Genomic DNA, 103,882 nt, shown 5'->3' on the forward strand with positions numbered 1-103,882 from the left:
ACATGCAGCTATTATAATAATAATAATGTATTCATATTTGCTCTAATGATGCCTAAGCCATTACCATTTTAAGCCAAGTAAAACATTGTCTTAAAAATGATATATAGTGAATATTGATATTACTCATTCAAATAGTTTTAGTATAAAAATCTACAAAAATATATGAATACAGTAGACTTCTTTGTATAATTTCTTCCACCTAAAAATACATAACATGTTCAAATTTTTGACAAAATACATGTAATAAAGTTTATCATCAATGCACAGGCAGCTCACCCACGTCTGTAGACCTCCCATCTGCTCGCGCTTGGTTTGTTCTGCAAGCCTTTGTGCAATTTCTGCTGTAACAAAAGCATTACCCTGGCTCTGCCTTTGGTTTCCAGATTAAAGGATTTGTCTCATAAAAAGAGGTTGCACAGTTGTCATTTTTCTTCTTCTTTTGTTTTTTTTTAAAAAAACATTTGAACTAATGGCCAACGTTGTAGTTCTTTTGGTGAGAGCAGGTGGCATTTGACACATTTGTTAGTGACAGAGTGTAAGACTGTAATAAGACAGGAGAGGTCAGCTGTAATCGGTAAAAGTGGACAAATGCTCCCGAGAATGGTTTGAATATTTTTGTTTTTAAATCAAAAAAAAAAAGGTTCACATTTTGACTGCTAATGTTTTTTATGCTGCAGGGACTCATTGTGTTAAGATACTCCACATTAATGGTACTGGACCACATTGGCAGACTCCCTGGTTACTGGATTGGAATTTAGAATTTGGATTTCCTGCAGGCTCTGTTTATACTGTATATTTGTCATGGCCGAAGAATTGGATTGTAACTGGGCTTTTATCACATCCTGAAGTGACCTCCCAGCCTAGTCTCATAGGGGATCTAGAAACTGTCACATCAATGTATGAATGTATCTAATGCGTGCAAACGCGATTTCCTTTATTTTATTTTTTTGTGCTGCATGGAAATAATCTCAAACTGACATATTTCAATTGTAAGTTTTTCTCCCTACTGTAACCCTAACTCTAAACCAGGGGTGTCAAACTCATTTTAGTTCAGGAGCCAAATATAGAGCAGTTAGATGTCAAGTGGGCCACAGATTTCATGCGGGAGTAATTTCAACATTATTTTGCCCTAGTTTGCACTTCTACATATACATAAAATACAAAATATGTAAGAAACTAACATTATACGAGAAATAAGTGATAAATATAAGTCCCAACAGGATCCTTGTTTTAAATTTCCTAGATTTTGTGACCAATTTCTATATATTATTTCATAATTTGAGGAAAATTTAAGTATTTTGTAAGAATTTTGAGTTTTTTTCGAATATTTAACATTAAAAATGACTACAATCATGTGATATAAGCATCAGTAAAGCAGTGAGCCCCTGCAAATATTCATTTACACAATGATTCTTGTTTTCTCTATCATTTTTACTGAGAAACATGTTCTTTAACCCTAACCTTGAATAAAATGTTTCAGTTGTAATTAAGGTCCAGAAACGGAAAAAATACAATAAAGTTCAAAAATTTTCTTTGGGCACATGGCACATTTTCATCCTGAAAACAAAATACATTTGTTTAAAAATTGTTCTGGGTGGCACGAAATAACAAATGAAATACGTGACTTTGAAATTTGTTAAACCGTTTCATTCAACAAATGCATTGTGAAGTTTGGTGTTTGAAAGCCAATGTTTGTTCAATAAGAGCATTTAAAATACACCTTAAGGCTTCATATGTTCACAATTGGCAATCTTGATGTTTACCTCTTTGGAAAAATAAGTCATCACCATGTGGTTTTCCATGTGAAAAATGCTTTATATAGCAATAAACAGAGCTGTTAATCACTTTTCATTGAAAACATAAATGCTGTAGAGGGACAGCAGCTTTTCTCCAAACATTGGAAACAAAAAAGATTGATGAGATAAAAATAAGTAAATGGAAAAAAAAAGCCTTGTTTTTCTGTTTTTATAGGAAATGTTTTTAGGTTTTTCTGAATTGTTGAGATAGAAATAAGTTTCAAAATTAATAAAAAAAAAAAGAAAAAGAAAAATTCCCTCTTTTTTCGCGGAAATATTTTTTTGTTTTTTTCTGAATTAAAGAGACTAGTACAATGTCCGTCGGAAGTATGTATTCATATAGTGGGAGGAGCTTAAGTAGAGTTGTCAATTATGGTCAAATTAGTATGTGTTTAAAGCTTGGATGTACAAAGAGGTGTACATACTCTGTAGTGTTATAAAGGGGTTTATTTGTGGGTGCAAAGTAAAATAGTGTGTGATTTCCCTGGTTTAATTGTATGGGACATGCGCATGATAAATAGATAAAGGTTGCACCAATGTTTGCTGGACTTAGGTAAATGGATAATAAATGTACCAGAGCATCCCCTGTCTTTAGACCCTCGGCAAGGAAAAACACAAAATTAAATACACGTAAACATCATGTACGTCTAACACACGACCATAGAGAAGAGAGGTGGGTTTTACACTAAACAATATTAGCAATAACAAAACATAATGACAATCCAGTAACTATAATACAATAATAAACAACGTTGTATTTTTGTGCATTTTTTGTATAATTATAGTTTTTTGTTGCCATTGTAGTGTGATTCTGGAGTCATTTTGTGTATTTTTGTGTCTTTTTTTAGTGTAGTTTTTTGCATTTCTGTTGTCTTTTGTGTCTTTTTTGTATAAATATTTAGTTTTGTGTATTTTGAGTCATTTCCATATTTTTGTTGTCGTGTTTGTTGTGTGTGTGTGTTGGGGGGGTGGGGGGGTGGGGGGGGATCCATTCTATGTAGCACCGTCTACGTAACATGTAAACACTTAGATCTGACTCAGAGCGTAACACTACAGTCACTACCACCCTAAGGACAGGTGTTGTGACACAGACTGTAACCGGACTAAATGGTGGTCCGTTATACACCCAACACTCACATACCTGCACGCATGGTGATCAATAGTGAAGCGCACTTGATCGACGTGTGTGTGTGTGTGTGTGTGTGTGTGCGTGTGTGTGTGCGTGTGTGTGTGTGTGTGTGTGTGTGTGTGTGTGTGTGACTCTCTACCTGGGACTCAAATCTCCTCCGTTGGTTCTCTCACACACGCGCTGCAGAGAAATGTGCAACTTTCAACACAGCAGCCATTGCCGTCAATCACTTCCTGGTGAGGTCCGTTTGGTCTAAATAGTGAACGGTCAAACGGGAATAATATTAAATAACCATGAAATATTAACTTAAATGACTTTTAGCGGTACAAAAATGTTTTTAATATTGACATTTTGTTTTTCTTTTTTAACCCAAACAAACTGGACACGGTGACCGGAAATGGCGTGCTCAATACTGCGCTCTTACCTTGGGAGCCGTAATTATAAAACGTTTTGACCGTTTTGCTTCACCAAATTACTCCAAAATAACAGATTCACACACTTGGGGTATTTGGAACCCGTTGACTAACTTTTTATAGAAAATATTCTTCAGTTTATCTGAATTTCTTGTGATAAAAACTGAAAAACATTTTCTATAAAAACAGAAAAAACTGGGGGGTTTTTTCCACTTATTTTTATCTCACCAATTCAGAAGTACCAAAACTGAATGCAATAAGCCTTACTTTCTTTAGTGGGCTGAGCAGTGCAAGCATAGCAATGCCATCTAGTGGCAACACTGATGACAGTATGAGACCCTCTTCAACAGAAACAAGGTTTTTTTCTCTCTGTACGAGAAGATTTTCATTAGAAGAGACAGAAACTAATAAAATGTAACAACTGCATCGATTGTAAGTGCCTAATGTTGCTTTATAATTCTGACTGTATCTAATAGTCTTGTGTGCGTGTGCGTGTGTGTGTGTGCGCGTGTGTGCGTGTGTGTGTGTGTGTGTGCTAGGAAGCAATCTGATCTGGTCTTTACTGCTGCTGCACCATGGTGACGATTAGTTTCTCCAAAAGCCTATTTTAAAACCTGCAGGCCACACACAAGCCACTGGCGCATACCTCTGGGCTTCAAATGGTGCTGAAAGACTCCAGCTCGGCCTGATCAAGTGACAACACTTCTTCACGATCTCTGCAATAAGCCTTCTTTTGTTTCTTTTTCTTTTTTTTAAAAATCCTTAGACCTAGTGTCCACAATCTATGAGATGACACCTTGTCCACACGTCAACACACGTGTTTAACGGTTCATGAGCATGAATAATGAGGATGAGGATTGTCAAATGTAAGAGGAGTTCTGAACAAGTCATTGGAGGTCCTTCAGCGCTCGAACACAACAAGCAGGATGTGTTGACCTAGTTTCACCCCTGAGGCCCCTCCCACAAGCTTGGTTAATCTTCATTCTTCCATTTAAGGAATATTCAAAATTTTTATTTGCACATGAGCTTTATGAAGAAATACTTTATGTATTTGGAAATGCAAAAGAAATAATAAATGAAGACTGGTTTATGCCTTGTAGTTGTTTACGTGCTGTTCTTGCAGGCAAAGCACACTTGACGGCTAAGATCCAGATTGTGAAAAACATCTAAAACATCCTTAATTAAAAAGATAAACACAATTATGTGTGGTAGTTTTAGATTATCGTTTCATTTCTAAGTCAATTTAATGCATGCAAGTTTTGTAATTTGGAAACTGAGGCTCATTTAAAGTGATCCTTCTCTCTTTTTACAAGTTTGGCCTGAAATAGTTGATCTATGCCTACTAAAATGCACCATATTCATTTAATTGCCTTTAAAAAAAGATAAATAATCATTTAGCAGCTTTTTTTGGTGAAAATGCCAACCTGTGCTGCTTTTGTTTGCTCTAAATAATCAAGAACAGTTAAAGATGCTGATGTAACCCTTTTTATTTACCAAAAAAAAAACAAAAAACCGTTGTGACCTGAATAAAATCTGACACCGTGGGGGAGTGACAGTTCCAACGCTGCGATTTCATTGTAGACAATGAAGCTGAGAAGAAGAGCTCTCCTAAGAGGCCTTTACACTCCCTTAAACAGTGCGCTGCCGATGCTCTGATGGCTGAAGTTAGCGAGTAATCATGAACTGTTGAAGTCTTGCAAACCCTGAGGATATAAGTCCTTTCGGGTGGAAGTCCTTTTTATTCCTCTTTTGGTAAACAAAATGGTTAGGTTGGAGTCTTTAACTTTTTCTGATCATTTAGAGCAACCAAAGGCAGCACAAGTTGGCATTTTCACTGAAAAAGCTGCTAAATGATCTAAAAAGCAGGCTGAATGCTCCACTCCAATAGAAAACAATGGGATGTTTACAGCAGTGGGGCCGTGTGACATCATCAATCACATGATTTCAAGATGGTGGAACACAGGCTCTGAAACTGTAAAGTAGTTCCATTTTTAAAAGGCAAGTACATGAATATGGTGCATCGTATAATAGGTTCATTTTAAAGATTTTAGGCCAAAAATGTGGACGATCACTGCTTCCATCTCCACTTGTCTTTTGTAAAGTATCTCAAAAAACGTATTACCATTCAGGAAAAAGCAAACGCACAAACAAGCCAGAATATTTTTTCGTTGATGAAATACAAGTAAAGATGAATCACACAGCAGAACAATCAGTTATCAGCTGGGCAGGATGAGGCATATCCTTATTTCCTTGTTCGGTTTTTATGTTCTAAAGCAGCATTGAGAGAAACAAATACTATAATTATTATGATTAATACTAACCCTAACTCTATGTATTATTTGTTTCTGAAAAGGAAACCACAATGAACTTTGCACAATTACTTTTGCTAAAGCACACCGACATCATAAAGACACAAGTAATTATAATGCAAGCTTTTGTTAGTTTTGATTTTGATGCCTGGTTAATTGAGGACAAGCTCATCAATTACAAGCTTTTTGTGACTATGCTTCAATTATCCATTTGTCCGTCAGTAGGAACAAACATTAGCTGAGATGAGAACTCTGAACTTTGAACAAATGCTTTGATTATATTGGTAGCGACAGTGAACTTTTGTGCACTCAAAATATAAAATGCTACTTTAAAGTAATATTTTTAGTGGATCCTACTCACAGAGTTAAAGAGGTTTGGAAATCTAAATGTAAATATTCTTTATCGTACTGCATCAAGCTTGATTTTTAAGCTATTCCCAACGACGAAAACCAAATTATAATAAATTTCAAATTTTTACAATAAATTACATATTGCTGAGAAAATGATTATTGGCTTTCCTTTTTTATGTTTATTATGTAATATATACATTTCCTTTACATATTAATTGTAGAGGTAAACACTACGCAGAAATACTTCCTGAAAAATGTCTAATTAATGTTTATTCTGGGTCACTGAGATAAGGAAACCTGGTTCAAGGGTAAATATTTTGAAGTTTCTTGCTCAATGATCAGTTTCAATTCAGAACAAAGATGTACATGTATTACTATCTGTTTTGCCCTTGATATCACCTAATAATGTTGTTAAAATAATGTTTATTTTCATCATCTTCAGCCTTTGTTTATCCATATACAGTAAATTTGAATCATATATTCAAACTGACCAACTAATATCGATATTGATATTTTAGGTAAACAATTGTTCATAAATATTCATTAAAAAAACACTTTTAGCTTCAGAATCATCCAATGAACACCTAAACAGGATCTATCTGCTTTTATTTTACAGTTGTACAGTTCTGTGTAGATTATTTCAGCAGTTTTGATTAAATAACGGCGATTGCACTTGTGCTACTTGTAATACAATACTTAGGGAGGGGCGTGACAAGTGCCTAGTTTGCAGTATCCCAAGTAAAGTGTAACCGCATGCACAGGCAACAGGTGGTGTGCTTATGACTCTTCTGTGTATTACATGACAGGGACAGATTGGGGTTTATTACCACGTCCAAATGGAGAGGAACATGCTTTGGAATGGGACACAGCAGCAGTCAAGCAATAAACGATCAAATATGCAAGAAGATACCTCTGAGGGGGAAAAATGCTTTGAAGAATAATAAACAGTTCCCAGTATCATGTATGCCCTTTATATAGTGGGGTTAAGATATGTGGTAAAAGTTTAATTAGAGCTGGCTCAGTTATCCCCCATGAGATGGTAAATAAAAAATACCAGTGCGACCAAAACCCAACACCCTCGATTTCTGTTGATTCTGTTGTTTCGGGGAATATAGTCATTTATACGTTCTCCACATCTTAGAACGTGTAAAATCCAGTGGTGTAAAGTACTGATATTCACATTCAAGTAGAAAAACTGTTACTTGATTGAAATTGTATTCATTTCAAGTACAAGTAAGTCATACATAAAATACTCAATACTTAATACACAAGTAAAACGTAGCTCAAAGTAAAAGTTACTAGGTACTTTCTTGCCACGGTTCCCTTGCATACAGTATGTATAAACTTAAAAAGGAAGAGACCAAATCTTGCACAATTGGGACTTAATTATTTTTCCACAAAGGTTTGTCAAAATTCTTGCACTTTTATCGGTGTTATCGCTTTATTGTTGTATTGTTTGAATTGGGTCATAAGTGTGTTTTTATCACCTCGCATCATCGTGTGAAATATTTCAATTTGAACTTTTACTGTGTTCATTTATTTTGTCTATTTTGGTGTTTGTTGTCGCCGTCTCTGGTGCATACTGGTGTATTTTTGCACAAATATCCCAGTGTGGATTCTTTTCAACGCAAATGGCAAATAAATTGAACTTGAAATGTCAAAAATATCTTATTAAGTAAAATAACACCAATACATTGAATTAAAGATATTAAAAAAAATAATAATAATTCACAGATTCTAAGTATAGCTACATCTATGAACTCTAAAACTGAAAAAATAACCGACATTCAATGTTGTTTTAACACCGTGCATTATGTTTAATCTGATTGGTCGGCTATGATGTGATGCATTTTATTGTTGTCTGGTTATTTCCTTTTTTGTAGTTTCACAATGTCTGTTGATCATTTCAAAACAAAAGATAATAATTCACTCAGTAACGGTTGGGTGTAGAAATGCAATGAATTACTTTACTTCTTTTAAAACGTAAAGTAAAATTACTAATTTAGAAATATACTAAAAAAAAAAAGTAGAAGTACCCATAAAAGCAACTCAGTTACAGTAATGTGAGTACTTCTAATCCGTTACTTTCACATCTGGCAAAATCTGAGAAAAAAGTCTCTATCTCACCAGTTAGTTAAACTGAAAACTTTGGTAAAGTTAAAAAAAAATGGTTCCTTGATGTCAAAAGGCTTTGTTTTATGGTTTATGATGTACATGACCAGACTGACCTGGTTTTGTAAGACATGTAGGACAAAAATCCTGAAACGTCAGAGAAGGTCCAATTAGTTCACCCTCAGCTCAGTGGGATGACCTCAGCTACAGTTACATTTACCCACTGAATAATTAAAGTTTAGTTAAAAGCAGGTTTAGATGGAGAAAAAAAAAACGGAAAGAGATTATAAACAATCACCTAGTGAGAAAGCATAATTTTCTTTTAGAATACACCCCTCCACAAGAAAAAAGATCCGTTGTAAATGTGTTATTACTGCTTAAAAAAGGTAAATATGTCTTTATGCATGATATAATGATTTGAAAGCACAACTGAACCCATTGAAAACACTCAGATTTACACCAACTCCCACTCATGTATTGGCATTGTGCCACAGAGTCACTCGTACACATACCCACTAAATAGTAAATGAACACGTGTAAAGACAGTATCATCCCTCATACTGAAGCAGTACACACATTAGTGCAGCCATCTGTTCAGTTGAGCCTCGGAGCCCGAGCTGTGTACATGGGCCGTGAAGCCACGGGGAATTCAGCTTTTTGTGTGCACGTTTCTCTCTTCATTAGCTTGAACTAATCACACAGTCAGGGAAATGACACAAAGACTCACACCTTCAAAAAAGTAGCCAATCATTTATTTTAAGCCTGCAATATGCTTAACACCTCAGTGTCTCAGTTGGCATTCACAGTTTGAGTTGCTACAGTAGAAATAAATGAGAGGAGGGACTGTTTTCAAAATATAAAATGATATGCTGGACAGTAGTTTATGGACATAAAACTGTTCAGAACAAATAAATGACTTGAATAAAGTTGCATCAGTGAGCTCTGATAAGGCCAAATGAACTATTGATGTCTTGCCACTACTTCTCCTGTGTCTTCTTTACCTCTGAGACATTATTCCACCTTTGGCACTCATGCAGTTCATGCAACCAAGCTGACAGAATGCAAAGAGCAACTTTAACTATTTATCTTGCGGTGATTGAGAAATGTGATTTTGTTACATGATTTAATTGTATTTATTCATTTATTCATGTATTTGTTCATTTTCTAAAAGCAGAGGTATGAAGAGTACTGATATATCCTATTAAAGTAGAAGTACTGTTAGTTGATTGAAATTATACCAAGTACAAGTACAAGTAGGTCATATATAAAATACTCAAGTCCAAGTAAAAAGTAGCTCAATTAAATAGTACTTAAAGTAAAATTTACTAGTTACGTTCACCCCCATGTTTATTTTTGGGGATAAATCTCGTGGTTCTTTTGTATACAGTAAACATCTCATGTATAAACTTAGAGTAACTAAACCCCAAACCCACTTTTTTCTGCTGTATACATATATATTAGTTTATTAATCCTAGTTCCACTTAATTTTGCGTATTTAGTTGTAAAGTGTCAGATATACTGGCCTCTAAGGGTTGAACACTGGCTATTGTAAGTGAATTTTGCTATTGGCTAAAACTGATTCTTTAGATTCCCCTGCGTCATCATTTTCACTGTTTGCCCCGCCTCTCCTATAAAGCTGAGAGGAGGGAGGATGGTTTCCTCCAGTCACAGCCCTCAGTGAGCATTAAATAACAGCCTAAATGAGGAAGTACACTGTGTTCAGTGTGAAACAGCTGATGTAGCGGTGAAGATTTTGACTTTGTGCTTCTATAAAGGGTTCATCAAGCTGTGTATATTTACAGACACATCTATGCTATGTGTGTATTCCCATCTGTCTCTGCGTGTGCACGGACGTGTGTGTACGTCTTATCACTATGTGTGCGAGGTGGTCAGAGAGCAGGGCTGTTTGCCCCTGAGTGGTGTCTGTAAGGCTCTGTATGAGCGTCACACACTATGTGTGTGTGTACAGACGCATCATTGTGTGTATTACTGTCTGTCTCTGCACACAGCGGTGTGGGCTGCTTGAGTGGGCGTGTCTTACTGCTACAGTTGTAATGTAAGGCATATTTTGAATTTCCCTCCAAGTGGCAGGTGAGCAGAAAGCAGGTGTTTAGTAACTCTTTAAAAAGGAAAAGACCAAATCTTAGAACATTTATTTTCCACAAATAACCTCCATTCAATGCTGTTTTGGCGCCGTGGGTTACTTTTAATCTGATTGGTCGGCTATGATGTGACGCATGTGATTGTTGTCCGGTCATTTCATTTTTTTGTAGTTTCAGAATGTCTGTTGATTATTTTAAAACTGAAATAATAATTTACTCAATGGTTGGGTGTAGGATTGTAAAAAAATTACTTTACACCTTTTAAAATGTACTTAAGTACAAGTGAAATGACTGATTTAGAAATATACTCAAAAAATTACAAGTACCCATAAAAGCAACTAAATTACAGTAACGTGAGTACAGTATGCAAAGTGCAATTAAATGTCTCTTGCAGCGATTGAGAAATGTGATATTGTTACATGATTTATTTATGTATATATATTTATTTATTTCTAAAAGGAACAATACCCATGAATAAGTTAGCATATATACTGTATGAGTCTGTAGCTTATGGCTAATTATTGTCTCCAGTCCCTTAGCAGGTTGATGTAAAACTGACATACAAATACTCAAAACATTAATACAGAGTCCTACAAATGCATATTATTATTATTATTATTATTGCACATGCCCATGGCACTATTTCAGATGGTATTGCATTCTATGCTTGACTCATGATTCAGTCCAAAAAACAAACATTGGATTATTAAAGTGAGATATTAGACTCTGCAACACTGAAGCCATAACTTCAATAATTAATATTATATTATAACAATATTTTTGCAAGTTCTATTACAACTAAAGGAATTTGAAAATGTGCTGCTTTGTCCTTAGCAGGATGAGTCAGCATGGTAAGTTTAGCAAGCTATTAAATCACGCGTACGAGGGGAAACTCATCAGACGTTTTGTATCTTAGAGGGATCGAGGGCATTGCCTTTCCTGATCACATGGTGTGCCCAAAAAGCTTTCCAAAACATTACTCATAGTTGTTATAAATATCACTCTGTATCTGACAAGATTAAAAGCATTCAGTTAGAAATAGAAACAGCACATACACTAAAGAGATGAGTTTAGGCGTTGTTGGCATACAGTATGTTGAGTGGGAAAATACAGCCTTATGTCAGGTTACTTTGGATGGATTATTGAAAGAGTTTCAAACATAGCATGAGGAGGAATATTAAAAGAAAGGTAGGGTTTGAATATCATCAAATAGGTTGACACATTTTGGTAAAGGGAGGATGAAGACAAGGGGTGAAGTAAGGAGGAACTATGTAACGCACCATAAAAAAAATAAAAATAAATGTTAAAAAAAGAGCTAGCACGTAAGTCAGAAGGAATTTGGAGAATAGTGATGTATTAATGTGTATTTTGAAGTTTCATTCAGAAAAACTGCCGTTGTGTTAAAAGCACAAGAGCAGATTTGAGTGAGTGAGCTCATTAACAATATCTTACACCTCGGGATAGAGTTCCAACACCCAATAGTAGAGTGTTTTTTTAGACAGGTCAGGTTTTTAGTCAGGTTATTCTATTCTTTTTGGAGGGTGTGTAGAATTACTACCACAAAATACATCAATTGGCAAAACCAGGTTCATATGGGTTTGCAATCCGTGTACCCTTCGTTCTTTCGGTATTTTGTTTCAAAACCAAATATAGAAAAAACGGATTGTTTTTTTGTTTTTGTTTGTGGTCACAGATTTTTTCCAGGTAATCTATGATCTAATTTATGTCACAACAAGAGCTGTCCAGAAGCCCAAGGCATGCATGTGTGTCCACATTAGATGTACGTGTATGAGCCCGTATTGGATACTATTTGGCCAGCCCGGACCCATGAGACCAGCCAGGCAGACAGTCACCAAGAGAACTGAGGAGTTCTCAACCTGTTGCATCAACTGGACTGCCCACAGGCTAATCAGAGGCATACAACACCCAAGCTATCCTAACGTGCCTAGCTGCAGAACCGCATCAGGACCAAGCCCACCATACCAGCCACCGGACCACCCCACCCCAGGCCGTCCACTCCCACCAGGAAACCCAGCAGAGAATTCTAAATGGTATTTTTGTCAAAGTCCTTTATTCACTGATCTTTGTGAAAACCAACCTCAGTCTGTGTTGAAAGGCATTTTTCTTCTAATGCAACTTTATGGGGCGCCGATTGCAAAGTTGTTCATGCTAAAATAAACAGCAACGTTTCACAACATTGAGAAACAAACCCGTTTAAAAAAAAAAAAAAAACCTATGTGAATTTTTTTGTGGTACTTTTGACCAGATTTACAGCAATATTTGTGAAGTTTTTGACCTTTCCTTTTCTCGTAAAAACATGTCAATGTTAATTCTAAATGTCAAATCTAAATCAAATGCTAAATGTTATATATAAATATTAAATGTAAATGTTAAATGTTAAATCTAAATGTCATGAGTGAACTAAATATTTAGCTAATATGCAAATTTACCAGAATTACCAAAATAAAAGGCCATTGATGTGAACGAGCACTATCTGCGGTCTATCATTTAACATTTAGATTTAACATTTACATTTAGATTTAACATTTACATTTAGATTTATAATCAGTGTTGGGAGTAATGCATTACGAAATTAACAAGTTACTGTAATATATTCCTTTTTTCAATAACACAATATAATAACGCATTATTGAAACAAAAATCAGCAATATATTACTCGTTACAGAGACTTTAATGAATTCCACTGATTCTCCAATGAATATTAAAAAAAAAAGAGTCAAAAAAGTGTTGAAGACACCATTGTAAATTCTACCCTTTTTGCAGCGTAGAAGAAGAAGCTTAGCGTCTACTTCCTTCCTGCAGAGTGGACTGCTGCAAATCATAACGCATGGCCATGGAAACAGACTGCACATTTGTACGGTGGAATTACTCCCACTATTTCAAATTCATCCAATCATACCTAACGATACCTGAACATTACGGCTTTCTTTTGTGTTTTTGTTAAATGGATGAATTTTTGTTCGTCTATTTGTGTTTAATGAACAGGACTAAATTGACTCTTTATTTTGTCATTGTGATATAATATCCATTTGGCTATGGTCAGGTCCTTGCATTGATTATACAGTATGTTTACATTCTTAAGTAAGAACATGTTAAGCAAGAAGGTCCTAGGTTCAAGCCGTGGGGTGGACACTTGTGTCCTTTCTGTGTGGAGTTTGCATGTTCTCCCCGTGCTGCATGGGTTTCCACCGGCTTCCTCCTACATTCCAGAAACATGACTGTTAGGTTGATTGGATTCTCCAAATTGCTCGTAGGAGTGAATGCAAGTGTGAGTGGTTTTCTGTTTGTGTGTGTCACCCTGCAATGGACTGGCACCCTGTCCAGTACCATGGCAAGTGGGTCTGAAAATGGATGGAATATGTTAAGGTGCTGATGACTGATTCATAGGTCAATAAAATATTATAAGGAAAAGGAAAGTGTTTTGTGGTGTCATTTGTAGACATTAATCTGTAATGGTATCGGTATAATAAGATTAGTATTTCTAAATGGCTTCACATAACATAAATAATTAGCTAAAAGTAACTTAAAATAGTGTAACTCAGTTACATTTTGGAGTTGGTAATATTGTATTATAAATATTTTACATTTTAAAGCCAGTAACTAATACAACACTGTTTATAATTGACATTAATACAACTTTAACAAATATTGCAGTAAATCTGGTCAAAAGTAACAAAAATGCACATCATTTTTACATGTGGTTTGTTGCTTAAAGTCGCTGGTTATTTTAGCATGCACAACTTTATTATTGGAGCTCCATATACCTTTCAGTTGCAGCTCTTCTGAATTCATTGTATTAGCGATGACACAATGAAATTAAATGCTACCTAGTCTTAATTAAATCCCTCTTCTTCTAGTTTCTCACAGTTTGTATTCATTTGCTCAATTGTCGCACATCCATATGAAGCTATTAAATGATTAAATGTAATCTCTTTAGTACAGTTTCAATCATGGTCGTCTTACCGCATTAACGCTGCACTTGCTGCTTTTGGTATCACAGTCTTCTAAATATAGCACGAATAAGCTTTTTGTGCCCTTCGCTGACCCTCCCCAGACCTCAGCCTGACCAGATGACACATCCATACCTCAGACCATAAACCCATGCCTGTCAGCGGAGTCGTATTACAATGTGAGTGAACCAACAGGGCTGTTAAATAACTGGCAGGAATGTATGTATGCTTAGGCATTAGGTTCTCACGACTGTATAACATGTAGGCACTTGTGACTGGTAACGCCTGGAAAAAAAAGGCCTTTGAAGCAACTGAGCATCCCCTACTTCCAATTTTATCCCTTAAGATGCCTTTTCTCAACAGATACATAAATAAATAAAGTGTGTACCGTAATGGTAGTGTATGCAGTAACTTATGTTCCAATCTGCCTCGACTGGCCAGTGACAGACCTGTGGCCAACCCCAAGAAGATGATATCTGGAGGCATATTTCTTCAAGTGTGGCAGCTTTATGGTTGTTGTTGTTAGTTGGAGGTAAAGTTAATGGTCAGTGTGGGAAAGCTTTAAGACTGGCATGTGGTTAAAAAAACACTGCATGTATCAGGGAGGTCTGTGAAACGGTGGCATGTCTGTGTCAGTGAATATTTACCCTGAAATCTAGGTTTTTAAAAATAATCAATAATGAGACACTGGCCATGGTTACATGATGTTTTTTTAATTCTGATTTAATTATTCTGAATTAAATTATTCCAAATTAAAGTGTTCAGCTTCGTATTTACATGGAAATAATAATTCTGAATTGAGGCTTACATGGAAAACAGGCTTATTAGGCTTTATTAAACTCTGCTTCAGGTCTGGGGGAGAAGTTAAGCAAAGCACAGAACGACCAGAATTAACTTAAAGCAGAATTAGGTGTTCACAAGATCGAAGAATTATTTAATTCGGAATAAACCAGCCACCTAATTTGGATTAAGTTTAAATCAGATTTACATTTGCATTCGGAATTGAGTGTTTACAAGGTCAATTTAAAAAGGATTTTACTTTAATTCTGAAGGGGAATTAAAGCTCCCATGTAAACGTGGCCAATGAGGAAAATTGTGTGAATAGTGTTTCAGTAATTTTATAGCACATTTCATTCTGTGTGTATTTCTGGTTGGAATTTGTTTTGTTAAAGTAACACTTGTAGATGCTCTTGATCGGGTTTCACTTGTTCATAGGAACATGACAAACTCCCGACAGCTGCCCCCATGCTTCGCACGACCCCCTGATGAGAAGGAACAATGTGACTCACTTCCTTTGTGCATATCGATTGGTTCTGTAAGCCTCAGCAGACACTGGCCACGGTTACATGATGTTTTTTAATTCAGAATTAATTATCCCAAATTAAATGATTCAGAATTAAAGTGTTCTGCTTCGGGTTTACATGGAAATAGTAATTCCAAATTGAGGTTTACATGGAAAACCGGTTTATTCAGCTTTATTTAATTCGGCTTTGACGGCGTGGGAGGTTTCGAAGGGTTCTGATTGGACAGGGGGCTAACGTGACGTATTCAAGTCTATCGGGAAAAATACACGATACCTTTTCTTTTTGGCTACAACATACAAACCACATAATAGGAACTGTTTTCACTTTTATTTTGATTGTAGTTTTGAAGCATCAGCTCAACAATAACATGGTTTAGCTTTAGTCCTCGGAGAAGGAGAAGAGAGATAGAAGACCATACTTTGGTCAATCAAAGCCAGCAGTTATTGCAACAGCTACTCTACCTCCACTCTACGGGACTTTGAGTGAAAAATACATTTCATAATGATCCGCGCATCATTAGTGAAGCTCCAGTGCTTCATGCCCCCATGAAGCCTGTTCTGTTTGCCGATGTCCGTGTGTGTGTAATATGTCTGTCTGTCCGTGTGAATGTCCTCATGTTTATGCGTCCGTCAGTCCATCCACTCTTTTCATTATATCTATGTGTTTTAATGCTCTTATTAAATAAGAAAGTGTCTATTTGTACAATAGCTGTACGGACAACCCCAGGTGCTATTCGTACGTTTACCGAAGTACAAATACATAGCGTCTTAGGGTTAGGGTCGAAATAAAGAATCAAAAGAAAAAAACAAAAGGGTTAGGTTACGTATGAATATCACAACAAGTCATAAATACGTAGCATGTCCGTAACATACAAAAGTACAAGTACGTAGCATCATAGTCATGTGACCTAAACTGACCAATGCGGGGCACTACGTATTGATAGAATGTTGGTGTATTGATAAGACTACCATACGAATAGTCACTGCCATTAAATAAATAGTCTTGGCTCCCGTCTGGGCGGCCATCTTGGATTATGTCATCACCAGCATGTCATCGCGAGAAGTCAAGAATACGCAGAATGACCAGAATTAACCTAAAGTGGAATTAAGTGCCTACAAGATCGAAGAATTATTTAATTTGGAATCAAAACATGTAGTCAAACCTAAATTAGATTTAAGTTTAATCCGGAATTACATTTGTATTCAGAATAAAGTGTTCACAAGTTAACTTTTATTCAGAATTAAAGGGGAATTAAAGCTCCCATGTAAACGTGGCCAGTGTGAGACAACTTTTAGAGCACATCTTAAAAATAATGCCAAAACTCCTGACATGACGTTTAAATAGGATGCAGCACTAACCTTGATTTTAAAGGTAGTTAAACAAGGATGTCTATATTCTAATCAGTAGTAACCGATATGAGTTAATCGATTATGATTATTATAGTCTGTCAAAATGTTAGGCTGACTCTTTAAAAGCAGGGAAAAGCGAAAAAGAACTGAATAATCTATTTTTCGGAAAAGCAACACAGTTGTTGTTTTTGGCTGATGGGTGGAACTTTGATTATTAATGTAATTTATTCATGACAAAATAAACCACAACAAACAACTGAGGTTTGGTTCATCCTATCTTATGTATTAAGTAAATAAACAAAAACTAGAAAAACAAGATTTATACCAAACACCCACATGTAAAATATTCAATTTAGTCCTGAACTGGGATCTCAGACGTGTCTAAATCCCTCAATCGTAAACAAACTTTGTCCTCATGTGTTTCCCTCCATCTCACTCAGAAAAAAAAGACGTGCTGCTATTTGATACACTTGTCGTCACACTGCACTCGGCTCCATCGCCCACCCACCCTCCACTGTCTTTGGAGCCGGTACAAATACAAAAAAAAAAAAAAAAAAACTCCAACATAGCTCTTGTCACTAAGTTTAGGGTAGAGGAACGACGCACATTAAGCACAGACCTGCACCCTGCTGGAAGGATCTATACATAAAAAATAAAAATAAAAATATTAGGAGGAGCCAGTGTAGGCAGACAGCTGTCTGAGAGGGAGAAAAGCGGAGCACACTGAGGACTGTGAGCAGGTAAGTCGTCCCTGAAATAATAGAAAGAAGGGAAAAATGACTCAAATGCATGAGGTGAAAATTAATTTATTAATTAGAATAACTTATTTTACACCAGCTGCATAGTAGTAGAAATGCATTTTGTACTAACACACAAACACGTCAAAAAGGCATGCTTCAATTAGACTTGCATTAAGTTTAGTGCCCTTAAAAAGCAATAAAGCTGTGTATAAATACAACCTTTATGAGCTCTCTGGTTTCAGAAGTGTACGCTATATATAACTATATCTGCATTTGTTCTTCACAGTTTGAATTTTACTAGCTTAAGAATAACTTTGGATCAAAGTATTGGACCGGTATGAAACGTACGATTTAGACTACGGTTGAGTGTTTTTTGGCTAGAAATAAGATATTTTAAAATGATTTTTATTCTTTATTTTTATGTATTTTTGTTTGAACAATCCCTCACCGTTTACAAAGGGTGGCATACAACACAATTTGACAGATAAAAGATCAAAGTAAATAGATGCCTATGATCTTTACAAGTACTTTTTTCATAAAACAAAACTCAGAGAGAAATAAAAAAAACAGTCCAATTAAATCAAATTAAATAAACAAACCTGGAAAAAAAAGAATATTTCTTTAAGGTTCAATCGCCCTCTTTTACATACAACACTTAAAAATAAAATTTACCACTGTTATACTCACACATGTACAATCTAAACTTAGATGGACTTACACAAATTCCTTAGACAACCTGATTTAGTTTTTTATTAAATAAACAAACATTACATTCTTGACATTTATACTCTCATTCAGAGTATAAAAAGTGACATGACTGCAGATTAAAAAGTGATTTGCCGCCCACCTTGAAAATGATTCATGCTTTAAGTCTTCTGCTCTTTCACAGCAATGATATACATCTGTTACTATACCATTAGCCCTTATTTGACACTGAAGGACCTTGTCATCGGGCCAGGTTTAATGCCAGTTGCACAGCCTCGGGTGTTATGAATGACGTGTGGAAAAATGCAGTGAGGGACATTCAAGATGCAACCAGATTCTATTTTCCCCGAGTATGTGTTGCAGTCATCTGGTTATCTGCTGTGTATCGTCTAAGTTCTTTGACTTCTGCACACTCTGATGTCCTGCAAGACGTTAAACCTGCAATCAAATATGCATCCATCAGCAATTTTGTTTTTTGTCTTTGTGCATGCAACAGAATTAAGGAAAGTGCACACTGAAAGTCTGCATTATAGATAGATAGCCCATCTCTAATTCCCCTAGCTGAAAACACCATGTACCTGCAATGGATCCAGTCTGCACAGGCTGGGTATATGTTATTCTGATACAGACATACTTCATAATACTTTCAAACAGAAGCCTGCTGATGAAATATTTGGAAGTTTCAATGCAGTGGGTAAGAATAATGACCAAGAAGCTATTCCTATACTTCATTGATGAAAATACCTTAAAGCAAATACGGTACCGTACATCCGTGATGTTAAACTTGAAAGTTAATGAGATAAAAATGCAGAGCGACTCAGTGGACGGGGGGTGATGAGCTACCTTTAATGCACTCAGCTTCCTGACAAGATGCTTCCATGCAAGCTGTGGTGCTTTCACCATATGTGGAATGTAGTGTATTTTCAAGATGCAACAAGAGCCAAACCCTATGCTGGAAGCCATCATTTTTCTTTTTTACATATGCTGCATATGAATAAATATAGCTTCTTTCCAAGTTGGCAAATATTTCAGGGTGGTGATTAATTGAGAGCGATGAAAATTTAATGTGCAACGTTCAACACAAGTTCACAATTGTGTTTAGATGAAAATCACACTTTCAGAACTTTTATTTATTTATTTTTAGGAATAGTAGTTTACAGTTTACACTGTCTAGTGTGAAACATGAAAAAAGCAAAGATTTGATCTTAATATCATCTCAAGTTTTGTTTTCGGCTTTTGTCATTTTAACGTTAGCTCTTCTGCCTCACAACAAGAATACGTACTACTCCTCACTGCTCTATATATCCAACATTGTGTATGGACAATCCAAGATACAAAACAAAACAACAATATACTCTATACCAGTGTTTCTCAAAGGGGGGTACGTGTACCCCTAGGGGTATGCAATGGCACTCCAGGGGGTACTTTAGAGAGAGACAGAGTGAAAAAAATAAATAAAAATGAAAGCATTAAAATATGGGGTTTTATAATGTATATTTAGTGAGGAAGCAGGAGGCATCCTCACTATTGTTATCCATTTTTTCTGTCTGACATTAACTCCTCCTACACTTCACGAGATTTATGCCATCTGTTTTGTGACTTTTAAACTTTTGTGATTTTTTTTTTTCCCCATTGATTTCTATTGGACATTTTAGACTTTTCAACATTTTTCGCTTAAACTTGGAACTATTCAGCCATTCTTTCAACGGATTTCAGTCATTCAACTTTTAAAATATATATCTGTGTGTTGTCTTTCAACTTTTCTCTGTTCAACTGTTTATGACCTACAGCCCATAAACCGCAGTGAGTTTTGAACTCAAATCCACATTTTTGTGGCAAATGCTAATGCTAACTTACGCTAATGTTAGCGGACACCAATGCTAACATATTTATGTTAATGCTAGCCAATGCTAGTCAATGCTAAGGCTAGCCAATGCTAATGCTAATGCTAGCTAATGCACTGCGACGGCGGACAGCACCTGCATCCTCACTTACATTTTCGTCAGGAAATGCAAATATTCTAGTTATGTGTTAAATTGATGATGAAAATGATCTTGTTTGAACATGAACTGCAAATACAAGTTAGAATCTTGGTCCCACACCAGGCGAGAGATGACGGGAAATGATAAGAACTATAGAAAGAAATCTATTCAGGAGGCACTAAATTCTGTTTAATTTAACTTATTTACAAAATGAGATCCTTTAAAATGTGTTATCACTCATTCATCCATTATTATGCTCTATAGTTGTTTTTTTTTTTTTTTTATTGTATTCGCAGCAAAATGTTGTAGGCGCACAAAGAGGGTATCAGAAATAACTAAATAAGAGAAAGGGGTTACTTGAGCCCAAAACGTTTGAGAACCACTGCTCTATATTATATCTATTTTACCAGTTTGTCTACACACATTTTCTAACCTTCTGTTCGAGAAGGCAAACATATACGGCCTCCTGTTGCGAGCCTTCAGGTCAAAGATTTACAAGATCAGAAAATAGAATTGACATGTCGCTATGCAGGTGACCTTCATAAATGTGAAACCGTAACATAAATAATAAATAATAGGTGTGAAATGAATGACTTCGACTCTTACAGCAGCAAGTTTTACATTTTATTCATTCATTCAATATAACTCCAGCCCTTTATTCTATAAAGCTAAGAAAAACAACCCTCATGGCCAATGAAATAACGTCTTTATCAGCTCATAAAATCTAAAACTGATGAGGCTAGATGGTCCATGTTGGTGGAATTGTGCTTTTATGTAAAACAGTGCAATTTGACTCAATTAAATAAGCTTCATTTTATAGACTGACGAGTTTATTGAGGAATTGTATTACTTTCTCATGAAGAAATAACATATTTTTATAGATTTAGGTAAATTCCTCATCATTTAAGACTTTTTTTGCTGCACTGCTGTTTCCTATACTAGTTACCCATTGTCCTCGAAAGGTTCACCTTCCATAAAGCTTTTCAGTCACATGATAATGTACTATTTAGATTTTTTTTTTTTTTTTTTTGCATTTTAAGGAGGCTATTTATATATATTATTCTTAGTTTGAAGCCTATTGACACATCTGGGCCAGATTTACTTTATTCATGCTCAAGAATTTTTCTAAATACCAAATTGACATAAAACTGATAACAGTTGCAAGACACAAGTGGAGACAGAACATAAGAAAACATGACATCGCTCTTGTAATGCCAGTCATAAGGACAGTAGTAACTTGAGAGGTAAAGCAGGTCGTAAAAAATAATAAAATGCTTGGCATTTTGAATCCTGCTTTATCCCAATTGAACTGACCCACAGCCCAGTACAGTATATACGATTTACAGAGAAACACTTTAACTGACTAGGCAGCTGTAGCAGAGATAGCTCACCTTAACCAGTATTACCAGTAGAAAGTATGAAAAAACATTGCCTGTCCATCATTTTTGTCAAGAATGTTCCAAAAGCAATGAAACTTCAAAACCAACTAAAGTACGACATTTGCAAAGTCTATGTATTCACGAGCAAAACACAGAACGTAACAAACCATCAAACTGGAACATGAACACAAGTGGAATGCAAAGAAAACCCACCAGCAAACCACACTAAGCACACCTTAAATAGTGCACGGAAGGTAATCAGGGGATGAGAAAATCCTGAGCAAAAACAAGAAGAAAATCTACGCCTAGAAAACACAGATAAGACAAGCGGTGCAAAACACATAAAGGCACATTTAACCCCTGAGTAGAGTGTGAGAAAAACAGAAATATTTTGTGTTTTTTTTTTTTAATCTTTTTATGATATTCTTTCATGTAATTTTTGGTTTTGGAGTCATTTTGGATGTTATTCTCTTATTTTGTGGGTTGGTTGTTCTTTTGTTTGTGCTTTTTAGTCGTTTTGTGTACTTGTGAGTCTTTATTCTATAATATTGTGTATTTTCTGTGTATTTATGTGGGTTTTTGAAGTAATTGTGTGTAATCATGTTGCCATTTTCCATATTATCGTTGTTTTGAGTGTTTTTCTGTCATTTTGTGCATTTTGGAGTGATTATTTTGTGTTTACCTTGGGGGGTCACACAAAATTAGGCTCATGCACCACATTTGACATTGTCTCTTAACTCCTGTTTTTATGAACTGAAAACATTTGCTTTACATTTAATTCTTCAAAATGATCCCTCATTTACTTATTTATTAATTCCAAGTGTACAAGCAATGCTACTATGTGCTTTATTTTAAACCACGTCTGACCTCTTTTCTAAAAGGCCTCAGTGAAAGCCTTATTCAACAATCTAATGGCTGAAAAAGATCCCCGAGTGTGACATTAAGCCTGTGCTGAGACAAACAGTTTATCTAAATAAGACTGGCTGCTGCCTCTTACTGACAGGTCAGCATCACTGCACTAGCGTTCAGGAGAAAAACCTCTGAAATATTAGAGTTTATTAGTCATTCAAGTCAGTGAAATCAGTTTCAGTTTTCAGAAAATATATAAGCAGCTTTAAATGTGTATTAAGAGCAGTGTTAATTTTAATAGCGTTTAGATAAAATGCAACTTAGCTTTAGTCGAAAATTTCTTACCAGGACTATTTTAGTTACAGTCTAGTTATAGTCAACGAAATGACATTTAATTTGAACTTTCATTGTATCTGTAAGAGATTTAGTCCACTAAAATCTTAAAGTGTCTTTATTTTTTCCCCCTGGGAGAAATTTGTCTGGTCAGAGCAAACATCATAATAAATATACATAATTATGCATAAAAAATATCATCACATCATTGTTATAAATGCATATATGCATACAAAAATATAAACATACTGTATATCAGCAGGGTCAGATCAAAAAGTGCAGTGACAGTTTCACTGTGCAAAAATAGTGGACTAATATATATCGCATAAGAGTTTATGCATTCATTTTTTAAAATTATATATATATATTAAATTACCGTTTATCAACCAGATATGAAGTGGTATTCATATTTTTATCAAGACGTGACACCACACGATCACATGAGTTCTGATTGGATTTTGTCCCATGTGACAAAATTGTTGTTTAGTTTATTTGTTGACAAATATATCAATATATTATGATACAGTTTTCATTCTCACGTATTTTTTTGATGACTATGTTCCAAATGGCATAGGCTGTACTATGCCCTACAAACTCAATATACTGTCTACTATAGACTATTAGTATGATTAGGATGATGACCGATGACGACCGTTCCCACTGAAGTTTACCTTCAAGATTCCCAAGATGCATTTGGAACCTACAACGACAAAAACCTGAAGAACACTGAGACTATTGATTTTCCACCTTTGGTATAGGGATCGACCGATACCGATTTTTTTTCCCATCAGCCTTAGCCGATGACCGATACAGACTGCCAATTTTCTTGACCCGATATTTGGAGCAGATACTACTTTTGCTGCTTCAATTTACATCATAAAAATTACACAATGATGACAACAAACGGTACGAGTCTCAGTTTTTTAAAAAAGGAACATTGATTGAAATTAACAAAGGAGGTAGAACGACAACAAGTAAAAAATATTTCTGCTCTCTGTAAATAATGTGGATTGGCGAACGCAGCAGCCCGCATCGACTGATGCCGATACAGGTAAAAAACGCAATAATCATTTGATAATATCGGCCCGGCCGATGTAACGGTCTATCACGAATTTGAAACTTCTGAAAACATTTGAAGTGAGAACGTGACCAAGTAGAATATCAACATGTGGTCATTTGATCCATAAAATTCTGACAAAACTTACGGTTAACTTCAAAACAAGAGCCCTATTTACAAAACCTTGAATAAAACTAATGAAAGACAAGAAGAGATGCTTTTGTTTTGAAAAGGGGACATTTGACTTTTAGCTTTGAACCGGTCCCAGGACGATTTTACATTCTCCAAATATATCCCAATACAGTATACATCTGGGTATTTCTTGCATACTCTATCAATACTATATCAATCTATTTATACAATCTAATGTGAAGGCACTACTTTTTTCACACGCTTTGAACCCTGTAGCTTAAACAATGATGCGACTAAATTGTGGATTTTACCCGGTTTTATAAGCTTTATGCTGCCACAAAATTGAGCTCCGTCACATTAGACCAGGTGGAACAATGAAATTGTTAACATTAAATCGTTCTTGCGCGCACTGAATCATTCTGATCACTCATTTTGTCATGATGCACACTGCTTCATCATAGCAGCAAGAGAGAGCGAGCGCCCGCGGCAGCAGTTTGTTCAGGATTAATCGGTGCTCTGGACTCTGAGGCTGATGGAGATGCTCCGTCTACAGTAAAAGTCAGTCAGTTTGTAATAGTAGCATAACAGCATGAAGTTGGAAAACCACCATATTGTATTTGTTCAGAAGCGATCACGTCCGTATTCTGACTCAGAGTCCGACTCGCTGTGATCGCTCCGCAGTAGTTAGTGACCATAAAAAGCTGTAAATGTACTGATACGTAGACGTTGGGCAGTGAGGAGGAGACTTCATGTAGCAAAGGAAACTTATTGAAACACGGACATTTCCCTGCAACCTAACTTGAATGCAGCAGCCCGCCTACCTGCCCGTTCTGATTGGCCGAGTCGTCTGAAGGACACCCTCATCAGCCAATAGAGTGCGACATATGTTAGGCTGCGGCATTTGTGTTGATTTTTCTTAGAAAACGATTGTAATGCGGCCAATAAAAATGTATTATTGATTTTGACGTCAGACTTAGTATGAGTGGTACGTATTTCGAACACAGCCATTGTCACTGTAAAAAATGTTGTTGACAAAAACTATGATGGAAATGTTTAGTTGACAAAATGAACACTGATGAAGAGAAGTTTTTGAAAGTTTCCTTTGTTTTATGTTGCAGAGCATTCTGAACTAGCAAAGCCTGAGAGGAAGCAAAGATGTGGAAGAGGTCAAAGGTGACGGATCAAACTGCCGCTGGGCAGGCCGGTAAGTGCAAACATCCGTCACAGGTTGGTACTAAAGTCATTTACATCTCAGAGCCACAGTGTTGACAATCTTCACAAGCAAAGAAAACATCCAAAGATTAGATTAAAAGAAACGTCAAGCTAAAAGAGAAGAAAATAACTGCAACGAAAGCCAAGAAACAAAATATCTCAAATATCTTTTTTGGCGACATGGGATATGACGGACTTCTAAAAGCTACCGGAACAAACCAAGAGGAGAAAAGGAAATAAGATGCACACTTTCAACAGTCTTTCATTTTCAGAGGAAGAATCTTTAAATGGAGCATCAGAAACTCAGATAATGGAACCATCCTGAACAATTTACGGAAACATCAACTTGTCTGGGTCTGTACAATCGCACAGACTCAACTCTTTTACAAATCAATCTGTCAGAGAAAAGAAGTGGATGAACACTGGGATTGACCGTGGTCGTAAATCAAAACATTCCTCTTTGAATTATGTAAAGAAGAAATTTCCACTAACATGGATTCAAGAAGAAGAGCCACAAAGTTGTGGAAACAAAATAAATAAATGAGTAAAAGATCTCGAGACCTCTTCTGACAAAAAGATGATCTGAGGATTTCTTGTTTTGAAGAAGACCAAATCCAGGATATTCTTTTTATTTACTTACTTTATCTCAAGCACTGCACAGGGATCATCCTGAGATGTCTGCAATAAGATAATATCTAAGAACTTGAATCCAAGTCTAATCCCAGCGTGGTGTTCTAAGGCCACTTTGCTAACTCACTGATATCAACTGTGTCTATGACTAACAGTGTTTGTTGTGTAATGTCTCTGAACGATAAAGAGTTGCTCAGGCCTTGTGTCCTTGTTTGTGCTTCCCATTCCTTAGACAGAACACTATACTGTGGTGTTTTATGTTGATTCTGTGTCTCTAATCCTGCCGAAGTTCCATGGTCTCCGATGGTGACTTTGACAGGAGTAAAATGTGCCTGTCCTGTTTCCTCTCTCGCTGTCTCGTTGCGTGCTAAGTCCACAGTTCTGAAGGATTTCACCCGGACGACAAAGGTATGCGAGCAAAAAGAGAAATCAAAGCACTCAAACCCATTGACCATCTGTAAACATGAGCATGAGTCCATGTTGGTTGTGTTGCATGTATGTTTGTGGTCTTCATCACTCCTCGAAAGATGCCATCCGTCCTGGATGATATTACTTTCAATGTCACAATGGATGCAGTTCATTGTGACATTTTCCAAACTTTCAATGCGAATATTAACTGCAGGCTGTTGCTAGAGGGCACTGTGGTTGATTGCCATTTGTTTATGTTAGTGTGTAACGCAAAGGGAACATGATGCTAATTCACCCTGTATTTGTGATGGCACAGTTCAGTCTCAATAGGTGAACCTGCTCATTGCGGGAAGCTTTCCTTTGTATGAAAAACACTACCCATCTTACCCCAGTGCCTCAGTGTAAGAAAGACAACTTTTCATTTCTTAAATCAAAATGTTTCAGCAGGAATATCAATAATCTAACATTATTAAAAGAAAAATACCATCAATAAATACATTACCTACAGCCCCTGCTCTCATGGTTCAATTTCTGTTATTTATTTATTTATTATTTTTTAAACTATGGGTAGTTCTTATTCAATTGTTGACTATAAAAACTATTTAGTCACAGATAGTTTATTATTAATATTATTATTATCAATTTTAGCATTTTCGAGTTGTAGGCTGACAGCCGGTGTCTTGATGTTTTTCCGTCTTTAGGGATCCAAAACATTCATGGTGTTAGCTGAAAACTGTTTTACTTTAAACAGCAGGAATATCAATAATCGAACAATATCATCAATAAATGACCTACAGCCCCCTCTCTCGTGGTTCAACTTCTGGTCATGTAACCGAAATAAGAGATGCTATTTTTTTAAATTATTTTTCTACTTTATTTTTCTAAACAATGGGTAGTTCTTATTCGGTTGTTGACTATCAAAACTATGCAGTCGCAGCTAATTAATAATTATTATCAATTTTAGCGTTATCTAGTTGTAGGCTGACAGCCAGTGTCTTGATATTTTTCCGTCTTTAGGGATCCAAACTGTGAGTGTCTAAAATGATTTATTTTACAAACCAAAATTGCCAAATCGTAACATGAGCCAAGCATACAGTGCACACAGTACAATGTCGTGTGAAGTTAAGAGCAAAGTGAAAGATTGAAAAGTGGATTAAAACGTCCCCTTAAAATGATTATTGGAGCGAGGACACATGTAAAACTGGCAGAACTGTCGTCCTCCATGATTCATTTTGGGAACCTCGGAGCATGAGCAGCCATTGCTCAGTGTTTAGGACTGGGTATATAAGTTCTCTGGATGCTGAAAGAATTCCAATGTCAAATTTCTAACTTCCTGGTAAAACATCAGAAGTGGAAATACAAAGAATATGTAAGTGATGATTGGCTAAAATCTCAAAAATTGAATATTTTATGTTTGTAGGGGTGGGAACCTCTGGGTACCTCACGATACGATACGCGATACAAAGCTCACGATAATGAATACCTCACGATATGATGATACTGCGATTATTGCTATATCGGTTCAGAAATCAATATATAGGATAATCTATGACATATCAAGAAAAAAAAAAGTTTAAGTGATAAAATTAAAATTTTTATTTTACATCTCTGAAAGACAATAAATTGTAAACGTGTCCTATGAACAGTGACTCTATTTTAGTGCAACATTTCTGTAAATAAGTGTCAACATACCAATGAATAACTATCTCCAATAGTGCTTTCTGTAAACAAAAAAGTCTTTCTTACCAGTGACATCACTATAGTGTAATATTCCAGTAAACAATGAATTGGTTCCTTCAACAAACAGCGACATCATTTCTGTGAAGACGTACCTGCACATTTTAGTGAAAAAGCAGAAAAGGTTTTTAAAAAAAAAATTTTAAAAAAAATCGATACTTAGCGATGTCGATAATCGGTTGTGCAAAAAATATCGCGATATATATCGGCGTATCGAGATATCATGACACTTCTATGTGTTTGAGAGTAAAAGTCTATAAAGATGCCTCCAAAGACATTTCTTACATGAAATAGTAAGTTTTATTAATTAGCTGTAGACATTTCATCTAAAGTGCAATCATGTGATGGGTTGCGCATCACTTTCCAAAAACATATTTTTTACATTTACAATATTAAGTTATAAAATACAAAAGATTCAGTGAATGCCACCCATGGATTGGCTGTTCTCATGTGTCTGTGCAGGACTTGTGTGATATGAAATATTTCGGTGGCACCATCTACACTCCACTCTGGATCTGTTCATAACATTAAAATGTGTCTAACCTGTGTTTTCTTTCACTCGTTTCCCTCCCCTCTGCTGTGCAATCTGAATAGGGAGACATGTGTATCAGCTAATCAGGTGTCGTTGAAAAAGTTAGAAGTCTACTCCTTTCTTTGCTTTCCTCAAGTCTTAGGAGCACAATTGAGCTTGTGCACATACTATCTTATTCTAAGCATGCATACTTGTCCACCCCTGATTATACACATTACATCACCCACTCAGCCGTTTTTTACACCATTGGCTGACGGATGGTAAAATTAGCTGCTTGTAATTTCCATTATAATCATACAGCTCTGCTCTTTGGCTCAGGTTGCTTTAGTCAGGAAATGAAAATAGGTGTTCTACGCATGAGTGCTGAAGAAGAACATTTCCATTATGCTCTTGTATTAAGAACCTTAGTTGTGACTAAATCTTTAATTTTTCAGATTCTTATCAAACAACAACCATAATGAGTTTTTAATATGCATTTACCATCACTCTAGTGAGTCCCGTCACTGAGCTGACAACTGTAGCTGCACTGATAAATGGGTTCAAACAGAAGAATTAGCAGACTTTGTTAGGCTACAGTGCACCGTCCAATTACCTTGTTCATTTATTTATGTTTGTGGTGATTTTTTATTTTTATTTATGGAAGTCAGTAAAATTGAACCATTGAAAATGATGCATAGAGAAATACACCTGAAAAAAATGAACAAACAGAAGAGCATAATAAATACATGTTGCCTTAACTGCAGGGTATCAGGCTTTATAAATAGACTTGTTGGGATCGTCTGAATTAATAAAGCTGGTTTGCTCTTTGTGTTTCTTTTAGGTCTTTGTTACTTTGTGGCAAACACTGTGTGCCAAAGATAAGAAGAGTTCATTTAAAAATGCCTCTCTGGTACAACTAGTGCAGAATAAATTATACAGTACTTTATTGAAATGCTATAACTACAGGGTAGAAAAGAAAGACAGATTTAAAAAAAAAAAAAAATCTTTTGCTTTTATTTCTGAATGAGTGCCATTCAAGGTGCATTAAAAATGCACATTCTGGCAGCACTTCATCCTCAGGACGACTATAATTGAGTTCTCCAAATGTGACGCACAAGCAAAAATGAGGTAAAATGAAAAAAAAAAAAAAAAAAAACACTTCTAAAAAAATCTCTAAATAGTAAAGCGGGACTTCAAAAAATACAATGACTTCAACAACAATGACGGCTCTTTAAAGCAGAAAACTACTGTATGTAAGTAAGGTGTGAATCGCACTAGTATAGAAATGTAGATATACTGTATATATATATTTTTTTATAATTTAATGAAAACAAAGTATCAGTTGTGTGTTGACGATAAGGTAAGCCTACTTACTACACCTCACCTATGATTTTAAAGCCTAAAACTAACTAATACTGTATATCAGGTCAGACCTGCCCCAATGTGAGCTTTGATTTATCTTTTTGCTCCAAATTTATGCGTGTTCCATCTCATTAGGCACTTTCTGCTGACTGACCCATAAAATCGATGCCTGGCTTAAACACGCAGCCCTAATTGCTATTGTACATTCAAATGCTGATCAATACATTCAAGACATGGTGCTTTTAACGATGTCAGCATCATCCTTACAACTCCATCATGTGAACCTTGGGCTTGTTAACAGCTGCAAAACATAAGCAAAAGTGCAGAATCACACCCACTGTGTCACAAGCACCTGCAGCATGCAATTCTATCCCCTTACGTGCTTTTGTATTGCAAAAATGATGAGGCTTCCTTTTCCTCTATTCAACCCTATATCCATGCCTTCTATAGTTCATGTTTTGCATTATAGGTCTGCCAGGCCAAGTGAAAATAATTAAAGGCCAGGGATTGTGGAAGCAGCCATACCAATGGAATCCGCTCTCAATGACGCCCAGGGTTAGTTCATGCTGGTATTCCTTGCGGTACAATATTGGATTGTATCGCAAGTTTCGCAACACACACATTTATTTCCCATTGCAATTAAAGTAAAAGGGGAAAAAAATGAACCAAATAAATAAAACAATCATGAAAAGAATGCATAACTACTTTTTTTGCAGATTCAACCACGGTACGTACGTCTTTCTACAATAGAAAAGCATTACATCTTCAGAAAGTCTGTTTCTCGTCATAAAGTATCCGTGATTTCACTCTTCAAACAAATTCATTCAACACCTGTGCTACGCTCTTCGTATTTCTCTCTTGATCTTTTTTTTCGTCATGCAAACTGTTTGTAGTTCTGAAGTAGCTTGTAGTCATTGGGTAATTTGTTATTCTGTATTACAGCATCAACAACTGGCCTCGTGATGCGGAAAGCCAGTGTCTGTCATTGTACAAGTACCATCAAAGTGTCACCCTCTCACTCTTCCTTTGTGTTATAGTTTGATGTTCTACAAATCTACACTGAGGAAGTCTATCTTTTTCCACTCAACCATGGATTTCAATTCAGTTGTGCAATAGCAGAGGTTTTTGTGTTTGCTGGCCCAGACGTGCTTCTTTTTTTTACTATGACTCTATGGCAATTGCGTTCATGCTGTAACTTCACTTTAAAAAAAAAAAAAAAAAAAAAAAAAACGTAAATGTAAGTTATTTTTCTGACAGGCTAAGGCAAGGCAAGGTAAGGGAAATGTATTTGTATAGCACATTTCATACACAAGGCAACTCAATGTGCTTTACATGATCAAAAAGTGCAACAGAAAACATTCAACAGCTTAAAAATCGATAAGAACATTAAAATCAGCAGCAACAACATTTAAAATCAGCAAAAAACACATTACATCAAACAACAACATGACCAAAAATCTCCCCATCAGACTTTTTATTGCAGCAAAATAAGCTTTAACTGAAGTTACTGATCTTTAGATTCTGTTGTAGTTTAGGTTGAGCCAGACCTTCCTCTTTCTGTTTTAAACTTCTATTTTTAAAGTAAAGGGAACTCAATTATTTATAATGTAATTACTGACACCTTGGCATCCTTTGGCGTCTTTTACAATGTTAATTTGTTTTCCTGCTTCATGGTCTTAGCAAGGCGTCACTTTTGGCAGTAAAAGATTGTCAAACTCAGTTAGTGAAGTTCCAGTGTCCTGTAGGAATATGTTTCCTTTGAGATCGACAGGATCTAATTAATGCTCCCCTTACAGCTCTGCAGATGTCCCGATGACAGTTACTCACGACAATTAGGTGTCGAAGAGCAGGGAGATATTTAACAAATGGATCACAGCATCCTTCAAAGATTTTAGCTCAAGCATAAGTAATGAAATAAAGCTCTGAAACCTCTGGGGTTTGATGGCTAAAGCTTTTTTTCAAGATAGAGAATAAGCAGTTGTTGCAAAGAGCATTAAGTGTAAACCCATTTCTTAGTAGCTAAAAATGGCCTTTTTGCATTGGTTTTATTACAAAATGCACATGTTTTTAAGTTTTGGGTTTAATCTGTTTAAGTTCACTAAATACAAGCATTAATCTATTTAAAGATATTAAGGTGCTTTCACACCGAACGTGACTGAAGCAACTCAATTACATTAAAATGAATGTAAATGACGCAACCTCAAGTAATCTCAACCTAAAGTGACGTGACTTGTGTAGTTTGAGTGACGAGGTCGCGCTCGACCTCGTCACTCAAAGTTGAAAAACCTGAACTTTTTAAGCGGCTTCAAGCGACAACTCTCCCGTCCTTCACTGTCTGTAGAGCGGAGGCTGCAGCCCCTCCCTGCTCCCTCCCGTTTCGGCCTGTACCACTTCCTCAATTTATCGGGGGAAAATTAAAGCAGTTAACTTGTTAAAAAACCACAGTAACTACGGATCATAACACATTCTGAGTGAAAATAAGTGACCAACCCTCTCTCTACCCTGTCACCGGCTCAACACACACGCACACACATACATACACATTGTTCCCTGGTGATCGCGTCACTGGAACGATGTGTGTCGCAAGCGACACATCAGGGGAGATGGAAGCTTGCAGCGCTGCGAACGCTCCTTTACTTACTTAAAACTATCCATCCATTTTCATACCCGCTTATTCCCGTTTATCAGGGTCGCGGGGGTCATAGGGCGCTGGGCGGGGGTACACCCTGGACAGGGCGCCAGTCCTCACAGGGCAACACAGACAGACAACCAGTCATGTTTTTGGATTGTGGGAGGAAGCCGGAGTACCCGGAGGAAACCCACGCAGCACGGGGAGAACATGCAAACTCCACACAGGGCTTGAACCCAGGACCTTCTTGCTGTGAGGCGGACGTGCCTTACTTAAAACTAGTGGTGTCCCGATACAACTTTTTTCACTTCCGATACGATGCTGATATTCCATTGATTATTGGTTTTTTACATATTAAACTAAAGAAACAAAGAAATAACTGCAATAAATCCAATAAAATCAATATATTATATTGGAAATCTTAGTTGAAGGCCGATATAATTCAATGCTTTCTGATAATATCGGACCAATATCAATTTTGGATCAAGACACCCTTAAATAAATTGCTTGGATTTTCACACACACGCACGCACACGCACACACAACGGTAAAAACTAGAGCTTTTAAAAATTAGTTTTGGTTTCTCACAAATTTAGACTGAACTGTGCAGATTAATAAACACAGGATTTTGAAGAAATAAACCATTGTAAATTGCAGTTGCTGTTATCATTTTAATACAAAGATGCTTTACATTAAACTATGTTTTCAGCTTTTATGGCAATCTGTACTTTAACAATCCATCTACCTGTAAACTGTACTATGTATGATTTGTGTCACAATCTATTAACATCAACTATGGACATAAACAGTGATGTTTATGGAAAGGAGAATGGATCCATTAATGACGTAACCTTGGTGATTAGAAGATTTTGGGTCTTATGAGCTGCATGTTTAAATCAGGCTTTGGTACTCACAAGTTTGGCAACTCAGCAATGGCCCAACAATAAACTCAGAAATCAGATTGTTTTTAAACAAGATAAAAAGAATATAGAAACTAAACCCTTAATATTCGTAAAGGAGGCATTGTAGCATATTTACGTTAGAGTGTAGCAAATTTTAAAAAGCGCAAACCAAAAAAGTGTTAGAGATAAGTCAGAACATAAGATCGCAGAGTAGGTTGGAAATGTAAATAAACTTCCTTGTTTTGTTTTGAGCAATTTAAGTAAAAAACCTTACGTTTTTTATGCTTTTTAAGCTCAAATTGAAGTTCGACATTGGGAGGAAATATTTACACATGTTTTGTGGTCATTTTGAAAATATTTTTTTTGCATAAAAATTTACTTTTACGTTTGAATATATCAATGTTTGACATTGACAATGTTAAGTGTTTGCTGAATTACTTGTATAGGATTTAAATATGTATTGGTTTTGATCAACATTTGCAAATATTCTTTGACTCTTTTTAAAAACATCATCGCTTCACTGAGGTGACTCCTCAGAACTCATTCATGTCTTTATTCACCAAACTCAACAGCTATTTCTCAGTGTGCTCTAACATTCACCACGTTTATTATACATTCTACCTGCAGTATTCTGAATTCCAGCAAGTTCATTTTGTCTTCAGTACTCTTGCTTATGTAACTTGTATTTTTGCTTTAATTTGATCAGGCATCAAGAAGAAGTCCAAAGTTCCAGGGGTGATGATCACGCAGTTTAAGGAGGAGCTTCCAGAGGGAGTATCCACTCCGGACTTTACCCGCAAACCCATCGCACTGACTATTCAAGAGGGTAAATCCTCATGTCTCAGGGTAAAACATGCTGACACTGACCATAAGTGAGTGCAGCATGTATAAAACCCATTGGCAGGAGTGGATCAGCGATTTTCAAAGTGAGGGTGTTTTAAGGGTAGGGCAACCGTCGACACTTAATTTAATTTATTAAATTAATTCACTAAAACCATGATAAAGCTGTTGTGAAGTCAGTGATACTCAACATGTGGCTCTTTATCTTAAATTGTATTATTATTTCCCCAGAAAACCCTGAAAGGGGGAAACTTTTTAACCCCTTTTTACCTTTTTTTTTTTTTTTGGCCATTTTGCAACTTCCGTTGTCACGTTTTTGCCCCTTTTCCAAAAAATGTGACATTTTTTTTTCAAATTTATTTAATTTATTTGGTTTTTTTTTTTCAAATTTTAGCTTTCTTTTTCCAGTAAATATCCTTTTTCCTTGTTTTTTTAAGTTCTTTTTGACACTTTTATCCAATTTTTGTCAATTCTTTTTTATTTATTTTTTGCCATTTTTCATCCTAAAAGGATACATTTTGCCATAAAAATAACACTTGTTTCCTTAATTTTACTCTTTTTGTTCCACTTTTTTGTCTTTTGTTTTTTTAAACTATTACACAACTGCAAATATAATGTGCGTTCATAAGTCATATGACTATTTTCTCACATTTACAAATGAAAGCCACTTATCATCAATTGTTTCCCTCTAAAGGTAAATTAGCAGTCTTCAAAGCCAAAGTTGTGGGCGATCCAACACCAACGGTCACATGGGGCAGAGCAAATGGAGAGATACATTTCCACCCAGAAATCTGCGTACAGAAGTATGACGAGGCGTCCCATGAGCACACCCTTGAGGTGAGCTTTGCTGTCACACTTCAGAAGCACAAACATTTGTCTTCTTTGATATATTCACAAATGGAATACAAAATAAATCCGTGTACCTTTTGTTCTTTGGTTATATTGTTTCAAAACTAAATTAAAAAAATAGGAAAAAATGTTAGTTTTCTTTGTTCTATTCATTTAAAACCAGAAACAGGAAAACGGAAAAACCAAAAACCAAACAAGCTGTGTTTTTCTGTTTTCAAATTAAATCTTGTTCTGTTTGTGTGATATTTGGATATTCACAGGGAAACTAGGATGAGAGCTTGATGGTTTAATCTCACCACACAGAACGACCAACAGACAAACTTTTATTCTGCTGCGTTTGATAAAAAAATGATCTTGCAACATGTTGTCCACCTAACACTGATGGCAGACGATGACGTTTTATTAAACTTATTGAAGCTGGAAGTCCGATTCTGTGAATATCTGCCAACTTTACCGAACAGTGTTACAGTCCAAATAGTATCCAGATAAACTAGTGACTGGGCTGACTTTTGCTTCCGGTCCGGACATAAAAAGAAGCAACGCATAAGTCACATGACTGGTGAATTAAAATGTTATCAATCCATAAATAAATCAAAACCAAAAAATGGATGTTACATAAAACATGCACATGATATGTGGAACCAGAGGTGATGTATTGAATCTACTGGTGTTCCTCGTTTCCTGTGATCAACTTCCGTGCGTGACGGCTGCTGTTAGCGGTATTTATAACGTGGAAAATAAACATTTTACTGCCCTCAAAAAATCTTTAATTGTTTTTGCAAAAGTATCAAATCATAGAAGTTGTAACATTGATTGTTCCTCACAGTTGATAGTCAGTCACCAGTTTATTTGGATACTGTTTGGACCGTAACACACTAAAACATCCACAGACTGAATGAAAACAAGAGCAGGACTAGAAAACTGCTGAAATAAATCCTAAACAGTTTTATTATGTGTGTAGGCCTGGGGAGGGAAACGAGGTGCAGCGGACTTCAGTTCTCACTCTAATTTCCCCACAAATATCAAAATCTCACACAAACAGAGCAAGTTTAAAAAAAAAAACAGAAAGACGCTGCTTTTCTGGTTTTAAATCAGTAAAACAAAAATAACCACACTGTTTATTTGTAGTTTTGATTTGGTTTCAAAACTGAATAACCAAAGAACGAAGGGTACACGGATAAAAATCAAAACTACTTCTGTTTGCATTTCTTTAGTTTCCAAAGGTTTCTCCAGAGGATGCCGACACATACAAATGTTTTGCAACAAATGAACATGGGAGGGCTGTTTGTACTGTTGTGTTGAACATTATTGAGGGTAGGCATACATTGGTGTTTTTTTTTTTTGTATTGTTTTTCATTTGTGTCACTGATGCCGCAACAAAATGGATAATGTAGACTTAAAAGGTGATTAAAGTATTTGTCACAATGTTTTTCTATAGTTGGTTTTTCCAAATCGAAGGAACTTCAGAAGCGACAAAGTGAAGGTAAGACAGGTAACACATAGTGGTCTTTCACCTGTACTATTTTATAAAAGTGTATTTTAAACTATGACACACAGTGTTACTGAAAACAATTACAGCAAGATATGAGATAAGCATCTTCATCAGTGACATTCAGTAATTAAAAAGTGTTATCACATGAAAACAGGATAAAATCCTCATTGTAGATCAGAGCAGCGTTCAAATAAACAAATTCATGTCTCATTGATATAGGTTTTGAATATCAATTTCAATTTAAAAATGGTTATAATACAGAGGTGTAAAGAGTACTGATATGTGCCACTCAAGTAAACGTACTGTTACTTCATTGAAATTAGTACAAGTACAAGTAAGTCATACATTAAATACTCAAGTACAAATAAAAAGTAGCTCAAAAGTAAAAGTTACTAGTTACTTTCACTTCTAACGTCTATTTTTGTTGAAAAATATACATTACATAGCTCTTGTAGAAATTTAAAAAGAAAGAGACCAAATCGTGCACAATTGGAACTTAAATTTTACACAAAGGCATCTGTATAAAATAAAAGGTTTGTTAAAATGTATTTTTTATTTTTTTTTAATAAAATAAATTCAAAAATAAAAAAATAAAAAAATGTCAGGCTCTAAGTATAGATACATTTATGAACTCTAAAACTGAGAAAATAACCGTTATTTAATAATGTTTTTGGCACAGTGCATTACGTTTAATCTGAGTGGTTGGCTATGAAGTGATGCATTTGACTGTCGTCTGGTCATTTCATTTTTTTGTAGTGTCACACGGTCTGTTGATCATTTTAAAACAAAAAAAAATTATAATTTACTCAGTAACGGTTGGGTGTAGAAATGTAACAAATTACTTTACTTCTTTTAAAACGTTCAACATTTATGAAAGTACGACTTCACAGATTAAGTGATTTTTGTTCTCGATCTTTAGATCTGATAGACTTCAGAAAACAACTGAAGAAACGGTAAGTGGATGGATGGACTTCTAACATTTTAACACTTTTAAACTGCGGTACTAGGAAATTGGTGCATGATTTTTAATGAAATCTTTACCTTGACAGTAAACCTGATGGCACACGTGAGGAAAAACAAATGGAGCCAGAGGAGAAGGTGTGGGAAATCCTTCTCAGTGCAGATAAGAAGGACTATGAGCGTATCTGTATGGAATATGGCATCACTAACTTTCGAGGCATGCTAAAGAAACTTTCTGAAATGAAGAAAGAGCGAGAAGAAGAGATTGCAGAGGTACGCAGCACATTGATCTTTTAATATGACAACCTTTATATAAAATATGTTTAATGTAACTTCATTTTTCCGCCATAGTTTGTATCACACATCAGTACATTAAAACCAATTGAAGTCACTGATGACGGATGTGCAACGATTGAGTTGGACATGGACTTAAAGGATCCTGCTAGCAAGATTTTCTTGTACAAGGTGAGCCACAAATCACCAGGGTTGGGTTCAATTATATTATTCAGTTATAATTAAATTTTCCTCGTTCAATTACATTTCACTTATGATTACAGTGGCCAGCATTTTTCCCAATTACAATTATTTTTTACGTTCTCAATTACTAAAATTCATACAATTAATCACAAGCCTGAAATAAATGACCTAATAAAAGTTAGCCTTCCACTTGTGTTAGCTTTCTGTTAGCATTTCTTATGATAACGGGTCCTAAATTAGCTGTGAAATACACCGAAATATATATATATATATCTCATCTAATTTATTTCCTATCTATTGGTTACCTGGTTAAGCTTCCTAATCAATGAATTGTTGTTTTAATATTTTTGGTGTGGCCATCTGAGCCTTTTTTATGTCAGTATACCTCTCGATTTATGTATTTTTAATTTTTTTTTTAAATGATAAAATGTCAGCAAGCTTGACATGAAACGAATTTTATTGGTTTTTAATTACATTTGTGTAGAACATGGTTTCCTGGTTTAGCGTTAAATCATAATTAACATTTTTTATAGATTTTCCATGGCTCTTACAATTACAAACTCAATTAACTCAATTAAAATTAAATTACGACAGCAACAGATTATAATTACGCCATAATTGTAATTAAATATAAATAACAGGATTACAATTATAATTGACCCCATCCCATTCTATGAACTTATTTGCATGATCTATACGTTTAAGATAGTAAACTGTTTTGCATTTCCACAGGATGGTGTCATGGTGCCGTTCACCCAGGAAGACAGTGATTCATTGAAGCATAGTTTGAAACAAGTCGGGAAAAAGTACATCTTCACAATCAAGAAGCTGGCAAATGAGGATGCTGGACTGTACTCAGTGGATGTAGAGGGTGTCAATGTTTTTTCCACTGACTTTAAAGGTAAATCTCTTGTCCAGGAATAAACAATTGAGATTAGTGGAATGTGGCTTTTATGTAACAATAGGGAATACCAGTGGTTCCAATGTACTGGACGTATTTCACAAAGGGTTCAGCACGGTTTGTAAAACATCTTTTGCAAACCGAAGAAAACAGTATAAAACAAAAACAAATTCCAAATAAACCAAATGTATGAAATAGGGCTGGCCAATATGGACCAAAACCTATATCTCTATATGTTTTCTCAAAATGCCAATATACAGTATTAATCTTGATATTTTTAACTAAAAGTCTGACCAGAAAGACAATTGTTGATGGTAAATGCCACACAGGCACATTTATTAATAAACAGCAGCACAATATGTGCAACTTTTGGCATTTTCTCCACTAAAGGACAGCACGTGCGAGTAAGTTCTGTAGCGTGGCTTGCACACTTGCACTCGGTAATACATCCAACTGTGCTTTTCATGTTCTGAGAAGTAACTACAGCAGCGACTCCTAAAAATACACAGTATCTCAGAAAAATTTTAAAGGACACTGTTTGAGCATATTTTATGAATAATATTAAATATTTGTATGATGTGATGTGTACTGTGTGATTATATTAATAAAAACAAGCTAAAAACATATAGATATGTAATGTAATAGGCGAAAGTTATTTTCTATATTGCAAAAATAGAAAACTCGATATATCTTGAATGACGATACATTGCCCATGCCTAGTACGAAAATGCTTTTGGAGGAGAAAAAAAAGCAAAAGCTGCTTGAGGTGGAAAAATATGATCATTTTAAGCTTCTTTAAAAAAAAATGATTATAAAATACAGAAAAAATTGTTTCCGTCGATTTGTAATTGAAGACTAAAACCATCAAATCCTTTTAGGAAAAAGAAGTGACTCAATTACATCTATGAATAAAATACACATTTATACTGTTTATTAGTTATCTATTGTCTAATACTCAACAACAGTAAAAATAAAGAGTGCTAGTTAAGGGCAAGTGCTTCTCCGGAAGAAGACGAAGAAAAAACTTCTGCTACGCTTAGTTCAAAGAAACAAGAATCAATAAAATAATATTTGTCAAAATTCAATTACTAAATACACAAACTAACATTAGAAATGTAGCTGTTTAAATACAAAGGTGAGAACGACAATGAATGATGTTTCCGATACTAAAGATATCAAGTCAACACCTCTGGTTATGCTTGCGTTACATGGATCACAAACAGTAAATGTGTCTCTTGAAGAATGTGAATAAACTCTAACATGTTTTCTGTACTTTAGGCAGTGTTGAGCTTGTGGTTCTGATTAGCTTAGCACATAGTTAGCGAAGATGACTGAGCGGGTTTGAAGGGATCACCTAACAATTTAATTTGTCTTATTGTACCAATGAAAAACTCAACTTATATGCCTTCATTATAAATCCTCTATAGTATCATAGCCTATAGTTATTGGGACAATAATGATTTTACATACCCAACCCTAATATAGTGCTTCTTTTTCATTCCTAAACTCACAGTTGCTGATGTCGACTTTGCTGTCAAAATACAGGAGGTCAAAGCAGCGGAACGAGAGGATGCCCTTTTCCAGTGTGTTCTGACAGCACCAATGACTGAGATCAAATGGTATGGCAAAAATGCCCCACTGTCAAACAGTGAAAAGTATGAAATCAGTGTGTCAGATGATAAACTCATTCACAAATTGATCGTACGGGACTGTCTGCCTTTGGATGGTGGCATCTACGCTGCTGTGGCAGGAATCAAATCATGTAATGCCTGGCTTATAATTGAAGGTGAGAAAAAAAAAAAAAAAAAGCATTAAAAACACAACCATCTACACCAGTGTTTCTCAAATAGGGGTATGTGTACCCCTAGGGGTATACAATATCACTCCAGGGGGTACTTGAGAGAGAGAGAGGGGAAAATTAACAAATAAAGTATAAAAACTATAGAAATAAATCTATTTAGGAGCCACTAAATCAGTGTTTTTCAACCTTAGGGTCACCTGAAATTCCAATGTTTTATGATTTTTTCAAATTAAAACACAATCTTAAACAACTGTATTTCTATACTTTTACTTTGTGAAATATAAATCTAGTTCAACTAATATATATATATATATATATATATATATATATATATATATATATATATGTCTTTGGTGTCGCCAGAAATTCTTGATCAAATTGGGGTCATGATCCAAAAAAGGTTGGGAACAACTGCACAAAAATACGGTTTCATTCTTCTTATTTACAAAATGGGATTGTTCGTTCCATCATTAAGCTCAATAGTTGTTTTTAAATAGTTTTCTTAGCAAAACCTTGTAGTCAGATAAAGGGGTACTTGGATTCAGAAATAAGAGAAAGGGGGTACTTGAGCCAAAAATGTTTGAGAACTACTGATCTAGATGATAAAATAATCTGCTATAAATCAAAAAACAGTATTGTTGTCAAATGATTTGTATTGTGTTAAACAGCTAACAAAGATCCAGCCAACAAAGGCAAGAAAGCAACTCGCAAAACTACAATGGCTGGAGGTGGAAGTGATGAAGACCTGCAGAAAATTGCAAAGGAACAGCAAGAAAGATATAAAAAAGAAATGGAAGAAAAATTGGCCAAAGCCAAAAAAGCCCAAGAGGAGAAAGAAGCTTTAGAGGCTGTTGCTCGAGCAGAGGCAGAAACTGCACGAAAGGCAGAGGAGGAAGCCAAAGCAGCCGCTGCAGCTAAAGCTAAGGCTGAAGCAAAGGCAAAAAGAGAAGCAGCACAAAAAGAGGCTGCAAAGAAAGCTCAGACAAAAAAAGCTACAGCTGCAGGTGGAGAAGGTGGTGCTGGAGCTGCTGGTGGTGCTAAAGGTGCAAGTGGTGCTGGTGGCACAGTAGCCAGAGCTGGTGGTGCAGCCAAAGCAGGTGGTGCAGCCAGTGCCGGTGGTGCAGCTGGAGCCGGTGGTGCAGCTGGAACCGGTGGTGCAGCTGGAACCGGTGGTGCAGCCGGAGCAGGTGGGGCAGCCGGTGCCGGTGGTGCAGCTGGAGCCGGTGGTGCAGCTGGAACTGGTGGTGCAGCTGGAACTGGCGGTGCAGCCGGAGCTGGCGGTGCAGCCGGAGCTGGCGGTGCAGCCGGAGCTGGAGGTGCAGCCGGAGCTGGTGCTGCAACTGGTGCTGGTGGTGCAGCTGGTGCTAGTGGTGCAGCTGGTGCCGGTGGTGCTGCAGCTGGTGCAACTGGTGCTAGTGGTGCAACTGGTGCCGGTGGTGCAGCTGGTGCAGCTGGTGCTGGTGGTGCAGCTGGTGCTGGTGGTGCTGGTGGTGCAGCAGCTGGTGCTGGTGGTGCAGCTGGAACTCAAGGAGGAGCTGGAGCTTCAGCTGAAGGCATGGGTGGTGCTGGTGGAGGCGGTGAAGGTCTCAAAAATGAGGTTGAAGGGGAATTTCTTGAATATTCTGATGAAGAATTTGAAGGAGATGATATAGAAGGAGAAGCTGGAGGAGCAGGAGGAGACGGAAAAGGAGATGATGTAGAAAATGAAGGTGGAGAAGGAGGAGAAGGTGGCAAACGCAAGAAGCGTGTCACAGCTGGTCCTTTGGTGCCCGACACTGTAATAGGTAAGAAGATATTTTTTATTCCTAAATTATTATTGTCGCGATCCCAAAAAATGCAGTCAGTGTTTGTTTTGTGTCTTCTAAATGTTAGTCATAAATGTGTGTTTTAGAAGATTGTAATACAATTCTGTGTCATGTTGTGTATTGCAAAACTAATCTACTATTCAGTTGTTCCTTTGTCCAAGCTTTTCAATAATCTTAATGTCTGCTGTGCTTCTTCTATGATTTCAGATTTATTGTTGTATTCTATCAGTCAGTGTTGAGTTTCTTTAAGCGCTGAACAAAAGCTTTACAGGAACAGATCAATTGAAGCAGAATCAGTACAAAACCAGTGTCTGCTATGTATTATTACTAATAGGGGATATAAATGATGAGGACGCCAAATGTCAACAAGGTGAAAAGTCTGGGAAAAAAGGAAAACGGCTCAGAAAGAAAAATGTGACGTTTGAGGAACCTGTTGTTGGTAAGGGACGTCAAAGGCTGCATGTTGCTGTTTACTGACTATTAAAGTCATTGAGAATGAAAATGACTGACGTCAGAGCTGCAGGGGACATCCATCCTAACTTGGATGTAGCTGCATTAGTAGCACTTCTACTACTTAATGCAATTCAAACCCTATTGTTTAAAAGCCCCTTTTTCTGCCATGTTGCGCCAACTGCACAAATGGCTCCATTGAACTGAAACGTCTTGTCAAACCTGTGTTTGACAATTATTCTAGATTTCTGTTAGTGATGTCACGGTAAGTCATTAGCAGATTATAGGGATTTCTAATGCACCAACCAATTGTGCTTAAATTAAATCTTCACGTCTGCATTTCATCATGTGTTGGTGTTGTGCTTGTGCTTTGTCTGAGAGGCAGTTAAACAACATATACAATCTATGTGCTCTTATCTTTTTCATAGTGCAACGCTTTTGCTATCATAGTACGTTTCTATGAGTTTGTCATGCCATGCAAAGATCAGACTACATAGTATCAGTAATGACAAGTAAGGCATGTCAGATACACTGAGTTATCATCAGGTGTGTAACCTTTTAATGGCTTTATGTCACTAAATGTTTTAAAGGTCCAGTATTATGCTAATTTTCACCAATGTCCCCAACAACATAGTATTGTAGGTTTATTTTCCCAAACTCGCCTGTTTCCTTCATGCATATGTATGAGTAGGCGTAAACAAAGACGCTGCTTCGAAGGTGTTTATCACAGCAACAGCAGCAGTAAATTGTTAGCAGCTTATCTTCTCCTCCTCACCTATTCTGACCACATGAATAGTCACTTTAAGACGATAGTCATTTGTGTTGTCCAACCGCTGCGTCGCGTTGGGTCACAAACACGCCAGATCATGTCAAAGGTGATACAAGGTGGTATAACGGCTACTAAAAGTGGAAGTGATTGTGAACGCTCGGCGCTCGCTCGGCACCGCAAGGAAGTAAACGCTCAACTATCAGTTGAGTGAGCTGTTTCAAACACTCACATGAGCTGCTACGTCGCTTTTTTGTCATCCTCACCACTTCTGACCACATTCATAGTCCATTTAAGACGGTCGTCCATTGTTTTGTCCGACCGCTGCGTCGCATTGGGTCACAAACCCGTCAAATCATCCCAAAAAGGTAATACAAGGTGATGTAACGGCTACTAAAAGTGAAACTGATTGTGAGCGCTCTTTGGTTTATCTTATACTGAATGTAAGGATATTACCTGTGATAGTAACTATGTTTTCAACCTGCCTTCGCTTTGTTTGTTTTACCTGTGAGGTAGTTTGAGAGGGAGGAGCTCACATTTTTATAGGGTAGGAGGAGCCAGGATTGTCAGGAGGAGGAGTTTCCCCCTTATGACATATTATTGGGGGATGACTTTTTACAAAATGTGGAATAACAACTGTAGCAAACCCATTATAAAGTAATTTTTTTCATAATACTGCCCCTTTAAAATGCTAACCTTGAACCTATGGTGGGACAAAGAAGCCAACAGAAAGTGATATATCATGGCAAATAAAACACTGAACGATAATGAGAAAAATAGTTTGTGGATAAATTACTGCATCCTACAACATGGGCAGCTGATCCATCTTCATATTGTTAAATTTCCCACTGAGCTGGGTAATACAAAAGTATCAATCATGGTGGAGTCAAATACCAGCGCAGACACAAAAGCTGTTTCCCGGTCAATCTCCATCTCTCACAACATTGGAAATGCATTTGGCACAAGCAGATCGAGTGAAGATCATTTTGAAATTGTGTAGTCTGATTTTGGCAAATGAGAGCAAGTGGAAAAGGTGGAAAAACTTTATTAAAGTCATTTTGAATATGGCTTCCAGCACGAGGTGTTTCGAATAATACACAAAGCACTCAATTGACCTGAAAGAAACGCACCTTTTCCAATGCCCTGTGCTTTTGCAACAGTAGTTGTAGATTATCTATTGTGACCTTTGAAATGTTATGTCATTCATGTTATTTGTGAGGTATATCCAACAGCAAATGAGAAAGACTGATAGTAATGATATCCCCTAAACCTGAAAAGCACAAAACAGAGAGGGAAGCCATTCCACTGCTGGAAATGACAGAAAGCCCAAAGCAGGCAGTGAAGAATCTCCTGAATATGATGAAGGTACACACGGTGTTGAACCAGCAGCAGCTGCAGCCCGTTTAGGCCGTGCACATCAAGGCCCATTGATGGAGGAGAGAGTTAGTGGTAAGACCACCAGCGCTAGATTAACAGCTGCATGGAAAAGCCCTGTCACTGCAGAAAGTCATTTGCAGAGCAGATGACTTTTCAGTGGTCGGAGAACATCCGAAAAAAAAGTGTGTGCAGATTGTGCAGAAGGCTACATTTAAACTGATTAGTTAAATGGCCTTTTAGAGTGACCAAGAGCTTAACAATTTTTAATCTCAGCTTGGGGCTGCTTGAAGAAGTTGCTAAACAACTCGGACGCACGACTGTTTTACTGTATAATTTTATTTTGGCAGATAATGGCAGTAAAGTTATGCATTACATGGTATCTACATTTTTTTGGTAATTAATTTATTATGTAATCTTTTTGACTTACAGGGTGAATATCAACAGAATTTGCTCATGGTATTACTGATAAACCTCTGTGTTTGTGTGTGCCCGTACAAGCAATGTTCAAACGCATATGTGCTTTATGTGCATCTGTGTTAACATTCTTGCTACTTCAGGATGAGTCAGTGCATTGAGGTCATTTATTTGACAGCAAAAAAAAAAGAAAAAAACCCAGTGCAGATCCAATTTAGTGCAAAATACAGATGAAACTCTTGCACACTATTAAAGAACCCTCGGTGCGAGTGAGAAGACAACTTGTGCTGACTTCAGAGGATGACTGCACTCAGGTGCATTCTCTTTGTTTTACTGGATGCCGAAGGAGGAATTTCTCTTCCAACTAATGCTGAGCAAAGTGGAAACAATCATAAAGGCACATTTTTCTTTCAAGAGTAAAAGGACAACCCTGTGAAGACACGTTAATGAGCTGGCTTTGTAAAGTTGAACATGGAAGAAGACACACCCATCGAGTTTCAAAGCGAAAAATAGGCTCTTTTTTATTAGACTAGAGATGTTTTCTGGTATGTTTCATTGGAAATGAAATAATTCTCTTAGGGGTGAGGTAGGTTTCTACACACATTGTTTGGTTTTTTTACCGGGTGACACTAAACTTTTATGCATCTGTGAATGCATAAAATATGAGCCCTAAAATAATTTACACTGTAGAAGGCTTGATCTAGTACTTGCACTAACTTTTTGGTTGATGATTCCTTAGACCCAGGTGTTCATTTTCATGCTGGCCTTTCTGACTGCAAAGCCGTTGTTGGAGAAGCAGCAGAGCTGGAGTGCAAACTCAGCAGTGAAGACTGTGAGGGGCAATGGTATAAAGATGGTAATGAGGTGAGCCAAGCCACGACGTAGTAAAATTATTTTTGGTTAATGCTGCAATAAAACGGTGTGATTAGAATTTGTTATAATCAACTGTTTAAGATACATATCTGTTCACTTTCCAGATCAAGTCATCTGAGGATTTCACTATTTCAAAAGAAGGAAGCATCCACAAGCTCAAAATACACAAAGTAACAGAGGAATTGGCTGGAAAATATAAATTTGAGGCAGACGGACGAAAGACAGAGTCCTTGATTGTTGTTGAAGGTAACGTCCCTGCGTCTAATAAATAAAAACACATTGACAATAAATAAATACACCTCTAACTTATTGCCTTAGGGTCTGAGATGTTTTTCGTGCATACCTCTTTTCTGGTTTAGATCCACCGAGATTTGAAAAGGAGGATCTGGAAGCTTTTAAAACTCCTGTGACTGTGAAAAAAGGGCACAAAGCAATTTTCAAGTTGCCTTTCATTGGACGGGAACCTATAAAAATTCAATGGTTTCTTGAAGGAGAAGAGCTGTCAGACGAATCCAACATCAAAATCGAGAACTCAGAGGGAGGCACTCGTTTGCTTCTCACTAAACTGCAACGCAAAGACAGCGGAGAAATCAAGATCAAACTCAAAAATGAGTTCGGCACTGTTGAGGCTCTCAGCCAGCTCATAGTACTCGGTTTGTACAATATCTGCTTCAGGAACTGTGAATATTTTTGGATATAGGGTGCAAGTCTGTGTACCCATAGTTGTTTTCTTATTTCGCTTTAGAACCAAATCAAAATAACAAATATACAGTGTGGTAATTTTGTTATACTGACTTATAACCAAAACAGAAATACAGAAAAAAAAACAAAACAAAACAGAAAAGTAGCGTTTTTCTGTTTTAAAATTTGTGTGATATTTGGATATGTGTGGGAAACTAGGACGAGCTTCACGTTTTAAGCTCAACACACAGAGAGGACCCACAGATGGGGGTGAACGTTTACTCTTCTGCAATTGATAAAAATGATCTTGAGCATGTTAGTTATTGATGATGGAAGTTTGAATCTATGAATATCGTGCCAACTTTACCAAACAGTGTTACGGTCCAAATAGTATCCAAATAAAATGGTGACTGACTATCGACTGTGAGACTGGTGTAAGCAATATATTTTAGTACTTCAATGATTTGACACTTTTGCAAAAACAATTACACAGCTTTTTGAGGGCAGTAAAAAATATATTTTTTGAATGTTATAACACCACTAGCCACTGATAGCAGCCGTCAACACGGACGGAAGTTGATCACAAGAAACAAGGAGCACCAGTAGATTCATTACACCACATCTGGTTCCTTTAATCACATATCATATGCATGCTTGATGTAACATCCATTTTTTTGTTTTTGTTTTGATTTATTTATATATTAATAATGTTTCAGTTCACCAGTTCATCAGTAATGTGACTTATGCGTTGCTGCTTTTTTTTTGTCCAGGAGTAAAAGTATGCCCCCGTCTGGGGGTCCCCTCTGTGTGGTGAGCTTAAAACATGAAGCTCTCAGCCTAGTTTCTCTTAAATACCCAAATATCTCACAAACACAACAATATTTAACTTTAAAACAGAAAAACACTGCGGTTTTTTGATTTTTCTGTATTTCTGTTTTGGTTTTACGTTAGTAAAATAAAATAACCACACTGTTTATTTGTTATTTTGATTTGTTTTTAGAATGGAATAACCAAAGAACAAAGGGTACACAGATTTGTGTACTCATAAAGTCTTTGTTCTGTTTTTACAGACAAACCTACTCCTCCAATGGGCCCTCTTGAGATTGTTGAAGCGAGCTCATCTGTTGTTGAATTCAAATGGAGGCCGCCAAAGGATAGCGGCGGTTGCAAAATAGAAAACTACATTCTTGAGCGACAGCAGGTTGGCCGCAACACATGGAAAAAAGTCGGGCCGATTGGTCCTGATGCCAAATACAGGGACAGTGATGTAAATCACGGCAAGAGGTACTGCTATCGCATCCGAGTGGAAACGCATATTGGCACCAGTGAGCAGATGGAGACAGAGGACATCCAAGCTGGAACAAAAGGTAGGGTCTCCCTAAAATATGAAAGCCTAAAAATAAATTTACTCATAAAAATGTATATCTTTTACAAGACGTTGAAGGACTTCTGCCAAGCCAGGCTTGGTGTTAAGACATGTACAAAAATGCAATTTATCTTGCTTGGTTACTTTTCAACAATTATGGGACTTGAAAAACATAAATTGAGCTTCTAAGAAGGAGTGCAACACATCTCAGACAAACATGATGCTTCATCAACGTCTTATACAGTTAAATTAGTTTACATGAATATGACTGTAAACAGTTGCAGGTGCTACCTTCTGGCTTTACCTATAAAGATAAAAGCTTTAGTAGTCTTTACTTTTAAGGGGCAGTCCGCGACTCTCAGATCCCTCTCTTCCCCTCCCTCCCCGCTGCTCTCTTGCCCTGCCTCCAAACTTTCCAAAGTCCCTCCCTCAGAGGAGCTAACAAGCTAACGTCAGCCAGACAGCAACATCACTGTAATATAACATGCTCTGTTAAAATTATATTACTGCAGCGCTTCTCTCTCTCAATGTGACAACACCTCAGCAACAGCAGCAGCAACACAGTGTCACTTACAGCAGCCCAAACAGAGGCTGCTGCGTGCACATGAACAACACATGCACTACAGAGTTCTAGTGTAACAATTACAAATCAGACAAAATGTAAATCAAACAGCAGTAATTACCTTTCAAGCAGAAAAGTCACTAATTCCATCTTCTACTCCTCCAGACCATACACTGAGCCTGTTTTTTAATGTAAAGCTGTCCTTACATAGTGAAAGCTTTAGCATATCTGACAAAAAGTCACTTTTATAAGAGTTGCAGACTGCACCTTTAACATGAATCAAACCAACAAAATTATTATGTCATTGTCTTGTGAATCTTAATTCTTTGTTATGGGCTCCTGAATCTGAAATAAAGGATGATGATGATGATGTCATAGTGCATGTTAACTGCAAATATATGTGCATTGCTAGCTGAATGTCCATCCATTTTTTTCAAACCATTGATTGTGTGCATGCAGAATTATAAGGCAAATGCTATTCTTTTCTCCGAATTTTTATTTCCTGTTATTACCTTTGCCAAGGAGGTATAACTTTCCGTCTGTTTGCAGGATTATGTCAAAACTACTTAACAGTTTTTGACAACATTTTAACCAAAAATAGACCTTACACCATGGAAGATTTCATAAAATTTTGGAGGGTAAACAGATCCTCAATCAGTTTCAAAAATCCTATCTCTCATCGATGGCAAATTTTCTAAAAAATGATATCTCATTTCATAATTGATCAATCTGAAATTTGACTCGGTCATGTCGGGTTGGTTCCTCAACTAGCCCACCAAGTTTTATCGAGATTGAATCTGGATTGCGCCTTGTGTCGTTATTTTTGTGGATAAAATGGGGGGCCCATACATTTGGACCTACTGCATGGTTATTAATGGCGATGAAATTTTCTTCCAAGCCTGTAAAGAGTAAATGATCATGGTACGATGATCAGGAATCACTGACACAAAGAACTACCAATATCTGGAAAAGATGATTTGTGGTACTTGGCGTACGTTTCCGAATTTTAAGTGTTTTTGGCTATGCCTGTTTTTTTTTTTTGCCTTGTTTTGATGAAAATTAAATACAAACACTATTAGAGTAGTGCTTTGAAATGTAGTCCACACTCGTTGATTAACAAAATGATCTTTTATTTTCTGTTTACAGCATACCCTGGACCTCCATCAGCACCAAAGGTTGTCGACGCCTTTAAGAACTGCATTAAACTTTCCTGGTCTCCTCCTGCCGACACAGGAGGAACCAGTATTCTGGGTTACAACCTGGAGAAGCGTAAAAAAGGCAGCAATCTGTGGGGCCAAGTTAACCCACCTGATGAGATGATCAGAGGTGAATTTATGAACAATGCCAATATTTCCCTTTTTGTTGTTGAGCCATCTTTGTAGACAGTTTAATTCAATCTATTTTCCATTTACAGGTAAAGACTATGCTTGTAAAGATGTAGTTGAAGGAATGGAGTATGAATTCCGTATGGCAGCAATCAACAACTCAGGAGCGGGTGAATTTAGCACACCGTCTGAGTTTGTGTTTGCCCGAGACCCTAAAAGTAGGTGGAAATTCGATATAATATGCTGATGCAATATTTAAATTTTCTAAAATATTTAATGTGATAGAATAACTGCTAAATTTGCCCTACATTTTACAGAGCCTCCTGGCAAAGTTATTGACTTGAAAGTGACAGATTCCACCTACACAACCCTGTCCCTGGCATGGACCGTCCCCAAGGTCATTGAGCGGGTTGAAGATGAAGCAAGGGGATTTTTCGTGGAGATCCGCCCAGCAGAAAAGACAGACTGGAATCGCTGCAATTCGAATGCAACAACCTTGAATTTTTATACAGTGAAAGGAATGAAGTCACTGGCCATGTACTGGGTTAGAGTCATTGCCACTAATGATGGAGGAGAGGGAGAGCCACAAGAACTACATAACTACATCCTCGCTATGCCTCCTCCTGGTAAGGATACCTGACTTTGAGTAAATGTAATCACATAGTTCTCATTGGTCACATTCTCACTGTCAAACAAAAAGGGTTGCAAAGGAGCGCAAAAAATGTCCAGTAAATTTCTACGGGAACTTAAAGATCCAATATTATGCTATTTTTCATCCATCTCCAATTGTTTTAAGAACCCCAACTACATAAAATTTGAGGTTTATTTTCCCAAACTCACCTGTTTTCTATAGTTTTAGCCCTCTGAAATATCACTGTCAGACGTTCCTAAAACAGGCTGTTTTTAGGCCTTCATGCATATGCATGAGTAGACGTAAACACACGCGCTGAAGCATCGTGTCTTTTTACGCCTACGCCTTTATCACAGCAGCAGGACAGTTATTCATGAACAGTCGTTTTCTTCTCCTCCTCACCTCTTCTGACCACATAAATAGTAGTAACGGCTGCTAAAAGTGAAACTGATTGTGAGCGCTCATTCTCGCTCTTTGGATGATCTTTAAACTGAACGTAAAGATATGAACTGTGATATGAACTGTAATATCAACCTGCTTTTGCCATGTTTTTTAACCTGTGAGGTAGTTTGAGAGGGAGGAGCTCACATTCTTTTGTAGGGTAGGAGGAGCCAGGATTGTCAGGAGGAGGATTTTCCCAATTATGACACATTTCGAGGTGACTTTTTATGAAATGTGGAATAACAAGGGAGGGAGGAAACTGAACTTTTTAAACTTTGATCCTCTGAATGAGACTAAAGGAATGTTTATCACTTACAGCAAAACTACCCCTGACTGATTAAAATCTCATGCAACTTTGAACAAATGTAATGTACAGAAGTAGCTGCACTACTTAAATTTTAAAAAAAAAAAGTTTTTGAAGGAAAAGATAGTAAAGTCACAAATATTACGTGAAATGTGCATATTTACCCTTACTTTGTCATGGTAAGGGAAAAACTGTTGAATTCTTAAACTTGAAACCTATTTCATTGGATTCCGTGACCCACATAATGTACATTTTGATACCAAATGTGTCATTATTGCTATAACAGCAGCAAAGATAGAGGCTCTAGAGTAAATTTCGGCAAATTGGCGGACATTTTCGAAAACAAAACATGTCTTTCTCCAATATAAAGTGTGATCCCAAACTTCAATGCTTATTTATTTTATTATTATTATTATTATAATTAAAAAACCTGCTCTTGTGTCTCTTGAAAGAACTAATCCCTTAAAAAAAAAATTCTAGATCTCTACATAAAAAAAATAAACAAAAAAAATTGGGAAAAAAAGCCATTTTAAATGAAATTTAAAATGTATTTTCATTAAACAAATGAGCTTGAAGCAATCTTTTAAGATTGTAGCACATAAAATCGAACATATAAAAGTTAAAGTCCTAAGTCCTACTAAAAAAAATACATTTCAAATTTATAGCAGGTCTATTAACGTGGGGTGTTTAAATAGTTAATAATACTGACCTCACTAACACATCAGAGATAGAAAATTCAACAGTGTAACTTCAACTTTGGTGTCGGTTAAAATATTCCCGAGAATTTATGGAAGAAAAAGATTTCGTCTCAAAGTGATGTGTTAATTATTTAATGTAAAAATATGTGACCGTCCTCATTATGAAAGTGTGCTTATCTTTGCAGTGAGGCCACGTTTCACTGATGCTAAAATCAAGAGTTTCATGGTGGTACAAGCAGGAAATTCTGCACGTGTCAACATCAACTTTGAGGTAATTGGACACAGATTTATTGACGATACATCTGTTGTGGTAAAAAATAAATACATAAATAAACCAGTGTTAAGTTAAAAATACATTATTACTTTTGTATTGCAGGCCTCTCCTTGGCCAGAGGTGATTTGGCTCAAAGATGGATCACCAGTTTCTAAAAAAGTGACCATTAGCAACGCAGAAGGCAATTCTCAGCTTCTCATTCCATCTTCTGAGCGCACAGACACCGGGATCTATACCATCATTGTTAAGAACATTGTTGGCCAAGATACATTAAGTGTTGAAATTAGGGTTACAGGTGAGAAGACATCAATATTCCACTGTTATAGTCTGGTGTTGCAGACAGTAAAATAAAATAAACCCTGTTTCTCAACACCTAGATGAACCAAAGCCACCTGGTCCTGTGGAGCTGGATGAAAACGTGCGCGGAACAGTGACCATTTCATGGACTTCCTCTCCGGATGAGAAGCGGGATGACAGGCTCCACTACATGGTGACTAAACGTGACTCAAACAAAAGGCAATGGCAGGTCATCGCAGATCATATCTTCAATAACAGGTTCACAGCCTGCAACATAATGCCGGGTCGAGAGTACCAGTTCAGAGTCTATGCAAAGAATGACATGGGCTCCTCCAAACCATCAGAATCCCAAAAGTGGCTCATTACCACCAAAAAAGGTAAATCACTTTGAGTTTGACATGCCTGCCCAAACACTTTTACTATCATTTTTAAATCGAATATTAGAAAATTTGCTAAAATTAGCTTAGTTTACAAACTCCTAACACTGATTAGTACTATTAGTTACTGTAATAATTACAGCTACAAAGTTGAGCATTTGGCACTTGGTTTCAAGGGTTGGGAATTATTCACAGACATGTTGCTTCATTCAGCCACAAACTCAACAAACTTAAGCAGAAGAGAAACAACCTAATCCATGATAAATATCCACATCTCTGTAGATGTTATTATCAAAACTGTAGCAGAGGATGTTGAAATTTTACAGCCTAAACCTGGTTGATAGTGTTAAAGGGATCTTCCACTCTTTTTACAAATGTGGCCTAAAACCTATGAAATGTCCTTATTAGAAGATCTATGCCTAACAAAACACATCATTTTGCACCATATTCGTTTTATTGACTTTTAAAAATGGGACTATGAAATGACATCATTGATGACGTAAATCACTCCTTTTAGTCCATTGAGTTCTATAGGCATTCAGGATCATTTAGCAGCTTTTTAAGTCAAAATGACAACTTGTGCTGCTTTGGGTCGCTCTAAAAATCAGTAAAAGCTCAACAAGTCAATGTAAACCTCTTTTTTTAAAATTTGATAAATAAAATCCATGAGCTGAAAAAATCTGTGACCACAGGGGGCAACAGTTCCATAGAGGCCAAGAAGAAGAAATGACTACAAATATTAAACATTTTGATGTAATAAATGTTTTCCTCCTTGCAGAAAAGTTCACTGTGAAAATGCCAGAGTCAAAGGTATGCAATATGGAGTGTCCTCCAAAATTCCTGGTGCCATTAAAAATGCACACGGCTCCTCAAGGATACGAGTGCTACATGAGCTGCGCTATAAAAGGAGATCCCACTCCTCATGTGACATGGCTCCGAAACAGCATCAGCCTGAATACCAACACTAACTACTTCATCTCCAACACCTGTGGAGTGTGTTCTCTGCTCATACTGACGGTCGGGCCCAAAGACATGGGCGAGTATACGGTGGTGGCAGAAAACTCCCTGGGAAGAGAAGAGTGCTCCACCAAACTCACAGTTAGAGGTATGAAAGAGGAAAAATGATCATAACACATACTGTGTGATGACGGTGGGAATATGAAACTTTTAACTTCCTTTTTCTTTTCTACAGAATAGACAGTCACTGAAGACGTGCAACGTTGCTATTTAACCCCAAAGCAGAATATGCTGTTAGGAAAGATTCAAACATAAAGTTATACATCATATAATTGCTTTTAACTCATGAAGCTCAATCATAAAACATTATGTAGTGACATCAAAGCCTGACTCAGACCTATACGGTGAAATGAGAATACCCTAGATGTGTTGGTAAATCTTAATATATTGTCCAGAATAATTTATTTTCTTATGCCTGCTTAAATAGCACAACACTATTGGAATATGATTAAATTACTGCTGATAAATTGGCTGTTTACAAGTGTGTTCTTGAAAGTGATGTAATTGTATTTGCTGTAGTTAGTTTGGAATCAGAAATAACAGCAAGGCGTACACATGAGTTAGTTGGTTTGTGCTAAAGTGAAGACTAAAATCCATAGCAGTTGTTGTCATATTATGTTTAGCAGAGGAAAATGTGTGTTTTGCTTTGATGGAAATAAATATGGTGATGTGAAATGTACATTTTGGTCTGCAAGTCACTTTGTAAAGTATTTTTTACAGTTTACAACTTTAAAGTTGCCCAAAATTAATCAGAATCACTAAATAAATAAAGTAAAATGATTAATTCCGTAATAGATAGTGGATCATTATATGAATAGTCTTTAATATTAGAAGTGTTTTTTATTTTAAAAAAATGTTAGCCATCCATACATTTTCTGACCCGTTTGCTCCTTTTTCAGAGTTGCGGGGCAAAACTGTAATTTATTTTGTAATTTTAGTCATTTTCTAAAATACTAATTTAGATAATCAAGCCCAAAAGTAGCTGCTATTGCTGATTTATGACATGACATTTAACTGATTCATAAGAACAAAAAAATACTGAATGAACTCAGTGATGTGGTCGATGCATTTTTGAATTTTCAGATAAGTAATTTGAGCCAGGTCAAGTTTCAGTGATTAAAATAAATGTATTTTACAAAATCTTTGCTCCCATTTGTTGAAAAATTTGACTGATAATGACAACCTTCTAAATATTTATAAATATTATACTTAGATTATACTTAAATATTATATTTAGAGAATACCTGGTTTCATCTTAGAGAGAAAGTTTAATCAAATTTGACAAGAATTTGCAACATGTTCAAGAAATGTGATAAAATACATGTTCAATTGTTCAATTAAACTATATATTTCATGTAATGATAACAAAAAAGAAATGTTTCACATCTCAGCATATTCTTCCAGGGCTGATAATCAATCCATTTTTAGTTGCTAAAGGTTAAGGTCAACATTGAGTGGCTGGTGCAGGATGACACCTCTCACTTTCAAAGCATTGAGGAAATGATTCTATTCATTATGAATATATGATAGTATATATTTAAATATTTCAATGTGTAATTATTATTCTGAGGCTGAACTATTTTGTGCTGCATGTATATGAATATAACAGACTTTCATTATTCGATCAGAGGGAAAATGGTTCATTAAATCAACACTTTCTAAACATGCATAACTAATTATAATAAGGCAAAGTTGCAATCTTACCTCTCCCTACATGTTGTAATTAGGATCGGGCAGCTTGCAAGTAACAATTACACTAATTCCCAAACAGCTCGGTCTATGTCACTTTCCCTGAGACTTCCCTTTTGAAGAAGCGCAGCGAAAAGCCCCCCGCTGCAGCTTAAAGATGAAATTTCAGTTTTGAGGGTGGGAATGAGGAAGCTCCTCTGCTGTATTGACCGTGGCGACCCTTTTGAAGAACCTATGGCACTTCAGGGCCACGGTGCATGTTGGGAAACCTATCCCAGGGGTCCCAAAGAAGACGCAGTGGGTGTAGGCTGCTGTGAGTTTCTTTGGATGGTTTATTGCCTGCCTTAAGGTAGAGCTCACACACAAGAATCAGCTGGAACTGGGCTGGATACGCGGCAGCGCACAACTATTTCTACCTAAAAAACAGTGAGTACACATCAAATTAACAACTAACAGCTAACGATTGAGTGTGTTTTAATAATATATAAAATAATAAATATATATATTTTTTTTTAAGCTAGTGAAAATGTTCTTATATCAGTTTTTTTGATTATAAGAATTTAAATTACTGGTATGTCATTCAACATTCAAATTAGGCTAATACGATTGTTAAATCCATAAAACAATTTGCTCAAGTGCAAGGAGAATAATGATATTAATGTATTAAATATTTAATTTTAGGAATGTTGAATAGTCAATTCCTCTGGAAAATAAAGAAACACTGTATGAATATAATAAAATATGCATTTACAAAAACTAAGGATGCAAAATTACTCAATATTTAGCTAGCAGAGTACAACTTATTAATAGGTTTTATTTATAGGTTTTTAATTAAAAAAAAACACCTAATTTGCATTGGGAGACAGAAGTAAAAGTGCTGTACTATGAGACGCAACTGTGAAATGTAAGACATAACCTGAGACGTTATTCATAAATCAGTTTCACACATAACAGCCCGAGGAAAGCTATTTTCTCTCTCAGACATATATAGCTCTCCCAAGCAGTGCACCGTATGTAGAAAACTGTTAAAAATGCAGGAATGTCATTAATAAGCACAACAGTGCATAATTTATTCTAATTAAATATAATTTAAATGATTAGAGAGGCTGTCAAGTGTTATTCTAGAACAAAAAGTGTATGTTGCTGATTTAATGGAAGGATGAAAATAAAGTGAGATTCTCAAAGTGTAATAAAGTAAGTAATTTAAATAATCCAGTATGTGAGCCTTTTTCCAAATCCCAGCTGCGTGTGGTACATATGCTACCTGTGAGCACCTTATTAAGCCCTTGAGCAAGGCACCAGATGAGTAAAAATGAGTAAATGTTGGTTGAAAATGTATTTCCTTTTCCCTAAAAGTGTCTAAAATGAGTGACTACAAATGTATAACTTGACATGCTTTACAACGTTTCTTATGAGAAACATTTCCAATCATGTTGTAAAAAAAAGTCTCGTTAATAAAACTGGAAAGACAGAAATGTGACATGAGCAAATGGTCGGAGCTAACGTTACGCCTTGCGAGTCACTGACGCCATTTCCTGAGTCGTGATAGATGCTTTTACGAGGTATGTGACCTCCTGCCTGCAAAATTAGGGAGGGAAATTTCATTTATGTAAAAAGGGAATGCCAAGCATGGTCGTGGTCAGTCAATTTAAAAAGAAAAAAAAGTACCCACACTCTAGATGTAATTACAAACTCATTTTCAACCAAAAAACACAACTTTAGCTTTCGTTTTTGCCTATTTGGCTAATTAAAAGCACTTTTTTAAAATTCTAATATCTTTACTGAAAACAAGGCTTCTTTACATGTCCATTTCATACAAAAACAATAATTTCCTATACCTTGGCTTAGTCTGAATAAACTGTGTTTAGCGATGTAATTATTGTGTCCATTGTCCATGTTTAAAGTAGATAACAGCTAACATTTGGTGCAAGAAGAGAGAAAAAATCTGGGTAAACTGTAGCAAATGCAGTGATATAATGATTCTAATGATAGCTACTGTACATAATGAATGTTGTCACTACCAGAGGTGAAAGTAACGGATTACAAGTACTCTCGTTACTGTAATAGAGTTGCTTTTAGGAGTATATTTTAAAATCGGAAATTTTACTTGTACTAGCAATTTGTTACATTTCTAAACCAAAACGTTAATGAGTAAATTATTATTTTTTTGTTTTAAAATGATCAACAGACATTGTGAAAGCACAAAAAATAGAATTCGTAAATGTAGCTACACTTAGAGAACGAACATTTATGTATTTTGAATTCAATTCATTGGTGTTATTTTGTCAAAAAATAAATAATTGTACATTTTGACCAACCTTTTATTTTGAACAGATGCCTTTGTGGAAAATAAATTCATTCCAATTGTGGTAGATGTGGTCTCCTCCTTTTTACGTTTCTACATGAGATGTTTACTGAATGCAAGGGAACCGTGGCAAGATTTATTAGCAAAAATAAAGGCAGTGGCTATCCGTACGGTTGACGTATCAATATACCGACATTCTGTCCATACGCAGCACCCCTATTTGGCCAGTTTAGCTCAGGTGATAGGTCAGTCATTGGCTAGTTTAGGTCATGTGACTAAACCTTAAAATAACATTAAAAATTGTAGCGATTTTGGGTTATAGCCTTACCTTAACCGTAAACCTAAGCCTAAACTTAACCCAAAACCTAACCCTAAACTTAAAAATTGTTGCAATATTGGGTTATAACCTAAACTTAACCCTAAACCTAAAAATTGTTGCAATATTGGGTTATAACCTAACCCTAAATCTAAGCCTAAACCTAACCCTAAGCCTAAACTTAACCCAAAACCTAACCCTAAACTTAAAAATTGTTGCAATATTGGATTATAACCTAAACCTAAACTTACCCCTAAACCTAAAAATTGTTGCAATATTGGGTTATAACCTAACCCTAAATCTAAGCCTAAACCTAACCCTAACCCTAAACCTAACCCTGAACCTAACCCTGAACCTAAAAATTGTTGCAATATTGGGTTATAACCTAAACCTAAACTTACCCCTAAACCTAAAAATTGTTGCAATATTGGGTTATAACCTAACCCTAAATCTAAGCCTAAACTTAACCCTAAACCTAACCCTAAACCTAAAAATTGTTGTGATATTGGGTTATAACCTAACCCTATTCCTAAGCCTAAACTTAACCCTAAACCTAACCCTAAACCTAAAAATTGTTGTGATATTGGGTTATAACCTAACCCTATTCCTAAGCCTAAACTTAAACTTAACCCTAAACCTAACCCCAACCCCAACCCTAAACCTAAAAATTGTTGTGATATTGGGTTATAACCTAACCCTAAACCTAAGCCTAAACTTAAACTTAACCCTAAATCTAACCCCAACCCTAAACCTAACCCTAAAAATTGTTGTGATATTGGGTTATAACCTAACCCTAAATCTAAGCCTAAATTTAACCCTAAACCTAAACCCAACCCTAAACCTAACCCTAAACCTAAAAATTGTTGCAAAATTGGGTTATAACCTAACCCTAAATCTAAGCCTAAATTTAACCCTAAACCTAAACCCAACCCTAAACCTAACCCTAAACCTAAAAATTGTTGTGATATTGGGTTATAACCTAACCCTATTCCTAAGCCTAAACTTAACCCTAAACTTAACCCCAACCCTAAACCTAAAAATTGTTGTGATATTGGGTTATAACCTAACCCTAAACCTAAGCCTAAACTTAAACTTAACCCTAAACCTAACCCCAACCCTAAAAATTGTTGTGATATTGGGTTATAACCTAACCCTAAATGTAAGCCTAAACTTAACCCTAAACCTAAGCCTAAGCCTAACCCTAAACCTAAAAATTGTTGTGATATTGGGATATAACCTAACCCTAAGACGCTACGTACTTGTACCAATAGAACCAGGGGTTGTCCGTACGACAACCGTACAAATAGACACTTTCAAAAATAAAGTGAAAGTGACTAGTACTATTTAACTGAGTTACTTTTTACTTTTACTTGAGTAATTTATGTATCACTTACTTGAGTACAATTTAAATCAAGTAAGAGTACTTTTACTTGAGTAGGATATATCAGTACTCTTTACACATCTGGTCACAACTCCTGCAACAAAGACAATCAGATCAAAAACATGTTCCTCCAGTAAATTGTACATTTCAAGCTGACAGAAAGAAATCTCACAGTGACTAACAGAGCGCCAACACGGCTCAGCTTCACACCAACGACACATGATACAACCGCTAACACATGACAGCATCTCCACTGACGTGCCAACAAAGTAATTAACCCAACACGGCTTGAACATGTCTACAGCAGCACACACTGGACTCTAACCCTCATGTGCTTTCATATGTTATTGAGGAAATCAACAGAGAGGCTTCCAACATGTTTAAGATACGTAAAGCAAAGGATACAGAGCCAACAGCTCCAGGACAAGGTGAGTTACACAGTTACAGTATGTGCTAAATCACCCTTTTTTACACTGTGTGGGCAAAAAATCCTAAATGACAAAATGTACTTTCTTCCCCAAAAAAAAAAAAAAAAAAAAGTGAAAATAAGGAAGAAATCCAAAGTGCCTGGAGTGATGATCACTCAATATGTGGAAGAAGTACCAGAAGGAAAGACAACTCCTGATTTCACTCGTAAACCTATCGCCCTCACGATTCAAGAAGGTAAGAGTGATTATGTAATTAAATGACTATTATTTTTATCCTCATAAAGTTACAAGTACGTTCTCATTTACTAAATTTCAATTACAATTAATCACAACTATTGATCTTGAAATAAAATATCTATTGGTTAAATCTTTAGGCTTCCTAATCAATGAATATACAGTATAGGGGTTTGAATGTTTTTTCTTTGGACGTCTGAGCCATTTTTGTGTCAGCATATGCCTAAAATTAATTTTAATTCATGTTTTATGGTAAAATGTGGAAAAGCTTGGTATAAAACATATTTTGATAATTATTAACTACATACAGTATGTGTAGACCTGTTCACTGTAACATGTTTCCCCATTTTAGCGTTAAATTATAATTGAGCATTTTTATAGAATTTGTATTAGAAATTCCAGTTACTAAGTCAATTATCTAAACTCTATTACAATTTAAATACGATACGTCATAAATGTAATTAATTAACAATTACAATTTTAATTGATCCTAACCCTGTTTCCAGCTGTCAACATCATTGTTTGCACAATTCAGCAACATAGAGTTCATTTATATAAAAACTCTTTTTTTCTTTAACAAAAAATGATTATTAAACGTTTTTTTCAAATGAATAAATACTTCAACTCTGCTTTACCTCACAGGCTTGAAATAATGCATTTTTTTATGACGTAGCAGCCCCAGGAATAAGGTGGATAATATTTATTTTAATAATAGCAGACCTGGGCGTGTCTTCTGTAATGCAGTGTTGATATTGTTGATTAAAACTTTTTGTCACAGTTTTTGCCGACTACATTTGTTTAAGTGACAATAAATAGACTGTGACTAATTAAAAATAAATACATGTGAAAAAAAAACCTTTATCAAAAGAATATCAAAAATCATTTACAACTAATTTATTTATCTTTTTTTTTTAATGCATAAACTCTTATGTTTTATATTTTAGTAACAGATTTAGTTGATTAATGTTTAACTAATAGGCCTGATGACCAAATTTAGACTTAAAGTAAATCAAAAATGTGTGAAAAATGACTGCTTTATTGTCCGTAGGAAAACCAGTGCTCTTCAGAGCAATAATCACTGGTAACCCAGCTCCTGTGGTGACCTGGGTGAGAAATGACGGAGTCATTGATGAAGAACACTACAAGGTTATCTTTGACAAACCTTCTGGTGAACACCAACTACAAGTGAGATCATTTAACAAAAAGCTTTTCCTTACAATGAAAATCAATAGTAACTGGATTCCATTGTTGTTTTAATGCTCACGCTGTCAAACAGTTTAACGCTGGAAGTCACTAAATACTTTTGTGTTCTTCTTCTGCTCTTTTTTTTTTTTTTTTTTTTTAACATCCAAATATGTAGAATGTTTGACTTTTAATGAGTCATTTATTAGCTTTTTTTTTTAAATTTATGTTTTTTTTTTTGTTTCAGAGAATTTCAGTGCATTCATACATAAATACACTTCACATCTGTATTAATTGCTATACATCTTGGTCGTAAATATAACAGTCATAACAAGATTGATCCATTTTAAATACAAGTCCTCAATATTCCTCTTTTTTGTTATTTTTTTAGCTTTTTAAAGATTATCCATAGAATTGATAATGAATTATTCTATTTATTATCTTTTTTTAAATTTATTATTAAATAGAAAAATAATCAAATAGTTATTATTTCATAAACATTGTTTATTAAATGAAATACATATTTAAATAAATATTACATACATTTTTATTTTATATTTTTTGATAATGTTTCACTCTTTACTGTCAAATTGGTTGAATATTTTTAAATGATATTTAAATTATTTTAAATAATTGCATGATGTTGAATGATGATCTTATTTAAGGTGTAAACACATGGCCGACAGCTATGTGGACTATATTAAGTCTTAATATGTTAATAACAGATACCTGCTGTTACCGTGGACCATGCTGATACTTACAAGTGTTACGCCCGGAACGAATACGGAAAAGCATTGGTAACTGTAACACTAAATGTCATTGAAGGTAATGTAACTACAACTAACATTACATTCATATTCATATTTTATTAAAACAATAACCTTCCGTTTTATACACTAGCTCTAATTTCTCTCCTTCCTATTTCAGTCGGCTACAAGAAGAACAAAGTTTTACAACAATCAAGAACAGGTATACGAGTCATATTTCATCCAGTCAGGGCCTTTTTGGTGCCCAAGGCAAAATTACTTCATTTTCAAGTATAATAAATACTTATTTTACATCAAAACTGTAATATAAAGAATCTTCAAATAAAAACATTTTTTTTCAAGTAATAAATGATTAACTGGAATGTCTCAACAACAGAATTTAGAATGCTGTAATACACTGTAATACAATACAACACTGTCAATGCAATGTCGAGGGAACAATAACAAAAATGGTGCAAAATCCAAAAGCAATGCAAAACTGTGCAATCAAAAGTTAAAATAAGATATACAAGTTTCAGTACAAGGACATTTCTATTTTCCTGTTTGGTTTTACTATTTAGGAACAGAAATCTTAAAACCAAAGAACACAATTATCACAATTAAAATAAATATAAATATAAATACGGGCAGAGGATTAGCAGATAAAATTACAGATTTTTAATATTAATATTCAATTAAGATACAACATGTACAGAGATTGTAAAGGATGTGTTTCACGTTTATTATACCTTTTTAAATTAATATTAAAAAAAAATAAAAAATGGGGGGTGCAATTTGCCACCCCTCCAGCAGATTGCGGCCGCCTGTGTTGCCTCTTGGGAAGGCCGGCCCTGGATCCAGTTATGAGTATCCTATAATAAATTGTGGGTTTTGTTTTTTGCAGCTATCCGGGAGCTACCAGAAGATTTCAAAAAGTCCCTGAAAGCGTAAGCAGTAAATTCCTACAAATTAAATTGGTTTGGACTTAAAAAAAAAAAATAATAATAATAATTTTCTTTATTTCAAATTAATTTCCAAGGGTTGAATTTGAACCAAAAGAAGAAGAAAAACCAGAAATTGGTGAAACATTTTGGGAGCTGCTGCTGAGTGCAGACAAGAAAGATTATGAGAAAATCTGTGCTCAGTACGGTGTGACGGATTTCCGAGGGATGCTAAAGACATTAAATCAGAAGAAGGTTGATAGGGAACAAGAGCAGGAAAAGGTAGGTCTCACGTGGATGAGAACATTCATCACCTTTGTATTTCACCAACATTTTAAGGTTTACACTGAAATAAACACTGTCATTGTTTTTCTATCATTGTTCTGTTCTGCAGGTAGTTGAGAAGCTGTGCAACTTAAAGCCCATCAAAATGAAACCTGAAGGTGACGCAGAATTTGAATTAGAAATGTCGCTCAAGGACCCGACCTGCAAAATTTTTCTATTCAAGGTAAGATATTTCACATTCAGACATCTCTATACAAGTCAAACAATAACACACATAAAAATATAGTGGCTCTTGACCCAATAACTTGATCAATACTTTTTCTTCTGTCCAGTTTAACAGATACAATCGGTCTAGACATGAACACATAATAAGAGCCGTATATTTAATGATTTATAAATGTTGCTATCTTATAAAACATAACCGTGTACGAGACTTTCCACACTAATTTTGTGAATTATAAACATACCTGACGTAGCCTGAGAATGTGCGTACCGGTACATTAATTATGACCCTGGTGCACAAACTATTTAAAAACATGGAGAAATGACGACTGGTGGTGAAATTGAGGCATATTTACATGCATTTAATGTCCCCGCATATGAGTGTCATAATAAATACTAAAACCTGCTGTGTTATAGATGTGTTGTTTTAGTGCAGTGTTTATAAAATGGGAGTACACGTACCCCTAGGGGTAAGTGACAACACTACAGGGGGTACTTCATAGAGAATGTGGAAAAGTAACAAATAAAAGAAAAAAAAGTGTTTTTTGTAAATTTTTAGTTAAAAATGAAAATTATAATAACAATGATGGAAATAATCTTGTTGACAACATGAACTGAAAACACAAGGGTGAGTCTTGGTTCCACACTAGGTGCAAGATGACCAGAAATGATGAAAAAAATCTATTCCGGGGGGACTAAATACTGTTTTATTAATTATTTTTTACATTATGAGCAAAATGTAGGAGTCAGACAAAGGGGGTGCTTAGATTCAGAAATAGGAAAAAAAGTTTGAGAACCACCGCTTTAGTGAGACATTAGGTCAATGTTTGCAAATATGTTCACCTGTAGCAGACACGCTCTGATGGTGCCATGCCTCTCTCACATTATACCTCTCTGTCTTCAATCCTCAGGCTAAAGTGCTGTCACTAACTTTTCATTTATCAGTCATGCCACTATGGTGATCATCAAATAAATGATGAACTCTTTCTCTCCATCACTCACAAGAACCTCTACTTCATTCTTTGATTTTTCTTTTCTTATCTTTTATACCATGATGTAAAATGCCATTGGTCCATTTAGATGTAAAACATTATTGAGGTCCTTGTGAAGTGAATTCACCTGTGCAAAATTTGGGATAGATTGTGATGTATAAAGGAAACATGCATGCAGGTGTACGTACATGGCTTTGATGAATTAGGATATAGTCGCACGCCATTGTCAGATTTACTGTGCACACACTTCTAGTATGGATACTAGGGCTGGGCGACAGGCGATAGGGATCAAAACTCATATCTCGATTTATTTTCTCAAAATTGCGATATATGATATAACTCACGATCATTTTAATTCAAATTAAGTCTTACCAGAAAGACAAATCTGGGTTGAATTTACTGATACCAAATGCCACACAGACACATTTATTAACAAACAGCTGCACAATGTGTGTCACTTTTGGCTTTTTCTCCTCTAAGGGACAGCACGTGTGAGTGAGTTTTGTAGTGTGGCTTGTTTAGTGGAAGGTCTGGGTTACTTTGGACGCACTCAGAATCCATCTCACTGAGCTTTTAATGTTGTTTTGAGAAGCAAAGAAAACAGCGACTCCTAAAACGAGTATTCTAAAACAAAACAAGCTATTAAAACAGATATATCGATATAGGTGATTCTGAATGAATTTTCTATATTGTCCAAATAGAAAAGTTGATATATCGCCCATCCCTAATGGAACCTACAAATGACTTGTTAAATGAGAGCCTAGATCAAGAATTTAAGCTATTCTAATTAAGATAAACATGCTAGTATCCTGATACAATGTCTATTGAAATGCTTATCTGTCCAACAACTCTTTGTACAAAGGGTTACATTTAGTAATAGAGGGGTAGTAATGTTAAACCTGTTACACATGCACATTTCTGTTATGTTACTAAAAATGTACATATCTGCTGCTTATCTACAGGATGGAGTAATGATTCCCTTCGATGTCGATACAGAAGTAAAACATGGTTTGAAGCAAGTCGGGAAGAAGTTTGTGTTTAGCATCAACGGCGTTAACCCTGAGGATGCAGGACTGTATCAAGTGGAAGTCAACGGCGTTAAGATCTTCTCAACTGACCTAAAACGTACAAGGATGCATTTTGAATTATCCTATTCACGGAGTGAAAGAAGGAATCAGATTTTGTTGTCACGGTTCGCTGTTGGTGTGGACCCAAATGCAAGGAGAGATGGAGGCAGGATAGACGCATAACGTTCTTGGAACCAGTCCATGTTTATTCTCAAAATCAAAATCAAAACTTAAATCCAAAAACAGGAGGGGAGCAGGAACAGGGAGCAAGACCAGACACACTGCACACGAAGGGAGACCACAAACCTGACAACATAATACAACGAACCAGCAACCACACTGTGACCAAGCACACATTTAAATAGTGAAGGAGGCCTGATTAGGAATGGGCCACACCTGGGTGCAAACATGAGGGAGCTACTCAATCACCAAGCACTCACACAGACATCACTGAGGGGTGGAGCCACAAGCAGGAATCCCTGAAACACAGACAAGAGTTAACAAGACTAGACTCAAAATAAACAAAGACACAGAATAACTAAACTTAACTAACAGAACATGACATATGTCTCACTATGCATTGTTGTCTTTTGCTTAGTTCCCGCCGTGGACTTCCTGGTTAAGATTCAGGACGTGAAAGCAGAGGAAAGAGAAGATGCTGTGTTTGAGTGTGTGGTTTCACAACCCCTGAAAAAGGTCGATTGGATGGGAAAGAATGTGACACTGGAACAAGGAGAAAAGTTTGACATCCTTGTGTCTGAAGACATGCTGATTCACACCCTAGTGGTGAAAGACTGTATGCCTCTGGACAAGGGAATTTATGCAGCTGTTGCAGGGCTCAAATCCTGCAGTGCCTGGCTCATAGTGGAAGGTGGTAGACATATTATTATTTAAATCAGTGTTTCTCAACTGGGTGGGTCGCGGACAGCTGGTCAAAAATAAATAAATACTTAAAGAGTTTTAAGAACTTTCTCCTGACCTGCCACTAGGAGGGAAATTCAAAAAATGCCATGATTATGGGCGGGCTCCTGGAGCAGTTAAGACACGCCCACTCTATACTATAAAATCTCCAATGAACAATGTATGCTATGCTAACTAGCCACTCATTACGCAATATACCTCTCTATTCACTCTTCTCTCAATCCAACCTACTCACCACAGGTTGTAGAACCCACAAATGGTAGTTTTTATAAAAGGGGCGGGGATAACAGTGCATGTTTGTGATGCAAGATGGTGCCAAAATGTCACATGACCTTGTTCTCAGCCAATAGCAAAAATCAATTGTAATAGCCGGGTTTCAACCCATAGAGGGCAGTCACTGACATTTTACAACAAAATATGCTAAATTGAAATACTTTGACTAAAATATTGAGAGTTGGACCAGAATCAATCAACAGCACTACTTCATATCCAAATACATTTGAATTGAGCAGAAAAAAGTGGTTTTGGGGTTTAGTTACTCGTCAAAGTCTCTAATGTTGGACTTGTCTTTTATTTTGAAAGAAACTTTTCTTTTGACAGGCATGCTGTGAAATGCATGTTGCACAGAAAAATATTGACATTTATGTTTTAAAAAAAGATTATATATGTGTGTTTTCAACAGCTACAGTATTTTTTAAAAACAAAATTTTGTTCATTGGATTCTAAAAAAAAAAGTCGGAAAATGTGGGTCCCGGGGTGAGACTAGTTGAGAACCCCTGATTTAAATGTAATTTTGTTTTTATATAGAAAGGTTCATATTACAATAACTCGATGTGAATTTTCCCATAGTTGACAAAGATCCAAAGACGAAAGGAAAGAAGAAACCTCGCAAAACAACTCGGGCCGGCGGTGGTGGAGAGGATCTTCTGAAAATTGCTCAGGAGCAGCAGGCTAAGCTGGAGAAAGACAAAGAGGAGTGGATTGCAAAAGCAAAAGCAGATGCTGAAGCGGCAGCTCAAGCCGCAGCAGAGAAGGCAGAGGAGGAAGCCAAGGCTAAAGCAGAGGAGGAAGCCAAAGCTAAAGTAGAGGAAAAAACCCCAAAAAGTGTCAAAGCTAAAGCTAAGCAAAAGAAGAAGGAAAAAGTAGCTGGTGAAAAAACAGAAGGTGTAACAGAAGAAAATGCAGATAAAAGTGAGTCTGCTGGTGAGGAGGAGGAGGAGGAGGAGGAGGAGGATGATGTAGGGGAGAATAAAGAAGATGCTGTCCCTGAAGTAAAAGCAGAAGCGTCAGCTGAGGTTACTTCTACTGGGGTTACAGAGAATGAGGAAGAGGAGCCTGCTAAAGAGAAAAGAAAGCGAGTTAGAGCAGGTCCACTAGTCCCCGAGACAGTCATTGGTAAGCTATGTCAGAACAAATACTGATATATTGTATATGTTCTTTGTTTGAATAGAATAATGCCTTCCTTTTAGACCCAGGAGTGTACTTCACCGGCGGATTGTCTGACGTAACAGCTATTATTGGAACTGATGCAGAGTTGATGTGCAGGATAAGCAGTGAAGATTGTGATGCAGTCTGGTACAAAGATGGAAACGAAGTAAGAAAAAAAAATTGAATTTTTATGACATTAAAAGAGCATAAATGTTGTGCTTTTGCATTTCAGATAACAGCAACAGATGATATTAATATTGTTAAAGATGGAACATATCGCAAACTAATTATTAAAAACTGCAAAGAAGAGGACACTGGAAAATACCGATGTGAAGCGGATGGGCGTAAAACTGAGGCCAATCTAAATATTGCAGGTACTGTAAAGAAATATTGCAAAAATAAAACAAATTCAACTCAGTAGATTAAAAGAGTTGCTGTTACTCCTAGATCCCCCAAGAATAAACCCTGATGAGCTCGCCGAGTTCATGAAACCAGTCATCATTAAAACTGGTAAAGATGCCACTTTTAAGCTAACTTTTGTTGGCCGCGAGCCCATGAAAATTCAGTGGTACAACGAGGGCGAAGAACTGTTGGAGGACGCCCACATAAAGATTGAGAAGTCTTCGGAACACAGCCGCCTTCTCCTCATCAAGTGCAAGCGAAAAATATCAGGAGAAATTAGAATTAAGATTAAAAATGAATATGGAACAACTGAGGCCGTGACCGAACTGATCGTTCTCGGTGAGTTTTGCACAATGGTAGTTTAGAAGCTGCATGCTTTTTATTTAACATATTTGGTTTTATTTGTGACTACAGACAAGCCAACAACTCCTCTTGGCCCTGTGGATATCATTGAAAGTTCATCATCTTGTATTGAGTTCACATGGAGGGCTCCCAAAGACAATGGGGGTTCACCAATCACTGACTACATTATGGAGCGCCAGCAAATAGGCCGGAACAGCTGGAAGAAGTTGGGCAAGATTGGCCCAGAACCCAAGTACCGAGACGTTGATGTGGATCACGGAAGAAAGTACTGTTACCACATCAGAGCCGAAACTGATCAAGGCATCAGTGAAATGATGGAAACAGACGACCTCCAGGCAGGAACAAAGGGTGAGACACAGGACACAAACCTGTGGACTCTTTGTTCTTCGTTCTATTTTAAAACCGGCGGTCTCGCTCTGGCCGTCACCCCGTCCGACGCACCCCCCCCAGGTACCCAGCAGGGAGGCGGGTTCAATGTCTCCGGAGCGCACACGTTCCCACGTCTCGAGGGCAAAGACAATATGTATTAAGTGTTGCAGGCTGAAAAGTTTGGGAATCCCTGCTCTATGATCTCTTTGATAGAGCGCACACATACACATGAGAGCACCACTGCGCCCCACAGTAGTGGCGCGCCCCACTCTTTGAGAAGGGCTGCTTTAATCACGTGTGTGCTTTTCATTTTTTGGTTTGATTTATTTATGTATTAATAACATTTCAATTCACCAGTTCATCAGTAATGTGACTTATGCGTTGCTCCGTCTTTTTCCAAAAATAAAAGTTCCCACCCCCTCTGTGGGTTCCCTCTGTGTGGTGAGCTTAAAACATGAAGCTCTCATGCTTGTTTCCCATGAAACTAAATATCACACAGAGATTTAGTTTTAAAACAGAAAATTACTGCTTGTCTATTTTTTAATTCTCTGGTTTTGTTTTACTGACTTAAAACCAAAACAGAATTACACACCGTGTAAAACGAAATAACCAAAGAACGAAGGGTACACAGATTGACAGAATACGGTATTGTCCAGTTTAAACACAACCTTCCGTTTTGTTTTGTCATTCAGCGTACCCTGGCCCTCCCAGTGTACCAAAAGTTGAAAGTGCTTTCAAAGACTGCATTAATCTTGCTTGGTCTGCCCCCACCAATACCGGAGGAACAAATATTTTGGGATACAATGTGGAGAAACGCAAGAATGGCAGTAATCTTTGGAGTCAGGTCAACCCACCCGATGAGCCAATCAAATGTAAACCCAAAAATTATGACTTTTTTAGTAAGTGTGATTTAGTTCTTGTAACTGAAATTATTTCTGATTACAGCGAAACAGTATGCAGTGAAAGACGTTGTTGAGGGCATCGAGTACGAGTTTCGAGTATCTGCTATTAACATTTCTGGTGCTGGAGAGCCAAGCCCGCCGTCGGAATTTGTGATCGCAAGAGATCCAAAGAGTAAGAAATGAGTAAACACTAATTATGTAATATCCCATTTCAATCCATGTTTTCTGAGTAATTACAGATGAATTGTTCACACTTTCAGAGCCACCTGGTAAGGTTATTGACCTGAAGGTGACCGATTCCACCTATACCACATTGTCTCTGGGTTGGACCAAACCCACAGAGGAGGAGGGGGTCCAAGATGAGGCCAAAGGTTACTTTGTGGAGCTCAGACCAGCAGAAAACACTGAATGGAGTCACTGCAACTCCGGCCCTATTATTGTGACCTCTTTTACTATTATGGGTCTGAAGTCCATGGCCATGTACTGGGTTAGAGTTACAGCAACCAATGAGGGTGGTGATGGAGAACATCAGGAGCTGGACAACTACATCATTGCAATGCCACCACCAGGTGAGTTAGTTGGACCATTCAGTTTTCTACAGTTGGAATAAACCTTATTTTAGTCATGTTGTTTAATCCTTTTTGATCACTTATGATATAGTAAGACCTCAATTCACTGACAAGAAAATGAAGAACTTCATGGTGATGAAAGCTGGAAATTCTGCTCGAGTCAACTTCAACTTTCAGGTTTGATATCTGTCAAATTATCTTGATTAAACATGAAATTAAGTTGATTTAAATTAAATTAAATAATTCGAGAAAACAGTATCTATGGTCACCCTAACCCTGTACATCTTATGTTGCAAACAGGCCTGTCCAATACCAAGAATCTCATGGCTGAAGGATGGAATGCCAGTGCCCAAAAATGTAGCAGTGAGCAACTCAGACACATCCTCACAGTTACTGATTACTTCAGCAGAGCGTCATGACACTGGGATCTACACTATCATTGTCAAGAACCTTGTTGGTCAGGATACCTCCAGTGTTGAGATTATAGTTACAGGTATTAAAATAACTACATTGTAAGCAAAACTAAATATTTCCATATTCTTCAGCAAATAAAAGCCTTCTCTTTTGGGAATGCTAATAAACATCTTTTCTCCCAACTTCCTTCTAGATGACCCCAAGCCTCCAGGCCCCGTTGAGCTAGAGGAGAATGTGTCAGGAACTGTGACAATCTCCTGGACTCCATCTCCAGATGAAAAGAAAGATGATAGGCTACACTACATGGTCTCCAAACGTGATTCTGTGAAGCGAACTTGGCAAACAGTAGCCGACCATCTTTTCAACAACAAGTTCACCGTTATCAATATCATGCCAGGAAGACAGTATAAGTTTCGGGTCTATGCCAGGAATGACATGGGGCTCTCCAAACACTCTGAGTCTGCATCTTGGGAAGTGAAAAGGAAAAAAGGCAGGTTAAAGAACAAGGATTGGTGGGATGAAATGTCGCGGGATTAGATCTAAAAAATTACACTCTACGCTTAGGTACCAAAATGGTACCCTTCATAAAACTGTCATAAAAATGTTGTATATAATCAACATGCTCTTTCTGTCAGAAAAACCTTTTGTTTTCCCATGAGAAAAACACAAATTCTGCATTTAAAAAAACAAGGTGCAAAGTGGAACATTTGATATTAAGTTATTACCGAGTTGAGTAGGTCAATAATTGATAGGAACATTGATTTTGAAGCATAATTACCTTAAAGCTATGAGCTTTTTTTAAAAAAAAATAAAAACACTCTGAGCATAGGAAACAAAACAGTACCCTTCATAAAAATGTCTTCAAAATGTCATATATAAATATTTTTGTCCACTTTTTTCATATCAGATTTTTCAACAACTTCATACCTAACCATAAATATTAAGTTTTTCATTATATTTTTATACATTTTATATTTGTATGCCCTTTGTCATAAAAACCCTTTTTTATGACAAAGGTTTGAGGCATTATCACTTTTAGAGCATTTGTTTTATTGTGTTTTATTGAAAATGCAATATTGAATTTTTGAAATGATATGAAAAGGATGGAAACTGAATTACTGACTAATTAATTAATGATCACTAATGACAGAGTTGAGTAAAGAAAAAAAACACTACACACAGTAAGGCTGGAACACAATGAGCCTGAATGCATTTGATTATTTAGTGCTCTAGTGTCCTACCAAATGGTCCACAGGTCGATACCTTTCGGCGCGAACACTGGAACAGTTTTTTTGTGCGTGCTTCTAAATTTGTTTCTAACATTATTCCAGAAACCTTTTCTTTGACGTTGCCAACGACTGAGGACTGCAGCTTTGAGACGCCTCCTTCTATTAGCGTTCCTCTAAAAATGCACAAGAGCCCAGAGAGCTACGAGTGCTACATGAGCTGTGCTGTGACCGGAAATCCCCGGCCGCACGTTACTTGGTACAGAAACAGCGTCAGCCTCAACACCAACACAAACTACTACATCTCCAACACATGTGGGGTCTGCTCCATGGTTATCCTCAGAGTTGGGCCCAAAGATAGTGGGGAGTACACCGTTATCGCAGAAAACCCTCTGGGCCGAGTTTCATGTTCAACTAAACTAGTCGTCGAAGGTAAAAGAAAAAAAATACTCACCCTGTTTATTTGTCCAGCTTTAATATGAAACATTAAAATATATTACCATGTTTTATTTTCTATTCTTACAGATTAGGAAGAAATGACTCACCTGAACGCTGGAGGATTGCCGTCTTGTTTGATAATTCAAAAAAAAACAAGAATCTGCTTTTTGTGTGACTGACTGCTTCCACTGTGAAAAAATTCCTTCTAGAAAAGGCGAGTCTCCACTGAAAGCTTTAAAAGCTTCAATAAATAATCAGGGGTGTTCACAACAATTACTATTCAGCTGCTTTTTGCTTGTAGTGTTTTAACTCATATTAAAATAAATGTTAGCAATATGATGATTTTCAGTACAGGTCTGGTATTTTAAATTGTTGAAAATGGCTTACTTTGAAGTATGAACTGAACCTGACTGATAAACTTATAAAATATTTTTTTTTAATCAATGATACTGATAAGTGATAGGCGTGATGCTATGAAATAGCAATACAAAGACAGGAACATATACATACAGTACATACTTATACAGCACATACACATGCTGTGTATTTATAGTGATAATTTGAAATTCTGTATTTAAAAAAAGTGGTTTTATGAACTATACTACATACATATAAATTATTAAAGCTTGGCCATGAGAAATAAACATAACTCATTAATGAATAATGCTCATTGTATCAGGAGGTGATGGAGGTTCAAAATGGTACTCTGGATAAGATGCCAGTGTATCATGGGGCTATCAAGTAGAAACAGAATCAACACAACATTAATTCTACACACCCCATAGAACACAACATCTACATTTTTGGAGCATTTTAGGAAAAAAAATGAAGTTGAAACATAGAATCAAAGAGCCGGTCATTAATCGTCATCATTAACACCATCACACTGTGGAGAACACTAATTTGGGTTGGTTGTAGCCACAATCTTATGCATTAAGTCATTATCTTAAGGTCATGATATAATGACAGCTTTACCTTTTGCTTATCCCTACGTTACCACATCAGATGACCCTATCCTTTCATACTTCCCTTACTAGTGAACTTGACCCACAGATACTAAACTCGTTTGAGATAGGGCTGCATTTCACTTAAAGGAGCATAGGGCAGGATCTAGAAATCAGACTCCATAGTGACACCAAGGTCATTAATGTAACTGCAGTCATCAGCCAACCCGGCTCAGGAGCGCACACATGAACAGCTGATTGTCATTGTGCCTCGTGTTTTTTCAGTCAGATGCCTGTCTTTTTCTTTAAGTTTAGTTGTTTGAGTGACAGGCAATCTGATGTGGATGCCTGATCACTGTGGATTAGGAGCCATTATCGGCCCATGAATGACAGGCGGGGGTGCTGGTTGGTTTTCAGTGTTGCAACCAGTTCTTCATCGGATTTTCAAGTCCTCATCAGTTAGTCAGCCTTTTGGTTTAACCTGTGCTGTGTGGAGGAGTGTGTGTCTGCATCTGCGGTTTAAGAAAGTCACAGGAGCTACAGTACGTCAGAGAGACTGGTGCCGGCTGTGCCTGTGTGTGACACTGATACTGTGAGACGGTTATTTATTTAGTCATGTGACTGTTTACTGCAAGACCTGTTCACATGCCTCTGCATTCATCTGTGGAACCAAACAGTAGTTTAGTCTTCTTTCAGCCTCCAAGCCATCTTCTCATTCTTTTGTATTTCCTGTAGCGGGTCACCTCTCCAAGCCGTCGAGAACACACACTCGCGTCATTTGACTTCACGTCCGCAGAACTACGCGGGGAAATCAGACCCGGAAAAGCAGTACAAAATGTATCACACAATCTTTTCAAAGCAATAGGTAGAAATATGTGTGAACTCATTCTCTTTGGTTTTGAGCGCTTCATCATCCATTAGCATTAAAAAAAAAACCTTAAAATGAATGTTTATTTTTTCTCAAATCCTGCCCTATTCTCCTCTAACACATATCTCCATCACAGCTGCATCACAGGTGGGTGTGAACTGTGAACTCAGTTAAACAATGTTTAAAGTTTCTAAGAAAACTGCATCATCCACAAACAGGTGCAACACAACCTTCATCCCAAGACAATGAAATCTACAGGAATCCATGGGTATACATGTGAGTATTGTTAGAAACAAGAGGAAAAAAAATCTAAAACTAGAAAAAAATCAGATGGAACCAAACTTAGGGGAAGTAGAAGGACAACAGAACAGCATAGAGGGACAACCTATATAACAATGTATTATTAACGGCTAAATTACTTTGAAAATGGCAATGGCCACGTTTACATGGGAGCTTTAATTTCTCTTTAAAGTGGAATAAAAGTTAATTCCGACATGGATATAACGAAAAAAGGGGATGGACGAAGGCATAAACATGCGCACATTAACACGGACACATGGACTTATCACACACATGGAGATCAGCAAACAAAACAGGCTGTTCACCCGGAGACGGACAGGCTGTAATATCTCCAAGTTTATCATTGTAATGGTTGTTAGAGCAACTATCTTTACCAGGGAGCAACTATTTATTCCTGGTGATAGTTTTACTGGCTTTATTTACCGGTGATTAGTTCCTTTCTCCTTTCCGCTCCGCGGACCACAGTGTGTTATTGTCGAGCTGCTGCTTCAAAACTAAGATCAAAATAAAGGTGAAAACAGTTCTCATGTTTGGTTTTCTGTGTTACAGCCGACAATAAAAAGTTTGTTGTGTGTTTCTCCTGTTAGACATGATAGACGTGAAACGTCATGGCCATTCAGAGCCTGCCCAACCCCCAGAACTAAAGCGGAATTAACTAAAGCCGAATATACCGGTTTTCCATGTAAACACCAATTCGGGAATTACCGTTTCCATGTAAAAATGAAGCAGGACACTTTAATTTGGAATAACTAATTCCAAATTAAAAAACATCACGAAACCGTGGCCATTGTGCTTTTACTGGTGAACATTACAAACAGTGCCACCTGCCAGACATTTCAGCTCTGGAGGCACTGGTATACTGTAAGTGCCTTTTAAAAATGGACTGTTACACCTTTTTATGTGTTCTTGTGCTTGTTTGTATGTTTTTTATGGACCCCTAGTCTGAAATAAAGCTATCTATCTATTTATTGTCAAATTTAGGTTGGTTACACACAAGGATTCTCTGAATCTGAAGTCAGTCAACCACCGATCTTCCTCCAAAATAAAAATCTCACAAGATCAAACAAGATCTAACAATGTGATCGAAAGCTGCGTTCCAAGTAACATGGAACTTGGGATTTTCTGACAGGATGTGACATTTGGTAAAGTCAGAGAAACATTTTGATATTATAGCATTCAGCCATGTTGATCTTTGTGATTGGTTTCTCAGTCAACTCGTTTCTTGATTTCTTGGCTACATTTGATTCCATGTCATAAATTACGGCATGAGTTGGGAGTTGTTGGTTTTTTCCAGTCACATCAGACATTTGTATTGTAATTATTGAAGTTTGATATTCACGATTGTCAGCACGGGCCCTTTTCAGAAGCAAACCACGGGATATTCTTATAAAATAAGAGAATCTGGTGTTTGGGGTCTTTGGACAGGAAGGGGAAAAATCAGGACAGAAACAGCCCGATTAGCTTTATGTGTGTACCCCGTTTTAGTTGGTATAGAGAATGAATCACTCATTCTATCCCTGTCTATCCCAATCTAAAACAAGTTCTATTGAGAAAGGGTCTATTTAAAATCAAATTTGCTATTACAAAATAAAATCAGAGAAGTATTTATAACTTGCACAAGAAAAGTGTTTCTTTCTCAATTTGGTTTGGCTCTTCCAATTATTAACAGTTCGTTTTTTATTTTCTTCTTACGATGTAACATTGTATGCAGAGTCGCTGCTCTTCCACATGGTGCTCAATAACTCTTTTACTGCAAACATGTGTTTTCTCACTTTCAGGAGATATTGCAAGCTAATTTTAGAAAGCCAATAAAGATATAATTTAAAGTGCATGACTTCATGCAATCTGCACATCTTCTCACGTCAGACTAATATTATCAGTATCTACATGGCATCTCGTTATTATTGTCACACAACTCTTTAGTGTGTTGTTTACTGCAGTAAATGTTGACATTTAAACACCTATAACGACATATGACATTCACTGGTGTCAGTGTTACACAAAAATACAAAAAAAATATTTTTGTTTGACAAAGAATCATGTACATACTGTAAGTGATGCATTTGAAAATATATTGCTTAGGGGATTTGTAGCTAAACAAAGCAGAGTAAATGTGATGGTGTCTTTTTTTTCCAACTAAAGTACATCTGATTAACAGCTTTTTTACTTCTAAAAACTAAAGAAAATAGTTTCTCGAATCACATTTGGTTTCACAGGTTGTACAAAGTTTTCTTCTCTTCATTGTTTCACAGGTCAGAGTTTGAAGTGTCTGACTTTTGTGACCTTGAGTAATAAATGCCTTCTAGAACATCAAGCAGCTCATATTAGCGTCCCGTGCTTGAGAACAGCTACAGTTTCTATGCCACGCATCCATTTTATTGCAAGGCTTGAAATACCTACAGAGACACTCACACACAAACAATCATGTTCAAACTGGACATAGTGCTGTCACGGCTTTGACCACAATGATAATCACAAGTGCCAACAACCATGACAGCAAAAAGAATCCAAAGGACTCGCAACATGCAAGTAAATACCTTCCCTGATGCATAAGTGCAGAACAAAGTACAGTTCTTCTTGTAAAAAGCAAAAAGTAAAAGGCCTTGTTAATTAAACTCATTGTTTCTTCTTCCTTATAATGCTGACTCCAGTCTTTTACAACTATGATGAATAACCCTAAAACAAAAACAACAACAATGGCATCTCCGTCGTTCAAAAATAAGATTTAAATAAAATCCAAAGGTTCTTTGTTCAGGGAAAGTATGATAAGTAAAATTAGATGAGTGCAAAAAACAGACATAAGTCCACAGATGATCTTCACCTGTATCATATTGTTTAAGCCAGTGTTTCTCAAATGGGGGTATGTGTAACCCTCGGGGTACGCAATGACACTACAGGGTGTACTTGAAAGAGCAAGAGAGTGGAAAACTGGTCCCACCCCGGAAATTATAAAAACTATAGAAATTAATCTATTCAGGAGCCACTAAATCAGTGTTTTTCAACCTTGGGGTCGAGACCCAATGTGGGGTCGCCTAAAATTTCTGAATTTTTTTTAATTTTTTTTATTAAAAGTAAAACAACACACAATCTTAAATAACTGTACTCCTATTTGTTCACTTTGTGAAATATAAATCTAGTTCAACTAAAATGCAGTAAAAAAAACAAAAAAAAAACAATATCTGAGCTCAAACATGATCAAAAACTAATTCTAGAAAAAAAAATCTCTTTGGGGGGTCACCAGAAATGATTCATATCAAAATGGGGTCACGATTCATAAAAGGTTGCGAACCACTGAACTAAATACTGTTTCTTTCCATTTGTTTACAAAATTAGATTCTTTAAAATGTGTGTTATCACTTGTTCATTCTATCATTATTCTCTACAGTTCTTTTTAAATAGTTTTCTAAGCAAAATGTTGAAGTCGGACAAAGGGGGCTACTTGGATTAAGAAATAACAGATTGAGAGCCCAAAACGTTTGAGAATCACTGGTTTAAACTACAGAGAAATGCTGTGGGTGAACCCAGCACCTGATTTAATCTAAAATGTATTTAAAAACAAGTGACACATCCATCAATATGTATTTCCCTTAATACACAAACCTATTTACTTGTTTTGCTTCCATCTGTTCTCATCCATCAGACTAATAAAATTAGACCTCACAGCCATGTGGACAATAAAGCCCTGATTAAATACAAAATAACCTGTAACCTGTATGAAGCATGTGTGTTTGTCCACCAATATTTTAACATAATGTCTATGCAAAGGCTGTGGGTTTATCTTTTATAATGTCTTAACTCAAAAAATATGAGAATAGTCCCTGTATTTGTGGGAGCTGATGATGCACAGATTTGCATTAATAAGGTCATCAGAAGGTTTTTTTGTTGTTTGCCTTTTACAGGACATCATCACACGCTCCTGACGCTTAACTTTAAATAGCTTTTTAATAGCTACTTCCAGTGAGGTAGCCTTCATCAATACTTTCTCCTGTTTCATTTACAGGGAGGGTTACGTAGCTTTATGTACGCTTATGTCCACGCATTTCACCTCCATATAATATATGCTGCTGGTTATACAATCATCTCTGTGTCTTATAGGTCTGACATTGTGGTTATTATTTTTCTGTTTCTGTTAGAGCTTGACTGAAAATCATTCTTTGTTTTAAACACCATGACCAAAGTCTTCCTTTATATACTTTATACACATGTTTGCTGGTTCTGCTGGAGCTTTTCACCATTAAATAATTACCAGTAGAATCCTGTTTTTAGCTGTTGTTTCTCTGAAAAACTGCACTTTATAGTGAAACTTCTTTCATTGCTCATAACATTGATTTATTGTTTATCTGTGTACTAATATTGACTTATTCTGATCTTTAGTGTTGAATGCTTTTACAAACTGATATTATTTAGTTCCCAATCCCAAGAATAGATTTAGTGTCAGTGATGTTATGTACCTTAAATATCGTGTAGTCAAAGTGTTTCATAGTTGGATGTTAGCATTAGGTTGTTGTTTGGGTTTTTATTTGTCTCTCACACATAATGATACACAGTTCAATGCATAGTGAATTATTTATTTTTGTGCACTATCCAAGTTTTTTGTATAGAAACCAAATGAATAATGAACCTAACTGCTGTAAAATTTTTGAAAAAAGTGCACGTTTTCAGAGAAAAAACTTCTTTAAACTTCTGATGATTGTTCTTAACCACTTATTATTCTAATTATCAAGAAAAACTGTTGTTTTTTTAAACTACAAATAAATATGCTTATTTCTTTGATAGGTGATATTATTATTGTATTTAATTGTATTCATTATTATTAATTTTAATAATTTTACACCTTATCTTTCATTGGTACATTTACTTTGTGCAGTATTGCTCCTTTTTTCTGTGTGTGTATAATTATTATTAATAGTATTGTTTTTTAATATGCCACTCTTTGCCTTTCTAATTACCCCTCAGGGTTTAATAAAGAATTTTTTTGATTCAGATTCTGATATAATATATTTTCATGTTTCTAATATTATTTTGGAAGGGGTTGCATTAAATTAATAATGTATTTATCCCTCTGAGTAAATCTAACTATTGCAGTACCTTAAATCAAAAGAGTCAAAAAACATCATCAAGTAAATGTAATGATGCAAAAACTTTACACAACATACATATTTCAAACCTGTGACAGTGAAAGCATTTTTTAAGATCAACTCAGTTTATTGTAAGCCTTCGACTCCCCCTCCCTCCCTCCCTCCCTCCCTCCCTTTTTTATGGCTTGTGATTTATGTTAAAAACCTAAATGTAATCCTCCTTCCTGCACGGCAGGGAAAAGGTTTGGCAACCGTGGGAGCTTCTCACAGAGTCTGACTGGCATTCCTCTGAGGATTTGACAGCATATACAGGACCAGGGTGGCAACACTGAAAAAGCTCAGATTGGGAACGAGCACCAGTGAGAAGAGGATCCCTAGAGTACAGAGGTAGGCCCATCATCACCACCATAACCATCATCATCATCATCCTCACTCACAGCACCAGTTTACACGTAGGTGTTATGTATTAAGACATGTTTAACACTTGATTGTGGTTAGGATTTACTGTTGAGCATGCCATCCAAAGATAACGCCATGTTAGAGTGGCAAACTGTCAAAAGTGTTTGCCTATTAACACAAAGTGCTCTGATGTACGACACATGCAGAGCACTTTTATTCACATTATAATGTTTAATAAATATACATTCACAATCAATCAAATTTAGAAAACTGATCAAAACATATCATTTTTTGCACTGTTTGGTGAAAAATATTGGTGAATGATATATATATATATATGTATAATGCACATTTTAATAATTTTACAGCAGTTTTATTTAATTAATCATATTATTAAAGCTTTTATCAATAATTCTCACTCACTGTATAGTCATTATTTACCTGTGCATTTTTATATTTATTTGGGTTTTTTTTCACGCAGGGACAAGAAAAAAAAAAGGAACAAAAAACACTCTGTGTACAAAGAAACTTCAACAGAGAAACACAATCATAGATGTTCAAAATAATAGATAAGATCCATGTACGAATATAATTGTTATAATATGTCTACTCTAGAAACTACTGGGAAGAAAAAATACTTATTAAATCCCAACCCCACTGCTTAATCATACAAGTTTCATCACATTGCTGTTTGGACTTCTAGAAATACACAATAAGTACTAAACAGTATAGGGGAAAAAAAGAGACTAACTAATAATCACTAACAAAGATATACAAGACTACAAAGCAAAATACTTAGTTATACATAGTTTGCAAACAGAAAACGTGTCAAAACTAATCAAATCTGTATAAATCTTAGTGATTCACCAATTCCGCCAACTTTAAGGCACCTTGAGGAAATATAAATAGTATCATCTCACTGTAACTTCATCTCTGACTCAAATTTAGCGAACCTGACACTCGGTTATTACAGTCGCGAACATCTACGTCACCTCTGTGGATATCCACGTGCTTTCCCCAATGTGCCCGAGGAGGCGTTTCGCGTTGAATCATTTTTATGATGTAGTTGGCTTCTGACTGCACGGTCCCGTGCTATATTTTAGCACTGGCCATTGAAGAAACAGCTGGTGGCATGAACAGCTACATTTGACATGCAGCACAGCCTACGTGAAACCCATGTAATACAAGTCACTTGGCCTTAGAGCCGTGCCAGGCGCCAGACAAAGGGGGCAGACTTCTAAAAATGCGTGTCAAGAATTCTAAAAATATCATTAATTAAAAAACACTGGTTTGTTAAAAGTACATTAACCAGCTGTATTGATTCTTTTATAGTTCAAAGCACAATAAAAGCTCGGTCTGCATATAGCTGCTGCAACGTGAGCAGGCATTTAAAAGCACATTATGACGTTCAAGATGCGACATTCTAAAGTTTATGTGACATTTGAGTCATCAAACGACAATCTGGTTTTCTTCTAACAGGCGTGTAATATTGAAACCTGAGAATATCATAGGGTAGAACATCAGGGGTGGGGGGGGGGGCAGGGGATTGTGTAAATATTGCACAGGAGCTGTCAAACATACCTAAAATACAGGTTGCATGTGGATGTTATCAGTCAAGGCAAAGAGCAATACACTGCACTAAATCACTGCTATAGGATTATAATATTCAACAGTTGCCTTAAAGAAACAGGAGTTTTATAGGGAGTTATAGTTATTTGTGAGTACTGTGGAAGTTAAACACGCTGAACAGACTGATGTGACTATACATTCATTTTTTTGTAGCCAGTAAACAATTATTGTATAAATTGTACTAGTTTGGTTTCACCTGAGGAACTACATTTTCATTGATAATAGACTTAATTAAATCTCTGACTACAGTATATAAAACATTTAGGTTTTGAATAAGCTATGATTATGATAGCTTCTATAAGACCTCTAAAAAGGATGAGAAGGTATGAAATGAATGATGGCTTTTCTACATTTTTTTCTGACATTATATATATATACATATATATATATATATATATGTATATATATATATATATATATACACATATATATATACACATATATATATATATATATATATATATATACACATATATATATATTAGGCTTGGGCGGTATCCAAATTTTGATACCGTCAAACCTCTTCCCTATTTTACCACGGTATACTACCGTTAACACCATATTTTTGACTTGTGTCTTCACCGATCCGTAACTGATCTGATTTTTTTGTTTGTCCGTTCACATTACCATTTGAAATGTGACCTGGATCAGACTCCAGTGTGAACGGTTTGTGGCTCCAATCTGACCCGCGTGTGCATTGATGTGCAGCGGACCCGGAGAACGAATGAGCAGATAAATATTTAGTTTTGGCTTTTTGTGGTGCCGATTTGCTTTTAAACACAAACCACTTATGATATGAACCTTATTCAAGCTTTGACCAGAATCCGACAAAGAAAAAGTGAAACCCGACAGACATTTGGTATTTATATACGTGCCCGACCTGAAACCGACGATTAATGATTGCATTTTTTCCTCATACAAATGACATATTTATGTTTGTTTTAGTGGTACACCTGCTTATATTAATAGACAACTGTTAATGTCAACATCTGATCAGCAGGTCAAACACACAGGTGCGCAGTGTGCCCGCGGCGCCAGAGACAGCAGTGGATCTATTAACATAATCCACATATCACATATAAGGATAATCCATGTTCTTGTGCAGAAACACGATTGATTCAATTGTGGATGCTTGTGCTTCAAGCCTGTCTTAATTCGTTCTCTCTCTGCTCTGAGGACAGCACACTGCTCTGACAGCTGAAACGCTTTTTCTTCTTTGCAGCCAGCACTCACTTCAACAGCTGTTGCTGGACATGTCCAAGCATTAAATACATTATATTTGATTATTCATCTTTATCTCCTATATAAGTGCATTGCATTTGTTTTTTCTTTCAAACGGTATAGAAACTGATACCGTTGCAATTTCATGACACCGCCCCGTATTACCGCCCAAGGCTAATGTATATATGTATACTGTATATCGCAATGTAAAGCAGACAAAATTATGACCAAATATGGATCCACGTGGTACCCAGAAAGGGAAATTTATAGGGTTGAACATTATTGGATAAGTGGAATTTACCTGTAAAAACAAAACAAACTTCAAAAACTGCCAATTTTGATTTGGTTTTAGTCATAGTCTTTAGACTGAAATGCAAATTGTCTTTTGTCTAAATTTTGTCATCAGGAATATTTCAGTTATGATGATAATAATAATAATAATAATAATAATAATAATAATAATAATAATAATAATAATAATAATAATAATACATTTTATTTTTTAATGCACTTTCCATTTAAAGCAAATCTCAAAGTGCAACAAATGGGTGCATATAAGTAAAAGCATGTTTAAAAATGTAAAACAAAGAGAGCTGTACAATATTAAAACAATTTAATACATATTATTATATCAAATATCAAGCGTAAGAGTTTGTACAGTTTTTAAAGATTCAATTAGCATTGATCAACCTGATATGGGACGGTATTAATGTTTGTAAAATACACACAAACAGATTTGATGTAATCAATGAGTAAGACCACATGATCCGTTCTAAAACTATACTTTCATTTTATTAGTTAACATAAATATTAACATATTTCTATATAGTTTTTGATCACGTTTTATTTTATTGTAATTAGTCGGCGAAAACTATGACGAATAATTTAGTCAACAAAATTACCAGTACACAAGTTTACTGATCAAATGCTTATGTTTTCTTTAAAATTTCTGTAATGGACTGACAGTGACGGTATGATGTCATCAGCCAAGAAATAAGCAGTGACTGTTCTGGATAAACGATTAGAGAAAGGCTTTAGGACACCATAAAGGTGTAAGGAACCATCTGCTGTGTCAGTATGACTGCTTTAACAGTAATCACTGCTATGGCATCTTGTTGCTCTGGGATGGTAAGGTTTCATGAACACTCGGGACATGCAGGGACTAAAACATGGATCGTTCTTTCTGGGACCCCTTTCCTGGGTCAACATGGCATCCACATAACTCATTTTATAAGAATGTTCACCAACTACCAGACTATAGCTTCTAAAAACAGGTCTAATCATTAAAAACACTCAAAATAAAAACTGGTCAAATACTACTTGGCACCCCTGTAAATCGCATTAAGCCTCAGAAGCAGCTAATCCATTACAATTAATACTTCAGCAGAGTGACATGTGTCATTTCTAAATTTAGGAGCCACGTTGGTAATTAAAGATTGCCAACCTTTAATAGAGACAGCTGCGGCAAATGAAGCTGACATAGCATAAAAAAGTAATTTGACGAGCATGTAATTATTTAAACGACGTGCCAGTAAGATGCTGATGCTGCTGTTAAAACTGGAGAGAAACACTCCACAGAATAGTGATGTTATATTAAGTCAGGTTGTATATTACATCAGAAAATAATGGGAAATTTTACACATCCAAAAGTAGAAATAGAAAATCATATAGTTTCACCATAACACGAATACCACCAACAACTTATGTGTATGGTAATAATGCATATATGATAGGGGTGTGTATTGCCCGGCATCTCGCAATACGATTCGTATTCGATACAATTCCGATACATATGTACATATCGTACATATGTCACGATATGATACAATACATCCCGATATTAAAGTATATAGGCGATTATTGTGATTTTTTTTATATATGACTTAAGAAACAACTAATCTGTAAATTTGTACACCTTCATAAAAAACATTATGTACAAAATATATTTTATTGGCATATTTTACACTCAAAATATTGGCTTTAAAGGTCTCATGTCATGCCATTTGTTCTAAAAACCCCAAAAACATAGTATTCAAGGTTTATTTTCCCAAACTCGCCTGTTTTCCAGAGTTTTAGCCTCTGAAAAGTCACTTTCTGAGCAACTCTACACAAACAGGCTGATTTGTGGCCTACTTATGCATATTCATGAGTGGGCGTGTCTATAGACAGGACAATGACTTCCTCCCCGCACAGTAAGGGGCCAAAGGACGGCCCGCCCTCTTCCCACCCACTCCGTAGCTCATACTGCTTTATAAACACGAGAAAGAGTGTGGGGGCGGGGCGTTCGCCGGTACATACATAGACTGTAGAAAATACATACATAGCACTGCGCGAAGGACGCTGAAATGCTGTAATCATGGTAACAAAATTAACCATATATACAGCAAATAAATGTTGTTTGAAAAATAAAACAAAATCTGAAATCAGAAAGTTACACTGATGATGAGAATATATTTTGGGGTTTTTGGGGGGTAACTTAGGAGTGTAAAATCTTCATGCAAAAGTTTGCTCTCTTTCTCCTGCAGTTGGCAACATCTTTTCAAGCGGCTTCAAAAATCAACAAAACCGAGATGTTTCGAAGATCAAAAGTGAAGGAGGAAACCGGCACGGGGCAAGGTAAGGCTTTGTGTGTGCTGAGGAAAACAGACCTTATCTGTCATACATACATATTCAAGCTTATAGTAAATTAACAGTTTTTTCCAACTACTAATATTATCATGTACTATTGTAATTGGTTTAGATTTTATGGCATTTTTTAAATATATTTAACTTTTTTTTTCAGCATTTGTAAACATGTTTACTTTTTGGAAATGTTGATTTTAAGGAGTCTGTGTATCATATATTTTAAGATGTATTTTTATGTGTCTAAAATTTGTATATTACTATAGATAAATGGATCAATGACGTATTTCACCGCATAATATTTCATAAAATGGGCATCGTTGGGAAAGGTTTGCATGAATATTATGATGGAAATGTACATAGAAATACTTTGAAATCTTATAGAGGTCTATAATATAATGTAACTAAAATAGGGCAGAAAAGGAATTTGAATAGAATTAAAGTAATTTTTGAAGATTTTTTAAACCAGAAGTCATGGCCAGGCAGTCCCACCACATGATATTTTGACACTTTGAATAACAGAATAAAACGGAGCACATATATACTAAGTTACTGCATATTTGGTATCTTTATATGCATTCAAACCTTTTTATAACTAAAAGAAATGCAGTTTTTGTGTTTTTGTTCCTTTCATGAAAAAGCAAACCAACATAGATTATTACATCAAATAATATCAAAGTCCAACTGACACATTTTCATGATTGTTTCAGTAAGAAGAATAAAATTCAATACCATGCTGACATGTGCTTGTATCTGCTCTAACGTTGCCTTATCAGGTCCAGATGAAGACATGTGCAATGGTAAGAAGGTAGAGAAAAGGCTGTGGTTCATGAAGGCATGGTGACGTGATATGCCTTGGGTTTAATATTAAAACCAGGGTTGGGATCAATTATGATTGTAATTGTGCAATTGATAATAAATTACAATTATGGTCTAACTATAACTGTAATTTAAAAACATACGTTGCTGTTGTAATTAAATTGTAATTGAGCTCACCATGTTACAGTTCTATCTACAGTTCTACAATTATTAAAATATGTGTCATATCAAGCTTTTGCACATTTTACTAGGGATGTCCCGATACAATTTTCTTATTTCTAAAACGATGACACCAATATTGCAGCCTTGCGTATCAGCCGATACCGATATTGAGCCGATACAATATCAGCATAAATCATACACACTTTTTCTTTCCCTTTTTTTTTTTTTTTTTTTTATTAAAAAAAAAAAAAAAATTCTTATTTTGTAGTGTAGAATGTTAGTAAAGGCATCATGTGATGTTACTCAAACAGAGAGCAATAGTCAGTAACAGTAAGTATGAGAAAAACCAATTGGTTGCATGTATTTTGACCTTCAACACAATACAGTATTCTACATTTTAATAAAATAAATGAAAAAAATGAAGTGCAAAAAAAAAAGAAATATCTGATATCCGATATTCATTTTCAGGCTGATATCGGACCGATATCCGATATCGATATCAGATCGGGACACCCCTACATTTTACCATTTAAAAAACCTATATTTTCATTGATTAGGAGGCCTAACAACATAACCAATAGATAGGAAATAAATTAGATGATAGATGTTTTTAGTGTAAATTACAGCTGATTTAGGACTCCTTATTAAAATATGCTAACAGAAAGCTAACAGAAGAGGAAGGTTTACTTTTATTACGTTATCTATTTCAGGCTCAGTAATTGTGATTAACTGTAACTGAAATTTTGTAATTGAGAACGTAAATGTAATTGACTTTCTGAGGATAAAAATAATTGGAATTTAATTGTAACTGGAAAAAAAAATGCAGGTCACTTTAATCATAATTGAACATTGGTAATTCAGAACAAAACTGTAATTGACTTTGAGGATAAAAATAATAGTAATTGGAAAAAAAAATGCAGGTCACTTTAATCATAATTGAATTGTAATTGAACATGGGTAATTGAGAACAAAATTGAAACTGAAAAATGTAATTGACCCCAACCCTGATGAAAACACTGTCTCGGCGCACAGAGCTGTTGTGCGTGGATATGTAGGTGCGTCACTACATATCTTTTTTTTCTGAGTTCCAGACATGGAGTCTTTATACAAGGGGTGGGAAGGGAATGTCAATGAAATGCAAATGTGGAGCTCAGCTGACAGCAGAGCCACACAGGCATAGCGAATGACTCAGAATTAGGATACACGCAGTAACATTTCCATTCTAATGCACAGCGTATTAGAATGAGTTTTTCCAGCATGGTTCATGTTAGGTGATGACTCACTGCTTTTTAGACCACGGCACATTTGTAACGTTGGATTGAATCCCTGCCCTGCTTTTCTTTTTTTTTTTTCTTTTTTTCCATCTTTCATTCCTTCTCCTTTTTCTTACATTAAAGTGTCAAATGTGTTCTCAATGACATTTCATTTTCCGACACTGACAGTAGGGATCAAGAAAAAATCCAAGGTCCCCGGAGTGATGATTACACAGTTTATGGAGACATTGCCTGAAGGAAAAAGCCATCCAGACTTCACTCGCAAACCAATTGCTTTAACCATACAAGAGGGTATGACTTCACTTATAATACCAATTCTTTTAATTATAGCATATTTTTTATATATAGCATATTTTTTTTATGATGTTCTTGATTTTTAGCATAAAAGTCTAATTAAGTGGTTCTCCAACCTTTTTGGGATCATTTTCCACATTTTGATTTCTGGCAACCCTAAAGACATTTTTTCTCCCCTAGAATTAGTTTTTGATCACGTTTGTGCACTAGTCAGTATTTGTAACACAGTATAACAAAGTGACAATATGCTGTTTTTATATTTGAACTTTATTCATATTTGAGAACATGGAAGTATAGAATACTCGTTTCATTTATGTCGTATGTTGTTTTAATTTGAAAAAAATATATTTTTATATCAGTATTTTGTTTTTTTCAGGTTTTTTTTTTTTTAATCAACTACTAGACATGTCAGGTGACCCCACATGGGGTCACGACCCCAAGTCAATTAAAAAAAAGTAATAATAAAGGTTTTCATAAAAATTAAAATATTACTTATTATTTAATTTTGAAAAATATTGGGATAACCTATAAATTAGAATAAAATAGTTATTAAACAGCTACTTGTGTAAAACATGAAAGAAACGTCTTGAGTACAGACTGAATATGATCAACTTTTTTAGCAAATGACTTTAGCTTAAATGCCAGTTGATTACATGTTCATCTTGCAAGTTTATTACTAATATTTGCAAAACCATTTTTATCTCTTTTGTCTTGTTGAATTGATAGGAAAGTTTGCCTTTTTTAAGGCCATTGTTACTGGAGATCCAAAGCCAACCGTCAAATGGAGCAGAAACAATGGAGACGTGTCCGATACATCACGATACCAGACCAAATATGACCCCAACTCCAACGAGCACACTTTTGAGGTAAGTAATAGAAGCCTTCAAATCTCAGTAACAACATACAACAACAGGTTGATCTTCAGAAAGTCTGAAAAAAAAACAAAAAAAACAATTGTGGACATTAACCCTATAACACATCCAGGTATGAGCACATTAAAATGATCCTAACTCTGTTAAAAATCGTTTTTGAAAGCGAACATATTGCGTTTTACTGACTCGGTAATCATGTTCCCTCCTTTGTAGAAAGCCTGCGAAGAAATCACTTCGGCTTGCGAGTGTCATAGTTATTTTTGCACATTTATAAACATGGAAAAATTAGTTTTTATTGTAAATCGTTTCATACTTTTCAAAATGTTATATATTTGTTGAAAAAATATGTTATTCATGTGAGATTTCATTGTTTTCTTCCTACTAAATCTCAAAAAAAATATTTTGTTTGTTTTTTTTCTTCTTTCTTTAACTCTGATATTGCATTGGTAGAACATGAAATAAATGGTAAAAAAAAAAAAAAAAAAAAAAAAAAAAGCCAATAATTGGCAGTTTAAAGGGTTTTGGAAAAAACATTTACTGACCATTTTATCGACAGAATAAGCAAAAAAAAAAAACCCAGATGGAGATGTTAAAAATAAAAATTTTTATTATTGATATTACACGTGTTAAAAAGTGAGTTCACTCATTCATTTGAGAGTGTTTGTTTTGTAAAAAGGAAAACTAGGGTACATCGGTGATCAGTCACTATACATGTGTCAAACTTAAGGGCTGGGAACAAAATCCGGCCCTTTAGAACCAAGTTGGCCCGCATGAGAGAAAACATGAATCACTTCTGTAAATTTCAAAATAACTGCAGATAGCGCAGCTTTTGAAAATACACAAAGTCATTGAATCTTAACAATAATTGCAGTGCTCACAAAAATGTAGTCATTTTAATTTCAAATTCTGAAAAAAAAACTCTACATTTTTCCAAAACCCTGTAATTTCCCATATATTATTCCACAAAATCTCCCAAAATTGAGTAAAAATTGGTCCTAAAATCAAGAAAATGGAATTGAACATCTTGCATTGCTTGGATTTTGCCTGTGCCTCACTTACTTTAAATATAATTCATACGTTAAAGTGAAAACTAGGGCACTGTAACGTTGAAATTGCCTTTTTACCCCACTAATATCTGTGTCCCACTTGAGATCAAAGTTCTCCGTATCTGGCCCCTGAACTAAAATGAGTTTGACACCACTGCCGTACAAAGACGTGAAAGACTGCAACATTTCACAGGGACTCTCAGACATCACATCTATCTTTAAGGTCTTAACACCTGTGAGTAGAAGTACAACAGGACAGGCGTGTACATGTATAACACCAGACGAAGTCACACTTTATTGTGAAAGCGAAATAGCAGGTGTTGGTCAATGACTGTCATGCTAAATTTGTCATGCCTTATGTGCACCAGATGCCAAATGTTATGCCGGATCAAGCAGATACCTACAAATGTTTTGCCACAAATGAGTACGGACAAGCTACGGTCACAGTTTTACTCAATATAATTGAAGGTAAGAACTCTTCATTTGTAATTGTTTTTTTTTTTTTACTTCTTCTCATGTTAACATTGGATAAATGATAAAAGCATTAGAATAAATTTCCACTTTGTCTAAATATACTTGGATTACGTCTTTGAGTATGTTTGACCAAAAATCAGGACATTTTATGAACAGTTTCATATTGATTTTGTTAAAATACTCCTTCTCTGCTCCCAGTCGGTTATAAAAAGAACAAATCTCAACAAGCAGCTGAAACTGTGGATGGGAATTTCAAGACTGTTTTAAAAAGGAGAAGGTACCTCCTTTATTGCCTGATTTATTTCAAGTATCTTTATTTTATTTTGTTTTATTTTTAAATGCAATTTTAGCTGACAGCACTGCAATTTACTTTCCAGTAAGGTCCGTCCTAAATCCGAGCAACCCGAGAAAAAAGAAGGAGAGATAGATGATAAATTTTGGGAGCTTTTACTCAGTGCTGACAAAAAGGACTATGAGAGCATCTGCGCAGAATACGGAATAACCGACTTCCGTTGGATGCTGAAGAAACTCAATGAAATGAAGAAAGAACAAGAAGAAGAACAAGCAGAGGTTTGTAAATATGTTGTGTCTCTCCAATTTTTACTTAAAATGTAACAATGGCAATGTATATTTTGATAAGGTCCCTTAAAGAATCCCTCATAAACTTCCATATTTTTGTTCTCAATTTGTTCCAGTTTGTCAAAAATCTGTCAAATCTGAGGCCAATTCAAGTACATGCAGATGGAACAGCATCCTTTGAATTGGACATGGACCTCCTTGAACCGAGCAGTTCCATATTCCTGTACAAGGTTAGTAATAAAACTAAACAAAACATACGCTTACAGTCTGACTACCCAAGGTACAAAATGTTACAAGTTTAAACTTAAAGCTGCAGTATGTAAGTTTTTTTTTTTTTTTTGCATTTGAGCATATTGTAATTCAAAGTGTTCTGATCTCTGGACCCTTCCCTTGGGTTTATATTTAGGCTTTAGAAATCCAGGAGCATGATGCTGGATTTCAGCCAATCAGATATCTTTCTACAAACAGAGGGATACGTGCTTTCATGTCTCTAAAACATCAGAAAACTCTCCAATTACACAAGATAAAGTCCCTACATTTGTAACTAGTCTCTCTTGAGAAAAAAAAGTTGCAAAATGCTCCACAGTTGGAGCACTCACGAAGATACCGGTAAGGGACGGAAGGTTTCGAAACAGGGGTGAGTGGTTGTTTCCATACGAGTCTCACAATTCTACATACTGCAGCTTTATTCGAGATATTCTGGCAAATGCATATTGAGATATTTTGTTTGAATTGGATGGACAAGCAGAAACTTAGCTCATTAGCAGTCAAAATTCAACAAAATTCAATCTTTATTTCATTTAAGGGACAACGTACAACATATCCTTGATGTGTGGAGCCAAGTACCTAAATTTCTAAATGTTTTGATGAAGGATAGTTGTGATGTGTTTAATGTTTTCAAGTTAATGCTATGTCTTTAGTTACAATGCAGCATTGGCCAACAGACCCATGTCAGAGGAAAATGTGCTTCTTTAACAGGATGGGATTATGATTCCTTATACAAAAGAGTTGGGGGACAAGATGAAGCACAGCCTCAGACAAATTGGAAGAAAATATGTATTTAGTATGAGGGACCTTATGCCGGAGGATGCAGGGCTGTATCAAGTTGATGTGGAAGATGTCAATATGTTTTCAACTGACTTTAAAAGTAAGTGCTCTCCAAAATAATGCAGATTATCCACCTTTGAGTAAAGTTGACCAGTCAAACTATGTTTTTTCTTCTACAGTACCTACGGTGGATTTCTTGGTGAAAATGCAGGAAGTGAAGGCTAAAGAGAGAGAAGATGCCGTGTTTGAGTGTGTCCTGACAAACCCCATGTCAAAGATTTTGTGGTTTGGCAAGAATATGCCACTTGAGCAAGGCGATAAATATGATATTGAGGTTTCGGAGGACAAGCTGATCCACAGGCTGGTGGTCAAAGACTGCATGGTGGTGGACAAAGGAATTTATTCTGCTTGCGCAGGGATAAAGTCTTGTAATGCATGGCTTGTTGTTGAAGGTGAGAAATCATCCTATAGAAAAAGATTGCCAACATTCACACGTTGATAATATCAGCATTTGTAACCCTCAACCCCATCCCCTGGTAAATTTAGCTGACAAAGATGTACCCAAGGGGAAAAAGTCAGCAAGGAAAACAACCAGGGCAGGTGGAGCTGAAATGGACTTGACGAAAATCGCTCAGGAGCAACAAGCAAAATTAGAAAAGGTCAAAGAGGAAAGAAAAGAACAGATTAAAGCTGCCAAAGAGACGCCGCCACCACCATCTCCGCCTCCACCTGAGACCCCTGCACCTCCTCCCAAAAAGGCTCCGGTGGTACCGAAACCTCAGCCAGCTAAAGCCCCAGAACCAAGTAAGCAGCACCGTCACATGGTTTCCACAACAATGCAACTTCAATCAGCAAAGACGTCACAATAACATTTTAAATGCAGTCTTTTTGAATGAATCCATTCCAAACATGAAGTTTTTTCCTGATATATACAGAAGTAGTGGAAGAAAAAAAACCAGTGACCCCGGATCCACCGGCTGTGGAGGTTATAAGTGAGTAAACTTTTGTATGTAAAGTAAAAATGAAAAGAGCTCCTGGTTTTATCTCGCCTGCTTTGTTCAATATGTTCCTTCACCAGCTTAAATGCAGTGGTCCATTCTAAATGATCTGGTAGTAATAAAAGGTCAGATTTGTGCTGCATTTCATCATACTTTGCAATCAAAAGCCTTCAAAAATAGAATAGGTTCCTATTGTTTTCAATAGGACTTCATTAACTTCATTAAAAACTTGTACTTTTAAGCAGTATAAAAGTAAAAATAACCTTGCCCATGGCCAATTAGGTTTTTGTAAAGACAATCAAGATGAATGTTGTTTTGAAAAAAGTTGTTGATTGAAAACATAGCTAGTACAACATTTTGAAGAAAAGACTTAAAGAAATGAGGAATTTAACAAGTCAGGCAACTGCCATAATAACGTGTTACTTGAATCATTAGATGAAACCTCTGGAAACAGAGATATTGCATTTTTAAATCAGCCATTGAAAGTTCTTAAATTTTCAGACATACCAACACCAGTCCCTGAAGACCCGACAGATGGTAAGAAAATCAAAAAAACGAAATAAGAGAAAATGGCAGTAACACTGAGTAAGCACCTTCCTCAAGCAAACACCACCTGTTGTTATTGTTGTTAGAGCCCTTACCTGAGGAAGTCATTGAAACGGTTGAAGAACCACTACCTGAATCGCAAGATGGTAATCCAGATGCTAAGAACTAAAATAGCTCAGTTTAACAATCTCATATGACTAAAACACCTGTTCTCTAGGTTTAACACCACCATTGGTTTCCATTTTACAATTTTTACTTTCATAATTAACCACAGTTGAATCCAAAACCAAAGGAATAATATGCAGATATTATTTCTGGAAGCAACTGTTACAAAATAACCAGCTTCCGTAACCAGCATGGGAAACTCTTTTGAAACTCAATAATTACAATCTGTTAGAATCTTTGGAGTTTTCATATTAATGTCTAAAATCTCTCTGCTGATTGTGAATGAGTTTGTTGAGTTTCATAACCATGTTTTTCAATTCGGTTTAAATAAAATCTTGGATTTTAAAAAAAGTGCTTGATTTTTCTTGATTTCCTTTCCTTTTTTCATGCCAACAAACCTCGCTAACACAAGTTAGTTTGCCTGTTTTTAGAATCTAAAGCTGCAACTTTTATATATTCACAGAGCCAATTATTACTTGTGGACTTGTGGATATTTTTGCTCTTCGTGGAAATCCGGCTGAACTGTGTGTGAAGATGAACATCGAGTCTGACGGTCATTGGTCCAAGGGTGAAGAGCAGGTATTCAGGAAAATAGTTTAGGAGATTATTTAGGAGTTTACATTAATATGGATGATCTATCTGGTGATTTCTGAGTTACTGCTTGTCATTTTGTGCAAACTCTTCAATTCTTTGTTAGTTGAACTCAGGTACTGGACTCAGCATAATCAAGGAGGGCACTTCACACACACTATCAATTCAAAGCTGCAGCAGTGACGACTCTGGAGTGTATAAATTCACTTCAGGAGATCAGAGCACACAAGCAAAAATCACAGTTGGAGGTACTGTATGCTTGCCAGCAGCTTCGTGTCTAGGGCTTCTCCTTCACTATGCCAACATTTTCATTAATTGCTTTGTATTCTGTTTTCTAGATGTGCCTGAATTTGACCCAGATGATTTACACAAGTTCTCCAAACCTGTGATCGTGAGAGTCGGCCAAAATGCAGCTTTCAAGATGCCGTTCGCTCCTCAGGAGAATTTGGCGATCAACTGGTTTAAGGATGCCGCAGAGATCAAAGACGGTGGAGGAGTCAAGATTGTCAGGGAGCCCAATCACAGCCGACTGCTACTCAGAGACTGCCTGCGAACAGACACAGGAGAAATCAAAATTCAACTCAGGAATCCATTCGGGGAGGTCGAGGCCACGTCGCAGCTCATTGTGCTTGGTACGCAAAAACATTTAATGAGGCAATAACCAAAAGCTGAACATGAGTGAGATTAAATATTTAGTCAGGGTTTAAAGTCAGATTAACTTCCACTTTAAAATTACACTCCACACATAATACAAATCCCAATGTTGTGTTTCTCTTTAGATCGACCAGGTCCCCCCGAGGGACCAATGGTGACGGTGGAAAACACCTCATCTGTAATTGAGATCAAATGGAAACCTCCCAAAGATGATGGCGGCTCTGCTGTAACTAATTATATCATCGAACGGCAACAGACCAGACAGAGTCTGTGGACAAAGAATGGAGGCGTAACGGCAGATAAAACCTCGTTCAGAGACAGGAACGTGACTCATGGAAAGAAGTACAACTATCGCATCTATGCAGAAAACCCAGAGGGCATCAGCGACGCTTTGGAAACCACTGATAGCATTATGGCTGGAATAATGAGTGAGTCGAGACAAAAGAAAAGAACTCTTTAGCATTCCTGAGCGTGTACCAATTAACGCTGTTACAACTATTTGCTGTGGGAAGGATCACGTCTGCTGTAACAATTGCTTTATCTTGTTTATCAATCATGTCAATGTATATTTCCCAGCTCATTAATAACTGTGTTATTCTGTTAGTACTTGCTGGACCACCCGGTGCCCCCAAAGTTGTAAGTGCCTCCAAAACTTGTATAAATTTAACCTGGACCCCTCCAGAGGATGATAGAGGAGTACCAATCACTGGTTATCAACTGGAGAAGCGAAAGAAGGACACAAACCAGTGGTTTGCCCTGAACGCCGTCAATGAACCAATCAAAGGTTTGCAATGTTTAAAAATAAATAACATGTAAATCATTTTGCGGGGTTTCTTAGTCATTTTGAGCTGTTTTGTATATTTTTAGAGCTGGCATTTGCAGTTAAAGACGTCACAGAGGGAGCAGAGTATGAGTTCAGGGTTGCTGCGATCAATGAGTCCGGAGTTGGAGATCCAAGCCCTCCATCTGCAATGGTGTGTGCGAAGAATCCCAACAGTAGGTCATGGCTTCTTCTAGTATTCAAGTGTATAAAAGAATTATCTTTTGACATTATTCCATTTATTTCAAGGACGTCTGTTCCCGTTTCATAGATTGTGTTGTTTTCCCCTCCAGTGAGACCTTGTTTCAAGGACCCAGAAGACTTTATTGTTGTCAGAGCAGGAAATTCTGCTCGTGTGAAAATTTGCTATGAGGTATGGAATATATTAAAGTCTCTCTTCCAAAGTATAAACCCCCCAACCCGAGTCCTATGCTTTTTATCTTTATCTTCAGGCGGAACCTCCTCCTCAGATCACATGGCTGAGAGATGATGAGCCAATATCTTCTTGGATTAATGTTATCAATACAGAAGGAATGTCACAACTTATTATCCCCTCATCGAAGCGCTCGGATTCAGCTATTTACACAATTAAAGCAAAGAATTCTGTGGGTGAAGCATCCTTTGATATTGAAGTTCGAGTCACAGGTGAGAACTGTAAACGGTCTGATCATGTGTATTAGCAACATAAGGCCAGGAATCACCATCAAAGACGTTGGATTACATAAAGCATCAAAGCTGGCCGTGACACAACGTTTTTCTATAATAAAATGTATATCAACTACTTTGTATTTTGTTGTAATTTTCACAGATGAACCCAAGTCTCCAGGACCAGTGGAGATCGAGCAAACCGTTCACGGTAAAGTGACCGTTTCATGGGCTCCCTCTCCAGACCATGAGCTGGATGACCGGGTGTACTACGTGGTTTCTCAATACGACTCCAATACTAGAGTCTGGAAGACTGTGGCAGACCGCCTCTTTGCTACCACTTACACAGCAAACAACATCCTGTCAGGAGTTGAGTACCATTTTCGAATTTACGCCAAAAACGATGTGGGTCTGTCAGATCCATCGCAGTCACCCACATGGGGAGCTAACATCAACAGAGGTGGGTTAGCTACATTTTAAAATAAAGTCATGTGTATTATTATTTTCACTGGTTTTATGAAAAATAATTTGTTAAAACACAAAAGGTATTAATTATGATGTATTTGCTCTGTTCATGGTATACCAAAGAATAAATGTTCACTATTATTTATAGGTACAGTATAAATTTTTGGTAATATATTTTACAGTAGCAGCCATCACAGTAAAATTGTAATGCTTGACATTTTTGTTCTTTTTTTTCTATTCAGAAAAGCAATTTTTTGCTACGTTTGAAATATACAGTAGATATGGGCTAAATTTTCATCAGGGACACAATATGTCCAGGCCTTTTAAACATCGTGTTTTCAGGAAAATATTTCTAGTTCCGCCAGTTTTTTGTAATGCTGGTTTGTCGATTCCTTTTCCTTTCCACTCCGTTATCATCAAACGTATCCATGGAAACCCGAGAATAACTTTTTGAGGTCAATTTTTAAAAAGGCAATGAAGGACATTAGGTATTACAACAGGAACCATTGAGTACAACAGTGTGTGATGGCTATGACCAACTTTCATGTTGTCCATTCCACTCCATTACCACAAAAAAGGTAACGGAGTGGAAACACTATAATCATTCAACAAAAATTAGGAATAATTCAACACTGCACTGGTATGCTGGTAATACAGCACATGACCCCCCGCCCCACCGCCAACCCCCCTTCACTAACATGAAAATTTAGGTGAGCTACTGCAACCTTCGAGTTCCATGATATTGAAAATGTAAGCATTTTTTTTAATGGTTACAACTGTGATTCTTCATTAAATATGTAAAACTCAAGCCCCACACAAGAATTTTAAGTAAAGATTATGAGGAACATCGATCATCAGGAAAAACTTAAAATCAACAATAGTTGACAAAAATGTGTGATGTACACGACCCATTTGTTGTTGCACTATTTTTTTTTTTTTTCATTTTAAATAGTTTTTGTGTTTTGATGCTACATTTTTAGGTCAGACTGAGTAGTCCCTGTACTGAAATTAGTTTACATTTGTAATGTGGATACAAACTTGTTTATTTCTCTTTCTCTTTTTCATATCAAGTTCCAATAATTTGTAATGGAGGTCACTCTTCTGAAGTGGGCTTTGAGAGACCTCCATCCATCCTGGTCCCTTTGAAAGTCCACACGCCACCCAAAGGTTACCAGCTCTACATGACATGTGCTGTACGAGGATGCCCGACGCCCACTGTGTCCTGGTACCTCAACGATGTCCTCATCAATCAGGACAGTAACTACTACATCACCAATGCCCACGGCGTGTGCTCCCTGTACATAATGCGAGTACGCCCAGTGGACAGCGGTGAATACAAAGTGGTTGCTGTCAATACTTTGGGCAAAGCAGAGTGTTCCAGTAAACTTGTCGTTAAAGGTAAAAATGAAGTTACGACAATTTTTAAACATTTTTTTGCTATGATCTAACCATTACTTTTTTTTTTTTCTTCACAGATTGATTTGGGAAGGAAATTTCATTGCGTGTTTTGTTTTGAGAGGTAAAATGTGTCGTATGACAAACACTATCCATCCATCCATCCATCCATCCATCTTCTTCCGCTTTTATCCGGGGCCGGGTCACGGAGGCAGCAGTCTCAGCAGAGATGCCCAGACCTCCCGATCCACGCACACCTCCTCCAGCTGTTCTGGGGGGACCCCGAGGCGACACCAGGCCAGCTCAGAGACATAGTCCCTCCAGCGTGTCCTGGGCCTTCCACGAGGCCTCTTCCCAGTAGGACATGCCTGAAACACCTCCCGAGGGAGGCGACCAGGAGGCATCCGATACAGATGCCCGAGCCAACATTATGTAGTGCAATATTTGTGATAGGTGATGAAATGCATTGTGACATAAAATACTGACTTTGTTTATTGTGTTTGAGTCAAGTGACAAAACTGTATTACAGAGATATTTGTCAAATTCTCGAACTGTTTCAAAATCTGAAATAAAATGAACAAAATAATGTTTGTGTTGTTGTTTTTTTGGCAAATGTTTCCCTGTACTGGATAATATTTAAGCAATTCATTAGCAAAGAATAATCTTACAGTGCAGTCCCACCAAGCATTCATTTGTGCTTGATTGATTGTAATTGTATTTTCTACAGCATTTTGTAAACATCTATGTACAATCTGGAGTAAATAATCTATGATCAAAACACTGACGTGCATCAACATCAACAGTCACATCTTTTTGCTGGTTTGAGTAATTTGATTTGTCTAAATCTGTAACAGATTTAGTCTATTTTTTTATGTTATGCATTTATTAGCGTACGTTATCCTTTGTTATCCTAGCCTTTGTCCTCAATTTAGGCGTTATTCTCAGTCGCTGATTTGATATCATGTCTCACCTTTTTCACACTTGCTGGCTCTAAAATTTAAATTATTGACTGATCAGATGCATATTAGCTTTTATTAGGTAATCTTAAAACAATTTTGGTCTAGATTTAATTTGTTAACAAAACTGTGAATCAACTCACCCACATATTTCAGAGATTTGAAATCATTTAAAATCAACAACAACATGACCAAAAATCTCCCTCTCAATAATACGCAGTAGAGAAAAAGAGTATCTTTAACTTTGATTTAAAAATGTTCACATTAGATGCTGACTTCAGCTCTGCTGGCAGTTTGTTCCACTTATTTGCAGCATAACAACTAAAAGCAGCGTCTCTATGCTTACTGTGAAGTCTGGGCTCCACTATCCCGATCAGAGCGATAGGAAGTAGAGTAAAAGTAAATAAAAATTAAAGGTTGGTCATGGGGGTTTAAAAAAAAAGTAAAAAAAAAAAAACAAGAGTCCATGAACAAAAAGTATACTCAAAAAATAACACGAACATGATGGGGACAATTCTTGCATTTTTTTAGGACAAAAGTGTTACCAACAAAAAAAATGACAAATTGTAAAGAAAATTAATAACGCAAAATTTAAAAAGCGGATTTAACGGCAAATCTTAAGCAAATAATATTCATGAAAATATACATAAAATTGTCACGTGATGTCAAGGCAAATAAAATCCATAATGCAATTTATAATTCAATGCAATCATCTTAAAGCACACATACTTCACAATATGGCATTAATTTAATCTGATTTAAAGCATACAGCACTGTGGTCTGTTCAGTCCTGTTTTTTTGGGGTTGTATTATGTAAGCTTACCTTTCTCGTTTTCTTTGTCGGGTCAAAGGTAATGTTTGTGTTTATCATCGTCACTTTAACACGGTCTAGTAGGTGTCTCTTCAAACTGGTTTGTTTAACCTCTGACAATAGTGTACCCAGAAAGTCTGCTCCCTGTGTCCAATAAAACGCTCCCACCATGCTGTGAGAGCGTCCATCTTTTTATAATGCCACGGGGGGGTCCAGTGTGACACGACAGATACCACAGGCACGCTGTGAGAATTTCTGCGAATACACTTGGACGCTAATAGGAGCAGGCAACTTTTTTATATCAATTTTACCAAATAAAAGATCTCATGTTAATGTTTACTGACCAATAAAGTGCCTCATAGGCGAATCGTCTTACTAAAAACCTTGTGAATCTGTCAGGCAGAAGCTCTTGGAGCAAAGGTTCACCTTTTATAGGGAGGGTGATTGTTTTGCGTAGCCATTTCTTAAACTGCAAAGCCCCAGTGGCATCCGCCTCTTATTTACATTAATAAGCATAGAAAATGACAGTGTATAAAAAATCCGTATTTGTGTTTAAAAGAAAGGAAACCTTAGTGCTGACACGTCTAACTGCTAATACTGGAAAACGACTTCACTCGATATGCGTAATATCAGAATGATTGGACCGTCATGATTTATTTCCACTGCCAACCGCAAAGTGATCACTTTCATAGGGATACACAAGTGAAACCTCACCTGCCATAAAAAGGAGTTTTGACCAACTGCCCATGTAAGGGTTTTTATGCACCGCTAACCTTTATCGCCGAACAAAAAGGGGCGTTACTATCGAAGTATTGGATAGAGGGAAGAAAGCAGCGAAGCTTACACAGCAACGACAAACAAAGACGACAAAGAGCTGAAAGTGAGTACACATTAATGCAACAATATGTGGGCATGATGTTAGGACAGATGTGTGTGGAAAAGTAACACTAGTGGGGTTTAAAGCTAACAAGCATAAAGTTAGGGCTGGGCAAAAAAATCAATTATTCGATTTATCGAATTTATAGATAAAAACAATTTTTCTTTTGCAAAATAATTTTTTTAATAATTTTTATTTATTTATTTGTTTATTTATTTCCCACCACAGTTATTTCAGACGTTCCGTCCTTGTGGGTTACCGTAGCGCGATGTGAGCCAGCCCCCTCTTTGTTTACATTTATTTACCCTTTGAGTAGCTATGTGTGCCACAGCTATGTTTAATTTTTTATTTGCACACTATGCTGAGATGCTAAGGGAAGAGCTTGTCATTTTTTTTAATTGTAATGTTATATAAAATATGTAGTTATCAGATTTCTTAATCAGAAATTTGAAGCTACTGTGAAGTTGCTGTTGCCCAAATCGCCCAGCTCTACATACAGTATATTCATTTAGTTTAAATTTAAGTTTAAAGCTGCTACTGCATTTCAGTAGTCATAAATATTTAAACAGTTTTTTAAGCATTCATCTGCTAATATTTCTATCTATCACTGTACAGAAGCGTGCAGTGTGTTTTCCAACAACAGTGGTCCTAAAATAAAGCACTGTACAGTCATATGTATACAGTGTTCCCCAAATGTTCATTAGTTTCGTGCCGATAAAAAAGAATAAAGTCAGCAAAGTCCAAAGTGAGCCTCAGAAACAAGTTTATCTTTAGAGAAAACTGTAAAACGACTAATGAGGCTCTAGAGATCAGCTTTTACTGGCATCTATTCATTAGGATTGTGTGACTGTGTGACGCAGTTTCGCTGAGGAACAAAACTTTCCAAAGAGTTACTCATTATTATCAGCAAAGGACTGAACCAAAACTCAGGTGATTTTGGATTATGGAACCTACCAAACTATATAAAAGGGGTAGGAAAAGGATTAAATAAGTTTACACTTCTTCTTACTCCTTTTCGTTCATGTAAAACTGAGATGCAGAAGAATTTGAAGATGAAAGATACTGTTTTGTTGTCAATTACTGATGTAAATTTATGTTTTTAAGTTGTCATTTACACAATCGTAAAAAAAATAAATAACATCAAAATATCAACACAGAATGGAATATTAATACTTAAAAAAAACAAACCATGGGACACTAGTAAGTCAAAGTATGTCATTAACATTGGACTTTCCCTAAAGCTAAATTCATCATGAAAACAGTCTTGACACAAGATTATTCCTGTAATCAAACTGTTTTCAAATTAGCATGAATTAAACCAAATAATTAACTATTTACAAATTAAGTAAATAGTAATGGAAGTTTCACTTTAATTATGTCGTCTTCATAGGCACCCAAATTGTCTTATTTGATTCTGCAAGCATTTTAGTTAGTGCTTTGTTTTGTTGTACTTTTTACCATTTACTTCATTACATGCTCTTATACTTATCTAATTTATTTATTTTACTACCGTGAAGCACTTTGTGACTATTGTCTGTGAGAAGAGCGATACAAATACATTTTGCTTACTTACTTATTTGCATTTCTGTATCTTGGAGATTAAAATTTTGAAAGGTGTGATTAACGCAACAAACTGAACAACATGCATATCAGAAGTTTTTTGCTAACCAGTTATTAACATTAAGTGAACACACCTACACAGTGAGTCAATATGAATGCAGAATGTAAATTCTAAAAGTGGATTGCATTAAAAATTATTTAGAAATTAAAAAAAAAAAAAGTCCTACAGTTATCTGCCAAGATGGTCTTACTCCTATATTTGGACACCGAGTCATTAAACTGCTGGCACAGCCAGTTGACTCCACAGAAAACAGTGAGCCACTTGGTGGTATTTCACATTCCACTTTTTACAGTGTCCCAGCATAGCTCCGACTGTCTGCAAGAGTCACGCAAAAGTCAAGGCGTTGCCTATTTGACATGCTGATGTCATATAGTATTTCATATGGTACGACCATCCAGGCAGGGTTTCTCAACCTTTCCCAGGTTACGTCTGTGTTTGTAGGTGTCAACATTTCTCAGCACGTCAGCTGCTAAACAGGTCCACTCATATGACACTGCTGCTGAAAAAA

The 103,882-nt window shown here is 36.2% G+C and overlaps 3 protein-coding genes across 12 annotated transcripts; all 3 read left to right on the plus strand.

Moving 5' to 3' along the window:
- Window positions 1–11,903: 11,903 nt before the first annotated feature.
- On the plus strand, window positions 11,904–55,061 carry igfn1.1 (immunoglobulin like and fibronectin type III domain containing 1, tandem duplicate 1). 10 transcript variants are annotated; one of them, XM_028446890.1, is made up of 28 exons: window positions 11,904–12,263; window positions 14,288–14,362; window positions 25,132–25,217; window positions 26,228–26,263; window positions 34,111–34,230; window positions 34,939–35,081; window positions 36,308–36,407; window positions 36,532–36,576; window positions 37,505–37,538; window positions 37,635–37,818; window positions 37,897–38,010; window positions 38,755–38,923; window positions 40,437–40,709; window positions 41,393–42,508; window positions 42,864–42,968; window positions 45,024–45,194; window positions 46,276–46,400; window positions 46,514–46,655; window positions 46,769–47,062; window positions 48,161–48,457; window positions 50,165–50,344; window positions 50,433–50,561; window positions 50,661–50,969; window positions 52,603–52,688; window positions 52,794–52,986; window positions 53,069–53,365; window positions 54,144–54,470; window positions 54,558–55,061. In XM_028446890.1, exons 3-28 carry the CDS (start codon window positions 25,169–25,171, stop codon window positions 54,560–54,562), a joined length of 5,043 nt encoding a protein of 1,680 aa, XP_028302691.1. In that variant the 5' UTR covers window positions 11,904–12,263; window positions 14,288–14,362; window positions 25,132–25,168; the 3' UTR covers window positions 54,563–55,061. The 10 variants fall into 10 exon arrangements, with proteins under 10 accessions (XP_028302691.1, XP_028302693.1, XP_028302695.1 ...); XM_028446892.1 differs by lacking the exon at window positions 14,288–14,362 and having other exon boundaries at window positions 11,905–12,263; XM_028446894.1 differs by lacking the exon at window positions 26,228–26,263 and having other exon boundaries at window positions 11,907–12,263.
- A 5,388-nt stretch (window positions 55,062–60,449) lies between these two features.
- igfn1.3 (immunoglobulin like and fibronectin type III domain containing 1, tandem duplicate 3) lies at window positions 60,450–73,345 on the plus strand. The gene is made up of 21 exons (XM_028447266.1): window positions 60,450–60,501; window positions 60,614–60,736; window positions 61,784–61,920; window positions 62,643–62,742; window positions 63,568–63,610; window positions 63,703–63,886; window positions 63,999–64,112; window positions 66,066–66,228; window positions 66,769–67,041; window positions 68,010–68,386; window positions 68,542–68,685; window positions 68,752–68,893; window positions 68,967–69,260; window positions 70,346–70,525; window positions 70,599–70,727; window positions 70,816–71,124; window positions 71,216–71,301; window positions 71,425–71,617; window positions 71,732–72,028; window positions 72,870–73,196; window positions 73,290–73,345. Exons 1-21 carry the CDS (start codon window positions 60,450–60,452, stop codon window positions 73,292–73,294), a joined length of 3,672 nt encoding a protein of 1,223 aa, XP_028303067.1. The 3' UTR covers window positions 73,295–73,345.
- A 7,295-nt stretch (window positions 73,346–80,640) lies between these two features.
- LOC114463706 (immunoglobulin-like and fibronectin type III domain-containing protein 1) lies at window positions 80,641–99,310 on the plus strand. The gene is made up of 26 exons (XM_028447425.1): window positions 80,641–80,779; window positions 86,167–86,257; window positions 87,040–87,063; window positions 88,687–88,809; window positions 89,539–89,678; window positions 91,099–91,198; window positions 91,403–91,481; window positions 91,582–91,774; window positions 91,900–92,013; window positions 92,762–92,930; window positions 93,010–93,282; window positions 93,377–93,634; window positions 93,766–93,822; window positions 94,330–94,365; window positions 94,461–94,520; window positions 95,003–95,118; window positions 95,237–95,378; window positions 95,469–95,762; window positions 95,910–96,212; window positions 96,389–96,568; window positions 96,652–96,780; window positions 96,898–96,977; window positions 97,057–97,249; window positions 97,413–97,709; window positions 98,786–99,112; window positions 99,190–99,310. The coding sequence occupies exons 2-26, from the start codon at window positions 86,212–86,214 to the stop codon at window positions 99,192–99,194; spliced, it is 3,738 nt and encodes a 1,245-aa protein (XP_028303226.1). The 5' UTR covers window positions 80,641–80,779; window positions 86,167–86,211; the 3' UTR covers window positions 99,195–99,310.
- Window positions 99,311–103,882: the final 4,572 nt, after the last annotated feature.

Source organism: Gouania willdenowi, chromosome 5 (assembly GCF_900634775.1).
Source record: "Gouania willdenowi chromosome 5, fGouWil2.1, whole genome shotgun sequence".
Taxonomy (NCBI): Eukaryota; Metazoa; Chordata; class Actinopteri; order Blenniiformes; family Gobiesocidae; genus Gouania; species Gouania willdenowi.

Coding starts and splice junctions, on each gene's coding strand:
- igfn1.1 (XM_028446890.1), top strand. CDS start 25,169: ATGTGGAAGAGGTCAAAGGTGACGGATCAAACTGCCGCTGGGCAGGCC. Junction 36,577..37,504: donor TCAGAAGCGACAAAGTGAAG/GTAAGACAGGTA, acceptor CTCGATCTTTAG/ATCTGATAGACTTCAGAAAA. Junction 48,458..50,164: donor CATCCAAGCTGGAACAAAAG/GTAGGGTCTCCC, acceptor TTCTGTTTACAG/CATACCCTGGACCTCCATCA.
- igfn1.3 (XM_028447266.1), top strand. CDS start 60,450: ATGTTTAAGATACGTAAAGCAAAGGATACAGAGCCAACAGCTCCAGGA. Junction 60,502..60,613: donor GCCAACAGCTCCAGGACAAG/GTGAGTTACACA, acceptor AAAAAAAAAAAG/TGAAAATAAGGAAGAAATCC. Junction 64,113..66,065: donor GCAAAATTTTTCTATTCAAG/GTAAGATATTTC, acceptor GCTTATCTACAG/GATGGAGTAATGATTCCCTT.
- LOC114463706 (XM_028447425.1), top strand. CDS start 86,212: ATGTTTCGAAGATCAAAAGTGAAGGAGGAAACCGGCACGGGGCAAG. Junction 87,064..88,686: donor AGATGAAGACATGTGCAATG/GTAAGAAGGTAG, acceptor CGACACTGACAG/TAGGGATCAAGAAAAAATCC. Junction 96,781..96,897: donor GTGTGCGAAGAATCCCAACA/GTAGGTCATGGC, acceptor TTTCCCCTCCAG/TGAGACCTTGTTTCAAGGAC.